This window comes from Lutra lutra, chromosome X (assembly GCF_902655055.1).
Source record: "Lutra lutra chromosome X, mLutLut1.2, whole genome shotgun sequence".
In the NCBI taxonomy this organism is placed as follows: domain Eukaryota; kingdom Metazoa; phylum Chordata; class Mammalia; order Carnivora; family Mustelidae; genus Lutra; species Lutra lutra.
This window is the reverse complement of record NC_062296.1, coordinates 28173653-28317831: the sequence shown is the minus strand read 5'-3', so window position 1 is coordinate 28317831 and position 144179 is coordinate 28173653. Positions and strand designations below refer to the sequence as shown.

The 144179-nt window shown below is 45.7% G+C and overlaps 2 protein-coding genes across 9 annotated transcripts; one reads left to right on the top strand and one right to left on the bottom strand.

The window, feature by feature from the left end:
• Positions 1-38202: 38202 nt before the first annotated feature.
• On the top strand, positions 38203-41563 carry CT47C1 (cancer/testis antigen family 47 member C1). Of its 4 annotated transcripts, none has more exons than XM_047715973.1 (4): positions 38203-38739; positions 38773-39431; positions 40171-40311; positions 41326-41563. In XM_047715973.1, the coding sequence occupies exons 1-3, from the start codon at positions 38471-38473 to the stop codon at positions 40272-40274; spliced, it is 1032 nt and encodes a 343-aa protein (XP_047571929.1). In that variant the 5' UTR covers positions 38203-38470; the 3' UTR covers positions 40275-40311; positions 41326-41563. The 4 variants fall into 4 exon arrangements, with proteins under 4 accessions (XP_047571929.1, XP_047571930.1, XP_047571928.1 ...); XM_047715974.1 differs by having other exon boundaries at positions 38203-38805; positions 38905-39431; XM_047715972.1 differs by having other exon boundaries at positions 38203-38871; positions 38905-39431.
• Positions 41564-45417: 3854 nt separating this feature from the next.
• On the bottom strand, positions 45418-105768 carry KIAA1210 (KIAA1210 ortholog). 5 transcript variants are annotated; one of them, XM_047716864.1, is made up of 15 exons: positions 95005-95077; positions 94095-94151; positions 93027-93097; positions 86920-87088; positions 80195-80321; positions 79736-79873; positions 76096-76251; positions 61303-61500; positions 58422-58530; positions 54610-56975; positions 54287-54576; positions 52116-54184; positions 51018-51217; positions 49516-49621; positions 45418-47329 (listed from the first exon to the last, which is right to left on the bottom strand). In XM_047716864.1, exons 3-15 carry the CDS (start codon positions 93085-93087, stop codon positions 47157-47159), a joined length of 6162 nt encoding a protein of 2053 aa, XP_047572820.1. In that variant the 5' UTR covers positions 93088-93097; positions 94095-94151; positions 95005-95077; the 3' UTR covers positions 45418-47156. The 5 variants fall into 5 exon arrangements, with proteins under 5 accessions (XP_047572820.1, XP_047572817.1, XP_047572818.1 ...); XM_047716861.1 differs by having other exon boundaries at positions 52116-54576; XM_047716862.1 differs by having other exon boundaries at positions 52116-54576; positions 94095-94167; positions 95005-95064.
• Positions 105769-144179: the final 38411 nt, after the last annotated feature.

The following is a 144179-nucleotide window of genomic DNA, read 5'->3' as shown; positions in this document are numbered from 1 at the left end:
ATAGGATTCAACAGTACATTAAAAGGATTATTCACCACGACCAAGTGGGATTTATTCCAGGGCTGCAAGGTTGGTTCAACATCCGCAAATCAATCGATGTGATACAACACATTAATAAAAGAAAGAACAAGAACCATATGATACTCTCCATAGATGCTGAAAAAGCATTTGACAAAGTACAGCATCCCTTCCTGATCAAAACTCTTCAAAGTGTAGGGATAGACGGCACATACCTCAATATTATCAAAGCCATCTATGAAAAACCCACCGCAAATATCATTCTCAATGGAGAAAAACTGAAAGCTTTTCCGCTAAGGTCAGGAACACGGCAGGGATGTCCGTTATCACCACTGCTATTCAACATAGTACTAGAAGTCCTAGCCTCAGCAATCAGACAACAAAAGGAAATTAAAGGCATCCAAATCAGCAAAGAAGAAGTCAAACTATCACTCTTTGCAGATGATATGATACTATATGTGGAAAACCCCAAAGACTCCACTCCAAAACTGCTAGAACTTGTTCAGGAATTCAGTAAAGTGTCAGGATATAAAATCAATGCACAGAAATCAGTTGCATTTCTCTACACCAACAACAAGACAGAAGAAAGAGAAATGAAGGAGTCCATCCCATTTACAATTGCACCCAAAACTATAAGACACCTAGGAATAAACCTAACCAAAGAGACTAAGAATCTATACTCAGAAAACTATAAAGTACTCATGAAAGAAATTGAGGAAGACACAAAGAAATGGAAAAATGTTCCATGCTCCTGGATTGGAAGAATAAATATTGTGAAAATGTCTATGCTACCTAAAGCAATCTACACATTTAATGCAATTCCTATCAAAGTACCATCCATTTTTTTCAAAGAAATGGAACAAATAATCCTAAAATTTATATGGAACCAGAAAAGACCTCGAATAGCCAAAGGAATATTGAAAAAGAAAGCCAAAGTTGGTGGCATCACAGTTCCGGACTTCAAGCTCTATTACAAAGCTGTCATCATCAAGACAGCATGGTACTGGCACAAAAACAGACACATAGATCAATGGAACAGAATAGAGAGCCCAGAAATGGACCCTCAACTCTATGGTCAACTCATCTTCGACAAAGCAGGAAAGAATGTCCACTGGAAAAAAGACAGCCTCTTCAATAAATGGTGTTGGGAAAATTGGACAGCCACATGCAGAAAAATGAAATTGGATCATTTCCTTACACCACACATGAAAATAGACTCAAAATGGATGAAGGATCTTAATGTGAGAAAGGAATCCATCAAAATCCTCGAGGAGAACACAGGCAGCAACCTCTTCGACCTCAGCCGCAGCAACATCTTCCTAGGAACATCACCAAAGGCAAGGGAAGCAAGGGCAAAAATGAACTTTTGGGATTTTATCAAGATCAAAAGCTTTTGCACAGCAAAGGAAACAGTGAACAAAACCAAAGACAACTGACAGAATGGGAGAAGATATTTGCAAATGACATATCAGATAAAGGGCTAGTGTCCAAAATCTATAAAGAACTTAGCAAACTCAACACCCAAAGAACAAATAATCCAATCAAGAAATGGGCAGAGGACATGAACAGACATTTCTGCAAAGAAGACATCCAGATGGCCAGCAGACACATGAAAAAGTGCTCCATATCACTCAGCATCAGGGAAATACAAATCAAAACCACCATGAGATCACCTCACACCAGTCAGAATGGCTAAAATGAATAAGTCGGGAAATGACAGATGCTGGCGAGGATGCGGAGAAAGGGGAACCCTCCTACACTGTTGGTGGGAATGCAAGCTGGTGCAACCACTCTGGAAAACAGTATGGAAGTTCCTCAAAATGTTGAAAATAGAACTACCCTATGACCCTGCAATTGCACTGCTGGGTATTTACCCTAAAGATACAAATGTAGTGATCCGAAGGGGCACGTGCACCCGAATGTTTATAGCAGCAATGTCTACAATAGCCAAACTGTGGAAAGAACCTAGATGTCCATCTACAGACGAATGGATAAAGAAGTTGTGGTATATATACACAATGGAATACTATGTAGCCATCAAAAGAAATGAAATCTTGCCATTTGCGACGACGTGGATGGAACTAGAGGGTATCATGCTTAGCGAAATAAGTCAATCGGAGAAAGACAACTATCATATGATCTCCCTGATATGAGGGAGAGGAGATGCAACATGGGGGGTTGAGGGGGTAGGAGAAGAGTAAATGAAACAAGATGGGATTGGGAGGGAGACAAACCATAAGTGACTCTTAATCTCACAAAACAAACTGAGGGTTGATGGGGGGAGGGGGGGTGGGAGAGGGGGGTGGGGTTATGGATATTGGGGAGGGTATGTGCTATGGTGAGTGCTGTGAAGTGTGTAAACCTGGCGATTCGCAGACCTGTACCCCTGGGGATAAAAATATATGTTTATAAAGCTGTAAAAAAAAAAAAAGAAAAAAGAAAGGATGAATACCCAACTTTTGTAGCAACATGGACGGGACTGGAAGAGATTATGCTGAGTGAAATAAGTCAAGCAGAGAGAGTCAATTATCCTATGGTTTCACTTATTTGTGGAGCATAACAAATAGCATGGAGGACAAGGGGAGATGGAGAGGAGAAGGGAGTTGAGGGAAATTGGAAGGGGAGGTGAACCATGAGAGACTATGGACTCTGAAAAATGATCTGAGAATTTTGAAGGGGTGGGGGGTGGGGGGTTGGGGGCACCAGGTGGTGGGTATTGTAGAGGGCACGGATTGCATGGAGCACTGGGTGTGGTGCAAAAATAATGAATACTGTTATGCTGAAAAAATAAAAAAATTAAAAAAAAAAAAGAACAGAACATTGTTTCTACTTGGCTAAAGGAAAGAGGTCATCAGATGGAACCCAGAGGCGTATGTGTGTGGGCTCATAAACAAAATAACCTCATTTCGTTCTTTTCAAACAGCCCTTCAGCTAGGTCAGTTCCACCAACAGCCATGCATGGCGGGGTACGGGGGAAATGAAAGTCTATCCGCTTACAAAACAGGATTGTGGAAGTTTGTGAAATGAGAGCTTGATAATTCTTGGCTTAGTGTTCCTCATTGACCTTAAAGTATATTGCAGAAAGAAAATAGTCTATTTCCTATCATGACAACCTGATACCTGTCCCTGGCATTTTTCGATGAACGGTGATGCATAGACACTCTGACCTTTTCAAGGATGGCAGGACTGAGTTCTGAATCATTGTCTCCGGAGCTTATCTCGAGGAACATGATAGTCAAATGTTCCTAAATATTTTCACCCATCTGGTCCTTGGGTGATGAGTTGATACTTGTACTGAAACAGTGGGCCACTAGCTGTGCCAGTTTGGAGTCTTAATAGTTCATCAAGAATATGGGAGCAGGAGGCTTAAGAACTCCAGGTGTTTTAATTTGGGAAAGTGCAGCTGCAGAGCATGCTGGGACCTCGATAGCGGCCTGGGAGAGGAGCCAAAGTAGCTGGCATCAGAGAAGTGGGATCGGGGCTCACTCCAACAGCCCCATCTTACCCATTTCCCCCAAGTTTGGGGAATAAGCATTTGTCCCTGTTGCGGGCTGAACTGTGTCCCCTGCAAAATTCTTATGTGCAAACCCTAATGCCCCAGGACCTCAGAATGTGACTGTATTTGGCAATATGGCATTTAAAAGTAATTAAGGTAAAACCAGGCCGCCCCAGGTGAGCACTGACCCAATCTGACAGGTGTCCTTATAAGAGGAAGGGCCACGGGGCACCTGGGTGGCTCAGTCGGTTGAGCTTCTGCCTTCAGAAGCTCAGACTCGGGTCATGGATCCCAGAGTCCTGGGATCGAACCCCACCTTGGGTTTCCTGCTCAATGAGGAGTCTGCTTCTCCTTCTGACCCTCACCCAGCTCCTGCTTTCTCTCTCTCTCAAATAAATAAATAAAGTCTTAAAAAAAAAAAAAGAGGAAGGGCCACATGAGGACCCAGAGAGAAGGCGGCCTTCTGCGGGCCAAGGAGGGAGTCAGGAGGGGACACACCTGCCGGCACCTTGATCTTGGACTTCCAGCCTTCACAGCTGTGAGAAAATCCATTTCTGTCGTATAAGCCCCCCGAGTCTGTGTTATTTTGTCACGGCAGCCTTAGCAAACACACTCGGTCTCCTTTTTCCCTTCCCAGACTCTAAACCCCCTCCTTGGGGGGACTTGGGGAAGCCTCCCTTGACAAGTATGGGTGGGAGGTGAGGCCTCTCTAGCTGCAGTGATGGGGGTGTCAAGAAGGAGTTTCCAGCTCAGCTGTGATAGTGTCAAGGGGCCCAGTAGCAGTGTCGGGTGCCCAGAACCAGTCCTGAGCGGGTGAATTCTGCAGTGTCCTGGTCATCATTCTTGCTTGCTCTGACCTGGGCATGGCTCCCTAGCACCCCCCAGGGACTCTGGGAGCTACTAAGAACCCATACATAAATGCATCTTCTCCCTAGATCTGTGAAAGATAGTTTCTGTGGCTTCTCATCAAGGCTACTGACTCCTATGATTCAGGTCGACGTCTGTATCCTCAGAGTCACTCAACTACAAACGATACTGAGTGTCAGGGATATGCTAGATTGGGTGGGAGCGGCCTCAGGGCTCTTTGGAGTCAGGAAATTTGAGCAGTGCTCCAGCCACCAGGCTGTTGGAGGTGTTGGCAAGAGGAACACCCGGCCTGAGGCGTTCTTTTTCTTTTCCTTCCCTACATCCCTTTGTTCTTCTTTTTGAGGTCCTCCTTTTTCATTCCTCATCCAGAAGCTGCCTTGGGATGCGCCCCCTCCGGCCTGTCCAGCTTGTCTTGCACTCGGTGGTGAAGGTGAAGGCTGGTGGATACTCATGATAGGACATGATTTCTGTGTAAACGTGGATTCTCAAGGACTTGGGAACAAAGAGGGCAGCCTGAGATACAGTGGCAACTTTCGTGGCCTTGGGTCAAGAGCCTAATCCTTCCTGAGAGTGTTTTGAACGTGACCTGAGCCTCATCTGACTCCCGCTGGCCCCCACCTTCCTTTGTCGTGTCTTACCAATCCCTCTGTCTTCCTCACTCCCTTCCGGTCTGTGGTGTCCAAGCAGGATGCGGAAGTTAGTCCTTGAGCCACAGCACGTACAGCGAAGGGGTCATTCCCGGATTACTTCCCCTTCCGGGAAACTCCGTAGGATGATTTGACTGAAAATGTAAAAATCCAGATCAAAACAAAAACCCCGGGAGACAAACTGAGTTTGTCTGAGATAGAAGACTTCCAGGCATTCCCTACTGGGAAAGAGCACATTATACTCAAAGTTTACCCAACCCCTCATTGAAGAGTTAATTTAGCCTAAAAAAAAAAAAAAAACCTACAAACTTTTTACTAGGGGGGAAACAAAAGGTCAGTAGAGCAAAGGTTTCTATAGCAACCTGGCAGCTGTGCCTCTCGTAACCTATGAAATCATTACATCATGGGGGGCAACTGGGTCAGAGAAGAGCCTTATGGGAACTGACTGACCAATGGTTCCATAACCGGCGTAAGCAAAGGTTACAACCCACTCACCAAGGAGGAGGCAAGTAGGTACTTACAAATGCCTGAGGCCACGTCAGGCTGCCCTGTTGCTAGAAGGGCCTTTGGGGCAGGGTGGAAGGGTACAGGGTTCGAGAGCATCTCTGCTAGGTCTCTGTCTTTGAGTTTGGGGTGGAAAAACAGAAGGACAGAACCTGACAAAGCAGAAAGCTGAAGACTGAAGTCTGAAAAGTCTGGTGCTCCTTGGCCTGGGTGACTTCCTGAGGGTCTGCCACCCTGGCAAGAGGGGCCGGGGCTCCTTTTTCTGGAAGGCAAGGGGGCAGGAGAGTGCAAGCCCACCGTACTTGAGAGTTAAGCCACGTGTGTGGCAAGAACACACGGCAAGACCAGGAAGTTCCTGTACACACACATACACACACACAACCCCCAAACTAAAACCAGGCCGAGGTTGGGGACCAGAGGGTTTGCCAAGGTGAAAAGGGCTCATCGGCCCAGCGGCCCCATCGCTCGCTGCCCTCCTTCCCCTCGATGCCGCAACCTATGACGACAACCGTAAGTTCCCATCTGGCCTCCAAGTGTCAGGTAGAAAGCTGATGCTCAATACAGAGACTGCTGGAAATGAACACCCACCATTAGCTTCTTTCATCCTAGCGACACCTCAGCAAGCCAGATGTAAATAGATTAACCAACCCACTTCCGTTTAGTGTGGGGGACTGCTGAGGCTTATATAAGGCGGGTATTTAATTTTGCACCTGCTGCTAAGAACGGGGTTTGACTTAAAAAGAGAAGTTTGCTTCCAGTCTGGGTCATACAATGAAGGAGAGCGACACACACACACACACACACACACACACACACACACACACACACACACACATTCTATCTCCTCAGTGGCTGGTGGGAGGAAATTCTGTCACCTGATCAACATCAGCCCCATCAGAGGGGCCAGAGTCTGCAACCTTGCCAACCACACCTGTGCTGAGACCATTTCCTGGACCCTGGAAGTTGCTCCTTGGTCAATTTCCCCTGGGGTCTCGGAACCCACCTCTACCCTCCCCAGCCCCCACACAGAAGACTTGGGCCCCTTATCTGTTGTCTTGGATCACATTTGGCTGAGAACACGTAGAAGTAAATACTGAAAAATGGTGAATTCTGGGGGAGGGGCCGTGAGCCACAGATAACAAGCCTGGCTGCTGCACTCAGGCGTTGGCTCTCGTACTAAAGTCCAGGGTCGTTTCCAACTTGCTCAGTGACCTTCAGTCTTCCGTGAGTCACAGCTGTCGCTGAGTCATAAGCAGGAGGAGAGAGACTGTTTTCCACATAATTGGCCTTCCTTTCTCTCTCTCTCCTCCCATATTCTCCCGAGCTACTGGAGGAATGGGCTCTTATTCTTATAACATGAGATTGTCCCAATGGCCTGGGAGTCACGCAGATCTGTTAAGGATCATGTGTAGATTCCTACCTCCGCCCAAGGCTCCATTTCCTCACCTACGACATGAGGGAGAAACCTCATACTGTATCACAGGATTACTGTGTGGAGTTTAAATGAAATAAACTGCACAAAGAATGTTTTCAGAGTCCCTGTCCCATGGTAAGTACCCAAAGATTGTGAATCACGATGAAGTCCGGCCTCCAGTTTATTTTTGGAAAGCTTTTTGGAAATCAGTCTATTATGAGCTTGATTAGTGAGGAAACCTCATCGCCCTGGCGGGGGAGGCAGTGACCCAATCTAATTTCTGGATCTTCAAAGCTAAGGACCAGCCCTAAGCGTGTGGTCAGGAATGGATTACACTTTTACGCCCTTCTGTTTGTCAGACTTCCGCTAAGTGCAGAGGTGTCCCAGGGTTCTCTGCCTTTATGCTAATGGGATGGTTTATCCAACCCATTTAGAAAAGCCATGTTGTTCCTTGCTGTCAGTAGAAAGTACACTCTGGCCACGTGGGTGCCACCCTGGGCTCCCTACAGGTCCTATGTCCCTTATAGGTAGGCGTCTCTTGGTCACTCTGACACCCTGAGCCAGTGGAACTGACCAGTCCTCAAACTGAAGGCTATTTTGCTAGTTTCTTTCTCTGGAAATATGGCATTAATCTAGATGTTTCCTATTGCATGTCTCTCTTTCTTCCTTCCTTCCCCTTCCTCCTTTATCTTTCTTTCTCTCTCTCTTTCATTTTCTTCCTCCAGAGAAAGAAAAGTCTGCCAGCAAGCTTCCACAAAGTTGTTGTCAAACCTTTCCCCTCACCAGGCTCCGAAAGCCAACTTCAGGGCTGGTTGTGCTTGGACTAGGCCGCCCCCACCCCACCCCACCACATTGGCTATGCGGCAAATTGGTCATTTTGACCAAATTGGTCAAAATGACCAATTTGCCGCATAGCCTTTCAATCCAGATTGTAGTGATACGAAATTGACAGGCTTCCAGGCTCCAAAGGCAGCGCCTCCCCCTTTTTTTCCTCCAAGAACAAAGCTTCCGTCTTGGTTCACACACACAAAGCCAAAGGCAAGATCAGAGTGGATGTTTTAATTGTCCCAGGATCAGTCATCAAAGAGCTATTGTGTGGGCGCCCCCCTCCCCCAAAGCACCTGCTTGTGTTCCAAATGCAAAGAGCAGAGGCACAGAAATGTCGGTGAGGAGGCGTGGGCTCAGTGGCCCCATGCGGCTCGTTGATGACGCATGGCCCTGGCGCGGGATGCCAAGCCTCTCTGCAGGCTGATCGCGGAGCGGGTGGTGGGGGGGTGGGGCTCCTGCAGTCCCCTACCTCTCCTGGCAGACTGCAGCCACAGGCAGAACAGGGCTGCAGTCCTGGCTGGGAGCCTCTACAGGTTTCCTCTGAAAACCTCAGGGACATGTTTTTAAATTGAAATATATCAGTAACACGCAATGTTATATTAGCGTCAGATGTGCAGCCTGGTGACTGGACAGTTCCATACATTACCCTGGAGAAGGGAGTCACCACCTGTTACCATTCAACATTATTACAGTATTATTGGCTATGTGCCTGGTGCTGTACTTTTCATCCCCGTGACTGATTTATCTTATAAAGGTAAGTGTGCTGCTTTCCTCTGTAATGGCATTTGTTTCACCTTAAACGCTAAGGGCTAATATTATTGACCTGTCCCTATGTGCCAGGAATTATGCTAAGCACTAAAGGCAGTATCATATTTCAGCCCCAAAACAATGCCAAGAGGAGGAGATTTCTATTTTCCCCATTTTATGGATGGAGAGATAGAGGCTTAGAGAGGTACCATAACCGAGCCAAGGTTACCCATCACACCGTACCACTCTCTTAATATGTAATTTACTAAACTAATCGATCCAGTCCAAGAAGAAAACTACCCAGAAGGAAGGGGATGTTTGCGCTGACTCGCATCTGTAAGGCAGCATGGCAGAATTTTATGTGCATTTATTTATTTTAATCCTGAGAAATAATTTCCTGCATTAAAACTTGTAAGTCTATTTCTGGGAGGTTCTGCCCCCGTCTGAATGCTCTCACTGACACTCACTGCTGTACCGTGTTCAGGAATGGTAACATCATGACCCCTAGCAAATATGCACAGGTTGGAATTAAGATCAGAAAGGCAGAGATTAAAGAGTTAAAATATTGACTGGGAGGGCCTGGGTGGCTCAGTCTGCCTTCAGCTCAGGTCATGATCCCAGGGTCCTGAGATCGAGCCCTGCGTGGGGCTCCCTGCTCATCAGGAAGCCTGCTTCTCCCTCTGCCTCTACCCTCCTCCTCGTGCTCACGTGCAAACTTGCGCTCTCTCTCTCAAATGAATACATAAAATTTTTTTTTAATATTAAAGAATTAAAACATTGACTGGGAGTACCTGGGTGGCTCTTGATTTCAACTCTCTTGTCTTTTGATTTTAACTCAGGTCATGATCTCAGGATTGTGAGATCGAGCCTTGCATGGGGCTCCACGTTCAATGGGGAGTCTGCTTCTTTCTTTCTCCCTCTCCCTCTGCCCCACCCCTCACTTGCACTCTCTCTCTCTCAAATAAAAAAATGAATAAATCTTTAAAAAACTATTGACTGGATAGATAGGGTATCCTGGGCTGTTTGGAAAGGATACATCCTTTTATTCTATTTGTCTTTCCCGCTTATTCATAAATCTCCTCCCACTGAATTCTGGTTGCATAAAGCCACTTGAGGTAGTGGATCTGTCTTCTATTTCTGTTCCTACCTCTACCCCCCTCCCAAGTTTTTTCATACACACTTCCCACTCTCTTTTTCCCCTGCAGCTAGGCACTGAGTGCCCTCTATATCCCCCAGACAAGCTGCAAAGCAAAACATTGAAGCTACTCATCTAAACCCATATATGGGCAAAAACCACAGACAGACAATGCTAGAATGTACAAGTTGTGGGGACCTGTCTGGTCATTTAGGGAATACCTTCTTCAGTTTCCATGCCGATCACCTGAGTCCCTATTATTTCTGTGAGACTGTCTAGATGGTCCACTGTTCCTTGGGAGTGGAATCGGAGCTGATGGAAGGAGTTGGGAATCTGGAGAGTTGGATTTCCGTCTCAGTGATCCTTTCAGAGGCTCAGTGTTCCCTAGGTTTAATACCTCCCTTCCCAACAAGAGTGGCTATAAAGACAATGGGAAGAAATGTGTGAATGTTCTTTGAAAAATGGCCAATCATACATATGGAAGTTATCATTTGTGATAGTTAACTTCATGTGGCAACTTGGCTGGGCCACAGGGTACCCAGATATTTGATGAAACATTACTCTGAGTGTGACAGGGAGGGTGTTTCTGGATGGGATTAACATTTGAATCAGTAGACAGAGTAAAACAGATCACCTCCCTAATGTGGGTGGGCCTCATCCAATCAGTTGAAGACCTGCAGAGACCATAGAGGCGGATCTTCCCCTAAGTAAGAGAGAATTCCTCCTGCCTGACTGCCTGTGAGCTAGGACCTCAGCTTTCTCCTGCTTTCGGACTCCACGGAGACATCAGCTCTTCCTGGGTCTCAAACCTCCTGGCTTTCAGACTGGAATTACACCGTAGGCCCCCCTGGGGCTTCACCTTGCCAACTCACTCAGCAGATTTGGGAACTGGTCAATGATAAATAATCATTGATCCTGTCTCTCCAGAGAACCCAGACTAATACATCATATGATATTTCAGTTGAGGCCCATATCAGTCAAGACTCAGCCCTCCAACCTGCTATTGTCAATGTCTATACCCGTGAATATTCCTAAATCTCTTTCTCTCACTCTTTAGCTCGTACCTCTCACTCTTGTTACTAATTTAGAGTTAATTTGCCCAGTATTTATGAACTATGTATCCTAGGTGCTGCCAACGAGAAACGAGGTTCCTGATCTCATCAAGCTTCCTTGAGAATTTGAGGAGAGGAAAGAGAACATGAACAAAACAGTATATATATGGGGCATCTGGGTAGATCAGTTGGTTGAGCATCTGCCTTCGGCTCAGGTCATCATCCCAGGGTCCTGGGATCGAGTCCCACATCAGGCTCTCTGCTCAGTGGGGAGCCTCCTTCTCCCTCTCCCTCTGCCTGCTGCTGTGCCTATCTGTAATCCCTCTCTGTCAAATGAATAAATAAAATATTTTTAAAAAAACAGTATATATACAAGAAGATATCAAGTAGTGATGAGCTCTTTGATGAAAATGTAATCAAGTGATAGGATAGTGACAGAATTGAGTAAAGGAGCTCATTTAGTTTGGGAAGCCAGGCCTTCCTGAGGACATGACTTTTTTTTTTTTTAAAGATATTATTTATTTATGTGACAGAGAGATCACAAGCAGGCAGAGAGGCAGGCAGGGAGAGAGGAAGAAGCAGGCTCCCTGCTGAGCAGAGAGCCCGATGCGGGGCTCGATCCCAGGACTCCGAGACCATGACCTGAGCCGAAGGCAGCGGCTTAACCCACTGAGCCACCCAGGCGCCCCGAGGACATGACTTTTAAGGTGCTAACTGAATGGCAAAAAAGAGCTGACCACGGGAAGATGTGGAGGGAAAGAGTTTGTCAGGCAGAGGAAAGAGCTGAAGCAAGATTCTATGACCGTAATGTGCTCCGTGTATGTCAGACACCGAAATCCTGCTAGAGTGACTGGAACACAGTGAGCAAGAAGGGAGTTGGTATAACATCAGGGTATAATGATAGGCAGAGTCCTTAGTGTATGAAGCATGTAGGATACGATAGATTTAGATTTTCTTCTATGTGCCAGGGGAAGCCATTGCCAAGTTTTTTGTTTTTTTTTTTTTAAGTGCACTCTACACCCAACATGGGGCTTGAGCAAAGGACACTGAGATCAAGAGTCACGTGTTCTACCAGCTGAGCCAGCCAGGTGCCCTGGTCATTGACAAGTGTTAAGTAAAGGAATACCATGAACTGGTTTATGTTTTTACAAGATTGCTCTCGTCACTGTATGGAGAATGGAGTGTGTGTGTGTGTGTGTGTGTGTGTGTACGCGTGTGTGCACATACATGCGCATGCGCACGTGCTCATGGGTTATGAATTAAAGCAGAGAGACCAGTTAGGAAGCCACTGTATTTATCTGGGAAAGAAATAATAGCAGCTTGGCCTAACACAGTGGTTGTTGAGATGAAGATAAGTGAACGGACTTGGGCTATGTCTTGAAGGAAGAAGAACTAGGACTTGCTAAGAGATGACAGGTGGGGGTAAAATCATGGAAGGAAACAAAGGCGACTTAGGTTTTTGGCTTGAGCATCTTGGTACTAAAATGGGGAGCCCTGATGGGAGATACAAGAGAATCAAAAGTACTGTTTGGGACATACTATGTTTATGATGCCACACAAGTAGAGGGCTAAGTATACAAGACTGAAGTTCAGTTGAAAAAGTCAATTCTGGAGATAAAATTTTGAGGGTCATCAGTGTCAACAGTAATGAAAGCCATGGGAGTGGAGGCGATTTCTAGAGAGAATCTGTGAGGAACAAGGCTCCAGGGACAGAGCCCTGGGCAGTCCCAACACTTCGAGATTGAGCAGAGCAGTGGGATCTTGCAAAAGCAACTTGGAATAAGGGGTTGGGGAAGCCTGAAGAAAATTAGGGGTGTGCTCTCCTAGAGTAAACAGAAGAGTGTGTTTCATGAAGGGAAATGTGGTCAAGCATGTTGAATATTGCTAAAAGGTAAAGGAAAAAGATAGAGCAACCATCATTAGATTTGGGGATACATCAGACTTATGACCTCAGAGATGACTCTAGTGTCAGCATGGGTAGGGATTGAATGGGCGGGAGATGGTGGTAAGATGGGAAATGAGAGGATACCAGTTAAAAAATCATTATCAATTGATTATTGACAAGGGTACAAAGACAATTTAAGAATATGCTCTTCAACAAATGAAGCTGGGACAATAGGATGTCCACATGTAAAAGAATGAAGCTGGGTCCTTACTTTATACTGTATATAAAAATTAGAGCACCTGGGTAGCTCAGTCGGTTAAGTGTCTGCCTTCAGCTCAGGTCATGATCCCGGGATCATGATCCCTGGGATCCAGCCCCACATAGGGCTCCCTGCTCGGCGGGAAGCCTGCTTTCCCCTCTCCCACTCCCCCTGCTTGTGTTCCCTCTCTTGCTGTCTCTCCCTCCCTCAAATAAATAAATCTTTAAAAAATTAGCTCAAAATGGATCAAAAATCTAAATGTAATAGTTCAAACTATAAAGCTCTTAGAAGGAAACAGAGGCATAAATCTTTGTAACCTTAGTTAAGCAATGGTTCATTAGGTATGACACCAAATGCACAAACAACCAAAGAAAGAATAGATTAAGTGGATATCCTCATAATAAAAATATTTTGTGCTTCAAAGTCTATCTTCAAGAAAGTGAAAAGACAACCCACAGAAGGAAAGAAAATATTTGCAAATCATATTTCTGGTAAGAGACTTGGGGCCAGAATATATAAAGAACTCATAGAACTCACCAATAAAAAGACAAATTACTCATTTTAATAATGGGCCCAAAAGATTTGCATAGACATTTTTCCAAAGAAGATACATGAATGGCCAGTGAGCACAGGGTAAGATGTTCAATACCATCAGCCCATCAGGGAAAATGTAAGTCAAAACATCCATGAGAAGCCACTTCGCACTCCAAGGATGCCTGTATGGAAAAATACAGGTAATTTGCAAATGTCATTGAGGGTGTGAAGCAATTGGGACTCTCCTGACTTGCTGGTGACAATAGACAGTGGTTCAATGGCTTTGCAAAACATTTTGGCAATTCCCCAAAAGGTTCAACATAGAGTTATCATATATATCCCAGCAATGCTGCTCCTAGGTATATACCCCCCAAAAACAGAGAACATACATCTACCCAAAAACTTGGAGGCAAATGTTCGTAGAAGCATTATTCATAATAGCCAGGAAGTAAAAATGCCTCATACTATGAGTCCATTTATAGGAGATGTCTGGACAAATAATTAGAGGCAAATAATTAGAAAGCAACATAGTGGCTTCCTAGGGATGGGGGAGGGGCCGGTGTTGATGGCTAATACCTATGGGTTTCTTTTAAGGGGAATGAAAATGTTAAAATGGATTGTGTTGATAGACACACAGGTCTGTGACTATACTAGAAAATGCTCAATTGTACACTTCCAGGGGGTGATGTGTACGGAATGTGAATTACATATCAAAGCCACGTCTCTGTAAACTGCAACCATCACCCCACACCCCTTTCCTCCTTCCTTTTGCTCAGTCTCAACTGCCTTCCTCCTATGTCTCTAGGTGCAGATCTCATCTAGCCTCACTTCCATTCGCTTCTCAATGGGCAGATCCTCTAACTTGTATTGTAGTTATTGGTCCTTGTTTTATGTCTCCTGCCCCTTATTACCCTTAAATTCCTGGAGATCCTAGTTCATGTCCTGCTTGGCCACAGCCCTGAGCCACCTGGTCCGGCCACAATTCAGAGCTGAAGCGCATTCACCTTGAACTGAGAGGGCCCCGCCATAGGATTTTTCCTCCAGCCACTTTTTATCTTTGAAGTGCTACAATTTTTAGTTACTGTGAACTTTGGGACTTTAGTTCTTCTTCTTTTTAAAAGATTTTATTTTTTTTTATTTGACACAGAGAGACAACACAAGCAGAGGGAGTGAGAGAGGGAGAAGCAAGCTTCCCGGAGAGCAGGGAGTCCGATGCGGGGCTTGATCCCAGGACCCTGGGATCATGACCCCAGTCCAAGCCACACGTTTAATGACTGAGCCATTTGGGTGCCCCTGGGACTTTAGTTCTTAATCTTACTCAATCCTGAAGCCTCAATAGTTGTTTCCTAGCCATCTCAGGATTCCTGCTGAGCTTTGAGCCTTTTGTTAGTCATATGGTCTCAGAAAGCTAGGACTTCTAATCTTTTACTACCATTTAATTAAACACACACACACACACACATACACACATATGTAATTAAAAATATGTAAGGAGAGACTGAGAAAGGTAGGGAGGGAGGAAGGGAAGGAGGATAGGAGGGAGGAAGAGTGGGAGGATGGTAGGGAGGGAAGAAGGAAAGAGAGAGCATCTACTGTGTGCCAAAATACCAAGATGTTGAAGTCATAAAGATGTAAGAGTCTTCAGTCTTAGGGCATCTGAGTGGCTCAGTCAGTTAAGCGTCTGCCTTCGGCTCAGGTCATGATCTTGGGATCTTGGGATCGATCCCTGTGTGGGGCTCCCTGCTCAACGGAGAGTCTGTTTCTCCCTCTCCCTCTGCTTTCTCTCAAATAAATAAGTAAAATCTTTATAAAAAAGAAAGAGTTCCCAGTCTTTGTGGGTGGACATGAAGGTGGGCATACATAAACGGGATACATCAGACCTGGCAACGCACAGAGGAAGTAGCAACCAGAGTTGACCTCCTCAAGCTGCCTCCCCCAACAAGTACAGGGACCCTTCGGGCTGCCCCCACATGCTCTGAGACCATGTCTATTTTACAGATTGGTTTGCTTAATTTCCAACAACACTGCCTCTCTTTTTTTGTTGTTGTTTTCGTCTTTCAACCCCATTGCTTTTCACAGGTCTTATTCTCATCAGATACATGAGTTCAGGTTATTTTTTTTGTCCTTGATTGTGTATTAGCTTGTTCTTACGCAGATTGATTTTGTTTATTGATTTATTTTAGCCTTTCTGTTGTCCCTTTGCTAAAGTCTGAAAACTAATATGTTGAAGCCTATGAGTTCTTAATATAGATGACATGATCTCTAGCCGTCTAATCAAGTTACACTGCATTTCATGAATAACGTACAGAAATAGAAAATGCCCATTTTATTATCACTGGTGTTATCTGATCATGCTTAAGAATGTTTTCACCAACTGAGGACGAAAGCTATATTTAAATATAGGCCACAGATGCCCTGAGAAATAAAGGGGACAAAAACAGATTTGCAAACTCAGGAGTTATCCAACATGTATTTCTATTGAAGGCACATTTACTTACTTTCCTGAACTTACCATAAATATTCAAGTTAAGAGAATCCTAAGATAGTTTGAGGTAATCATAACTTTCTTTATATCCACACAATTCTCTTTTCCTTCACTTGGTACCAGCACAGATTTGGCTGAAAAAGAACCCAAATGGGTAAAAGATATACAATGCATCTTTGCACCTGCAGGGAAACCAACCACTGGGCATGCCTGAGGGAGCCCTGTTCTGAGTAATGGAGGGTAGGAGAGAATGTATCATTTACTACCTTTAGGTCCTTAAAAAACAATTTCCCTTAAAAATGTATGAATCCTCTTCCTTGCTCTTGTCCTAATACTCCTGTTTAAAAAGCTCTAGGATTCCTGGGTGGCTCAGTCAATTAAGCGCCAGCCTTCAGTTCAGGTCACGATCCTGGGATCAAGTCCCCTATCCGGCTCCCTACTCAGCAGGAAGCCTGCTTCTCCCTCGGCTTACCTCTCTCTCTATCCCTGACAAATAAAAATAAAAACCTTTAAATATATATATAAAAATAAAAATCTCAGCTTCCCATTACCTCTATCTCTTCTGCCTATGTGTCTTCATATCATTTATCATCAGCTCATACAGGAAATGATTTTGCTCCTTGTCTGCCCACCCCCATTCGAATGTCAAGTTCATGAGGCAGGGATTTTTTTTTTCCCATTCCCTCCACAGCTGTGTTTTCTTCCATGCCTTAATCACACTAAAAACTAAACACATGCTAAACATGCAAATCATTATTGAAATAAACTTAATTTTGGAATAGTTTCAGAGTTGAGAAAATATTACAGGGTACAGAGATTTCTGGTTGAACTTCCTCTCCTTGGAGTCCCGTGTTTCTCCCACTGTTACCATCACACACTGGAATGAGGCATTTGTTACAATTAGAGAAGCAATATTGGCACATTATGATTTACTACAGTCCAGAGTTTATTCAGAATACCTTAGTTTTTACCTACTATCCTTTCTCTGTTCTAGGATCACATTATGACATTATGATAGCACATTACATTTAGTCATTATACCTCCTTGGACTCATCTTGGCTGTGATAGTTTCTGACTTTCCTTGTCAGAGACGAGGAAAGACCTTGAAGACCCCGATAGTTTTGAAGTTTAGAGTCAGATATTTTTTAGCCTGTCCCTAGTTGGGATACAGCTGATTTTTTTTTTCATATAACCTTATGTCAAATGTATTCCATAAAAAAATTAAAAATAATTATAGTTTTATAATAAGTCTTGATTTCGTGGGGAATACAGGTCAATCCTGTATTCATTATTGTAGCATTAGTATTTGCCATTATCCTGACTATTCTTGGCCTTTTATTCTTTGGTATAAATTTTACAATTATCTTGTGAAGGAAAAATTTTGTTGGAATTGTACTGGATTTACATCTGTTGTTGTTATTGTTGTTGTTGTTGTTTTTTAAATAGGCTCCATGCCCAGCATGGAGCCCAGTGTGGGGCTTGAACCCATGACCGTGAGATTGAGACCTGAGCTGAGATCAAGAGTCAGATGCTTAACTGACTGAGTCACCCAGGCACCCCCACATGTGATCATTTTTTTCAAACATGAGTTTATAAAAGGGTGTGGGGAGAGGAAAACCACAGAAGTCACGGGCCCCATTCTCCTCACATCATATCTAGAGTACATTCTGTCAATGTAACTTATCACTGTTGATGTTGACTTTGGTCACCTGGCTGGAGGAAGTGTTTATCAGCTTTATTCACTGTAATATTACTTTTCCCCACCCGCCCTTTCTATACCACAATCTCTCACACTATGCCCAGCCCACGCTTAAAGAGTAGGGAGTTATGTTCCACCTATTTAAGGGCAGGATATCTACATAAACTATTTGGAATTCTTCCACATGGGAGATTTGTCTCTCTCCTCTCATATTTACTTATTTATTCAATCATTTATGTATATCAGTATGGACACATAGATAGTGCTTTTTAAATTTGGGTTATAATCCAATGCTAGCATTGCATATTTGGTTCACCTTTGTTCATTGGAAACTATTTCAGATTGGCTCCTGTATCCTTTGGATATCCCCCCCATCATTTGGGGATTTATTTTAGCACTTCCCTACTTTCCGGCACTATAAGCCATTCCAGATTCATCTTGGATTTTCCCTACCACCATCCTAGAATCAGCTATTTCTCCAAGGAGCCTTGGCTCCTTTGATTAGAGAATAGCCTTATAAACCAGTATCACGGGATTGGGTATGTTCATTGCTATTGGGCTACGGTTGTTTCTGGGCCCCTTCAGTGAATAGAGCTAGGATGTATCTGCATGAATACCAACCCATGCATACACATATCAGTAATTATTTCTGTATCTATCCACCTGTATCTGTATTAGCTGAACACAAGTTCATACAGATATCTCCAACTCCAATTCACTATCACAAGGGTCATTCTAGCATCCTGTCCTTGCTTCTCGCTAGCATCCCCCTACCTACAACCTCCCACTACAGGTGGGAACCTGGCTCCCACCATCTGCCATCCATTTACTTACTTTCTCCATGCAGACCTGTACAGCAGTATCAGAATTGTACCTGTGCCTCCATGGAAAACAACCAGAGTAGAGGATTTATGCACTTGTTTGTCTTTAGCTTTATATTAACCAGACAAAACACCATTTTGCAAAGTTACTTCGGTCAGCCTCATTTCCCCACACTCCCTTCAGGGACATTATGTCATCTATTGATAATACAGTGCGATCCATTATCCACAGTCTGAATTTCACCCTTGGATCCTCCAACTTCCTGGCTGATTTAAAAAAAATTTTTTTTAATTAAAAAAAATTTTTAAAAATCTTTTTTCATACATTAAGGTTTTTCTTTGTGCTCCAAAGCTCTAAGGGTTTTGACAAATGCATACCATCATGTATCACCACCGTAGTGCCATATTGATTAGCTCTGTCTCACTAGAAAAATATCCTGGGCCTCCCTAGCCAAGTTCTCTTCCTCTCCAAACTCTTGGCAATCATACACTTGTTTTCTACCTCTCTAGTTTTGCCTTTTCCAGACTGTTAATGAATGGAATCCGCACATTATGTAGGCTTTTAGTCTGACTTCTTTCACTCACCAAAATGCCTCCAAGATCCATCCATAACGTGTGGATTTGTAGTTCATTTGTATCATTGAATGTTGTTGCATGGAAATACCACAATTTGTTTGTTCATCTCCTCACCTATTGAGGGACACCTTGGTTGCTTCTAGTTTTAGCTCCAGTACAACTCTGTATTTGTTACAACTTAAAACTTAAATTCGGGAACACTTGCTGGGTATGGCCTTAACTGCGTGGGAGGTTTTTAATACCTCTAAGGCAATCGGATCTCTGTTGCTTGGCAGTGTTGCAGTTTGAAATGAAAGGGTGGTGTTAATGGAATAAGAATAGATGCACATTTGCCCATTAGCAGACAACTGAAAGGTTGCACAGTGAGAGACGAGTCCCTCAGAACTGGTTTTTGGTTACTAGAAAACCATTAATGACATAAAAATAAGAGGACTGAACATTTTACTAAGAACACTTAACATACTTCAAAAGTTTCTAAAATCAGAGGGGAGGAAGCAAGATGGCAGAGGAGTAGCAGACTGAAATGATGTCAGGTCCCAGGGGTTCAGCAAGATAGTTATCAAACCATTCTGAACACCTACAAACTCAAAAGGAGATCAGAGAGAAGAAAAGCAGCAATTCTAGGAACAGAAAATTGACCACTTTCTGGAAGGTAGGACATGCAGAGAAGTGAATCCGAAGCAATGGGAAGGTAGACTGGGGTGGGGGGGCAGGGCAGCTCCCAGCAAGCGGTGGAGCAGCGGAGCACAAAATCAGACCTTTTAGAAGTCTGCTCCACTGACGGACATCACTCCAGAGGCTAAGCGGGGGTGGAGCCCTGGTGAAGACAGTGTGGTGTCAGGACCTGCAGGGTCACAGAAAAACCAGGGGTGTCTGAGTGTGGCAGAGCTGCCAGGTATCAGAGCAGGTAAGCCGCTACAGAGATGGAGCTGAGCAGTGGGCTCTCAGCTTGGGGTTACCTTAAACCATGATCCAAGGCACAGTCAGGCCACTGGTCTTCAAGCAGGGACCCCACAAGTAGCAGATCCAGTGAGACTCCCCTCCTTCCTCCTCTGGGAGGAGTTGTGTGGGAGCACACAGCAGGAATCCACTGGGTTTGGAGATTCTGAACGAGGTCCTGCGCAAGAGATAAAAACGCTCCATCACAGGCTGGGTGAGCACAGAGTGTGGCCGGAGACCAGAGAGATAGGAGGGATTGGCTACTTTTCTCTGAGGGTGCACTGGCAGGGGAGGGTGAGCCTCAGCTCCTATGGGGCTGGAGATTAGGAGGCCACCATTTTCATTCCTGTTCTCCAAAGCTCTATGGAAAGCATTTGGGGAACAAAAGCTACCAAGAACAAACCCAAGCAAATTAATTAGGCTGGCCCTTGGCAAGGGTGGTGCAATTTTGCCTTGGGCAAAGACATTTGAGACTCACTGCAATAGGCCCCCCACCCCCGCAGATCAGCAAGAACATCCAGCCAAGACCAAGCTCCTCGATCAAAGAAAACAGCAGAACTCCAGAGCTACGAGAAGCAACATATAGAATTCATGGCTTTCCCCCCCATGATCCTTTAGTCTTGCAAAGTTAAGTTAAAAAAAATTTTTGTCTATTCTATTTTTAAACTTTTCCTCTTTCCTCTTTTAATGTTTTTTTAACTGTTTATCTTAACAATACCTTTTTAAAAAATCTTTTAAAATCTTCATGTTATAGTCATATTTTATCCCTTCATTGTATTTAACCTTATTTTTTGTATACATATAGGGTTTTTTTTCTTTAAATTTTGGGATACAATTTCTTCTAATGGATCAAAATATACCCTAAATCTGGCACATGGCTTTGTTCTAGTCTCCAGCTTGATCACACTCTCTCCTCTTTTTTTTCCCTTCCTTTTTCCAACCAACTTATCTTATCAATTCCTTTTTTAGTATTTTTTTTAAATTTTCATCTTTACAGTCATATTCCATCTCTTCATCATGTTTACCCTTATTTTTGTATATATGTAAGTTTTTCTTTCTTAAAATTTTGGGAGGTAGTTTCTTCTAAGAGACCAGAATACACCCAAAATCAAGTGGGTGGCTCTGTTCTATTTACCAGTCTAATGTACATATTTTTTCTTTTTCCCCCCCTTTCTTCTCCCCCATTTTGGGTCTCCTCTGATTTGGTTAGTATAGATTTTTCTGAGGTTTTTGCCACCCTTTAGTATTTTATTCTCTCATTCATATATTCTTATCTGGATAAAATGACAAGGCAGAAAAATTCACCACAAAAAAAAAAAAAAAGAATAAGAAACAATACTGATGGCTGGGAACCTAATCAATACAGATATTGGTAACATGTCAGATCTAGAGTTCAGAATGACAATTCTCAAGGTGCTAGCTGGGCTTAAAAAAAACTTGGAAAATATTAGAGAAATACTTTCTGGAGAAATAAAAGAACAAAAATCTAACCAAGTTGAATTCTAAAAAGCTATTAATGATGTGTAATAAAAAATGGAGGCTCTTACTGCTAGGATAAATGAGGCAGAAGAGAGAATTAGTGATATAGAAGACCAAATGATGGAGAATAAACAACCTGAGCAAAAGAGAGACAAACAACTACTGGATCACAAGGGGAGAATTCAAGAGATAAGTGATACAATAAGATGAAACAATATTAGAATAATTGAGATCCCAGAAGAAGAAGAAGGAGAGAGAGGACAGAAGGTATATTGGAGCAAATTATAGTAGAGAATTTCCCTAATATGGCAAGGGGAACAAGCATCAAAATCCAGGAGGCACGGAGAACCCCTCCAAAAATCAATAAAAATAGATCCACACTCCGCCATCTAATAGTAACTTACAAGTCTCTGTGACAGAGAGAAAATCCTGAAAGCAGCTCAGGGCAAGAGGTCAGTAACATACAGTGTTGGAAATATTAGGTTGGCAGCAGACCTATCCACAGAGACCTGGCAGGCCAGAAAGAACTGGCATGATATATTCAGAGTACTAAATGAGAAAAATATGCAGCCAAGAATACTACATCCAGCTAAGCTATCATTGAAAATAGAAGGAGACATAAAAAAACTTCCAGGACAAACAAATATTAAAAGCACTGCCAAACACCAAACCAGCTCTATGGGAAATATTGAAAGAGGTCCTCTAAGCAAAGAGAGAGTCTAAAAGTAGAGGACCAGAAAGGAACAGAGACAATATACATAACAATCACCTTACAGGCAATACAGCGGCAATAAATTCCAATCTTTTAATAGTTACCTTGAATGTAAATGGGCTAAATGCCCCAATCAAAAGACACAGGGTATCACAATGGATAAAAAAACAAGACCCATCGATATGCTGTCTACAAGAAACTCCAAAGACACCTCCAGATTTAAAGTGAGGGAATGGAAAACAACTTACCATGCTAATGGACATCAAAAGAAAGCTGGGGTGGCAATCCTGATATCAGATAAATTAGATTTTAATCCAAAGACTATAATAAGAGATGAGGAAGGACACTATATCATACTTAAAGGACCTACCAACAAGAAGATTTAACAATTTTAAATATCTATGCCCCCAACATGGGAACAGCCAGTTTTATGAACCAATTAATAACAAAATCAAAGAAACATTGACAATAATACAATAGTAGTAGGGGTAGGGGACTTTAACACCCCCCTCACTGAAATGGACAGATCATCGAAGCAAAAGATCAACAAGGAAATAAAGGCCTTAAATGACACACTGGACATGATGGACATCATAGAGGTATTCAGAACATTCCATCCCAAAGCAACAGAATACACATTCTTCTCTAGTGCGCATGGGACATTCTCCAGAACAGATCACATTCTGGTTCACAAATCAGGTCTCAACTGGGACCAAAAGATTGGGAGCATTCCCTACATATTTTCAGACCACAGTGCTCTGAAGCTAGAACTCAATCACAAGAGGAAAGCTGGAAAGAACTCAAATACATGGAGGCTAAAGAGCATCCTACTAAAGAATGAATGGGTCAACCAGAAAATTAAAGAAGAATTTAAAAATATTCATGGAAACAAATGAAAACAAAACCACAACTGTTCAGAATCTTTGGGACACAGCAAAGGTGGTCCTGAGAGGAAAATATATAGAGGTACAAGCCTTTCTCAAGAGACAAGAAAGGTCTCAAGTACACAACCTAACCCTACACCTAAAGGAGATGAAGAAAGAACAGCAAAGAAAGCTTAAACCCAGCAGGAGAAGAGAAATACTAAAGATCAGAGCAGAAATCAATGAAATAGAAACCAAAAGAACAGTAGAACAAATCAATGAAACAATGAGCTAGTTCTTTGTAAGAATTAATAAGATTGATAACCCCCTGGCCAGACTTATCAAAAAGAAAAGAGAAAGGACCCAAATAAATAAAATCATGAATGAAAGAGGAAAGATCACAACCAACACCAAAGAAGTACAAACAATTATAAGAACATATTATGAACAACTATACGCCAGCAAATTTGACAATCTGGAAAAAATGGATGCATTCCTAGAGACATATAAACTACCAAAACTGAACCAGGAAGAAATAGAAAGCCTGAACAGACCCATTACCAGTAAGAAGATTGAAGCTATCATCAAAAATCTCCCCAAAAAGAGCCCAGGGCCAGACGGCTTCCCAGGGGAATTCTACCAAACATTTAAAGAAGAATTAATACATCTTCTCCTGAAACTGTTCCAAAAAATAGAAATGGAAGGAAAACTCCCAAACTCTTTTTATGAGGCCAGCATTACCTTAATCCCCAAACCAGACAAAGACCCGATCAAAAAGGAGAATTATAGACGAATATCCTTGATGAACACAGATGTGAAAATTCTCACCAAAATACTAGCCAATAGGATCCAACAGTACATTAAAAGGATTATTCACCATGACAAAGTGGGATTTATTTCTGGGCTGCAAGGCTGGTTCAACATCCACAAATCAATCCATGTGATACACTACATTAATAAAAGAAAAAACAAGAACCATCTGATACTCTCATTAGATGCTGAAAAAAGCATTTGACAAAGTACAGCATCCTTTCTTAATCAAAACTCTTCACAGTATAGGGATAGAAGGTACATTCTTCAATATCATCAAAGCCATCTATGAAAAACCCACAGTGAATATCATTCTCAATGGGGAAAAACTGAGAGCTTTTCCCCTAAGGTCAGGAACATGGGAGGGCTGTCCACTATCACCATTGCAATTCAACATAGCACTAGAAGTCCTAGCCTCAGCAATCAAGACAACATAAAGAAATAAAAGGCATCCGAATTGGCAAAGAAGTCAAACTCTCACTCTTTGCAGATGAAATGATACTTTATGTGGAAAACCCAAAAGGCTCCACTCCAAAACTGCTAGAACTCATACAGGAATTCAGTAAAGTGTCAGGATATAAAATCAATGCACAGAAATCAGTTGCATTTCTATACACCAACAGCAAGACAAAAGAAAAAGAAATTAAGGAGTCGATCCCATTTACAATTGTACCCAAAACCATAAGATACCTAGGAATAAACCTAACCAAAGAGGCAAAGAATCTGTACTCAGAAAACTATAAAGTACTCATGAAAGAAATTGAGGAAGACACAAAGAAGTAGAAAAACATTCTATGCTTATGGATTGGAAGAACAAATATTGTGAAAATGTTTATGCTACCTAAAGCAATCTACACATTTAATGCAATCCCTATCAAAATACCATCCTTTTTTTTTCAAAGAAATGGAACAAATAATCCTAAAATTTATATGGAACCAGAAAAGACCCCAAATAGCCAGAGCAATGTTGAAAAAGAAAGCCAAAGTTGGTGACATCACAATTCCAGACTTCAAGATTTATTACAAAGCTGTCATCATCAAGACAGTATGGTACTGGCACAAAAACAGACACATAGATCAATAGAACAGAACAGAGAGCCCAGAAATAGAACCTCAACTCTATGGTCAACTAATCTTCGACAAAGCAGGAAAGAATGTCCAACAGAAAAAAGACAGTCTCTTCAACAAATGGTGTTGAGAAAATTGGACAGCCACATGCAGAAGAATGAAACTGAACCATTTCCTTACACCACACACGAAAACAGACCCAAAATGGGTGAAAGACCTCAATGTGAGACAGGGATCCATCAAAATCCTTGAGGAGAACACAGGCAGCAACCTCTTCGACCTCAACCACGGCAACTACTTCCCAGAAGCATCGCCAAAGGCAAGGGAAGCAAGGGCAAAAATGAACTATTGGGACTTCATCAAAATCAAAAGCTTTTACACAGCAAAGGAAACAGTCAACAAAACCAAAAGACAACTGACAGAATGGGAGAAGATATTTGCAAATGACATATCAGGTAAAGGGCTAGTATCCAAAATCTATAAAGAACTGATCAAACTCAACACCTAAAGAACAAATAATCCAATCAAGAAATGGGCAGAAGACATGAGCAGACATTTCTGCAAAGAGGACATCCAAATGGCCAACAGACACATGAAAAAGTGCTCAGCATCACTCGGCATCAGGGAAACACCAATCAAAACCACAGTAAGATACTACCTCACACCAGTCAGAATGGCTAAAATTAACAAGTCAGGAAACAACAGATGTTGGCGAGGATGCGGAGAAAGGGGAACCCTCCTACACTGTTTGTCGGAATGCAAGCTGGTGCAGCCACTCTGGAAAATAGCATGGAGGTTCCTCAAAAAGTTGAAAATAGAGCTACACTACAACCTAGCAATTGCACTACTGGGTATTTACCCTAAAGATACAAATGTAGTGATCCAAAGGGGCATGTGCATCGGAATGTTTATAGCAGCAATGTCCACAATAACCAAACTATGAAAAAAACCTAGATGTCCATTGGCAGATGAATGGATAAAGAAGAAGTGTTATATATATATAATGGAGTACCATGCAGCCATCAAAGGAAATGAAATCTTGCCATTTGCAACTACATGAATAGAGGGTATTAAGCTGAACGAAATAAGTCAGTCAGAGAAAGACAATTATCATATGATCTCACTGATATGCAGAATTTGAGAGGCAGAGTGGAGGGTGTGGTGGGTAGGGAAGGACAAAATGAAACAAGATGGGATCGGGAGGAAGACAAACCATAAGAGACTCTTAATTTCACAAAACAAACTCAGGGTTGCTGGGGTGGAGAGGGTGGTTGGGTTATGGACACTGGGGAGGGCATGTGCTATGGTGAGTGCTGTGAAGTGTGTAAGCCTGAAGATTCACAGACTTGTACCCTGGGACAAATAACACATTATATATTAATACAAATAATTAACCAAAAAAAAAAAAAAGTTGCTGTGACTGAGATCAGAAAGTTTGCTGCTTGGTTCTCCTCTAGGATTTGATGGATTCCTGTCTCACACTGAGGTCTTTCATCCATTTGGAATTTATTTTTGTGTATGGTGTAAGAAAGTGGTCCAGTTTCATTCTTCTGCATGTTGCTGTCCAGTTTTGACAAGACCGTTTTTTAGAAAGACTGTCTTTTCTTCATTGGATGTTCCTTCCTGTTTTGTCAAAGATTAGTTGACCATAGAGTTGAGGGTCCATTTCTGGGCTCTCTATTCTGTTCCATTGATTTATGTGTGTTTTTGTGCCAGTACCATACTGTCTTGATGGCTACAGCTTTGTCATAGAGCTTGAAGTTGAATTGTGATGCCTCCAGGTTTGGTTTTCTTTTTTAGGATTGCTTTGATTATTCAAGGTCTTCTGTGGTTCCATACAGATTTTACAATTGTTTGTTCTAGCTCTGTGAAAAATGCTGGTGGTATTTTGATAAGGATTATATTACATGTGTAGATTGCTTTGGGTAGTATAGACATTTTAACAATGCTTGTTCTTCCAATCCATGAGCATGGAATGCTTTTCCATTTCTTTGTGTCCTCTCCAATTTCTTTCATAAGTGTTCCATAGTTTTCAGAGTATGGATCTTTTATCTCTTTGGTTAGGTTTATTCCTAGGTATCTAACGGTTTTAAGGTACAATTGTAGACAAAATCAATTCCTTGATTTCTTTTTCTGCTGCTTCATTATCAGTGTATAGAAATGTAATAGGTTTCTGTACATTGATGACCCTATGTTTTACAACAACAAAAAAGGAAAATGTATAAAATGTACAAATATTTTATCTTTTAGTTTCAATAAGCATTAGTTTATGCTTACTATGAAATATGCTTTTCCCTGTATATTGTATTTGGTTTCCCTTAATGATATATTTTTCCCATTTTAAAAGTAATATAGACTTGTTCTAAAAAATTAAAATTAGAAGGTACAAGGAAGAAAATTAAAATTACCTAGAACCCTACTACCCAGGAATTGCCATTATCTTTCCTAGTCTTTTTTCTTTGCATATATATTTATAATCATTAAAAAACAAAGTGGGAAGCACGCCGCATCTACACCAAAACATAAGTGTCCTATACTGATAGGAGAAGCAAAACCTTAACAGTAGGAATGAATGCACCTTTCAGTAATAAATTTAAAAAGTCAAAAACTCTTGTTAGCTATGTAGCCAAATAGGACCTGATTTTCACAGTTGGGAGATGTGTTAAGCAGTTCAAATATTGTGGAGAAAACTAGACATACATACTGAAAGTGACAAACACACATCTCCTCCTTTTCTCTCTCATGTGGACTATAACCCAAGAAAGTAAGATAAAAAACATAGATCAAGAATGACATTAATAGTAAAAACACGGAGAGTAGGTGCATGGATAAAGAAAATGTGGTATATAACATACACTGAATACTGTTCAACCTCAAAAAAAAAAAAAAAACCAAGAAAAGAAAAGGAAGGAAATTCTTCAGTATGCAACAACATGGATGAACTTTGGGGACATTATGCTAAATGAAATAAGCCAGCTCCAAAGATGAACACCATGATTCCATTTATATGAGGTATCTAAAATAGTCAAATTCATGCCATGGTGGTTGCCAGGAGCTGGGGGTAGAGGGAAATGAGAAGTTACTAATCACTGGGCAGAAAGTTTCCATTAATCAAGATGAACAAACCCTAGAAATTATGTGTACAACGTTGCACCTATAGCTGACAATAATGTATTGTACAATTAGAAAGTTGAAAATTGCATTGATATGGATGGAACTGGAGGTGATTATGCTGAGTGAAATAGGTCAAGCAGAGAAAGACAATTGTAGGGTTTCACTCATATGTGGAACATAAGGAAAAGCATGGAGGACCACAGGGGAAGGGCGGGAAAACGGAATGGGAGGAAATCAGAGAGGGAGACAAACTATGAGAGACTCTGGACTCCGGGAGACAAACTGAAGATTACAGAGGGGAGGGCGGTGGGGCATGGGGTATCCGGGTGATGGGCATTAAGGAGGGCACATGTGGTGATGAGCCCTGGGTGTCAGACACAACTAATGAATCATTGAGTGCTACATCAAAAACTAATGATGTACTATATGCTGGCTAATTGAACATAAAAAAAGAAAGTTGAGGAGGTAGATTACATGTGGTGTTCTTACCACAATTAAATAAAATTTAAAAAAGAAAGATAACTAAAAGTGATGTCAACTACCATGCTGGAAGGAAGAGCTTTCACTTTTGTTTCGCTAAAGGTACACCATTAGTATAACTAAAGAAAACCACACTCTTCGAGTTATAAAACAAGTAAGAAACTGAGATGAAAGTACAGCCTAGGGAATATAGTCAATCATATTGTAGTAACATGGTATGGTGACAGATGGTGACAACATTTAGGGTGGCTAGCACCGAATAATGTATAGAATGATTTAATTAATTTATTTTTAAGTAATCTCTACACCCAGTGTGGGGTTTGAACTCACAACCCCGAGATCAAGAGTTGAATGCTCTGCCCACTGAGCCAGCCAGGGGCCCCACTGTACAGAATTGTTCAATCAATATGTGGTACACCTGAAAAGCAAATGACATTGTTAATTATACTTCAATCAAAAAAAAAGGAAATAAGACCTAAAAAAAGAAAATTATACTGCAGTCAGAAAGACATTTTCAAAACCACACTACATGGAATCCTGTGTAGAACATGTTGAAAATATGAAGCTACAGAGAACTGCATGGGAACAAAGTATGTGAAATGTTATAAATAAAAATAAGCATAAGACTACATATCTATTAGAATTGCTAAAGTAAAACTTGGTGACAACAAATAATGACGGTGAGGATGAATATCAGTCATCTGGGACAGGTGGGGGCTGGCGGATGTCAGGGATAGAGGAATTCTCCCTGGCAGTCACTTCAGATAAAAAATCGCAGGCCTTTGCATGCTTCTGAGTCTATGATTTTTCCAAATGTAAGGAAAATTGATATTTGATGAAATGTGCAGATAGCTGCTTGGCGGCATTTCCCAGGAACTGGGATTTCAATAAAAAGCGAACATTTCTAGCACATCCCACGTTGGCTCCACTTGTCCTAAAGGAGCCTGTACAATCCCCTCAAAATTAATTAGTTATCCCACTTCTATTTATACTAGAGATAAATTAAAGCATAAAATTCTTCTTCCTCCCCCAAACCCCTTGGATCTAAATTGTATTTCTCCCTCTGTTCCTCCTTCCTAGACTCACCCGGCCTGCCCTGAGCTCTTGCTAGGAGAATTCCTCCTGCATTTATGGGACGAGTTCAGATGGCATTTGAAGAACCATGTGATTTCGCATCGTCTTCTGTGCCCGTGTTCTTGCTCTGTTTGCCAATGATTTGCTACCTCCCCAGTCAGTGTGTACACTCCCTGAGAATAAGATTAGTGTCAGATACTTTAAAGATTTTATTTATTTATTTTGAGAGAGAGAGTGAGGGAGCACGAGCAGAAGGGAGAGGGGAGGGGCAGAGGGAAGAGGAGAACCAGGCTCCCTACTGAGCAGAGATTCCTAATGCAGGGCTTGATCCCAGGATCCTGGGATCATGACCTGAGTCAAAGGCAGACGTTTAACCCACTGAGCCACCCAGGCATCCCTAGTGTCAGATGCTTGAGCTACACCACCTATTCCACCACCTCAATGGGTTAGCATGGTTTGGAATCAAACAAATCTTCAGAAACAACTGAGAATATGCTTGGGGAAGTCACAAACACGATGTCTCTGTCCCTATAAAGCATTTTAAAAATAGCTACAGGGGTGCCTGAGTGGCTCCGTCGGTGAAGCATCCAACTCTTGATCTCTGCTCAGGTCTTGATTTCAGGATCGTGAGTTCAAGCCCCGTGTTGGGCTCTGCACTGGCGATGGAGCCTACTTAGAAAAAAAAGTAGCTACAAGAGGGCTCCCACATAAGCACTAATTGCAATTTTCTCCTGACACTAAAGCCATAAGCAAATTATATTGAGTTCTATATTTAACCAGTTTGAAGTTTGGCCCCATCTCCCCTGGACCCTTAGTCAGAAATCAGAGAAAACTCAAGCCTCAGATGAATGCCTTGTTGGGAAGTGCAAAGCCGGTGTCCAGGTATTAGTATAGGACCAGCAGCAGGCAGGAGTCTAGTCATCTCTGGAACTGGGGCATGATCAAGATAAATGGAAAACACTTTGCCTGATGGATTGTGGGATTATGATATGTTGCTACTGGAAGGCTTTCTCCTGTCTCTGCCACACCTGGGATTGCCTCTGTCATTTTATTTACCATGCTGTGTCATAGGAGCTGGGGCTGCTTTTGCTTCCAGGTTGTCTTCAACTGCTTCTGGGCATTTCTGAAATGAAACTGGGTGGTGGGCCAGCACCCACCGCCCTCAATCATTTTAGTGTGGATATCGATGCTCTTTGGGCAAAGACTACCAGGAATACACATGTACTGACTGAACTGGGTTTATCTCTTGGGGCAGTGAGAGAGAATGTACACCACGGAGAGCTTTGAGGCATCTCAAGAAAGAGGTATCTATACGACTTATTATACTAGGATCCAAGCTTTGGTTGGGTGACTTGGGTGAAGGTCAAAGGATGCTGTGCTTCGCTCTAGATCGGGTGCTGTCTGCAAGCAGGACAATCCCGTGATTGTTATTACTGTTATTATTTTTTCTGTGCATTTTATCTGGGGTGGGGGAGGGCAGACAAGAAGGAAACAGAAGCTGCCATTGGTAAAGGAGTGGTCACTCATATTATCCGAGAGAGAGAGAGAGAGAGTGTCGGTCATTTCTGTGGTTTGGACAATGCTCATATTTTGTCTGGGTTCAGACAGTATGGAGTCGTCTTGTTTTTGTCTTCATCCATCACAGTTGTGGAGTTGCCCTGTCTGATATTGATGTCCTGGGAAATTACTTATGTTCAGCCAAACACCAAGCCCTAGTTTGGTGTTGCTCCTAGAGCTGGGCTAGCCCCCAGTGACACCAAGGCTTAGCTGATGATGTCCAAGTGTCCGTCGATGGATGAATGCATAAAGAAAATGTGGAATATACAATGGAATATTATTTAGCCATTAAAAAAAAAACCAAGGAAATGCTGCCATTTGTGACAACATGAATGGGCCTTGAGGGCATTATGCTAAGTGAAGTAAGTCAGACAGAGATGGACCAATGCTGGAGGCGCTCTCCTGTATGTGGACTCTAAAAAGGCCAAACTCGGGTGCCTGGGTGGCTCAGTGGGTTATGCCTCTGCCTTCGGCTCAGGTCAAGATCTCAGGGTCCTGGGATTGAGCCCCAGATTGGGCTCTCTGCTCAGCAGAGAGCCTGCTTCCCCCTCTCTCCTTGCCTGCCTACTTGTGATCTCTCTCTCTCTCTCTGTCAAATAAATAAATAAAATCTTTAAAAAATTTTAAAAAAAATTAAAAGGCCAAACTCATAGGAACAGAGTTGAATGGTGGTCAGCAGGGGCTGGGGCTGCGGTGGGGGAAATGGGGAGCTATTGATCAAAGGGGAAATGGGGAGATATTGATCAAAGAGCTCTAACTTTCTAAAAAGAATAAGTCCTGCGATTGCAATGTACTGTCTTATATACTTGAAAGTTGCTGAGAGTAGATCTTGAACCTTTTCAGTGGGAAAAGTGGTCATGATGTGATATATTGAAAGTGTTAACTAATCCCGTTAGTTAACCTAAGCGAATGTAATCATTTCCCAATATATACCAGTATCCAACCATCCCATTATAGACCCTGAATTTACCCAGTGCTCTCTTTCAATTGTATCTCAATGAAGTTGAGGGAAAAGAGGTCAAGAGGAGGCCCAGAGGTAAGAAAATGGTGGCTGAGCTTTGTGGGGGTGGGTGAGGAGAGGTGAGGGAAGCTCTAGGTCCATGACCTTTTACTGTGAACCTGGAAGGAAAGGGAGACCCCAAGGCTATAGCTTTCCTGAAGGCACTGGCTAGCCAAGCCCCCCGGAATGGGATCTGAGGTCAGAGTCGCCAAAAAACACACAAACAGAAAACGACAGCAGCAAACCCCCCCAAACCACCAAACCGGATTTGTCTTCCTTGTGACAAAGCCCAGTCGCTACCCCAAAACACAGTTATACCGCTCCACCCAGTGGCAATCTCTCGACAGGGCAGGCAGCCGGAGTCGGAGCCTCGTTCTCTCCCCGGACTTCCCTTTTCTCTCATCACATGCCACCCCTCGGTGGTGGGTGATTCTGTATCTGGTGCTGGAGACACCGTATTCTGCGCAACAAACGCCATCCCTGCTCTCACGGAGCTTACAGTGGGAAGGACAGAGAGCAAGTCTGTACTTTCAGATGCTGACGGGCCCTACGAAGGAAAGGGTTCTACGGCTGCGTAGAGAGTGCCTGAGGTCAGAGCAGGCCTCCTGGAGGTGACATTGGAGCTGAGACTTGGAAGAAGGAGCAGTCAGCTATGGGAAGAGTTGACCCAGGCCCTCTGCCGGCCCCTACAGTGCCTTTGTTCTCAAAGGAAAAGGAACTGCCCTCTGAACACACATAACATAAATAAATAAATATTATATATATTTTATATAAATATATATTATATATTATATCTAATATATCAATTGATAACATATTAATTATATATTAACATATCATGTATTATTAATATATCATATATTATTACTGTATCCTATATTATTAATATATCAATATTTGATTAATATATGATTTAATGTATTGTTAATATAAATATAACACATCAATATAGCATACATTTATTATATACTAATATATTAATTACATTTTTACATATTAATTATATAATTAATATATTAAATGGATGATATATAATAAAATGTATTTATATATTCTATAATATATAATATAATTTATGAATATATTTTATATATTATTCTATATTTTATATATATAACTTTTTAAAATCACACTGGTTGTCATGCAGAGGATCTACTGAAAGGAACAAGACCCCTCACTAACAATCCTAATTCTACCTGCACCCTGAATTCCCCTTTGCCATGTAACGGAATAGAGTCCCGGGGTCCCAGGGATGAGGGCACCGTGGCCGGCTGGGCCAGGCCAGTGTTCTGCCTACCGCAGAGTGGTTATGACGAAAGTCAGCGGATGGAGTCTAAGGCGGGTAAGGAGGCAAAGGCAGAAAATGGTAGGCGATGAAGAGGGAAAACTGGTAGGGAAAATGGGTTGAAGAAGTATCTGACGGGACTGACAAACTGTAGTGCTGGAGGAGAAACTGTTTCACGGCCGTTTCTGGTGATTGGGGAAAAAAAAGGCGAGGGTAGGGTCCTACGGTGGAGAAGTGGAGGCGATGTAAGGTTGTCGAAAAGGCTAGAGGAGGTCAAGGAGGTGAAAGCCCAGGGTGAGGAACGGGCGGTCTGTGTGGCTGTTAAGATCACCCCGAAGGCTGCGTGAGCCTCAGTTTGGGGAGGACAGCTGAGCCTGGGACAGCCCACGAGCTAGGGGAGCCTGGGAGGGAAGAGGGGTCTTCGGCCATGCCCCCTCGCCCAGGACCAGGAAGGATGGAGAGCTGACGATCCGCCCCACTCACAGGGCCCGGGCTCCAGTCCCGGGCCTGTGTGGTGACCCTCTTGGGACGGCGGAGGCAAGGTCCCCCGTTTCCCCTGGCTTCCGTCAGCAGCAGGGGCCGCTGGGCTCCAGGCCTTTTACCTGAGGGCTGCAGGTTCCTGCGGCGGGTAGGGGGGCAGCACCCTCACATGTTTGCACCCCTGGAAAAGGCTCAGGAAGTTGACTGAAGCCCTAGGCCCTGTCCCAAGGATCCCCGGGCCACATACTTGTCATGAAGAGAGCCTCAGTGTCAGAGCTGGGAGAAGACTCTCCCTCAGTTTTGCTTCAGGTCCTTTCCCGAAGGCTCAGCTTTTTCCTTCCTCCGCTGTTTGCTGGTGCTAATTAGGTCTCCCTCCCAAAGACTTGGCGGCCAAGTCCAGCCGCCAAGGGAATCTGCTTGCTGAAGCAGTGAGAGGACAATCTCTTGCAGGGTCCTCCTCACTCCTGTTGTTTCATGGCCGTCGTTTGTCATTGATGGCAGCTCACTCTGTGGCATCCCTAAGGCCCTGGCCCTCCTCCCTGAGCAAAGAGGAGGCTGCAGGTGCACACGTCTTTACCAGAGACTTCATGAGAGACAGCCTTCATCATCCCGTGTTTCAACCCCGCTGATCAGGGAAGGAGGCGACTGGAGAGGATATGACTGAGTAGATACGGAATCTTGGCGAATCTGTCACAACGCTGACACTGCATGCAGCTGGGGAATCTTGGCTTCCAGAGATCTTAGCCCTCTCCCCCCCTACCCCGGAGGGGCACAGGAGTGATGATGGGGTAGACTCTAGAATGGGGACCACGGACAGTTCTTCCGTCTTTGGGTTGCACGTGTCAAACAAGGACAGGTACGCGACAGTTCCAATGGGACATGGCACTGGAACATCGGAAGGTACCCTATAAATTTGGTAGATGTGTAGATGCATGATTTCATGAATACAGCTGATGAGTTTAGGTAAGAGGTGAAGTGCATGGGAGGCAGCATGCTAGGCGGGAGGGGAAGGGAATGGTGGCACAAAGAGGGATATGTGCTTATAAAGGAAGCAGAAGACTTTCTTAGTAATAATTATTATTAGTAATAATTAATTATTATTAGTAGTAATTATGACCTCAATCTGCTTTCCAGGCCTATCTGCCACTCTGCCCATGCTGGAGCCATTTAATTCCCTGGACTGGTACACATATTCTCCCCCCCACACACACACACATACACACACCCCCCACACACACGCATACCTCTTGTACTATTCATACTGTTTCCTGCACCTGTGGTGACCTCCCTCCTTCTACTTCCCTTGCCATCCTTCATTGCTAGGTAAACTAATGATCCTTTAGAATCCGGGTGAAATGCCTCCTCCTGGGCACCTTCTCAGGCACCAGTCCCCTCCCTTCACCCCCACCACTAATCATTCTCTCTCCCGTGCTCCCATAGTGCTCTGTGTTCATCCCTGTTTTAGCACTTGCCACCTGTGTCATCGGTGTCCAAGTGTCTGTTCTGCCCCTCTAGACCAGGAACTAAGGCAAGCCACAAAGCTTAGGCGTCTGTGAATGGGGACTCACTAATGAATGGGCATACAGTAGGTGCTCAATACATGCCTGGTGAATGACTGAATGACTGGAATCTGCAGTTTATGTCCTGAAGCTTCCTGAGTCATCAGATATTATTAATATGGCTAAGTTGTTCTTTATTTGAGGAGTCAATCTGAGTGGTTGGTGGTTGAGGTTTTTTTGTTTTGTTTTGGTTTGGTTTGGTTTTTTTTACACTGTGTTTCTGGGGTTTTGTGATGGGCAGAGTGCACTGGACAGGATTGTTCTTAACAAGTCCATAAACTATTGTGAGGCTTCTCATTTCTGATCATAAGAGGCAGAGAAGTTTTCTGATGAATTGGATGCAGCGAAGTATGGTGCTCACTCATGAATAAAGTGCTTACCCGATAGCTAAACTTATTGACAATAAACTGACAAAAAGAAAAGGCAGAAATCTCTATATAAAGGCCAGCCCACACCTTGAGCTTTTCTACCAATAGCGGACATTTGTTACTAAGTATTTTGACAGTGGTTTGAGTTCCTTCAATGTCTTCGGTTTAGCTGTTGCGTGTCCACTGCACGCTGAGTGGCCTAGAGAACGGACTCTGATGCTGTGAAGCCATGTAACGGTTTATTGTTAAATTGGGGTCAGGGGTAAGGGACTTGGAGGTCACTTGGACTCAGAACAGAAGCCCACTTTTCATTGTATGGACTGAAGCACTGTGTTAGCACCAAAGCCTGTAATTGCACTACAGCCTCTTATGTGTGACTTAGTCACTAGTGACTCAGCTCTGAAATGGCTACTCACGGTAATCTCCAATCATTTCATAGCCATCATTTTTCAGTGGCAGCTTCCTAATGAGCTCATCTTTGGGATGCCCAGGGGCAGGGCTATGGGCTTTTCTTAAGAGATTTGAGGGGTGTAGCCAGCTAGAGAGCATGATTTACTTTGGGAGAGCTTTGAGTCTCCAGACCTGCCCGACACTGTCCTGACAGGACTTGCCCACTGGCAAACCTTGTCAAAAATGTCATACTTGCCAATCCCAGGAAATTGGCAATAACGGGACTGAGCAGAGCCGGACTGAGAGGTGGGCGGCTGCTGAGCTTAAAGTGAGTGGGGGCGCCTGGGTGACTCAGTGGGTTAAAGCCTCTGCCTTCGGCTCAGGTCATGATCCCAGGGTCCTGGGATTGAGCCCTGCATCGGGCTCCCTGCTCAACGGCAAGCCTGCTTCCCCCGTCCCCCGCCCCCTGCCTGCCTCTCTGCCTACTTGTGATTTCTGTCTGTCAAATAAATAAATAAAATCTTTTAAAAATTAAAAAAAATAAAGTATCTATGAACAGTCCTCTGGGAACTGCTCTGGGGAGAATATTTTTGAAGGAATTGAAAAAACACGTAGGATAAACTGAAATGGAACTTGCTATGACGTGTTACAACAGATGGAGCACAAAAAAGGTTGGTGAACAAATATTCAAAAGCTTGTGAAAATATAAGGTCTTTAACTCTAATGGTTATTCATGATATTATTTATTATTTTATTTTATTTATTATTTTGATGATGCTTGAATGCCTTGTGTGTTACTAAATTGATGGGGAACTTCATTCACTCTCCTGTATTTAACCATTGCAGTTCTGGGAACCTCTAAATGGAAGCTGGATATCCTGACTTGCATTATCACACAGCAACTCGATGGCTTCATTGAGAAAATTCTCCTGCAACTGTTATAATTGAACAGGGAATGTTTTTGGAAATTAGCTTTTGTTGTGGATTTGGTAATATTTCTTAATGAATTCAACTTAAAACTCCAAGGCAAACAGTGGTTATGTACAAAACTTACACTGTGACAAAGTCATTTCAATGACAACTAACATTGCTTGAATCAAAGTAACGTCAGGCTGCTTTTTGTACTTGCCATGCTGTCAAAAGTTAAAGTAAGCGAGATCTCTATTCTCACACAAATTTGCAGTGGATAGGTATCCAAGCTCAGACTATAGTTCCCCCAGTGTTTTTCGGACTGCTATGCAAGTACAAAGGACATTTTCATATTTCAAACCCACTTAACTGTGCAGTTGAAGACTTCCACGTAAATTTCAAATGGGAGTGATTAATCTGTAATGTAATGACATGCTAAAGGCAAATATAAAAAAAACTCTAATAGAATTCTGTAAATGCCTTCCAAGAGATGAATAGGCTCAATGAAAATCATATGTTTGTGGACTGATATCGATATTTGCCAGTATCTCTGTGAAAAGACATTTCCAAAGGTGAACTATTGAAAACCTCATTAGAGATCAACAAATGGACATTTGTAATCAATTTTGATGACAGAGAACACTGTGAACCCCAATTAAAATGTTATTCTCCCCAAAGAATTCCATTCTCCTCATTAATAGGCCTTTACTATAAAAAAAACTATGCAATTATTATTATATTTTTAGTTTCAACAATCAAATATTTGTGGAAATTTGTTTTCTCTCTTTTTGTATAAGTAACTACATAATGGTCTTATCTTTACCTCTGAGCTTCTCCAAACCCAAATATTCACTTTCTGTCCCCAACCTAGGTGGTCAATGTATTGGATCACTCTACTTTCTCAGACACTGGTACAATTAAAGGGACAGGAGTCAGGTGGACCTAAAAGTCATGGAGAACCCCAAGGCCTCGAAGAACATGGAGGTAACCACGAGCAACCCTAGAACCTAAAGGCCTCGGTCACTCATTGGAGGCTGCGCATGTCAATCCTCGCTTCTCGACAAATGAGTCTGGGTGTCCGGCAGCGGGGCCGCGGCCCACTGTTGACGCTTCTGGCCCCGCCCTCCGTCCCTGGTCTAGGGGCCCCTTTGGAGCCCTGTCCACTGTTACCGGAGGGGACGCCTGGGTGGGCCGCTGGCGACATCCGCCCCCTTCCCTTCCCGTCGCGGGCCTCCACTGGCACCGCCGCAGACTGTCGTCCCCTCCGTGGCAGGCTCCTCGGCCTCCCCGTCCACCTCACGTCGGGCCCGCTGCCCACGGCCTCCCCACAGCAGCGGCCCCCTCGGCGGCCACCATCTTTTCGGTTGGCTTTGCCTCAGACCGGTCGCCGCCCCACTGAGGTACTGCTTGTCGCCATGTCCTCCTCCGGGGATCCCGGCCAGGCCCCTGGCCAGGATAGCTCCGCGAGCGCTGTGGGGGCAGGGTCCCCGGAGGCCGGAGGCGGCAATGGGGTGACCCCTGGGGTCGGGTTTCCCCAGATTGAGGTGGCTGGAGTGGCGGGGCCCGAGGTGGCCCTCGAGTCCGGGTCCCCCAGGATGGAGGTGGCCCTTGAGTCCGGGTTGCCCGAGATGGAGGTGGCCCTCGAGTCCGGGTCCCCCACGATGGAGGTGGCCCTCGAGTCCGGGTTGCCCGAGATGCAGGTGGCCCTCGAGTCAGGGCCCCCCGGGATGGAGGTGGCCCTCGAGTCCGGGTTGCCCGAGATGCAGGTGGCCCTCGAGTCAGGGCCCCCCGGGATGGAGGTGGCCCTCGAGTCCGGGTTGCCCGAGATGGAGGTGGCCCTTGAGTCCTGGTCCCCCGAGATGGAGGTGACCCTCCACTCTGGGCTGCCCCCGATGGAGGTGTCCGAAGTGGAGGGGCCCGTGGGAGGCCTCGGGGAGGCTGCCTTGGGTTTGGGTCTGGCCTGCGGCCCGGCGGGCGTGAGCGCGGAGGCCGAGGAGGACGAATCGGATTTCGGGCCGGCGGAGGAGGACGGGGAGGAGCAGCAGGAGGAGGGTCTGGAGATCCTTGTGGACGCCCACCAGTTCCCAATGGTTGGCTTCCGCTTCATGTTCCTGGACCTGGTGCACTCGCTCCTGCACCGGATCTACCACAACAACCACATCCTCGTGCGGCCCCGCCGCGGCCGCGTGAGGGTCCGGACTCGGGCCCGGCAGCCCGACAGCCCCCGTTGGCACCCCGCAGCCCCCGCAGGCCCGCCGGCGTGGGCAGCTCCGGCCGCGGCCCGGGAGACCGAGGCCTCGTCCGAGGAGGAGGCCGCCTGGGAGACGGCGGAGGAGCCGGACGAGGAGTCTGAGGAGGGCCTGGCGACCGCCAAGGGTGAGGAGGGACCCGGGAGCCCGAGGAGCGGGGGCGGCGGGGAGCCCTGCGGGTGTCCGGGACGCGGAAGCCGGGGTTCCCCCAAACCCAAGGCCGAGGGCCTGAGCGGGAGCCCCATTCCCTGGGGACCTACAGCTTTTCAGAAGGAAGCGTGAGGCCCTCTGGCAGCCTCCACTAAGACAGCTGAGGGCCCCGGGGTACCGGGTGAGCCACAGGCCACTGTCCGCCTGGGGGGCGGGGCGGGGCGGGGGCGGGGCCTGAAGGAAAAGAGCCAGCCAATGGCACACCTCGTTTCTGCGCGTGGCTTTGAAAATGTCCAGAGTCTCAAAGTCCATCCCGCATCATTACGAACTGACGCGCGTGGGCCTGGTACAAGTGAAATACTCAGGGGTTGAGTGAACGCGCTTTGCCGTAGAATGTGTCGTTGAGGCAAAACATTTTTGCGAGAAATTTCTGACAAAACCTTAGAGAAGGCCGCAGACCCTGATGATTCTGATCCCTTCTTCTCCGAAGGGCCAGAAACAGTCAGCTGCACAGGGTGACTGGGAAGAATGTCACCCTGAAAGTAAGGGATCGAGCAGCAGAGCTATCAACTTGGAGGAGGCTTCCCACCTCTGCTTTTCAGAGTACTTCTACGCTCCTGCTTCAGGGAGAGGACTGGGTGTCACTAGTCCTTATGCATCGGGATGGTTTTCCCTGGGAATGTCTGCTCCAACGTCTGTCTTATTCTTTACCAAAGGAACAACTAAATATCAGTATGAGAAGCCTGCCAAAGGGGCCAACGACTCTGAAAGGGAGGAAGAAAAAGACAAATTTAACAAAAAGCAAGAAGGACCCAACTAAAGAAGATCTGCCCCAGCAGAGAACAGCCCCAGATCAGGTATCACAATAGCTTTGCACATCACCCCAACTTTCCTGGCATTTACATGCTACTGACAGTCCTTCCCCCCCAATTCTCCCAATAAATTAAGAAGTTTGTTTAGAATTAGTTTAAAAATTTAGTTTCACCAGCTTAGACCATTAACCGAAAACTCATGTACTTAGTAATAGAAAATACAGTATATTCTGAAATATATTTCACGGTTGCTCATTCGTTCTTGTGAGGTCTTTTGTCCTCTACCTGAAAGACTACTAACAAGTGGTAAGTGTCTCAGTAACCAAGAAAAAGTATTTCTTTAGAGAACAGTTAGCAGAAGCAGTAAGGAAATTGGCTGGCTGGGCACTAGTCAGACATTCATAGGAGAGACAGTGCCTTTGCAAACGTGATTACATACAAATAGCAAAAAGTCAAGAATTCCAAGTAGGACCACACAATGATTAATACCTAAATATTCAGGTGTCGATGTTTGTATTTTATGTGACAGTCCAAAGACACTTAGTCATCGTATGGCTATTACTTATCACTGAATTGGCAATTAGGTCTTGAGGAATATCTTATCTTTGAATATTTGGAAAGATGTACATTTCTTTGCATTTTCACAGCTGTGTATTTCATAATCACAGCCTCATTCTTGTATGGAAGATAGAGAAACTGAGGGTCTGGGAGAGTAAGGGAGTATCATTTGTGGAATGAGCAGAGGCTTTTAAGGTGAAGAGATTTCCACTAATTCCAGAATGGCCTTTAGGGGTGGGGGTGTGGGGGCAGGGGGGGATTTATGGTGTCAGGCCAGCGGGAGGCAAGGTTGGTATGATCCCAGAATTGAAGCCATGGGTTGCACGAGCACCCTCTACACAAGGGCACAGGTTACAAGAAGAAAGTGTGTTGTTTTCTCCTTGCTGAGATACAGCACACAGAAGGAGCCCACGGACACAGGGCTCTGTTCATAGGTCTAGAAGGTCACTGGTGCTGGTTAATGCTGCCTCACGGTTCCTTTTCTCTCATTTCATCCTGCAGTTGGCATAAAAGAAAGAAGATGAAGAAAGAAGAAAGAATCTGTTGTTCGTTATTTTTAGGTTTTTCATTTTTTAGAAGCCCATGGGAATTTTATTAACTCTGATGTCATTCCAAACTGCATCATCCAAAAAGTGATATCCAATGAAATGTGACTCTGCGCTTATGTTTGACAGATATATCTGATAGCATTTGTTCAAGTTAAAAGTAAGTTTGTTTTAAATTAATGCACTGGAATGTAGGCAGATTTTACTTAAATTATCTTGACTCAGATCTCTCTTTTTCCTTTTTGTTTTGTCCCACTGTACCTTCACTGAAAGGTATCACTCTCCACCATTTGGTGAGCCTGTTTTAAATTAATTTCTTACAGCCCCAAATAAAAGAAAATGTCAAGTTTAAAACAATTGTTGTAAGGAGAGAGATGTAGGTCAAGTCTTTAGAGCTACACTGTCCACGACATTAGTAACTAGCCGTATGTGGCGACTGAAATATGGCTAGTCTAACTTGATATGTGCTGTTAAATATAAAAATGTTAAATTAACTCACTGATAATTTCATATGGATTACATGTTGAAACGATAATATATTGAGTTAAAATGTACTATTAAAATTAATTTTCCCATTTCCTTTCACTTTTTAAAAAAGGTTTTATTTATTTATTGGGAGGGTGAGGCGAGGAGCAGAGGGAGAGGGACAAGTAGACTCCGTGTTAAGTGCAGAGTCCGACGTGGGGCTTTGTCTCAAACCCTGAGATCATGACCTGAGCTATAATCAAGAGTCCCATGCTTAACCACCTGAGCCACCCAGGCACCCCTCTTCTTACTTTTTAATGTGGCTACTAGAAGACTTAAAATTACACATGTGACTTGCGTTATATGTCTATTAGACAGTGCTGCTCTAGAGTATGGTTTTGTTTTGTTTTAAAAACTTTATCTACTTATTTGAGAGAGAGAAAAAGCCTGACCAGGGGGAGGGGCACAGGGAGGGGCAGACTCCCCACTGAGCAAGGAGCCAATGCGGGCTCAATCCCAGAACCCTGGGATCATGACCTGATCCAAAGGCAGACACTTAACCTACTGAGCCCCCCAGGTGCCCTAGAGCCTGGTTTTGAAGGAAACCTCCCTGCTGGCTCCACTGGCCTTGAGGCCAGATGGTGCTGCTGAGCCTGGGCCCAGACACTGACTTAGAGCGGTGGTTCTCGAAGTTCAGTCCCCACAACAGCGTCACCCGGGAATTCTTAGGTTCTACCCAAGAGCTACTGAATCAGAATCTCTGAGGGTAAGGCCAGCACTCTGGGTTTCAACGAACCCTTCAGGGACGCTGATGCAGCTGAGGTCTCAGAAGCGCTGGTTAAGAGCCACAGGGGAAGAAGCCGAGACTCACCTATGGTAGAACCAGCCTTCATTGACGGGCTTGGGACTGGCAGGTAGACTGAACAGGATGGCGAGGGCTGGCTGGGGGAGGAGGCCAGAACACACAGGGGGCTGAGACACAGGGGGGCTCCGATGGGGAGATGGCGGCTGAAAGCTGCATAAGGAGCTGCTTCCAGAAGGATACAGACATGATACCACATGTATGACGTCTAAGACACATGCAAAATGACCACCAGGTCTGGATTGTAGCTAAAGATGTCTGGGGTAAAAAGCACCCACAGGGGAGAAGCATACAAATGCAGCATGTGTGACAGCATGCACAGGGAAGGGTAAAGAACTTATTTAGGATGGCGGCCCCAGGGGGTTTGAGAGCCTATTTCTGCATTTAGTTAAGGCTTCCTGCTACCCCCTTGACAGTACTGATACCTTCTCTCACATTCTGTGCCAGCACATTTCCTATGCTAACTTACACAAGCGTTATTTTTTTTTAATCGAGGTGAAATTCCCTCTAAATTAACCATTTAAAAGCGAGCACTTCAAAGACATTCACAATTTTGTGACACCGTGGCCTCTTTCATTCCAAAACGTTTCCATGGGCCCCAAACTCTGTACCCATGAAGTAGCCATAGCCACTCCCCATTTGCCCCTCCCCCAGCCCCAGGGCAGCCGCCAGTCTGTTTTCCATCTCCATGAATTTACAAACATTTCGTAGAAAGGAAGTCACACGATATGTGACCTTTGAGTCTGACTTCTTTCACTTGGCATCACGTTTTCAAGACGCCTCCATGTCATACCAGGCACCAGAACTTCACTCTTTTTTATGACCGAATCATGTTTTATTGTATGTCTATGCGGCAATTCGTTGACTCCCGGCTGCGGTGAACAGAGCCTATGAACAGTCCTGCTCAAGTATTTGTGCATTATTCATACATGTGTGTATTGACCCCTCCCCACCTCCCCACTCCCCCACCACAGTGAACTTCCAAATGATTGGGACCTTAAAAGCTTTTATCTTTTTCCCCCCAGAACCCTAGGCCCTGAGTTTTTCACTTAGTAGGTACTCCACTACTGCCTGTTAAAGTAAACTGAACACTTTTCCTTTTAACCGTTGTTGTTTTAAAATGGATTCGCACGTGTTCCTTATGACTAGACCCAGGGGGTGACACAGAGACACAGATGCCTGGTCATTAGCACCTAAACGGAGAGGGCAGGTCAGCAGTATTCGGCAAGGTGTGATTCGAGGGCCTTCAAAGTGGTTCCAGTTTGTTGGTGCTTTTGTGGTGCTAGCTGCGGGAGACTGTTGCTTTAAGACCCAAGGGAGAGGGACCTGTGTCCTGCGGCCCCACTTTGGTCCTCTTCCGGCCACGCCCCCGGCCACGCCCCTCCCCACTGGACCCGAAGCCCAGTCCCCGGGGAACAGGGACAGGGGTGTGTCCCTGCCCGCCCTACATCCCTGGCCTGCTGCCTGGGCCTGTGTGCTCCTCTTGGAGAGGTCCTTGAGAGGGCTGACTGCACGGGGCGGGGCGTGTGTGCTCCCAGGCCTAAGGGGGAGGGGGTCGTGTGCCTGAAACAGGGGATGGGGTGTGGTCTAGGAAGAGGGGGTGGGGGCAGCTCTTCCTATATCGTGGGAGCAGGATTTAGAGGAGTCTGAGAATTCTAAATCCTTCCAGGTCATTATGGAGGTACTTATGTCGTGGAAGGGAGATAAATCATTCAATAAAACGTGCTGATTTCAACATTTCAAATACATAGATATATGGTATGTGGGTCCCCAGCTGAGCTCTTTTTCTGACCGTTGCAGATGTTACAAATGTTCAGAAAGTCCAGGTTAAATATCTGGTCCATCACCCCTTTCCCCCTCTTGGCTCCGGGGTGGGGGTGGGGGGGTGGGGGGCTTGCTTCTGAAAGTACTTGTTATAATAGCCCATCTTGCTAGAAGACTTGGATCTCGTCCCTAGCCCAGGCTGGAGAACAACCACCAACCACCACCCACCCCTAACCACCCCACACACCCCTCCAACTGCAGTACCCTCTCTTCCCACTGGTCCCTTTCTTTGTTCTCCAGGTGTTTATACACCACACTTCTCTAATACCCCTTCTTCCCCACCCAAACACCCACCTGCTGGCCATCAGCTTGGCCAGGTGCCCCTGTGTGGAGGCCCTTGGTCCTCCGCACAATCTCTCTTTTTTAAATTATCTTTTTTATTATTATGTTCAATTAGCCAGCATATAGTACATCATTAGTTTTTGATGTAGTGTCCAATGATTCATTAGTTGTGTAGGACGCCCGGAGCTTGGCACCACATGTGCCCTCCTTAATGCTCATCTCCCCCCTCACCCCCGCCGGCCCGTTACCCCATCCCCTCCCCCTACCTTTCTGAAACCCTCAGTCAGTTTTTTTCCCCACACCCGGCCCCGGAGTCCTGAGTCTCTCATGGTTTGTCTCCCTCTCTAATCTCTTCCCATTGAGTTTTCGCTTCCTTCCCTTATGGTCCTCTGTGTTGTTCCTCATGTTCCACGCATGAGTGAGACCCTATGATAGTTTTCTCTGCTTGACATACGTCACTTAGCATAATCCCTTCCAGGTCCACCCATGTCGATAAAAAGAGTGGGCATTCATCTCCTAACATTTTGCTTCTCAGACAACCCTCAGGTCTGACTTATCCGTATCTTATTCGCTTCCCTCCCCACGTGACCAAGACAGACTGCAGAACAAGCTTTATTGAATTTATTTGCGTTGCGTATATACAGTGAAAACCACAAATGCTAAAAGAAGCTGAAAACTTGTCAGAATGCGCATCCAGGCATTAAAAAAACTTAACAAAACTCTGTTTTTAAGTAAGGAGGTTAACTGTGGAAAAGAAATTATTAATGGATAGCTCTCAGAGTGACGAAAAAAAACTAATAGTGGTCTACTCTAAAGAAAGGGGGTAGGGACTAATTACCAGGGTCACTTGACTAAAGGGCGTCTACTTAAATAAACTGTTCACTATGGAAGTAGAAAGGAAATCAAACTCAGTCATTCCAAAATCTAACATTATCAGAATGGCAAAGATACAGTATCAGGAAAAAGAGATGTTTTATCAAGAAAATGCAAAAGCCAGCATATGACTCTACAATGTCACGTTATACCATCATCATCAAAACCAAGCCCCAAGGATTTAAATTCGCTCTGGCACCTCGCTGCTTCTACGATTTTTTTTTTTTCTTATAGAAGGCAACACCCCACTCAGAATTTAAAGGCACAGTTAGGTGGCAGACACGGTGAGAGGTATAGTGAGAAGAAACTTCTTGGTCTCCTAAGAAAATGAGCTAGGGCCTGTCCAGGCATCCAAGGGGAGTGCTCCCTTAATGTTTGGTGTGTTTGGGAGATGGAATAGAGGGAAAGGACTTGGGGGACTGGCTCATTGGGGACAGGGTGTGTGGGGACCTATCCAGTCTAGTGACTTCTGAGGTGTGTGCCTTCAGGAATGAGGGGAAGGAGAAGCTTATCTGATTTCATCACCTAAGGCTTCCAGTTTGCAGAAAGTTAATTGTTCTCAGGTTTTGGGGTTGCAATCTGGCTTTGGGCTAAAATCTTGTGAAACAGAAGCTGCTGAGGGGGAGAGACTAGAAACTGGGCTACGGGAAGGTGTCTACCTTAAAGCTGGCGTCAGGGAAAAGAGCTCTCCAGGAGCCCGGGGTCTTAAGTGCTTAAAAAACAGCATATATACAGCATTCGGTATATTTCTCAGCAACTAGAGAGTCCCAATGGCCTTGGGATAAGAGGTCAAATACTGATGAGCTAACCATCTAGGGGAGCACGAGAAGCATCAAGAAATGTTCTGCCTCCTAGGGAGGTGCTCACTGCTGCAAAACTGGCAATGTGGGGCTTGTGCAAAGAGAGAACGTTCTAGAAGTTGCAGGGATTTGAGGGGGGTGTGCAGGGATACAAGGGTGGGGTCTCAAAGGGCAATGGCTAACTGGGGGACTGGCTGTGCAAAACTTTTCTCAGAGACCCAGAATTTTCCGTCCCACCACCTCTTCTCAGGGCGTTTGTGAAGCTTGGAGCAGCAACCAAAGAACTGAAGCATTTAGCCAGGTTCCTGAAACCTGAAGGCCAGTCCTTGGGCCAGATCATCTGGCCATTTCCATCCAAGGGAATTTATTTGATCAAGGGAAATGACCACCACCTCTCAGTCGTTCTCACAAAATGTTTTTTGCTTCCTCTCTTCTAAAGCTCGCGGTCCAGAGTGAAACATGTCGCATTGCTTTTGTAGAGGAAAGGCTGGGTTTTCAGATGTTGGCAGTGACTGTACTGAGTGAGGGTTAGGCTTTCACAGCATTTCTTATGTTAAAATACTTCCTGGCTTTAATTGGGCTTTTAAGGTGCTTTTGCTTAATAGAAAGTGGTTATAGGAAATAAATCACTACATAGCGTTAATGTGACTATTGGCAACAATTCCTCCCACCGGGAGCTGTTTACTGCATGATTTCCGATATATGGGTCCAAGCTTTGGCTTTCTCCTTGGCCAGGGAGAACCAGACTGGCTCTTCCGGCTCTGCTGGCGCCTGGACCGCAGCTGGGAGAGTGGAAGAATGCCTGGTTTCTTTGGCCATGGCAGGCATTTGAGCCATCTTCTGATCTTTGAATCCTGCAAGAACCACAGTGAGTGACACACAAGCGGTAGGAAGCTCCAGAGACAATGGGGGAAGTGTATGGGATACAGTAAAAGTTCTCCTCCTTTCAGGTTTCCTTGGGCTTCTAACAGTCTCGTGCATGTGGCCTGCTACGTGTGGTCTCTCGAAGGGATAAGATCTACCTGGCTCTGGCCACGGGGGCCTGGGCATGGGAAGGCCCAAGAGAAAATACCAGCCAAGCTTTGGGTGGTTATTACTGGACTGGCTCACACTTATAAATCGAGACCAGAGAGGAAACATAAAATCTGTCATCTATTCAGTTTTTTACATTTCAAATCAGGTCATGTTATCTCTGTTTTGCTGATCCTTGTTGTGTGAAATGACTAGTAAGGACTCAGTAGATCCACCCAGTACAAGTCTGTGCTAACGAACACTGTACCAACTACTGTGGCCGAACAGAAGACCTCCCAGTCCCCTGCTTCTACTCCTTCCTTCATCCTGCTTTACAGCTGACTGACTCAGTGACTTTGACTCAACCCCGGTGGGACACATTAGAATCGCCTAGAGCTCTCTCTCTCTCTCTTTTTAAGCAATCAGACATTTGGTCAATTAGAATTGCAGTTCAGGATACACAGATTTGGGTAAAAGCCTGACTGCTGCTTTACAACTAGAGCTCTTTTTTTTTTTTTTTTGAGAATTTATTTATCTTTTTGATAGAGAGAGCACGAGCAGGGGGAGCAGCAGGCTGAGGGAAAGGGAGAAGCAGACTCCCTGCTGAGCAGGGAGCCTGCTGTGGGGCTTGATCCCTGGGATCAAGACCTTAGCTGAGGGGCGCCTGGGTGGCTCAGTGGGTTAAGCCGCTGCCTTCGGCTCAGGTCATGATCTCAGGGTCCTGGGATCGAGTCCCACATCGGGCTCTCTGCTCAGCAAGAAGCCTGTTTCCCTCTCTCTCTCTCTCTGCCTGCCTCTCCGTCTACTTGTGATCTCTCTCTGTCAAATAAATAAATAAATAAAATCTTTAAAAAAAAAAAAAAAGACCTGAGCTGAGGGCAGATGCCCAATTGATGGAACCACCCAGGCGCCCCAGCTAGAGCTTTTATTTAAAACTACCAATGCCCAGGGGTGCCTGGGTGGCTCAGCTGTTTAAGCATCTGACTCTCAATTTCAGCTCAGGTCCTAATCTTAGGGTCTTGCAATCAAGCCCTGCATTAGGCTCCAGACCTAGAGCCTGCTTAAGTTTCTCTCTCTCTCTCTCTCCATGTGCCCCTCCCTTCCATCTGCAAAATAAATAAACAAATCCTTTAAAAATATAAAAATAAATAAAAACACCAATGCCCACACCATTTCCTGAACTACAAGAATTAGAATCTTTCGCAATGGCGCCAGGGCCATCTGTAATTTTGTAAATGCTTTAAAAGCTCAGCAGGCGATTCGAATGCACAGTTGAGAACCACCTGACAGGAGCAGAGGGCCCATGAGGTTGTTAACAGCTATCAGCAGGCCAGGTGCCATGATTTCATGGCCAGATCATGGCTTCCTAAGTTCCTGGTCTAATTTCTTTATGAAGGGGATCAAGGCAGAGGACAAAAATGATTCCGTACAAATCCACCCTCCCCTCCCCCTGCTCCTGCTGTAGAGAAAATCCCCCTGGCACACACCTGTACTACTGAGACCACATTCTATTCTATCCCAGCCCTGTGTTCGCTTGGCTTTCAACATCTCCCCGCCTCCCACGCCCTGCTTAGAAGGTGGAGAAGCAAGCCTCTGAAATAGTGAAAAGGAGCAATTCGACACCACTGGGCCCATATAGTGGATTATTTTACAGTGTCCCTGGGGCTGTGGAAGGTGAGAAAATACTGCTTTGCTAAGAGCTGGAAAGGAGCTTGGTGTTTTCCTCTGGAATCACAGCCATGGGAACATTTTAGTGAGTGATCACAACTCTGCGTCTATTCCAGCTTCCCTGACGAGGCAGAGGACTGGGAGACCCTGGGAAATTCACACAGTGGACCCAGAGTGATCCTCACAATTGGATTTTCCTGAAACAAGCTGATATCTGTACCTAATGGAAAAGCCATGTGAATTACGAGGCTGATTTGGGGCGGAGGAGGGGCTGGGGAAAGACATATTTTGTCTGAAGTGGAAACTGCAGAAGTTTCCCAATATGCTGCCAGGACTTTTTTTGGAGGGGGATTGTTTTTACCTGCTTTGGTAAACTTAGGTAGCTTCTTCTCTGCCGGCTTCTCCAGTTTATTGACATCAGAAGCAAAAGTCTTTCTGGATTGGTTTTCAGTTGCAAGGCCAGCTCCCTTTAATACAACAATGAAAACAAAAACTTGTTAAGGACTGACATGGAGGGGTGATTGGTTATTCAGAAAACCACAAGCGGCAAGCCCTGTCCCTTTATGAGCTCCACATTAGGCAAAAGGAAAGAGAGCGAGGGAAGGAAATAGCACTGAGAGGACCTTGGTTCAGAATTTAGGTTCACAAAACCTCAGCTGGTTCAAGTTTACCACCTTTGAGATCTGGAAGAAAAGGTTGTCTAATCATACAAATAGTGTAAACAGGTTAATGTAATTATCTAACTTGAAAACAACCTTCTCCCTAGCACATTACCAACACTTAACAGCACGCTAACAGAGTGTGAGGATTATGAACAAATCTTAACAAGGAATTGAAGTGAGTTCTGCAGGATCTCACTTAGCAAAACTGTTGACCTCTGACTTGCACTCCGTGTACCAGAAAGAGACATAGCTACGGGTCTTTCCAGAATTGTACAGTTTAAGCTTTTCGAATGCACCTTGCCACAACTGGTCTAAATTACTGAGTCTAGGTACCCTAGTGCATTTCTCCTGATGAAAACTTTAACCAACGCATGCTTTGCCCCTGTATGTCCGTCCTACTCCCATAAAAATACTAATGATGAAAATGAAAAAAAATCTTTCGAGGAGAGTTAAACAGATCCTAATGTGATCCCTTGACAGATAGAATGAGCAGTTAAAAGTACAGGAACTTAGACATATCTCTCGGTATATAAATGTGATATGTTTTCTTAGGTCAGGGTTCTGTGATTTTGACAAGAGGGGCTCTCATTCCAGCACCTCCAAAGACATGGCAAATGGGATGTTGAAAGCTAGACACCATCCCGTCATCCCTGATCCACAGGTGGGACCATTAATCTAGTTCATCACGTAACTCTGCTTCTCGCCTATAGGGATGGGCCTCACTAAAGCGAACCAATAGTCAAAGCCCCAAATATCAAACGTTACTTTTATAAGGTCAATCATTCTGGATGATATGGAAAGGTGCCCAGAAATGAAATGTCAAATGAAAAATAGTAGGTATGGTTCGATCTTCTTCAATACACACATATTCGTAGGCATAAAATGCCTGTAGGGATAGTTATTCGATTCTCCCCCCCAGTGGTTACCTTTGGGGTTTTTTTTTTTCTGTAACTTATTCCTCACTGCTCAACTGATTTCATGGAATCCTGCTCTGGAATAATAATCAGGACAGGGTTTGATGTACGGAAACTTCTCATAGTCATTACGTTTCACAAACCCTTTCAGAGCATAAATTGGACATGTTATTGCAAGACTCTTCCCCACAAAGAAGCCCGCGCCTTGATTAGTGCACCCAGAAAGGTGGGGAGCTGTGGGCTCGGCAAAGTTTCCAATGCAAGTTTAGTCAACCAACTCTAGTAACCTTCTGGAGTGTTCTGTGGGTTGCCGCAAGTTCTCCCCCATGTCTAGGCTCTTTGGCCTCGGGCTTGGCTCCAGCTTTGTTCTTGGTTTTTGTCTCTTTGTTGGGAATTTGGACCTGGGAACTCTTCTGCTTCTGCTTTACCATAGTTATCCAAGCTGGCTCTGAGGCTGTACAATCTGAGTGTTGGCCAAGAGCCTTCCCTGAGAAAGGAAGGAGAGCAGTTAGAATAGAAGTGAGGCAGGCAGGGTCTCGAGCTGGGCTGGAGCCCACCCACACTAATGTACCAGATGGGATCCTATTAATTGCCAGATGAAAATGAACAGAGATTCCATCAAAAAGGGTCCCCTTCTTTGGTGTCAACCCCACAACCTGGCAAGGCAGGAGCGCCTCGCATAGATCAGTTTGCGTACCATCCTCTGACTGGTCCCTCGCCCTCCTTTGTCCATCCCTCTTCCCATCCCCAGATCAGGGTAGGACCGGGGTGGCCGAGTGGGCTGGGAAAACTGCCAGGAGGCCAGAGGCTCAGGCTATCGATATCATTCCTCGAAGTCCAAGGAGTATCTTATGATATTTGACACTACATATTCCCTTATGCAATCATGTGATTACGTGGGTGTGGTTCTAGGTGTGAAGACCATGGGATGGTCCGTGTGAAGGTACAAAGGCTTTGAGAGAGATTAGTGCTCAAAAGATCACCTAGCTCTGGATTCTTAGGCATTTCAGGTGTGGGAAGCAGCTGTGGAAGTAAATTAAGATTTCAAGCTGAGAGTCTGAACGTAGTGTTCTACTAATGAGTTGGCTTTTAAAAAACACATGGTGTTGTGGGGGGAGCATAATACGTGTCTAAGTATTTTGGGAAAGGTATAATATTCTATCAAAAGGGAAGGTGCCCAGAAGGAATAGGCAGATGGTGGTGTGTCCATCACAGAATGTGGATGGATGGATGCCCCCAGGAAAGGGAAGACTCAAAATTACCCATCCCCAAATCCATCAAGCCACAAGCCTGCCCTATCAAAAAGACAGCTCAGCAGGCAAGGCTAGAACAGACTTTGATCTCTACTTGGTACCTCCTTGTCCTCCAGAGAGAGAAAGTCTCACCTGGGACCTTGTAAATGGGTTGCTTCTTGGACATGCTTTCAGATTGGGGCCTGGTCTGTTGCTTCTCTGCAAGGTCAGATGCTGTGCCGGGGTTCTCTGCAGTGCCCTGGAGCCCCTGGGAAAAGCTTCTTTTGATTTGCTGTTCTGTGGAAGATGAAATCAGGCCCAAGGAGAGTGAAGAAAACTTTAAAAGATCATCTTGTTTCTCACTCTTGTACTTCTTCAAGGAAGGGACTTTTCTCAGGCGAACTCCAAAAATGGTTTCAACACCAGTCTCACCGGTGGATTCATCTGGATGGCTGTTATTTCGATCACTGCTCTTGAGACCTTCTCCCTTGGAGTAAGTGCCCCCCACAGTGGAGGCCTGCCTGGTAGAAGCCATAGTGAACTTCATGGGTTTTGGATCTGGAAGCAGGGTATTCTTAAGGAGGTCTTCAGAGACTTGTCGAAATTTCCTGGTCTTGTTTGGAGAAGCTGGGCCTCCTGAGAGGGACCAGCTTCCAGGATGGCTCTCAGAGGTGGCGCCTGCAGCGGCAGCACTCACAGAACTCGGATGGACCTGTGGCAGGTACTCGGGCTCTGTCAACACCTGGCAAGGGTATCTGCGATGGCGAGGCTGGTGCTCCTCAGACCTGTTCCAATCTCCAGGGACACTCGCTGAACCTGCCAAGAAAAGCCGTGGCTGTAATTCAGCCCCCTCCTTGGCTTGGTGAGGGCTTCTGGAAGGCAGTGGCTCTTCAGAACTCTTCCATATTTCCGGAGAGCTCTGAGAGGCTGAGGAGACTTGCTGGTACTCGAGCTTGGCCGGTGCCAATGAAAGGTGTCTGGGGGGCACCTGCTCCTTGGAACTGCTCTGCTTCAGCTTGGTGGGGGCACTTTCTGAACGTGGGAGAACTTCCCTGGGGCCTTCCGGCCTCCCCAAGGGCTGTAAGGGGTGTGCCAGGGGCAGCAGCTTGGAAGAGACGGCTCCTTCGGTACTGGCATTCTCTGGGCCCAAGAAAACTGGGTACTGGACCAACAGAGATTTGGAAAGTTGATTTGTAGATAGAGAATTAGCAGCACTCTCCGAAAACACTTTTTCTGCCATAAACTTCACAAATGACTGGGAAGGATGCCTGGACACTGGTGGTTTCTTAGCAGATCTTTCAGCAACGGTATTCTCTATACGTGAGGACATCTCCTGAACCTTAGACCTTGATGAGAACTGGGTAGGATATTTGGAAGCCACTGGCTTCGCATACATGGCTGTCTGCGTGGAAACACTCTCAAAATTGTATGATATTTGCTGGACTCTGTATCTCCCAGGGGACTGGGAAGTCTTCTTGGAAGGCCAAGGCTCTGTAGAAGCAACCCTCTCGGTGGCAAACTTTTCTGGAGCCGCGGAGACTTGTTGCCTGACCACTGCTTTGGTCGGGGCCTGAGAAGCCATTCTGGAAGAGAGCTTATCTGTGGAAACGCTCCTCTGGGTCAGGGAGCCCTCTGGAACCAGGAAGGCTGGTTGTTTGACCACTGCTTTGGTCGGGGCCTGAGAAGCCATTCTGGAAGAGAGCTGATCTATGGAAACGCTCCTCTGGGTCAGGGAGCAGTCTGGAACCAGGAAGGCTGCTTGCTTGACCACTGCTTTGGTCAGGGCCTGCGAAGCCATTCTGGGAGGGGGCTGCTCTGTAGAAACGCTCTTCTGGGCCATGGAGCCATCTGGAGCCAGGAAGGCTGCTTGCTTGACCGCTGCTTTGGTCTTAGAAGACCTTCTGAGAGAGGGCTGCTCCATAGCAATTCTCCTCAGGGCCTCCGTGCCCTCTAGAGCCTCTGAGACAGGTTGCTTGACTTTTGTGCTGCCCCGGGACCTGACAGAGCATCTGGGAAGCTTTGGCTCGGCAGGGGCACTGCGTCGTTCCGGAGGCACTCTCCTTTGTTCCGGAGGAGCATTGCGTTGTTCTGCAGGAGCACTGCTTAGTTCTGGAGGCGGGCTCCGCTGCCCTGGAGGCCCGCCCTGTTGTTCGGGAAGCACGCTCTGTTGTTCTGGAGGAGGACTGCGTTGTTCTGGAGGCGCGCTCTGTTGTTCTGGAGGAGGACTGCGTTGTTCTGGAGGCGCGCTCTGTTCTGGAGGCGCGCTCTGATGTTCTGGAGGAGGACTGCGTTGTTCTGGAGGCGCGCTCTGTTCTGGAGGAGGACTGCGTTGTTCTGGAGGCGTGCTCCGTTGTTCTGGAGGACTGCTCCGTTCCGGGGGGGCGCTCGCTGATTGCTGGGAGTCGGTTCGCTTCACTGCCCGTCTCCTGGGGTTCTGAGAAGTCTTTCTGGGAGGCAGTGGAGGCAGGGGAGCTCGTGGCTCCAGAGAAATGCCCCACTCCAGAGCAGCGCTCTCTTCGCGCTCGGAGTCCTGCTGCTCGAATGAGGAGCTCAACCAGGACCGGTAGACGGTTCTGGGAGATGCCGGGCCTGGCACCAGGGCAGCATCCGGGGCAAGGCCCAGGCCGGGCTGGCAGCACCCTGCAGCGGAGGCGCCCACCGGCTCTGGTGGGGCGGGCTGTGGCGGGACTTTGGGCCACACAGCGGGCTGCGAGGGGTCTCTGGGTGGCAGCTCCGCGGATGCGCCCTCAGTGCCGGTGCTATCAGCTTCTGACGCTTGCGCGCCTCTCGCATTGGTCAAGGCCTGAGCAGAGTATGTGGGGAGCAGCGGCTCCATCGAAATGACCTTCTCGGCGGCGGTGGCAGTGGCCTCCAGACCCGAGAACACACTGGGCTCCGCTATGGGGTTCACGGAGGCCTGGGCAAGGCCTTGCGGAGGCCAAGGCTCCGCAGGAGCTGCCGGCATTTCTGGACCGTCGGGGGCCTGTTGTGGGACCAGAGGTCGCGTCGGGGACTGAGAGTCGTGTCTGGGGAGCGGCGGCGGCTGCACTGAGGCATTCTGATCGACCCCAGCACTTTCTGCTCCCAGGCACACCTGGTGCTCCACGACTGGCTTCAGGACCGTCTGGCAGGGACGTCGGGGAGGTGGCAGCTCCACGCAAATGCTCCCCTCGACAGCCGGGACCCGCACAGGCTCCTGGATCGCTTGCTCCGTGATGGGTTCCTGCAGCGGGTGGGAATGCGGCCTCGGAGGCAGCGGCGGCAGCTCCGCGGAAGAAAGCCCGACAGCGGTAGAAATTTCTGGACTTTTGGAGACTGGTTGCTCCACCCAAGACTTCCCGAGGCGCTTGGAAGAGATTCTGGGAGGCAGCGGCTCCGGAGGAATGTCCCACTGTGAGGCCGCGCTGTCGGGGCCCGCGGAGGTCTGTGGCTCTGCCTGAGGGCTCGGCCAGGGCTGGACCGGCTGCCGGGGGGGCGCGGGCTCCACAGGGCTGCTGCTGGGGGCGGGAGGCCTCGCCGAACCCTTGGACATTTGCTGCGGAAGGATCGGCTCCGAGAAGGACAGAGCCAGCCGCTCCACGGACACACCCCACTCCGCCGGGAGGATCTGGGAAACTGAGGCCACCTGTTGCTGGTCTGCAGGCTTCGCCGAGGCCTGGGAAGGGGGTCCAGGAGGCCCATCTTCTTCTGCGCTGCTCCACTCTTCAGCGCTATCGTACTTCTCCACGTAGCCATCGGATTCTGTGGACATTTGGTCTTCAGGCTCCCCCAAGGCCTGGGCAGCCGAGGTGGGAGTCAGCAGCTCATCAGAACTGCTCGAGTTGCTGGAACTTTCTGAGTCTGAGGCTTCTTGGTCATCGTCAGGCTCCTCCAAGGGCTGGAAGGGGTGGCTGGGAGCTCGCTGCGGCTCGGACCGGCTCTCCTCCTCCTCCAACGCGCTCTCTGTTTCCGAGGATGCTTCCTCGGCTTCGGCGTTCCCGAAGGCCCCTGCCAAGTATCTGGCGGCCAGCTGCCGCTCGGGGCTGCTCAGCTCCATAGCCGAACTCTCGGATCCTGTGAAGACGTCTTGGTCGTCGTGAGACTTCCCCGAGGACTGGAGAGAATGCCGGGGGAGCAGCTGCTGCTTGGACCCGCTCTCCTCCTCTGACGGGCTTTCGGGATCCGAGGACCTGTCTCCGGCTCTGGGCTTTCTCAAGACCCAGGAAAGGCTTCTGGGAGTCAGCCTCTCGGCAGAAATGCCTCCCTCGGCCCGAGGGCTGGCCGGGCCTGAAATGCTTGCTGTGAAGGCCTGGAGAATGTTTGCGGGTGACCTTTCTCTGCAGACGGCTGGAATATCTTGAACCGACTCCATCTTCAACTTGATAGCTTGCAGATCAAAGCTGAAAGCCTCCTCCCCTTCTGACTGGAGGTGGGAGGGGTCCATAAACACTTGCGCCTCCATAGCCACCGAGATGACATCCTCAGGGGTTGTAGAAAGGCTTTCCATCCCCGATGAAAGAGCTCTGGCTTCTGGCCGCTCGGCTCTGGAGGCCCCGTCCTCCCGGCCTGGCGATGGACCCCAAACCACAGACTCTGCCTGAGCTTCGGGTACAGACTGGGACACTGGGGCTTTTCTGGCGTTCAAATCGACGCCAGCCTTTTTCTTTCTCTTGCCATCTCCATCTGGAAGCGGCTCCTGGGGAGGAGTACGTTGGGCCTGCTGAGTCGCGGGCTGCTCCATGACTTGTCGCTCCAGAGACAGGTTCCGGAGACGGCAGTCCCTGGCATTCTTCTTGGCGGGTGGGGACCCAGCCCTCTCACTGGGGACAAGCCCTCGACTGGATGGTTTAAACCTTCTTCCTCGGGGCACACACTCAGTGGATCCTGAAGCACTCGATCCTTGTTTGCTGCGAAGTCTCCCTTGTGCCGCTGACTCCCAGCTTTCACCCCAGGCCACACCGGCCCGTGCAGCCTTGTCCACTGGCTTCTTATCCTGCATTTCGGTTCTCTTGCTGCGTTTCAGGCTTGAGACACCTGTACCCAATGGAAATAAGGGAAAGAAAAATATGCATGCCTGGGACATCCTAAAATCGGAGGATTCAGCCCCCGCCCCGTGGGTACCTAGTCACTACCGAATCTCTTGGTATAAAGAAGCTTCTAGGCAGAACAGGGTCAGGGACTTGGCTGCTATTAGCCTCTGCAGTTGGAAATGTTTACATCAAAGCGAAATCCCAATTTTATGAACGGATTACGAGGTCATCTCATCAACCACCAATCAATGGTCTGGGCCACCGTTAGGTGTGAAACACGATTTTTGAACCCAAGGACACCGAATGGGTTCTATCCTCTGGGTGTAAAAGGGTGTAAAAATAAGTAAGAGAAAAAGATGAAAAAGAAAGTAAATTTAACTTTTACTTCCATTTCTTCTCTGTATGTGTGTGCGTATGTTTCAGGACAGTTTGGTGGTTTTGTTAGTTTTCATGGAAAAACAAATTTAGGGATATCCCTTTTTTTTTTGAACCCACGTGTAAAATCCTTTGTAGCAAAAAATAGGAAAGAACTCTTCAACTTGTGGAATTCCAATTGTGGAATTGGAATTTTGTTTTATCAAGTATCACCTGAAATTAGGTTGCTGTCAACGGGAACCACTATCCCTACACAGACACACACACACAAACACACAGACACACACACACACACAGATTTTTTGCTCCAGTGCTTTGTGTGGCTTGGGGGATTTGGCAGGTGTTTGCTGCCAAGGACCTCTGTCTATAGCTGCCGGAGCCCTCTTTGCCTATGGATAGGGGAACTGGTCTCACTCTTCATAAAACCTTTTTCTCTCTACCGGAAGAGAACAGCAACCTTAAAAAAAAACTAGTTTTGAGGGGCACCTGGGTGGCTCAGTGGGTTAAGCCTCTGCCTTCGGCTCAGGTCATGATCTCAAGGTCCTAGGATCAAGCCCCGCATCAGGCTCTCTGCTCAGAGGGGAGCCTGCTTCCCCCTCTCTCTCTGCCTGTGTCTCTGCCTCTCTGCCTACTTGTGATCTCTGCCAAATAAATAAATAAAATCTTTTTTAAAAAAACTAGTTTTGAGGTAATTCTGTTATTAGTCTCTGGTTCTGGAGCTCAAGGGATATGGAAGGGGGGGAAATCACTGGTTGCCTCAGATATACCTTAGCCTTAGAGAGGATTAGACAAGCTTACAAACAAATAAGCAAGCACAGCACATCTCTCTGGTTGCAAATTCGTTTAGATAAAAGAGTGATCCAGGCATCATCTTTTACCTTAATCCCACACCAGTGGCAAGGGTAAGAGTCGGGCAGTTTAGCTGGAGGAACCCAGACCCCCTTTGACATGCATCTTAAACTGAAAGCTCTCTAAGGGCCAGGGACAGACAGCAGCCTAGTAAATCTCATTCCACAGAGCCTGTCACGGAGTGTGCACAATACACCTTTCCGAATGGGGGTAAGTGTGCGCTAACCTGCACCGTCTCTTCTCGGTTTCCATTTGTCCGCTTCTCTTGGCTTGGTTGTACTCTTCTCTTCTCCAGAAGCCACTAGAAGGATGGGCTCCTCTTGCTTTGCTTTCCCCTGAAAGAGGGAAAGAAAGAGCTTCAGATGGAAGTGCTTCCCACCTACCCCTGCGTGGCTGCCGAAGAGGTTGACCTCAGGAAAAGAAGTCCTTGATCTCCAAAGGGCTCTGCTGGGAACACAACCACACCGTTAACCACAGAAATGATTTCCAGTGGCATCCATCCCCTTGCCAATCATGTTACCTACTGGAAGTGATCATTTTACCCATTGGGAGTGATTCGCCCAGAATGGAAGCTTCTGATCTCTGAGGGGTTGGCAGAAACAGCCCAAAATCCGCTAAACCACACAACAAGCCCGATGGCAGTCCTACTGGTGGCAACACCGGAATTCCCAAATTCATTTCGGCGGATCTGGGAGCCAAACTCAAAACCCATTTGGCTTCTTTTCAGGGAATTTAGTGAAAGCATGAAGTATGTCTCTCCAGCTCCAGAGAAGGAAGAGGGCTGGGGTTTCGCTGGGACAGGAGAGAGAAAATGACGAAGGGTTCGGCCCTTCCACTGAGAGGGTTGAAGTTGGTTTCATATAAACAAGGTTTACGGATGATTACGGGGCAGCTTTGGAAATGTCAGAGCAAAGCTGCCCTGGACAGCGGCCGGACACTGCTACGTGTAAGCCTCTGTGACGTGCCTCTGAAGACTAACGTCCTACACCTTCTGCTCGCACTCACAGTGCCTGTGCAGACTCACTCAGCATGGAGGGATTCGTTCTTGAGTGAATGAGGTGAGGCAGCCCTGGGTTCCAATCTCTGCTCCTGTGTTCACTCACCACGTGAGCTTGGCCAGGTTGTTCGCTAAATCTCTATGCCCACACCTGAAAATTAAGAGTGGGGGGAACCTGAGAAGCTCTAAAGCAAGGAGCAAATGACAGTGGCCTTCATGTCAAACATGGTCCTAGACCCTTTTACATTCAGCCATGTCTTGGGGGAGTCACATGGAAGATGTCCTGACCTTCTGAGAGAGGGATGCCCAGGCCTTTTCTTCTTCTTCTTTTTCAAAAAAGATTATTATTTATTCATTTGAGACAGAGAGAGATATATATAGAGAGAGAAAGAATGAGCAGGGGGAGGGACAAAGGGAGACGGAGAAGCAGACTCCCCGCTGAGCAGGGAGCCCGATGCAGGGCTCGATCTGGGGACCCTGAGCTCATGATCTGAGCCGAAAGCAGACGCTTCATGGACTGAGCCACCCAGGTGGTCTGCCCGGACCTTTTTTTGATTACGCTATGTAGAAGAAGAGAGTCAGAGGCTCATACTACCTTTCCTTTAGACAACATTTGCCATCTCCCAGGTTTGTGGTGAGGCCTCCAGGTGAAAACGCAAATATAGGGTTTAGTGTTTAGTAATGGGCCACCTTCTGCTTGACAACCGACCAAGGAGATTCTCTCGGAGCCACCAGAGGGCACCCCGGACCTGCTGTCCTGCTGACTGTTCTTTAACTCATATTTTGTTCTCTCTCTTTTTTAAAGACTTCTTTTGGTTTGTTTTTTAGAGAGAGAGAGCACACAAGTGGGGGAAGGGGCAGAGGAAGAGGGAGAGTACCTCAAACAGACTTCTTGCTGAGCGCAGAGCCCGACATGGGGCTCAATCCCATGACCCCAAGATCTGAACGTGAGCCAAAATCGAGAGTCGGACGCTTAACGGACCGAGCCATGGAGGCCCCCCCTTGCTGTCTTTTTAAAGCTAAATTGAAGTGTCTGAGCTCGATGCAACGTGGTGGGGTGAAGAGAGTACGGGGTTGGAAGTCAAGACTGGGTTCTGGCCCCAGATTTGTTACCATCAGGGTGTGTGACCTTCGTCAACTATTTGTGCTTTAATGTCCTTCCCTATAAAAGGGTTGTAAATCCTTCAAGAGGCCTGGGAATAAACTCCCACATAGGAAGACCTTTTAGTGTCTTCCAGCTCTGAATACATCCCTTAACTTATAGCCCAGAGTCACTGAGGAATTGGGTGTTTGACCCAAGTGAAACTTGCAGCTAACTGACCCATCTTTTTAAACACTGACATCTTCAGTAAATTAAAATTAAACACCAACGTTTTACCTTTTGCTAAAAATCTTTCCCAAAGATGTTACTTCCCTCTCTTCTTAAACAGGTATCAAGAAACACGGGTAAACATTTCTTGATAACTTGGATAAGTAATGAACACGATCTATCACATTGGACTGTGATAAGGTGTGGCCCTGAGGGATTTACTGGGGTGGGCTTTACTGAAGGTTCTGGAACCCTCTGCTCCCAAACCATTTCTGCCCTCTTTCTCTGCTATCAATGGTCCCATCGCTCTGTTGTCAGATCTCCCAGTCTTGTGGCCATGTTTTTAACATAACTGGCCTGCCTCGACGCAGCTCTGGTGGCTAGGAAATCACGTGACATAACTTGGGGACATCTACGAGACACTGAGAGATCTCTGGGGGTAGACCAACAGGCTTCTGGACCACGGTTGAATATCCTCCAGGAGGAGGGTGTAGTGGATTTCCAGATGCTAAGCCCAGAAGCAGTTCCTGGGGTTCAGGTCCCTGCTTCTGTTTTCTTCAGTCCCTTATGTGTAAGTTCCACATGGAGAGGACATCCCACCCACTAAACACAAGTTTGCTCACCTCTCCAGGGAGGGGTGGGAGGTCAGTATCAAGCTTGGGACAGTGCCCTTGACTTCACCATCCTGACTTAGGGCCTGGATTCCTCAAACCATACCACTCCCCTAGCAACAGTTTGGGAAGGTCGGAACTCATCTCTTATTATATGGGAGCTTATCCCCAGGCCTCTTGAAGGACTTACAGTGGCTTGAGGATTCTTTCTCTTCTTTTGTTTCCGGGGGTTTAAGGCCATCTTGTGTCGAGCTGCTGAGGAGTCCAAGCAGGTGCTGGCTGAGCTGCTGAGACTCATGGGCAGGTGAGTGCGGCTGGGAGAGGCAATCATGGCATACGCGCTCATGCACTGTGAGCGGGTGGGTCCTGGTGAGGGCTCAAAGGAGCTCTGGAGAGAGGGGGAGAAAAGGAATGGGTCAACTCCCTATGCTACCACTGGTCCCGAAAGCTGGGAACTTCTCTGGCTGAAGGGCTCCTACAGAAGAAATCCTTGGGGCGCCCGGGTGGCTCAGTCGGTGAAGCGGCTGCCTTCGGTGCAAGTTATGATCCCAGGGTCCTGGCATGGAGCCCTGCACCGGGCTCCTTGCTCGGCTGGGGGCCTGCTTCTCCCTCTGCCTGCTCCTCCTCCTGCTTGTGTGCACTCGCTCTCTCTGACAAACACGTAAATAAAAAGTTGCAAAAAATTAAATAAAGAAGAAATCCTTCATGAACTACTGTCCCTTGCCCTCCAGCAATATTGACCCTTCTAGTCCATGGGCTCCTTAGAGGCAAAGTGCACACTTCTGCTGGGTTCCTTATAGGTGAAAAACGAGAAAGAGGAAATCCAGGTTGCTCCCCTGCTTAGAAAGGACTCGGGGGCTCCCCTTTGCCCTCAGGACAGGAAATCAACCATTTAATGGAGTTTATAAAGGCAAAGGATTTGCGTTTTCTCTTGTCCCCTATGTCCTTCTGATTAACTGGAGGGTCCTGCTGGGGTGAGAGGCACAGTGTGGGTCAGGAAAATCCATCAGGGCTGTGGGGTTTCTCCATAGGAGGGCTGAGTGGAGGGGAGAAAATCCGGCTGGAAGAGGGCTTGTGCGCAATCTGCATGTGCATGTGACAAGCACTGGGTGTGATAGGCAACTGATGAATTATTGAACACTACATCCGAAAGTAATGATGGACTATATGTTGGCTAATGGAATTTTTTTAAAAAGCTACCTTTATTTCCGGTTACTCTTGAAGCACGCCAGGCTGACGGGAGGACCCTGAGGAGTGTGTGCCCCCATCTCCAAGGAGGTGGGGAGGAAGCCCGTCACCTTGTCCTCATTATGGCTGGCCTCCACCTCTCCAAACTGTGTGGTCCCAGGGCTCCCAGTTCAGTTCCTCTGTAGGAGCTTCAAACTGGTCTCCTCTGGGTATCTTGACATAGCACTCTCTACACCTCTAAGACACACCCCATCCCACTCGTGAGCAGCTCCCAATATTGGTGTCAGGAGAGCCTCCTCAAAGGCCAAGTGATAAATCATCTCTCTCCTGGACAGCAATGGCGAAGGATGTAGATTAGCATGTGGACACAGTCTCCATCTCTGTTTACTTACTAGCTCATTCTAGCTTTCCACAACACCAACGGGTCACCTGTGGCATTTGCAGCTTTAAACTCTCTCCTCAATTCCCCACCACTGTTGGGTGATAACCTCAGCTACTATCTTGGTTCCAACTGTGGTTCTTTTTTTTTTTTTAATTTACTTTTATTGGACAGAGAGAGAGAGAGAGAGACCACAAGTAGGCAGAGAGGCAGGCAGAGAGAGAGAGGAGGAAGCAGGCTCCCCGCTGAGCAGAGAGCCCGATGCGGGGCTCGATCCCAGGACCCTGAGATCATGACCTGGGCCGAAGGCAGAGGCTTAACCCACTGAGCCACCCAGGAATCCCCCAACTGTGGTTCTTTTATGGCCTGGGATTCCAAAGCCTGAGGCACAACATGGTGCTAATGGGGCCAGTGAGAGATCCAGGTCCCTTCTCTGTTTGGGATTCTAGGGAAAGGGGAAGGAATGCTAGTTATTTTTGGTGGGATGAGTCATGCAAAATTAGGAGTGGCCCCCAGGCCTGTTCTAACTTCTTCATGCAACTCTCATCCGTGAATTTAGAGAATACCTCTTCTGGGCACTGTATATTTGTTTGTGTTATCTGGAGGAATTGTTCATTGAATACTTAGTGTACAGAGTAAGGTCTCTTGTTTTGTGGTTCCGAAAGGTGCTCATGCTTCCGGGCAGGAGGGTTGCACAGTTCTGGTATTTGGGGACTGGATGACAACGTTATACTCCTACTAACCTCCCATGATCTGTCTCCCTGTTGTCTCTGTGCCTGTGTCTCCTGTGACTTTCTGTTGCAGACACACTGCTCGTTTGCTGTGCCTCAAACATGGCATGCGTGCCCTTCCCTCGGGGCATCCTCACTTGCTGTTCCTTCTGCCAGGCATGCTCTTCCCTCCTCATTCATGCTGCTTCCTCTCTCACTTCCTTCAGGTCTCCATACACAAGCCATCTTCTTCTTCTTGCCGATCCCTTCCCTGGCTAACCCAGTCAAAACTTTATCCCTTCACCCTGACAAGTCTTCCTTTGGCACTTTGATCACTAATATACTGTGTATTTTGCTTATTTTTCTTGTTTATTGTCCATATCCCCCATGACAACTATAAACTCCATGAAGAAGGGTTTCCATTTATTTTATTTACTACAGGATCCCTAACACCTAGAAACGTGCTGGTACATAGTAGTTGCTCAATAAATGTTTGCAGAACCGGTGAATTGATTATGTTAAAAGCTTCCACCAGATGTTGCCTGTCTGAGAAATTGCCAGAGACATCTCTTCGGTTCTCTGTTATCATTTTACTCTTCCTGAAACCTCCCTAGCTCCACCCAAAGATAAATGGAAAGAGTCAAAGAGGTCTGTGGCTCCAGAAACCCTAAAGGGACCCCGGGGCAACTGGTTTTCCATGAAGATGAACTTATGATGCCTAGACAGTAAGCAAAGATACATTGAATTTAAAAATCTTTTCACTTTGGTTGGCAACCTAAACCTTGTCGGGTAAACACTATAGACAAAAACACTGTTTAGGGAAACTCACTTTATAGCAAAACAAAGAAATCAGGCTCAGCAAACTTCTGGCCAATGGTAGACTGAGTGTGTGCAAGACAGAGCTTAGCTGTTCACAGCCACAGCCTATGCCAAGCGTCTGTCAAACATAAATAGCCACTAGTCTCTCCGTGCTTGAATGACTCTCGTTAAGGAATCTCTGGGTATTAGCTCTAAACACAGACCCACAACTATCTTTGAAACAGGGCTAAAATCAAGAGAGCAAAGCCATCAAGCATTCTTCCCACTGGACTATGGCACCCCAGCTCAGGCACAGGATTAGAAACAGCCCTAAGAGGATCTCTATTGTTGAGGTCAGAGTATGTCGTATGGGTAATAGAGTACGTGTATATTTTACAATTTCCCTGAACCTCAGAAGTGAATTGAATAAGCAGTTCATTAAATAAATGATTCAAATAAACTGTCTGGAACTCTGGACAGTGGTTCTGAAAGTATGGTCTGGGATTCCCCTAACAACCAGCATCAGAATCATCTGGAGAGAGTGTTGAAAAAAATGTGTTTTAAAGGACACATAGAGACCTGATGAATAAGCCTGTCAGGGGAGGGGCCTGACGGTGGCTCTGTGGGCCTCTCCAAGTGAGTCTTTTGGGTTGTGACTCACTCCTTACTCTCTGGTGTGATGAGAAAGGCTCTCATTTTCAAACAGAAGCACAGCAAAATCCTAAATAACCCCACCAGTTGCCTCAGAACAGGAACCATCCATATCTGGATTCCCTCTGGGAAGTGGGGCCCTTTCCTGAGGCCCTACCTTTTCCTTCAGCCATATTGGTTAAGAGAAACCTAGAAGAGTCACCACAGGAGCCAACCAGAGGATTTTATGAGCTACCCAGGAAAAGCAAGCCTAATCCCTTCTTGGCAGGTTTCTGCAAGAAAGTCAAGTGAAGGAAATGGGACCCCTTTCTCTACTTTTCCTTCCCCTCATGCAACCTCTGGCCTCTCTCCCTGTACTCTGAGAGTTAACACACCCACTCTCTACCCGGTGCGCATTTTATTAAGGAAGGACAAGATGTTTTCATTCTTTCTCCTGGGTTTTAGAGGGGAGTTAGCACAGACAGCTTCGGACTAACAGCTGGAGTTAAATGAGCTCCTTTTGCCTCAACATCCGGGAGAGGTGCCAGGCCTGGTCTCTACTAACCCAGAATCTTCCTGGGGAAGGAGGCTGGGTCAGGCCTTGGGCCAGAGGAAGGGATCCTTCAGCATTGGTTGGTAGTGGTGCCAGATACCCCTTTGTATTAGTTCAGATAAGGGCTGCTCTTCAGAAAATTAAAACACATTTCAGTTCCCCCTTTTCCCTTCTGTCAAGTTTCTAGACCTGGTGCAAAATAGTTCAGTCAATAATCCACCCTTTTGATGGTTTCTTTATCTGTTGTATAATGCTAGGGTCTCCCCCTTTTCTTTTAACTGTTGATAAGAAACACTTGAGGGAGGCTAGAGAGCACTTTGGCCGATTCTCAGAACAAAGGAGAGCACCCACAGTTACATCTTACATAAGGGCGTGAACTGCTGGCTATTTAGGCCCAGATTTCATCATCCATTGGGCCCCCAAAACTGTCATCCTGGGGAAAAGCTCCCTCTGAGACTGCCAGGGAGGTTTTGATACTGGGACGTTGGAGAACTGTGTTCCGTGTGAGTCATTCAGCCAAAGGCTGGAAAGGCAAGTATCCATTGAAAGCTCTCCAGAAGGAGCGGCAGCTCTTGGTGGGAACAGTGGTTCTCAGTGGGAATCTTCTCTACCAAGACTACTGACACAGGATATGAGACCCGATATTGGCCATTGGGATTTTCATTTCCCAGGTGTGTCATGGGGCTTCTGTGCCCATTCCTGAGAATTCCTGTGCAACTGTTGCTTCATTCAGAATCTCTGTTTCATAAAACCTGTTGTGGTCATGATTTTTGCCAACTAGAAAGTTCTGGGAGGTGGACTTCCACATATTCCCTGCAGCCCCCATTCTCTGCTAGTCTCAGTTTCTTAACTAGCATGGAGAAGGAAGAACATGAACTTTGGAAATGAATAGGCCTGAATTTGAGGTCTTAGTCATGCCATTTATTAGCCCTTTGACCTGGGACAAGTTACCTGACCTCTTTGAGACTCAGTTTCTATGTCTCTACAACATTTTTCTATGTCTCTGAGAGGGATGATAATAATTCAGTGTGCTGTTGGAAGGATGGAATTCAACAATCCAAGGGAACTGCCTTTCACAGAAGAAAGTCTCAGTAAGTGTGAGCGGCTATTGCTGTCGTGGGTGTTAGTTGTACAAATTTAGAAAGCTGCTAGAGTCTACACGGTTTTGTGAAAAGTCCTGTGAATTTAGGCAGGACTCCTGGATTTGAATCCCAGCTCTCTCTGGTTGGCCTTGTAACCTTGGCCAAAGTCATTTCATCTCTCTGAACCTTTTTTTTTTCTCCTAAAACAAGAATAATGCAATCTTTTCCCATCTATCTTACAGAGTTCCTGAGACCATCAAATGCACCTATAGATACAAAATCACTTTGTAAGCTATGAATTTCTACGCAACAGTGGTGAGGGGGGCACTATGCTCTCCTTTGTTGTATCAGAGACCGATCTGTAGATAACAAAGGTGAATTATGGAGTAGGCCGCCCGGAATAAAGAAAGAGACCTGACAAGGAGGCAGCCTTACAGCCATCTAAATGAACTCTTCAGCAGCCAATGCGACAGGCTAACTAGGAGCTGTTTTTTTTTTTTAATTTTTTAAAAGATTTTAAAAATTTTTTATTTGATGGACAGAGATCAGAAGTAGGCTGAGAGGCAGGCAGAGAGAGAGGAGGAAGCAGGCTCCCTGCTGAGCAGAGAGCCCGATGTGGGGCTCGATCCCAGGATCCTGAGGCTTTAACCCACTGAGCCACCCAGGCGCCCCTAACTAGGAGCTGCTTAATCCCTACCATGTTCAAAAGTGACATTTGTCCTGCAGGAGAACCCTATGGGCCCAGGAGTTCAATCAGATCAAATTTTAAGCACTAAGTAGCTGATACATCCCTTTCACAAGAGTGAAAACTGATTGGGTTGCATGTGCATGCCTTCTTTTCCACACAACTATTTTTCTCCATGAAGAACACTATTGAAGCAAAATATTCGACCTGCTCATTAGGAAATACAGAGGAAGAGGAGTTGGGTTGGGAAAGTGGGAGGGGTGGGGGAAGGGCTAAGTAGGAGGATCCTCTGGTCCAAGGGTGGGCTAAAGATGGCCGGTGGGGTGGATGAGCCAGGCCCTGCTAAGGTAGACTGCCTACTGTGGGAGCCCTGGGCTTTCGCGTCTCTCTATGCAGGAAAAGCTGAGGTTGAGCAGTGTCACGATGGCCCGTCAGGGCACACACGCTCCGCAGGGACACCTGTTCATCCTCAAGGCCTGTCTTGCCTGTACTCAGAGAACTGAAGCCCTTGAACTGGGACGGAGGCCTGGGACGCCCCCAGAGGAAGATCACTCAGGGAAGAAATAGCAAGTTTTGCTCAACCAAAACTCAAAGGGGGAAAAATACTCAACTCTTCACTCAGGGAAATGGGGAAGGAAGAGGCGGAGACAGCAAGGTTTCCGGCAATCCTTCCTATTCTGCCCCCAGGAGTTTGAAAGAAAAAGCGGTCCTAGGGTAAAAGGTCTTCTGTGTCCTTTTAAAATTCTCTCTTTATCGCTATTTTTTGCCATTTTAATTATTACAGGTCTTAGGAGTTCTTGAAAGAGAACGTGTTTCCTCCTGCCACCAGCAGGGGGCAGCAGCTTAGAGGGGAAAATAAAATGGGCAGCTTGGAAAGACACCCTCCACGCCCTCAGCAGCCTGCCCCAGCTCCGCGCACCCACCCAGAGACTCAGGTATCTTTCAGTCTGACGTCGGTACTTGATGTGGTTTTCCGCCTAGCTCCCTAGTTGATCCTCAGCGAGAAGGCAGTTGGAGCTGGGTTTGTGGGAAAGCCTCTGAAGATAGACTACTTGGGGGTCATAATTTATGGGAAGCTTAGACTAGTATCTGGGCCAGCACATTTGGTTGGGATACTGATTACAGTTGCTTCTCGGAATGCCGCTGTTGCTGCTGTTGCTACCACTTGCCCCCTCGTGTTCATCATGATGAACAAATGAACCAGGGAGCATGGTGGAGAAAGCTGAGAAACGCTCGTGCCTGGGGTGGGAGGGGTTTGACCATACCACCCAGGAATAGACTTTCTGCCTGGCAGCCCAACATGTAACCTATTGCAAGCAAACTGAATACTTGGATTTATTAATAGAAAGTTAGTTACACCACTCTGGAAAACAGCATGAAGTTTCCTCAAAAAGTTGAAAATAGAGCTACCCTACGACCCAGCAATAGCACTACTGGGTATTTACCTTAAAGATACAAATGTAGTGATCCGAAGGGGCACGTGCACCGGAATGTTTATAGCAGCAATGTCCACAATAGTGAAACTATGGAAAGAACCTAGATGTCCATCAACAGATGAATGGATAAAGAAGAAGTGGTGTGTGTATATATATATATATATATATATATATATATATATATATATACACACAATAGAATACTATGCAGCCATCAAAAGAAATGAAATCTTGCCTTTTGCAATGACATGGATGGAACTAGAGGGTATTATGCTGAGCGAAATAAGTCAGAGAAAGATAATTATCATATGATCTCACTGATATGTGGAATTTGAGAGGCAGAGTGGAGGGTGTGGGGGGGTAGGGAAGGAAAAAAATGAAACAAGATGGGATCAGGAGGGAGACCAACCATAAGAGACTCTTAATCTCACCAAACAAACTGAGGGTTGCTGGGGAGAGGAGGGTAGGGAGAGGGTGGTTGGGTTATGGACATTGGGGAGGGTATGTGCTATGGTGAGTGCTGTGAAATGTGTAAGCCTGGCGATTCACAGACCTGTACCTCTGGGGATAATAAAACATTATATGTTAATAAAAAATTTAAAAAGAAAGAAAGTTGGTTACATTCAAGTAGGGCAAATGTTTAGACCGAGGCTTGGAAATGTTGACTATAAATAATTTAACTCTGTTTTTGACCTAAAAATACATAGCCTACTCAAATTCCGGAAAGAGAAAACCCTATGTCTTCAAATGTTACGTACTTTTAAAGAAAAGAATTTAAAAATATAAGAAGAAGGAAATAAGGGAATGAAAATAAGAAGGGTGCACTGGGGCACCTGGGTGGCTCAGTCCATTAAGTGTTTGCCCTCAGCTTAGGTCATGATCTCGCGGTCCTGAGACGGAGCCCAACATTGGGCTCCCTGTTTGGTGGCGCGTCTGCTTCTCCCTCGCCCTCTGCCTCTGCCCCTCCCCCTGCTTGGGCTCTCTTTGTCTCTCAAATAAATAAGCAAAATCTTAAAAAAAAAAAAAAAAAAGAAAATGGGTACCCTAAGACAAAGCAATTAAATCCAAAAGAAGGTAGCAGTGGAGGAGCTGAGGAACAAAAGAAGATATAAGATACACAGGGGAAAAAGAACAAAATGGCAGCAGTAAGCAGTTCTTTATTAGCAATTACTATGAATGTAAATAAATTAACCCTCAAATCAAAAGACAAAAATTTGAAAGATGAATTTAAGAAATATGATTTCTTTATATGCATATATAAGAGACTCACTTTAAATCTAAAGACACAAATAAGTTGAAAGCGAAAGGATGATAAAAGATATTCTAAGCAAATAGTAACCAAAAGAGCCAGGTGGCTACACCAATATCAGACAAGATAGACTTTAACTTCAAAATTGTTATAGGAGATCAAGATAGATTGGATACACTGATAAAAGGGTCAATTCATCAGGAAGCTAGAACAATCATAAACATGTACACCCCGAACAACAGGCTCCCCCAAATACATGAAGAAAAATGGACAGAATTGAAAGGAAAAATAGTTCTACAACAGTAGTTACAGACTTCAGTATCCCATTTGCAATAGTAAATAAACAACTAGACAGAAGATCAATAAGAAAATAGAGGACTTGAAAGAATACTATAAACCAAGTAAACCTAACAGATATATATAGAACATTCCATACAGCAAGAGCATAACACATATTATTCTGAAGTACACATGGAACATTCTTCTGGATAGACCAGATATGAGGCCACAAAATAAGTCTTAGCAATTTTTAATTATAAAATTTTATAAAATTATTATATATTATAATTATATAGAATTATAATAAAATTATAAAATTTTAATAAATTTTAAAAGATGGAAATCATATAAAACATCTTCTCTAACTACAATGCATTGAAACCAGAAAACGTAAGGAAAACCAGAAAATTCACAAATAGGTGGAAATTAAACAATGCAGCCATAAGTAACCAATGGCTCAAAGAAGAAATCAAAAGGAAAGTTAGAAAATACTTTTACACGAATGAAAACTAAAACACAACATAAAGAAATGTGTGTGATACAGTAAAAACAGTTCTTGGAAATGTACAGATATACATGCCTATATTAACAAAGAAGAAAGTTCACAAATCAATAACCTAACTCTCCACTGTAAGGAACTAGGAGGAGAAGAGAAGACTAAACCCAAAGCTAGCAAAAGGAAAGAAATAATAAAGATTAGAGGCAGAGATAACGTAAAAGGGAATAGAGAAACAATAGAGAAAATCAATGAAACCAAAAGTGGGTTCCTTGAAAAGTAAAACAAAATTGACTAATCTTTAGCTAGATTTACTATGTTAAAAAAAGAGAAGTCACAAATTACTAAAATCAGAAGTGAAAGGAGACAATCACTAGTGACCTTAAAGAAATAAGAATTATAAGACAATACTATACATAATTGTATATCAACAAGTTAGATAGCCTAGGGGAAGGGATACATTCTTAGACACACCCAATTTATCAAAATTGACCCAAGAAGAAAGAAAATTTGAATTCATCTATAACAGGTTAAGAGAATGAATCAGTAATCAAAACTTCCCAACAATAAAAAAGACCTGGGCCAGATGGCCTCACTGGTGAATTCTACCAAACTTTTAAGGAATAATTCACACCAATCCACACCAATAATTCACACCAATTCACACCAGTTGAAACAAATATTTCAAAAACAATGGAAGAGATAATACCCCAGTTCTGTGAGGCCAGCATTGCCATGATTTCAAAGCTAGATAAAGGTATCACAAGAAAAGCACACTATAGACTTATATCCCTCATAAAAACATATGCAAAAATGCCAGCAAACCAAATCCACCAGCCTATTAAGTCAATTGTACAGCATGCCAGTTGGGATTTATCCCAGGATTGCAAAGAGGTTTGCATATGAAAATCACTCAATGTAATATACCATATTAATAAAATGAAGGAAAAAAATAACATGATCATCCCAATGGATACCAAAAATCATATGACAAAATCTAAAACCTTTTTATGCCCAAAACACCTAACAAACTAGGGATAGAGAACATATGTGAAAAATGCATAGCTAAGATCATACTCAATGGTGAAACAGTGAAATCTTTCCCAAGATCAAGAATAAGACAAGGACGTTTGCTCTTAGCATTTTTTTTTTTTTGCTCTTACCACTTTTATTCAACATTCTGCTGGAAGTTCTAGCCAATTAGGTAAGGAAAAGAAACAAAACCATGCAAATTGGAAAGGAAGAAGTAAAACTATATCTACAAATGACATGATCTCATATGTAAAAAATTATATATGTATATATAGTTACAGTTAATATAATTATAATAGTCAGGTGGGGAGTTTCAAAGAGAAATGGAAACTATAAAAAAAAGAACCAAATAGAGGGTGCCTGGGTGACTCAGATGGTTAAGCATCTGCCTTTGGCTCAGGTCATGATCCCGGGGTCCTGGGATCGAGTCCTGCCTCAGGCTCCCTGCTCAGTGGAGACCCTGCTTCTCCCTCTGCTTCTCTCTCTCTCTGTCTCTCATGAATAAATAAATAAAATCTTTTAAAAAAGGAACCAAATAGAAAATCCTAGAACTGAAAATTACAATGTTTGGGGGGAAAAATCCCAGACAGATTTTGCATTCTCATAAAAGCAGAGAAAATACCAAGTGAATTTATAGAGAGAAGTCAATAAAAGAGGCAAAATATGAAGAGAAGAAATTAAAATGTTAACAAAAAATAAAATTCTAAAGAATCCCCATAAATCTAGGAGAGCTAATAAATGAATTAATCAAAATTAAAAGATACAGGATCAACACACAAAAATCACTTGATTTAGATTGCATGAGCAATCTAAAAAGGTAATTAAGAAAACACTTCCACTCACAAAATCATCCAGAAAAAATACTTAGGGTGCCTGGGTGGCTCAGTTCATTAAGCGACTGCTGTAGGCTCAGGTCATGATCCTGGGGTCCCAGGATCAAGTCCCACATCAGGCTCCCTGCTCAGTGAGGAGTCTGCTTCTCCCTCCGACCCTCTCCCCTCTCATACTCTCTCTCTCTCATTCTCTCTCTCTCTCTCTCAAGTAAGTAAATAAAATCTTAAAAAAAATACTTGGAAATATGTTTAGCCAAAGAGGTGTGAGACTTGTACATATAAACTACAAAACATCACCAAAAGAAATTAAAGACCTAAATAAATGAACAGTCATCACATGTTCATGAGTTGCAAGACTTGATGTTAAGATGGTGATACTCCCCAAAGTGACCTCAAAATTCAATGCAATCCCAGTCAAAATCCCAATATGCTTTTTAAAAAAATTTAAGATATTATTTACCTATTTGAGAGAGAGAGAGAGAGAGCATGTGCACAAGCTGGGGGAGGGGCAGAGGGAGAAGCAGACTCCCCACTGAGCATGGAACCAAATGTGAGGCTCAATCCCAGGATCTGAGATCATGACCTGAGCTGAAGTCAGACACTTAACCCACTGAATCACCGGTGCCCCTCCCAATGTGAACTTTAGAAGATATGGAAAAACTTATTGTAAAATTGATATGGAATTGCAAGAGACCCCAAAAAGCCTAAACTATCTTAAAAAAAAAAAAGAAAGGAACAGAATAGGAGAATTCTCACTTCCTGATTTTGAACCTTACTACAAAGCTACAGTAATCAAGACAGAGTAGTACTGGCATAAGCAGAGACATACAGATCATAAGAATAGAATTGAAAGTCTAAAAATAAATCCATTCTTCTGTGGTTAACTGATTTGCAGTAAGCGTGCTAAGAACATTAAATGGAGGAAATAATACTCTGTTCAACAAATGGTGCTGGGACAACTGGATAGCCATGTGCAAAAGAATGAAGTTAGACCCTCTCTCACGCCATATATTAAAAAGGACTCAAAATAGATCAAAGACTTAAATATAAGAGATAAAACTCTTAGAAGAAAACATAGGGGTAAATCTTCATGATATTAGATTGGGCAATGATCTCTTTGACATGACACCAGAAGTACAAGTACCAAGAGAAAAAAAAATCAATAAATTGGACTTCATCAAAATTAAACTATTTTTTAAAATGTTATTCTTTTGAGAGAATTAAAAGACAACTTACAGAATGGAGGAAATATTTGCAAATCATATATCTGGAAAGGGTCTAGTATCCAGAATACGTACAGGACTCATAATTCAACAATGAAAAAAACAAGCAACACAATTAAAAATGGGCATAGGCCTTGAATAGACCTTTCTCCAAAGAAAGATATGCAAATGGACAATAAATACATGAAAAGATGCTTAACATTGTCAGCCACTAGAGAAATGCTAATCAAGACCACAATGAGATACCACTTCACAGTTGCAAGAATGACTATTTTTTTTTAAGTGGAAAATAACAAGCATTGGGCAAATTTTGCAGATATTACACCTAAGCAGGGGGGAATATAAAGTGGTGTAGCTGCTGGGGAAAACAGTTTGGTGGTTTCTCAAAAAGATAAATATAGAATTACCATCCCATCCAGCAATTCTGCTCCCGGGTATGCACACAAAAGACTTGAAAACAAGTGTTCAAACAAAAACTCGTATATGAACCTTCGGAGAGCATTATTCATAATAACCAATAGGGAGATAGGACCCAAATGTTCATCAGTTGATGAAGAGCTCAACAAAACACGGTATATCCATACAATGGAGAGTTATTCAGCCACAAAAGTGATTGAAGTACTACAACATGGTAGTACAACCTCAAAAACCTCAAAAACTTTGTACTAAGGAAAAGAGGCCATATGCAAAAGGCCATATACTGTGTGATCACATTTCTTTCTTTCTTTCTTTTTTTTTAAGATTTTATTTATTTATTTGACAGAGAGAGATCACAAGTAGGCAGAGAGGCAGGCAGAGAGAGGGGGAAGCAGGCTCCCTGTGAGCAGAGAGCCTGATGCAGGACTCGATCCCAGAACCCTGAGATCATGACCTGAGCTGAAGGCAGAGGTTTAACCCACTGAGCCACCCAGGCGCCCCCACATTTCTTTTTTTTTAAAGATTTTATTTATTTATTTGACAGACAGAGATCACAAGTAGGCAGAGAGGCAGGCAGAGAGAGAGGGGGAAGCAGGTTCCCTGCTGAGCAGAAAGCCAGATGTGGGGCTCGATCCCAGGACTCTGGGACCATGACCAGAGCTGAAGGCAGAGGCTTTAACCCCCTGAGCCACCCTGGCGCCCCTGTGTGATTACATTTCTATGAAGTATCCAGAATGGGAAAATCCAGAGGCAGAAAGCAGATTGGTGGTTGCCAGGGGCTGAGAGGAGAGAGGAATGATACATAGGGGGCTTCTGTCTGGGGGAACCAAAACCATTCGGGAACTAGATAGTGGTGATGTTTGCACAGTGTAGTAAATGTACTTAATGCCACTGAATTGTATAGTGTACCATGATAAGTTTTGTTATGTTTATTTTATCACAGTGAAAATGTTATCTTAATTCAATCCTTCTACCAAATCAGACTAATTTGTCTGATTTAGCGGTATTCTACAGAAAATACATATAGTCTAAGTCCATAAATCAGTGAGCATCCATATCCCCCTACCACCTGCCTGTGCTTTAACTTTGTTCCTAACTTGATTGTTTTTTCTTCTTGTTGACACATCTAAAAAAGGTTACTTCATTCCATAGGATCTTCTAGCATCAAAGCAGTTTTGTGCTAACTGACCAATGATCTTTATTATCAATTAGTTACCTATCAATTCCCAAGGTTGATTGTTCTAAACTCTACTTCACGTTAAAAGTCCTTTCAAGTTTGGGATGCCTGGTGGTTCCGTTGGTTGAGCCTCTGACTTGGTTTCAGCTTGGTTCATGATCTCAGGGTCGTGGGATCGAGCCCCGGGTTGGGCTCCGCATAGGGTCTGCTTGTCCAGCTCCCTCCCGCTCTGCCCTTCTGCTCTCTCTCTCATAGATAGATAGATAGATAGATAGATAGATAGATAAAATCTTTAAAAGTCTTCTCAAGTTCAGCAACAACCAATTAAATTAACCACACATTAGTTTGAGAATGGAAGTATTGATATGGGTACCATCTATTAATTTTTCAATTGTTGATGGATGTTATTTGGTTGACCAACCTAGATGTATGAAATGTACATGTCGAATGCTTTTTCTTATAGGTGCGTGTCTACCAAACAATACTACGTGCCCCGACCTTTGAGATTCTGGCATTTGAAAACATAGAGGCTTTACTTCCACAAAAATCTCCATTGTTTTCTTCTCAAAAGAACTGAAAACATCTGCAAACTATTATTGTTTTCTGAAATACTGTCTTCCATTGCTTATAAACCAAAGTGCTGATTATTTCATTTGTAAAATTGGACAGAAAATGTAAATCACCATGCAAATCAGAAGTCAAAAATGGCAGCTCCTTCCTCAAGTGGCCCCCTAGTGCTAAGCCACAGCAGAAGAGAGCAAAAGGGACCTGGATCCCCCAACCAAACCTACCACTTAGAATGTGGCTAACACTCACCTTCCTCATTGACATAATCTTGATTGGTAAATCTTTCCTCTGTGGGATCTTAGGTGACTCCTCATCAACAGAGGTTTCTTCAAAGTCAGCAGAGGTTGTGTGAGATCGGATCAGAGGGGGACTGCTGCTTGAGTGGCGTCGGTGCAGTGAGGGGAGCTGGGAAGGAGGAGAGTAGAAGGAAAATGTTAGAACTTGTGTGCTTTCCTTCAAATTACTGGTGTTCTATTGTTGCTTAATGGTTGAAGTACCAAGACCCCAACATGAAAAAACAAGCCATGGAAAGAATCTCCTTCCCCTCTGTCCTCACTTTTTGACCTGTGTAGACCAAAGACCAATAGGCTTGAGTCACTCTCTGGGCTGCAGCACACTTTTGCTAATCCCCAAAGACAGAAACTTCGAACTGCTTGTTTGATCAAAACCAGAATTCTGGGGGCACCTAGGTGGCTCAGTGGGTTAAAGCCTCTGCCTTCAGCTCAGGTCATGATCCCAGGGTCCTGGGATCGAGCCCCAAGTCGGGCTCTCTTGCTCTGCAGGGAACCTGCTTCCTTCTCCTCCTCCTCCTCCTCCTCCTCCTTCTCTCTCTCTCTCTCTCTCTCTCTCTCTCTGCCTGCCTCTCTTCCTACTTGTGATCTCTGTCAAATAAATAAATAAATAAAATCTTTAAAAAAAAAACCAGAATTCTCGTGTTCTCTTTCTCTGTTGCTAACTATAAATCTTCTTTGAGTCTGATCTTTGTTTTCATTTTGTCCCTGTCTTCAGAAGTCTGGTTCTTATGGAGGTTGAGTTTTGGGGTTAAGATCTAGGCTTGGCATCCAAACTATAATCCTTGCTCCTATCATTCCAGGAATTGCCTGGATCAGATCTTGACTCTATTGGCTGTTTATCTTAATCCTGTCAAAATCGATCTTCTGGAATTATTAGAAAATCTACAGAACTAGCCTTGCTTTGAACTACTTTCCTAGTTGTCCTAAGGGGCTGAAATGGATCATTTGGGTCTCCCTTGGACTTCAGCACACTAATTTAGTTCATTCCAATTTGAACCTCATGATACACTTGAATCTGACGTGCTGGCCTCTGCCATGGTCATTTGGATGTGGATCCAAATCTCTGATTTGATCTTTAACAAATACTGTTAAGCATCTACAGTGGGCCATACTCCATTCTAACTAAGCATTGGGCCTATAGCAATGAACAAAACAAAATCTTTCTTGTCTTGGTGCTGACATGCTTTTTTCTGTCTCCTGCTCAGGACAGATGAGTTTCAAACTCTCAAAGTCAAAGACAAGAGGCCCCGAGGAGGGTTTGTCCAAGGTTCTGCCCCTGGATCACTCCTGGCTAGTGTCTAAAGTGCCCCCTTATCACCACCAGGCCCCACTGGGGACTCTTGAGAAGAAGTCTTGGAGCTTCACCAGTGCCAAGCCCAATTCTAATAATGATAATGACAACTCACTTTTACTGAGGGCTTTACTCTGCTTTAATCTGTATTTTTCCTTCCTTTGCTAGCTTTGGGTTTTGTTTGCTCTTCTCTTTCCCATTCCTTCGGGTGAAGGGTTAGGTGTTTAGGTAATTGGTTTGAGATCTTTCTCCCTGCCAGGCAGGGGGTGCCCTTCATAGATGCATATCATGCAAACCTTGTGACGATTCTTTGAAACACCTGCTCTTTCCAGATGGGGAAGATCAAGTCTGAGAGATGACATGACTGGCCCTAATTTCCCCGCTGGCCTAGCAAGTGTCTGAAAGGTCTGCTTGCCTGTGAAGCCCATGTTCTTAAGCCCTGCACACTCCTGTCTCCTGACTGTAAGAGCCAGGAAGGGGGGGATGTCCCATACTCAAGGACTTTAAAGGCAACAACCAGAAGAGAGGGTGTGCCTCCTTCCTTAAGAAGGGCTGCAGAGGGAGCATCAGTTCTGTGAGCAGTAAGAAGACTGCTTTGCAACCTTTGCAGTCTCTTAAATTACTCAATTCAATTTGATTCCACAAGAAGGTGTTCACAACCTGCCAGTACTTCTTATCTATTCTCAAACAAAAAGAACATGCAACATCTCGGAGGGTCATCTAGGCACCCACATTCCTAACACTTCAGATAAAACAGCAGGTGAAAATCTGGTAGGGAATAAAACACAGCTCAGCCTTGGTATTTCTAACAGAATGATATGCTGGAATTTCCTTTCCCACAATCTTCCAGCTGCTCAGAAAGTCACATAATCCATTATGGATCCTGCCCCTTCGAGAACCCCAGACATTGGCCATTTCCATACTTGCTCAGTGTCTGTGCAGCACTGGGATGGGGGGGGGGGCAGGACTCTCGACTTGATGCTATCAACCACCAAATCATTTAGGGTTGTGACCTTGGCACTTAAGGGAAGTCTCCCATGCAAAAGTCGATCTGGCGGTGGCTGGCTTGGGTTCCATTGACACCCTACCCTGTCTTCAGCCCTGTTTCTCAGAAGAGGGACTATGGAAAAGGCCAAAGATGTGAGGACTGGGCCCAAACCAGCCATTTAAGAAAACTTGTCTTTGGGCTGTTGTGACTTTCCTTAGCCCCCTCTTCGTTGTGAGAGGAAATGTGCCCAGAATCTTTACCTTTAATCTTCATCCCCCCACTTACCCCCAAATCATCTTTCTAGAGCAATGGCATGTCTCTGCTATGAGAGTCTCTCTGTGGCTGGGACTAAGAGAAGAGGGTGAGCAGGAGGCTTCCAGGACACAGGCTTCCCCTTTCTGCAGGCGAGAAATAACCCTCTAGCATTTGGTCATGTGGCAAGGGAGTGTCGCTGTGGAGACAAGCAAAAGCTGGTCCTCATGTTCAAAACCGAGGACTGGAAGTGACTTTTCCTGTTGTAGTGCGAGAGGACCACAGTCTGCTGACCTAGGGGCTGCCTTATAGCCATAAGATCGGTCCCATTGGTGACCATCTCAGCATTTGCTTGTTGACCCTCCATGGATAATGTAGCCCGTGGAACTTTCACATGCAGTATAGACCAGAGTGAGAGATAGGGGGTCTTACAGACATGTCACGAATAAGCCCCAGTTACCTTTTGCCAAATGCAAACTAATCAGCTCCTCAATGGAAAAGGGTCTCCCCCGCTTGTGTGGCCTTCTCAGTTACTCAGGGATATCTGGATATCATCCTGCCCACAAGCTGAGAGAAGGAGGAAGGGAGCTGCTTAGGGTTTTCTCCCTGGCAATGCTTCTTGCTCCCTGCTGTGAGATTTCTAGATTAGAGCTCCATATGGGTCTAACTGAGCAATGGTTAGGGTTATCCAGAGGTGAGACAGTTCTAAGCATAGACCCTTCTCCCTGTTGAGGCAGGCACAAAGAAATGGAATATCTTAAAGCTTAGGATATTGGGAAGACTGGGTTTTGAGGTCAACACATCTGGGTCAGATTTCCAGGTCTACCATTTACTCTCTGGGGAAGATTGAGCAATTTCTTTAACCTCTCTGAGTTTTTTTCTATCCTCACAAGCAACAGTCTGAGGTATATATTAATATTATACCCACTGTTGGTGGGGAAAGGAAGGCTCAGAGAGGTTAAGCAACCAGCCCAAGATCACAGAGCCAGTAAGTAGCAGAGCGAGGATTCAAGCATAGGTCTGTCCCACTCGGCTGTCATACTTGGCATAATTCCACTCTATTACCTCAGCGACCTTGGAGCCCCCAATCCAGATTCCACTTCGGGGCACATATCGTGGCACAGCTCCAAACATAAGTCCAGAAACACCTCCATGCACATCACTAGTCCCAGATCTAGGCAGAGTTCTGGAAGCTTGAGATCTCTGTAGAAGAATGAAAGAACATGGTGGTTGGAATGCTTGCACATTAACCAACAGTGGGATGTCACCATCCTAAAACTTAGCTCATTCTTGGGGCATGTCTAGTGAATATGGTAATGCCAGCCAACGCCTTGTACTGGGCCCTAGGTCAATACATTGCGTATTTCTACATTCTCCCTTCTTTATGGTAGCCCTGTAGGGTAGAATCAGGTGGGGAGCAAGGCCAAATTCCCCACTCTTTGTTTTTTGGCAGTTGGGATGGGGGGTGGGGAGGATGAAAGAGGAGGGGTCTAATCAGGCACTGATGCTTGAGTTCATGGTTACCTGTCGAGGTCTGCCTCTCTGGCGCTCTGGAGAGGGGCAGATTCTATGCACTGATATTTCAGGCTCAGGATCCAACATGAAGATGCTGTCATGGGACAGAGCTTTGCTGCCCATGCTGCTCTTGGCCCTGAACAGGAAGGAAAAAGGTCTCATAAGAGCAGCCCAAGGGCCGTAGGAACTGAAGACACGGGTATACCCATAGCATGACATACCAGACACCTCAGAAAGGAGGAAAGGAGGCACATGGGCTGACAGAGGTTTTCCATGAGATATTAAGTGAAAAAATAAGGAATGGTATGGTCTTATTTAATATATATAACCAAGGGCACCTGGCTGGTTTAGTCAGTTAAGCATCTGCCTTTGGCTCAGGCATGGTCCTGGGGTCCTGGGATCCAGCCCCGCATCGGGCTCCCTGCTCAGCGGGGAGTCTGCTTCTCCCTCTGTCCCTCCCCCAACTTGTGTGTGCTCTCTCTATCTCGCTCAAATAAACAAATAATTAAATAAATTGTATATATGTGTATATATATTATATATATAATATATGTGTGTGCATATATATGTATATTACATACATATGTAGTTTATGTTCATAGATAGCCACCAAATAATTAGTGTCAGTTCCCTCTGGGGAATGGCACTAGGGGCAGGGGGAGGAACCTTAATTTCCTACTTTATGTAATTCTGTATAATTTTGATTTTTTAAATTATCAATACATAGCTTCTTTATATAATGGTTTTGAGTTATGGTTTACATACCATACAATTCACTCATTTCAAGTGTACAATACTGGCAACAGGAATGGAAGGGAAGTGGAATGGGAGGGAAGACCCTAAGTCTTTCTGTTATTAAGGTAAGAGTCACAAAATATCTTTCACACCCAAATTTCTCTCTAGTGGTTTTGTTTTTATTTAAAATACCAAACATCTGCCCAGATACTGGAGACTCTCATTCACTAGATATTTTCCTCTTTCACACAAGGGTTCTGGGATACATCTGTCTCATTTTCAAAGCCATCTTAGGCACCCATCCCCCCAACCCCCCCACTCCAGCTTGCTAAACCCAGAAGGAAATACCTTCTGACTGGGAATTAAGCCAGGTTGATGACAGTTAAGTGCTAAGGCAAATCAGGGAAAAGTTAGAAACAAATGAAAAGCTGAAGGCACAAAAGACTCCTTTAGGAATGTGGGAATGTATTTTACCTGTTAAAAATTTCAACCAAAGACATCACAAGAAAAGGAAACTACAGACTAATATTTCTTATGAAATAGATGTAAGAATCTTCAATAAAATACTAATAATCTGAATCCAGCAACATAAAGAATTATACACTATTAACCAAGCAGAACTTGCAAGAAATGTAAAATTATCTTAATATGTAAAAATCAACGCAATACACTATATCAACAGAATAAAAACAAAAACCATGTAGTGATTTCAATAGATACAGAAAAAGCATCTGTAAAATCCAAATACATAATAAACACACTTATGATAAATACACTCAACCTTGACAGAGGACATCTGTGAGAAACTCAGTTAATGTCATGCTTAATGATGAAACACTGAATGTTTTCTCCCTCAGAACAGGAAGAAAGAAGACGAGGTGTCTGCTGTTGCCACTTCAATTCAACACTGGGGGTTCTAGCCAGGGCAATTAGGTAAGAAAATTAAATAAAAGGCATCCATATTGGACAGGAAGAAGTGAAATTATCTCCAATCATAGATGACACAATCTTGTGTATAAAACTCCTAAGGAATCCAATAAAAACTACTAGAACTAATAAATGAGTTCAGCAAAGTTGGAGGATAAAAACCAATATACAACAATTGATTGTCTTTATATATGCTGGCAATGAAGAACCTGGAAATGAAATTACAAAAACACTTCCAATTTTCAACCTTTACAAATAACATCAAGAAGAATAAAATGCTTAGGAACAAATTTAATGAAAAGTGTGTAAAAATTATACTCTGAGCACTCTAAAACACTCATGAAAGAAAATTAAAGAAGAAAACCTAAGTAAACGAAAAAGCAACCTATGCTCAAGGCTCGAAAGACTCAATCTTGTCAAGATGGCAACAGTCCACAAACTGATCTACAGATTTAATGCGATTACTATTAAAATTCCAGCTGCCTTTTTAATTTTCTTTGGCAGAAGTGGACCAGGATGATCTTTAAATTCATAGTGAAATGCAAGGGGCTACAAACTGATAAAACAATCTTGAAGAAGAAGAACAAAGTTGGAAAACTCACACTTGCCAATTTCAAAACTTAATACAAAGCTGCCATAATCAAGACAGTGTGGTACTGACATGAGGATAGATATATAGATGAATGGAATAGAACTAAGAGTCCAGAAATCAACTCATTCATCTATGGTTAATTGATTTGCAAAAAGGGTGCCAAGACTGTTCAATGGGGAAAGAAGAGTTTTTTCAACAAATGTTGCTGAGAAAACTGGATAGATACATATAGGAGGGAGAAGTTAGATCCTATCTCATACCGTATATAAACACAAACTCAAGATGGATCAAAGACCTAAATAGAAACTCTGAGAAGAAAATATTGGGGGGTTATATCTTCATGACCTGAATTTGGCAATGGATTCTTAGACTGTGACTCCAAAAGCTTAAGCAATTGAAGAAAAAAATGAATAAATGGATTTGATCAGAATTAAGCTTTGAAGGATACTAGCAAGAAAGTGAAAGGACAACACACATAAAGGGGGGGAATCTTTTCAGATTATATATCTTTTTAAAAAGATTATTTATTTATGTATTTCAGAGAGAGAGAGAGTGAGAGAGAACACGAATAGAGGGAGGAGGGGCAGAGGGAAAGGGAGGAGCAGACTCCCCCCTCCAATCAGGAAGCCCAATGTGGGACCCAATCCCAGGACCCTGGGATCATGACCTGAGCTGAAGGCAGATGCTTAACTGACTGAGCCACCCAGGAGACCTTGCAGATTATTTATTTGATAAAGGATTCATATTTAGAATACACGAGGAACACTTACAATTCAATAATAAAAAGATAAATAATCCAATTTTTTAAATGGGTGAAGGATCTCAATAGATATTTCTCTAGAGAAGATATACAGATAGCCAACAAGCATATGAAAAGATGATCGGCCATTCATTAGCCAATCAGGAAATATAAATCCAAAACATAATGAGATGCTCCTTTAGACCCACCAGAATGGCTAGAAACAAAAACTCAGATAGTAACAAGTGTTGGCAAGGTTGGGGAGAAACGGGAACCCCCATGCACTACTGGTGGAAATGTAAAATGGGGCAGGCATTTAGAAAAACCATTTAATGGTTCTTCAAAAACTTAAACCTTTAATTACCATATGACCCAATACACTCCTAGGTGTATACCCAAGAGAAATAAAAACATATATCCGTCCAAAAACTTGTATGCAGATGTTCATAGCAGCATTCTCCATAATAGCCAAAGGATAGAAACACCTAAGTATCTATCATCTGATGAACAGATAAAACGTGGTGTATTCATACTCTGGAATACTATTCAGCAGTATGAAGAAATTATCTATTGGACTCATGCTACCACCTGGATGACCTTGGAAAACGAAAACATGCTTAGGGAAACAAGCCAGTCACAAAAGACCACATACTGTATGATACCATTTATAGGAAGTATCCAGAATAAACAAATTGAGAGAGACAGAAACTAGATAAGTGATCACCTTGGGCTGAAATGGGGATAGGGAAGAATGGAGGCTGACTGCTAATGTGTCCACGATTTCTTTTATGGAGGGGTGGAAATGTTTTTAAATTAGATAAAATTGTTTGAAATTTCATATACTTTTTTGGTACATATTACCTTCATTATGAAACATTTACTGTAATACATATAGGTTAGTGCTTTAGAAAATAATCTTTTTTTTCTCCCCTAAGTAAGGCTCCATGCCCAACATGGCGCTTGAACTCATGACCCTGGGATCAAGGGTTGTGTGCTCTACTGAGCCAGCCAGGAGCCCCTAAAACATAATCTTTTTTTTTTTTTTTGAGAGAGAGAGCAAGAATGAGTGGCAGGGCAGGGGGCAGAGGGAGAGAGAGAATCTTAAGCAGGCTCCATGCCCAGTGTGGAGCCTGTCCCAGGGCTCAATCTCACGACCCTGAGATCATGACCTGAGCTGAAATCAAGAGTCCAACATTCAACCGACCGAGGCACCCAGGTGCCCCCCTAAAAAACAATCTGTAAATGGTACCCAGAGTAGCAGCTCGGGCTCTGTAGGACCAGTACCCACCCCATCATCGTGAGCCCGTCTGACTGTGGGACGTGCGCATGGCTAGATCTGATCACAACACACTCTGAGGACAATCTGGTGTTATGGGGATTAAAATGGCACCCATACTAAGGTGGCTTGTAGGTCCACAAGAAGAGAGGAGGCAGATGCCTTTGTATTACCCACTTTTTCCCTGTAAAACTCTGCTACCCAGGTGGCTCTGGTGGTGAGGGCAACATGCTCTGTCTTATCAAAATGGCAATCCTGCAGAAAATTCACAGGACTCTTACTAAATGCTTAATGATGACACAAGACTGATGCGGCATTGAGAGAGCAATGTTCCCAGACCCTCTCTAGACACACTTTCCCTCATTTTGCACACAGAGATGCTGTCATTCACTGTTGCTCTATGACCTGCCAGCTCAAATCAGGCCTGGGACCAGTATCGTAGTCCCACAGATGTCCCAGCCTTAGGACCATCTGTGACTACCTGGCCTCCCCTGCTTTGGGCAGAAAATCTGCAAGGAAATCTTGGGCCATGGGAGGGCTTAGAAACCATCATTTCCAGCCAGAGTGCGGCTGCTGAAGTGGCTCTGTAGAGCTAGACCCTCCCTGAACCAAGGATTCCTGTAGCTCTGGCTGTGGCCATGTTTGTCAGAAACTGAATCGCCTACCCGCTGAACCTATCTAACACCTACCAATTGGCTTCCTGGGGGGCAAGAGGAAGAAAATGCATCCAAAACTCCAAACAAAACCTTGGCCTTAATTAAAGGCAATAAAGTGCATTATGTCAGCACCCATTCAAAAAAAAAAAAAAAATCAAGGGCACCTGGGTGGCTCAGTTGGTTAAGCGATTGCCTTCGGCTCAGGTCATGATCCTGGAGTCCAGGGACGGAGTCCCACATTGGGCTCCCAGCTCCGTGGGGAGTCTGCTTCTCCCTTTGACCTTCTCCCCTCTCATCCTCTCTCTCACTCTCTCTCTTTCTCAAATAAATAAATAAAATCTTTTTAAAAATATCAAAATGGCAGCATGAGATCTCTCTACTTTATCAGATAGGGCTTAATACAGACTTAGAAATGGATACTGGTCCTATTGTATAGGCGAGGGGAGGGCTGGCTTTACGTTTTGTTAGCTTCCACGGATAGAGGCTGATTTTTCTTCCCAACTGCTGAGTGACATTCTCCAGGGTTTTCCCCCTAACACGTGAAGCAAGTGACTGGGGTCAGGGGTGAATGTCAGAACTCCTACATTATACTCTTAATTAATTTATGCTCCTTGCCCTCTCCCCCCTCAAAAAAAGACCTATTTCAGACACTTAGAAAAACACTCTTCCTCATGTATAAATTATTTCACACGCTTCCATTCACCCCCTCCTCTCCTTCTTCCTGTCCCCCCACTCCCTCTTGTCCTCCCCACAACCTGCAAGCTCTGTGTGCACCTGCCTTCTTAGTGTGCAGAATGCATCAGAACCAATTGGCCACTTTGGAGGCACAGGGACAAGTAGGAAGGGGGAAACCCAAAACTTTAGTGGAGATGGCCCTTGCCAATTCGTACAGACAACGCAGAGTAGACCCAAACTCCCCTCTACCCTCCTCCCTGCTCTGGTCTATATCATGGCATGATTTGTGAGGTATGATACAAGCCTCTCTGTCCCAAACCATCCCCCCACCAGCAAAGCTATCTGAAATTCCTCACAGCCAACCCACTTATGAAGGACCTCCTGAAGGAGGCCAAGGTGCTGTCAGGTTTGCTGACTGTCCCATTTCCAGCAGCACAGGTGAGCTCGGTGGGCAGCACAGATAAGTCTGGAGTGTTCAGGCCAGGCGAACAGGCCAAAGGGGAACTGCACAGAAGGGGAAGCTGATGCAACCAGGAACACCGGGGGTACTGGATGGTCAGATACGGAAATGGGGGCATCACAGATGAAAAGTGGGACAGGGGTGGCCGAGAAACGGTCTTCCCCATTCTGGGACCAGTTAGAGCATCTTCCTCTCCCCACCCCCACAACCCGCCTATCTCCTGGGATGTTGCCTGATCCTTTCTTTGTTTGTTTTTACAGTAACACAAGTGATTTCAGGCTAGACTGGCTTCAGCATCTGAGATCTGAATCCCACATTAGGAGAAGGAATTGCAGATCTATAGTCTGAGGGCCGGGCAGGCAAAACAGGCCTGGCTGCCTATAGGAGGCAGGCTGCCTTTATTGTAATGAATGGAGGGAGGCCTCCAGCTCCTCTCTAGGGAGACACCTCGTGGGTCAAGTTCCTTCAGCTCTGACACAGGAGGGCCACCCTGGTCTGTCTGTAGCCAGTGCTCTCGGGGTCAAGGTTCTGTAGCAAGTGCTCTCGGGGTCAAGGTCCTGCAGCTGCCCACCTACTGAGCCACATACCCCAACAATAAGCATTGGCGTGAGCATGGAGAAAGGCCCCCAGGCCCCGGCCACCCCGGGCAGTGACTGCCACCCACTGGCCCTTACCTGGTCTTGGCGCGCTGACCTTCCCGAACCGGCTTCAGAGAAGAGATGTTAATACTGCCGCTGGACAAGCTTGGCTTTAGCCTCCTCCCTCCCTGGGCACCTTCCGGCTCTTTCTTCTTCTTCTTGCCAAAAAAGTTCTTGAAGGCTTTGAATTTGGATTTCTTCTTTACTGGAAGTTAAGGAACAAAAGTGAGGCAGAGTGTGACAGTAGAAGGGAAGATGGGGAGGAAATGGGGCCTTTGGGACAGGAACAAAGACCGTGATCCCAGGTGGCCTGCAGACTTGGTTCTTGTTCCCCCCACCCTGCCCTGCCCCGTACCCTTCCCTGGGCCCACAACACCGTGACACCATGCGTGTGGCCTGCTCCCTTTTTTATAATTCCATAGAACCAAGTGTCTGAGTTTCTGGGGGAGATTTCCTGACCCAAGAAATTCACTCATCTACAGTAATTACTGAGCCCACCTAAGCAGAGGTCATCCCCCTGATTTCACATGAGCTTCTACATGCAAGAAAGCCCCTCAGGACCCCTGGAGTTGCAGGTGGGATCTGGGACTGGTCAGATTTGTGTGCTGAAAGGATGCAGATCTACGGGGTAAGGGCTGTCTGGGCGGTGCAATCAGGGAAGCCATCCTCAAGGAGGGGATTTGGGAGCAAGGGAGAGGGCTTGGAATTGGGAAGAAAGGGCCATGGGGCAAAGAAGCTGCCCGTGCAAAAGGCATGACAGAATCAGATACCAAAGTGTTTTGCAAAGAGTGCGTGCGTGCATGCGTGAGTGACTGTGTGCATGTGTGAGTGCATGTGTGTCTGCATGGGTGCGTGCATGCATGCGCCATGTGCACTGTGTGTGTTCTTTCATTATTGCTGTTTTGTCTGGGTTAGCTACCACCCTCTGCACCTGCAAATAATTGCAAGTTTGCTCCATCTGCGTAAACCACCAGGGCAGAAGTGAGGCATGGGAGCTTTAAATGTTCCTAAGGGGGGCTCAGTGGGTTAAAGCCTCTGCCTTCAGCTCGGGTCATGATCCCAGGGTCCTGGGATCGAGCCCCGTATCGGGCTCTCTGCTCAGTGGGGAGCCTGCTTCCTCCTCTCTTTCTCTCTCTGCCTGCCTCTCCGCCTACTTGTGATCTCTCTCTCTGTGTCAAATAAATAAAAAATCTTTAAAAAAAATTTAAATGTTCCTAAGGCTCTGTTAGGGCATTTCTTAGTTTCCTAACAAGCACATGTGTCTTTAGTGGGGCTCAGCAGAAGAGAGGAGAGGGGAGCGCGTATTGCATTCTTCTGAGGGAAGAAGTCAGCTCTGACTGCTTTCACATGCAATAATTTACCAGCGTAGGTGTCTCGTCCAAATTCCCAACAGTCTGGTCTCTGAAAGGCCTCTTGCCAACACAGCAATGCTGCACTGGCAGGCAACGGCCCAGGCAAGGGAGTTGCCAATGGGGCAGCCATTACAAAGGCTTAGCGGTGTAATAGAGAGTACCACCCAAGAGTCAGAACAGTTTGGAATCCTCGACTTGGCTCTACGAACAATTAGCTCGGTGACTTTGGGTAAGTCATTCAACCTCCTGGAAGGAAGCAGGTCTATGAAGGGATCACACAAATCAACATCTCCCAAAGTGTGTTCAGAGGGCTATCATTGGTCTATTGAATGAGAAAGGGATCTGCAGGCCAGTCATTCTGAAAAATGCTGGATTAAGCAAAGTTTAGGTCTCTGCTTTTCAATAAGACTTTTCTGGAACTTCAATATGCCTGTGTGAACAGTAATGCTCTAAGATACTGGGCATCCATGTTGTCTCCCAAAATCATGTCAGCAAAATATCTGGCAAAACACACTTTGGGAAATGCTGAACTAGGGTTCCTTCTAGCTTGGAATCCTATGGCCTATGAGAAAGGTTTCTACACTTCAAGGCCTACCTTCAGTCCAATGTCCACCAATCACATCCATCTATCCATCCATCTATCCATCCATCCATCCATCCATCCACCAGTCCATGAATCCATCCATCAATCCATCCATCCATATATCCACCCACCAATCCTTCCATCTATTCATCCATCCATCCACCCACCAATCCATCCATCCATCCATCCATCCACCAATCCATCCATCTATCCATGCGTCCATCCATCCATCCATCCATCCATCCATTCATTCACTAGTCCATCCATCCATTCACCAGCCCATCCATCCATCCATCCACCCACCAATCCATCTATCCATCCATCTATCTATCCATCCATCCACCAATCCAACCATCCATCCATTTATCCACCCACCAATCCATCCACCAATCCTTCCATCCAACAAATATTTAAGACCAAGCACTTACTATGCTTTGGGTATCAATGAGGAAGGAATAAGATACAGTTCCGTGTCTTAGCTACTGTCCCCCACATCAAGGCTGTAGGCAGGCCCTTCTTCACATTCCCTTCAGCAACCAGCACCATGAAAGGCATACACCCAAGGGACATCTGTCACTTCCCTTAAATTGAGGTCACCAAGCAGAGTCATCCTTAAGCATCCAATAATTTAAACACTGGCCCTTGTCAGGGTTCATATAAGTTGTAAAAAGTGTAGGTAAAGAGCTTAGCATAGGATCTGGCATGGTGCAAGTGCTAGTAACTGTGAGTTAGTACGAGGGAATCAATAATTACTCATTTCTTTAAAAAATTGTTTGTTTGTTTGTTTGTTTTCACATAAACTCAAAGCCCAATATGGGGCTTGAACTCACAGCCCTGAGATCAACACGTTGCATACTCTATCCACAGAGTCGACCAGGTGCCCCAATAATTACTTGTTAATTAAGACCAGAATCAATTATATCTGGACAATTGGTCTATCAGTTCTATTTATCTATAGATAAGGAGAAGCAGCCCCATATCTATCAATCAATAGTGATCTGTACAGTATAATGATTAGAAGCAGAACTGGTGTGGGTGGGGCAATACAAGAAGACAGAGGACTGTGTGCTTGATAATCTCTGCTTAAGTAATTCCTGTTTGGGATGGGTTGGGCCATTTCTCATCTACCAGGATGTATCTAAATAGGGTCATGATGGGGACCAATTTGGCAATTCTACCTGCGGATAGAAAGATTAAAACACGAAGACACTGAAGGAAACATATTTTTTTCAAGTTTCCTTCTGTAATTTTTTTTTCAGGAAAAATTCAACTAATTTCTATAATGATAAATTATTTAGAAAGATGCTGGGGGTGGCTCAGAAATGATTGAGAGTTACTCTACTGTACTGATTGCTACAATCGAGTCTTTGCTGGAAAATATTTATCAACTGGATATCTTGGGGGAAATGCCCTTATCTGCAGTATTTGCCTATTTCTCTGGTGTAAAAGTCCCTGCCAGTTTTCACCCAGAACCAATAAGATTTATTGCTTCTTGACAGGTGGTCTCCTTCCGGTTTTCTAAAAGAGGAACAACTTTATGCTCAGAGTGTTTGGAAACATATTGGTTGTTGCCCCTCTTGCTTCAAAATCCCCAACTAGATGGGAGGAGGGCAAACCTGCTTTTCCCAAACCAGCAAAGGCAGAGAGGAGAGCATCAGCGGCTAGTAGCTGCACTTATGATGCAATCTACAAACATTTAATAACTGAATAAAAACACCTCTAATAAACATTCGGTCTCTAAAACTGAATGTACCAAGCATAATCATTGTATGGGCAGACAAAATTAGGCACCAACACCTTTTTATGTCCCTAAATCAGCAAAATGGCTAGTGACTTTAGAACTCTACCAGGGACTAGCATTAATGATGCACGTATTTCAATTTCCGTCCCCCTCTCCTCAGTTTTCTATTTTTGCTGACCAAAACCAACCTATTTTCCCATGAGGATCCAAAATACTTAAGTACTGTGTATCTCTTTCAACCGTGGGCATTAGAAGGAGAACAATGTTTCCATTCGTCCCTGTGGGATAGCTCTGAGTACTGGGACTGGACCAGGTTGGGGGGACGGGGTGGGGGGTAAGAGCTTTGTTGGCAGAGATGGTTTTGGCTTGGGAGACTCTGGAGCCCCATCCACATCAGACCCCCATGTGTGGAGATGGGCCCTGAGAAGTAGCTACCAGTCCAGGAACGGTCCACACGTTATGTTTCCTGAAACCCCACTGAACTCTGAGACAGTTGCCCTATATTGGAGAGTATGAATTGCCTTTCAAGCTCTCTTTTGCAAAAGGGGCATCTTTAAATCGTCAGCAGCTGAGCCCCGCCCAGGCTGGTTTTCAAAACCTGCTGTAGTCCAAAAGGCTAGATAGACTTAAGCAGCAGGTAGACGTAGAGGTCACAGCCCACATTTGTATCCAGCAATGTTTATGTAGGTCACCTCCACACTGGGGAACTTGTGCCCTCTTCCCCTGGCCCCCAGGCACCGCAGTAGTGGGCAGTGAGGTGCCCACTGCCAGCTTCTGGAATTTTCCTATAACAAAGCCACTGAATTCCCTGTCCAAGTCCAAGGACTACTTATTCCCAAACAGGCAGGAGCTCTCAACATCCTCATCCAATGAGGACAATGTATCACATGCCACAACAAAACACAGTTAACTCCAATGAAGAAATCATCGCTGCTGGGTCGTATATTTGCTTATCCACCGTGCACACAGGCAGACCATCTGGATTTAACTTGATAGGCTTTAAAAATGCATTGTGTGACAGTGACTTTGTTCTCTTGCATCGCTGCTTAGAAAGAAAACATTTCCAACTGGCCTTTCTCTCCATCAACCTCCAAATAGCCATAATATCCTCTGGCCAGCAACAACTAGCTCTAAAAACATACCCAACTATCTGGGCTTTTAAACAACAAAATCTTGCAAACAGAGAAAAGGCATTGCCTTACCTTCACTCTTCATCAAGACGTACTGCATTGCCACCTTCTTTTGTAGCCATCTGTCTAGCTCATATCCAAAACAATAGGTCAGTTGGTTTGGTAGGGGGCTGCCTTGGTGAAGAGGCCCATCATTGTTTTTTTAAAATCCATTTATTGATTGAATATTTGTGATATCTAAGGTCCCTCTCTCTCTGAGACCCAGTACTAAACAATGGTTGACACGGAAACGAAGACCCAGGCCCTGCCCTCAAGGATCCATGCCCCAGGTTCAACATCCACCCCCCCACATCAGCTCCACATCAGCAGTAAAATCTGGGCTCTAGGAAGCCACAAGAAGGTTCCATTCTGTTCTTCCAAATCAAGTCTTCCACATCATGCTCTACTTCAATAAAAATTGAAAACAGGGTGGCTGGGTGGCTCAGTGGGTTAAGCCTCTGCCTTCGGCTCATGTCATGATCTCAGGGTCCTGGGATCGAGTTCCGCATTGGGCTCTCTGCTTGGCAGGGAGCCTGCTTCCTCCTCTCTCTCTGCCTGCCTCTCTGCCTACTTGTCATCTCTCTCTGTCAAATAAATAAATAAAATCTTAAAAAAAATTAAAAACAACCCCGCGAACTGTTGCGTTTAGTCCTGTCTTTAAATTCAAATTAAAGTCTTATTTATACCTGATGGTTCCTTTGCAGTGGTGGGGATGAGGGATATCAATGAGGTTTATCATTGTCTGGTGACTTTTGCCTCACTGAACTGATATTCACTCACAGTCACATATCAGTCCTAAGTGGCCCCACAATTTAGGGAATGGGCACACGTCTGAGTAAATTTTACAAAAAGAAGTTTTGTAAATTGAGTCCCACTTAACAGAGGCCTACAGTGACATCTTTTGTTTGTATTCCCTCTTTATTCTTCAAACTACAAATTTATTGGTTAAATCTGGATTATATCTACAGTAAAACCTCAGTTGAATCTCTCAGATCATGGTTCTGCTCCAATTTTTTTTGCTGATTAAACAGAAATACTTTTCCTGCCTTAGTAAGTAGAAACTGGTAACCATCCCCAAAGTAGATTACAGGGCTTCAGACAAACCTTGTGACATCAGAGATGGATCCCCCAAAAACGAGACCAAAAAAATTGCAAAGTAAATGCAGACTGAGTCTAATGTTATTAGAAATTTGATAGGAACTTGCTTGCTTGTGACTTCATTTTTTTCCTAGGGGTTAAACACAGTAAACCAAAAGTAAATCAAGTTCTAGTTGGCAAGATTCCACTGGGCTACTTACCCTCATCGTTGGCCTCCAGAACTTCCAGACTTCCAGAAACCTCACTAAGGGATTCAGCCATAGTAGGATCACTAAAGGAAAATATTGAGTGAAAAAGCAAAAGATCATCACTTGATATCCTGGGCATAACACACTCATTTTACCTCACTCCTTATCCTTCCATTAGATTCTTAAACCATTCAAGGAAAACCAGACAAAAAGAATTGCCATGAGAGAGAATTACCCTTCTTTAAAAAAAAGATCATGGCTTCATGTATATGAAATGTCTAGAACAGGCAAATACACAGACATATACATGCAAGAATTCATCACTGCATCATTTTAAATAGCCAAAAATTGGAAGCCATCCAAGTGACCATCAAAAGGCTAATTCTCCCATGACTATGATTCTACGTCATGGGAGAATCACCCGTCTCCACCAGTACAGATAATCGATTGAGCATCAACTGTAAATTTTCCCTTCAATCTAACCTTCTAAGCAAAAGCTTAGGGTGGCTGACAGGTCTAGGGAAACCTGTCTGTGGATAACCAGATCATTAAAAATCAATATTGAAATTTTTTATGGGAGTTTATGTGGATTGGGGAGGGGGAATCTGAGCAGCACCCTAGCCCAGACAAAGGATGCTATATTCATGGGAAGCTGTAGAGAGGTGGGCAGAGTCTGGCCTCATAAGAAATCCCCCAAGGATCTTGATCTGACTAGCTGAAGGACCATCAAGTGGGGGTTAGGTAGTTTCTGGAGCCCCTTCCCCACCCCTGATCTGCTCAGCCCCCAGACATAGTCAAACTGCCATTGCTGTCTCATGGATGGATTCCAGGCGGGTCCTGTCCTGCCCCAGCCACATGCGCCCCCACCCCCCACCCATACATCACCGGAAGTAGAGAGGGATGCCCGTGGGCTCTGAGGTTAAGGCCAACTTGAGAGGTCACCAGCAAGAGTGACTGAGGTCTTGGAAAGCGAATGCTTCCAAACCACGGTGAGGGCTGACGGGGCCCTGCTGTCAAGATGGCTACAGACCCTCTCACTTTGAAATCCTGTGATTTCCCAGGGTGTGTGTTCTTTCTTACCGTGGTGAGTAATAAACCCAACTCGTTCGATGACAGGTGTGTCTCGGCCGGCCTTGGCTGAAAAGTATTGATACTATGTTCAAGTCACTCAAACTCTATGAACCAATATCACAGTTCTGCCTGCAGATGACTTAATCCCAAGCCCATACAATGCTCACAAATTCTCTCTCTCTCTCTCTCTCTCTCACACACACACACACGCACACACACACACACATTCCACCTGGAGATTTGGGAGGAGCAAAGGGATGGAGAAATTCAGAATTGCCTCAGAAATTCCAAGGGAGGACTGGAGAATTCCTTGGGCCAGCGGCAATTCACATCATGGGTGAGTTCCTGGGCCAGTTTAAAAACATACCAGCACCCGCCCCCCCCAAAAAAAAAAACTAAAGAAGGCTTTTTAGACACTGGGGAAATAAACTCTTTCTGAGCTTTGGAGAGGTCCATAGTAAAGGAGCATGCTTTCCAAATTACCAGGCCGTGGTCCTGGTTATTATCCTTAACCCAACAGTGGCGGGGGCAGAAGACAGCGAAAGAAGACAGCTAAGCAACAACCAAAGAGAAAAGTATAGAAGCCAAGAGAGAGAACAAAGAAAGAGGACATCTTGGCAGTATCCGAATCCCTTAGAGCACTTAATAGAATTTCTCGATTTGACTAACCCTCAAGGGTAGACCGTCTCCCATCCTTCCCGGCACCCTTGCCTCACCCTCTAAAGTGAATCCCAAGGGCCCTGTAGACAACACCATCATCAGCTGAACTGTCTCCCTGTCTCAACCACCCAACCAACCAACAAACCACCAGAGTGAAACACACATGCCTCCTCTTGATTTGAAATTCTCTTCCCATTACCACCCCATTTCTCCCTGTCTCTTTTAAGGAAAACTTAAAAGTTGTGTCATCTATACTTACTATCCTTATGTCTTCACTTCTTAGTCTCCTGGGCTCAGAGAGTGAATTCAGGCTTCCAACCCAAACTCCTTCCAAAGGACTCTACCAAAAGGGTTCTTAAATGCCACAGCGGGTTCCCAGACTTCCCAGCAACATGTGACACTCCCTCTTTTTTGTATAATTTTATCACTTTGCCTTTTTGACCATCATACTCCCTGATTTTCCTCCAACCTCATTGGCTGATTCTTCTCAAACTCCTTTGCTTTATCTTTCTCCTCTCCTCCATCTGAAATGTTGTAGCCCTTAAAGCCTCTGTCCTTGGCCCTCTTTATCTGTGACCTCTTCCTTGGTAGAAACCTGAATGTGAGCCACCACTGCAAGCCACATGTGCCATTGCAGAATTCCTAGTTAGTCGCATTTAAAAAGCAAATGAAAACGGTGGGGGGGGGGGTACTTTGACCTCAGCAGAGCCCAAACATTATCATATTTTATTTAACTCAATAGAACCAAGATAGTAGTGACTTGACAGGTAATCATCATAAAACTAATAGCAAGGGGATATTTTACATTCTTTTTTATTTTCGATGCTAAGTCTTTGAAATCCATTTAGCATCTCACACATACGGCTCATCTCAATTTGAGCTGTTCAATTTCAAGTGCTCGACGGTCCCAGGTGACTAGTGGCTACCACATCCTAAATGATCTCATTCAGATTTGAAGTACCATCTATACACCTCTGTACTACATAGCCTTATAACCAACTGCCAAGCCAACATCTGTGTGGAACTCTTGCTTCCCCTCATACTCACTTTTCCCCCTACCCCGGTTTTCCCCAGCTCTGAAAAATACCACTAACCAAATGCTCAGACTGAAATTTGGGAGCTCTTGATTCCTCTCTTTTCCATCTTATGCCACATCTAATCCAACAGCAAACCTTGGGAGTCCTCCTCCTTGGGAGGACTACGTATTTCTGGAGTCCGGCCATCTCTGGCCCCGTCTGAGCCACCATTATCTGGTTGCTGCATCATGGCAATGACCTATCGATCTCCCCACTTCCATTTTTGCCTCCTTACTTTCCACATGGTGGCCATGTTAGTCCTACCAGCCCCCTGCTCGAAACCTCCCAGTGGCTTGCCAGCACTCTCAAAGTCTCAGCTCCTTACCCACCCCCACCCCCGGACTTTATGTGATCTGGCCCCCATGCTCGTGCCCCCCTGACCGCCAATCCTGCCACACCCCTCCTTCCTCCCTTGCTGCAGCCTCAATGGCCTTCTCATCCAACATACCCAGCCCCTTTTGATCTCAGGACCTTCGCACTTGCTGCTCCCTTTGCCCAGAGAGGGCTCTTTCCCTGACTAGTTCCATGGCTGGCTCCTTTGTAGCTTTCAAGTCAGCTCAGATGTTCCCTCCCAGAGAAGACCTCCATGACTATCCTGGCTGGAGCCTATGGTTTCTCTCCATCACATGGTTCTTTATTAACACCTTTACAGCCCTCAGTGGTACTTAAAATCATATTCTATAGTAATTCACTTGTTTCTTGTCTGTCTTCTCTAGTAGAAGGTAAATTCCATAAGGTCAGGGACCTTGTGTATTTTGCCCATCACTGGATCTCCCAGCCCCTAGAACGGTACCCAGCACACAGCAGGCACTCAATAAATGTTTGGTGCACGAATGCCTCAATTCAGTAAAAGAAGGGGAAGTAACACAGGAGCCATCTTTGTGGTCAGAAATTTCTTAGAAGTAGAGGCGTGCTATAGGAGCATTTATCCGGGGGGAGGGATCCCCTTGTTTTCCCAGCTTTGCAGGGCCTTCCTTCTCTCTTAGTGAGGTGGGGCCTGCTTCTAGGTTGTTCATCTATGCAGAACCAAGCACGCTCAGGCCCCTCCTGTCCTCAGTGTAGAGAATCCACTCCTACGTGTCCCAGCCACAAGAACCCTGGGTGTGGAGCCCTGTTCAGCTAGGCTAAGCCTAGAACCTCACAGAGGAAGCTTCAGGAACAGATACCCTGTCTCCTCCTACTTAACAGCCCTCCACCACAGGCAAAAGTCCTTTTTGCTCGCCTTCAGGCTGACCTTATTAACCAGAGCTTTGCTTCCCAAGTACCCCCCCTCACAGAGGCATCATTGCATTTCTTTTTTTTTTTAATTTTATTTATTTATTTGAGAGAGAGTGAGAGAGAGCATGAGAGGGGAGAAGGTCAGAGGGAGAAGCTCCCCATGGAGCTGGGAGCCCGATGTGGGATCAATCCTGGGATTCCAGGATCATGACCTGAGCAGAAGGCAGTCGCTTAACCAACTGAGGCACCGAGGCGCCCATTATTGTATTTGTTTCATGTGTCTCAGGACAGCTAATCTAAATCTAAGGTGTATTGGTTCCTTCATTATACCAAGCCTCTTTAAGAGTGGCCTTTGGGCCACCTCCTCTGCTCTGTACTTTTGTGTATGATACTTAGCAGAAACTGCTATCATTTCATTGGTATCTCAAAAAAGTCACAATGTTTGGTCTCAGATACCAGCTTGACCGTGAGCCTCCCTGGTTTCAACTAGTTCATCAACTTCCTGCTTCCGGCAGGATGGGAGCCAAGTCCTTGACTCTTGAAGTCCTCGGCAATCTGGTGTCCCCTGCCCCCCTTCCGTTGTACTAGAAGTCCACCCCCCACTCATACCCTCACATCCAGAATTACCCGTCATTCCCCAGATGCACCATATGCTGTCAAGTTTGGTGCTCTGTCCACTTGGTCTAGAACATCAACTCTTTCATCCCCACATCCTTAAAATCCTACCCTTTCCTCCAGACCCAGCTCACAGGTCACTACCCGCGCCCCATGCTTGTGGCCCTTTGTGCATGCTTCTATCCCACCTGATGTCTCCTCGAAGACAAGGACCATGTCTTGCCTCTCCAGATGTCACCAACACCTAGAACGAGGCCAGGCGCACGGAGGCACGCGCTGCGTGTTTTTCTGGATGGGTGAACACAAGAGCAGGGAGTAGGGGGTGCTGCCCCGACAAACAGGAAATTGGTAGGGAAAGCAGTCCCCTTTTTTAAACACACTGGGACAATACAAAACACATTGTGGGTAAAAATCCCCTCAGCACGAAATCCACAAAAAAGCTGGCAAGTTGAATAGGGAAAGATGAAATAAAGGACATTTTTATCCAGTAAATGAGAGGCCTTCAGAACCACTTCCAGGGAGCATAAAGTCATGTAATAACGGTTGTCAGGAAGCCTGACCCAGCAGGGATATAAAGTTTCATTATCGGTCATCGTTTAAATGCTTACCTGCCCTTGGCCAACCCTGGAGGCTTAGGCCTCACAGTTCTCTTTTGCCTCTCAGACTGTCTGACTTGAGGGCTAAACAAGGGCTCTAGGGGGGAAAAAAGGAGAGAAACCACAGGGGACTAATGCCTGTCTTCCAAGGTCGTTGAAATTTTTTAACTACAGCCTAGTTCAACTTCAAGGTTTCAGCAGATTTTGCTTGACAGTTTGCTGCCTTCCCAGCGTGGGGAATGCTAATGGAAAGCAGCTGGCCTCACTTTGTAGAAAATAATCGAGTAGGCTGAAACACTTTTCAGAAGTAGAGTCTGTGGTGGGCAGAATTCTAAGTGGGCGTGCCCTGTCTGGGTGGGCCTAGCCTAATCAGGTAAGCTCTTTTTAAAAAGCGTGTCCAGAGGTCAGATAGAGAAGTCAGAGAGATTCGAAGCCATGGGACACACTCTCCTGTTGGGTTGGAAGGAACAAACCGCTATGTCAAGGGGTGTGAGGACCACGTGGCAGGGCCTAGCAGGTGGCCCCCAGTCACTGAGAACAAGCCTCGGAGGACCTCAGTCCTACCATCTCCAAAGCCTAAATTCTGCCACGCACCAGCCCATTCAGAAGAAAAGCTCTGACTCCAGATGAGTCCTCGGCCACAGCTGAAGCCCTGATGTACACAGTGCCGGGACACCTGACTCCCGGACACCAGGAGGGGGTACGTCCATGTTGTGCGAGACCCGGAAATGCAGATGACTTGTTACACAGCAATAGAAAATGAATACAAGTCAGCTCTAGTTGAGGAAGGAGGCAAAAGTAGGGTAGGTTTAGAGCCACAGAAGATGGAACACAGAACGTGGTAAGCAGCCCTCGGGATTTTCTGCTCCCTTCCTCCAGCCCAGTTAGCTCTAGAACTTCTGCTTGCCTATATCCTGGGTGGAGGGAAACAATCCTGATGGCCATTTAGTCTGGCTCAGAGAGCCCTTGGCTGGAGAGCTGCTGGAAGCAGGAAGTGCCGCATGGCTTTAAAGGCGGGGAGCCTTAGGCCACCTTCAGTGACATCTTCAGTGACTTCCACAAAGCCATGCCTCTGAGTGCCCAAAGGTGTCAGGAGGAAGACAGACCAGCGATAGACAGTCACTTCTCTACACTCCACACCCTCACCTACAGGTGTATGACCGCCACAACTGTCAAACAGATGTCTAAGCATGCTCTAGGGGACTCCTGCCGAGGACACCTGCTCTAGAAAAATTGTCACCTGGGCCTTTCTCCCACTCGAGGAGGCCAGAGAAAAATGCAAGCCTGCCACCCTCTACATCCCTACCATAGATAGGGAAGTCTATTTCAGGAATATCTCTTAGCACCCTGATCATCAGAGGAAAGATTCCCCCCCCACCTTATCTTAGGGGGGGCAGCTACAGCAGCTGCCCTGGATTGCAACTTCTCCTCCTCCTCCTCTTCTTCTTCCTTCTTCGTGCCTTGTCCTCCTCCCAGGCTTCCATTTAAAAGCTCTTTACCTTGCCTCCATGTCTGCTTTTCCTCCCTCCCCATTGCGCCCCACCGCCCCCCCCAATAAACCAGTAGAAGCTCAGAAAGACCCAACTCAGGCCACCCCTAACACCTTCCATCCTCCAAGGGTTGCAAATGTAAAGAGCTTGGCCGGAAAGCTGCTTTCTGCCATCTGTCCAGTGGCCCCAGAGCCTAGCTGATGGGGAGTCTCATTACATCTCGTCAGCCCACATATCCTACGATTAAAGTCTCTGTTCTTGCAGTCAGGGGCAAGTGATATTACACAGTTAGCCTTGTGTTAATGAAATTGCGGAGCCGTACTCTGTGCCAGGTAAGCACTGTGAAAACTGGTTTTACATGCATTCTTTACCAAAGCCTCACAACAGCCCTGTGAGCTGGGCACTGTTATGTCCATTCCTGTTTCCCAGATGGGGAAACTGAGTCTCACTCACATGAGGTCATCTGTGCAAGGTCGCACAAGGAATAATAGAACTAGGACTCAAACCCAGTTCTGGAAGATTCCGGGTAGCCTGAAGTTCGACCACCACCCTCTCCTTCCTCCAAACTTGGCAAAATCTGATAAACATTAAATGCACCCCCCACCCCTGCCCCCAAAGAATCTCCCATGCTGGCCTATGACAGGACCCAAAACTAGGACAACTAGCTGGGTCACCCTCAGCCCCTAACATCTGGATCAAGATTCGTGGGCCAGTTTAACAACAAAGAATCCTGCCCCCAGCGGCTCACTAGCCACACATATTGCAATGAGCTCTCACACGTACTGAAGGGGACATGTCTGTTGCATGGGCCCCTGGGCTGCCAGGCTGGAGTAGGGTACCAGCCAGGGGAGCAGGAAGCGTGGGGGCCCTGGGGGACTCAGGGGAGAGCCAGGATTGAGTCAAGGGGCCCCAAGGATGGATTTCACAGCTTCAAGTGTGTGTTGGGCACCAAGGGCTCTGCACCCGACCTCTCCGTCAGCACTCAAGCCCATACCAAGCAGAGTGTGTCTGTGGCTTTTTATTTTATGAGGTGTTTGCTGCAGTTGGTATTATTATAGCTCCTAGCGGTCCATAATCCATCAGTTTGGGAGGCGGGGTGAAAACTCTCCAAGCGGGGGAAGGAAGGCAAAAGAAGAAAGGAGGTGGTGGCCCTGGTGCGGGGAGTGAGCTCTCCAGGGCTGGTTGGAGCCTGTGGGCTATAGCCCAGAGACTTCCTGACTTTTGAATTCAAAAGGCCCCTAGAAGATGAGACACAGGTAGTCATTTTTTGCAAGGGGTTGGGGAGGAGGTAGGGAAGCTAAAGGAGGGAGAAAACCAGGCCCCAGGAATATGCCCCCCCCCATGCCAAGCTGCACCATCCATACCTTTGACAAAGGCAACTTGTAGCTTTTTGGTTTCATCTTAAGGCTCTTTAAGCCCACCGGGTGGGGGCCAGGGGACGCAATCTCAGCTTTGCCTCATGGTTATGGTAACTAGCCCTGGCCTCCCAGTTCTGAAGGGCAAGGAACAGAGGTCTCTGGACACACTGTGCCTTAACGGGGAGGGAGTGGAGCCTGGAGGAGGAGGTTGCTGTCCCCAAAGTTTACGTGCCCCCTGAAATAAAGATGCACCCAAGAAGCTGAGAGCCCTGGCCATTCTTGATCAAGGTGATATCTGAGAGCCCGAGACCCCAGATTTCCTTAGCCCTTAACCCCACAGACAGCCCTACAGCCAGGCAGAGGCAGCTGTGCACTTAGAGTCACAGGAAGGGTTACCTGAAGGTTCCCTGATCCCCAAATCTCTCCTTTTCCCCTAGCCATGGCATTGCCTGCTCTTTCCACATGGCCTTGAATCCCCACCGTTGGAATCACTCCCTCTGAACCAGGTCACAAAGTCAGAACTGTCTTTCCCAAGGCCCCTCTCTTTGCTACCCCAAAGTCTTTTTGCAGACCTACTATGGGTTCGGAGTTGCAGTGACGAAATACAGAAGTTAGCACCTAAGGGACAGTTAATGTGGGCACACATCAGCTCATTCGATCCTATGAGGTGGGTACTATTGATTCCTGATCCTCCCCATTCTGTGGGGAGGATCCTGAAAGGCTAAGTAACTGCCCAGGGTCACGGGCAAGTCCACAGGCAAGGCGAAGTCATCTGACTCCAGGGCCCATGTGATCTACATAAAATTACCCACTTCCCGCTGACGAGAAACAAGCACACGTGAAAGATTTGAGAACTGTCTCTGAGTAGGAATCAGAAGGCCTGGGTCCTGATTCTGCCCTTCCAACAGATTACCTTTGTGGCCTCAGTTCCCACACTTGTAACGTGAGGAGGTGAGACTAAATTATCACGTGCTCTCTTATGACGTTTTTATGACAAGGACCCGAAGGCTAAACTCTAGAGTACTGACTACATAGAAAAGAGGTCTGTAGGCCCCAAGAGCCTGGGAACAGGAAGCCCGAATGTGCATTGCCAAGTGGGGAGGGGAACAGCAAAGCTAAGCCAGAGAGCTAAGATCTCGAAGTCAAAGAACAAGGGAAGGTGAGGGGGAAGGGAAAGAGCAGGTGAAAGAATCCGGGAATGGAAAGTGTGTAGCTGCAGAAAGTTCTAGAAGGTGATTTTGTGGGTGGCTCCCTTTAAAGTAGCACAAGGCTAGAGGAATCATGAAAGGCCTGAGAGATGAGACCCACCTTAAGACGGGCCTTCTGCTGGGCAGAATAATTTGTTGTCAGCTTGAGCGCTGAGGCACTTACTTGAAAGTCAGCATAGGTGAGTTGGAGGTAGGGGTGGGGGCAGGGAGGACAGATGACAGCCACAGACCCTGGGCCACCGGAAAGAGCCTGAGAACCCTGGCCAGGAAGATATGCTCGGGACAATGAGGCATGGCGGCCCCTGCTTCCCTTACATCCCTTTTTTATTTTTTTAATATTTTATTTGACAGAGACAGAGGTCACAAGTAGGCAGAGAGGCAGGCAGAGAGAGAGGGGGAAGCAGGCTTCTTGCTGAGCAGAGAGCCCGATGTGGGGCTCGATCCCAGGACCCTGAGATCATAACCCTGGCCGAAGGCAGAGGCTTAACCTACTGAGCCACCCAGGTGCCCCCCCTTACATCCCTTTTGCCCCAGGGTCAAGTCTGCTCTCACACCTGACTGTCCCACCTCTTTGGTCCAGCACCAACAAAAGAAGCCAGAAGCTCCCAGACCAATACCAATGGGCCATGGGAAGAGGTGCTGGGACAGGGGACACCAGACGGCAACTGACTGGAAAATACAGTGGCCCAGAGCCTGGCGCTATTCCAGACACCAGGAGGGCAGAGAAGGTGGGGATCTCCTGAAGGAGGGCCTAGAGCCAGGCCAGGCCAGAAGGCTGCTAGTTGAGGAGGGGAGAAAGGCCCAGATGGCCAAGGGCAGAACAAAGTTTCCCGGTTCCCTTCTCCTGTGTTCACTTCTGGCCACAGAAGCAGAGAGGAGCCCAACGCACAGTTTTCTCAAGACATTCTCACGCCATGCGGTTCCCTGGCAGGGAAAGGAACAGGGTTGCCACTTGGAAGAAGTCAGTGAGGTGTGCAAAGCTCTTCCCAGTACGGTCACCACCTCAGGGGAAAGGAGAGTGGCAGTGAGAAACTGGAGAGCAGCTATCTCCCAAGTTTCCTTAAAATTGAAGAATTTGGGGTCAAAATGGCCTAGGAGAAGAAGAAGGCCCACTGAGGGGAACACCTTGGAGGAGCACTACAGTCGGGGCGGGAGACACCTGGCCTCTCCCCACCATGGACGCCACTCTGCTGCCCACTTGAGAGTGAGAGAGAAAGACCTGGCCAGCATCTAAGGAATAAAGGAGATAGTGCGTGCAAAAGAGCACCGTGCCCGGGACAAAGGAAGTGCTCACTGAACAGTAGGTTTTTTGAAAGAACTACAACAGGTAGGGATTTGGGTGTGAGAAATGGGCTTGACTCAACATCCTGTCTGTCAAACATGGATGCTTGGGCCCTCCTCAGCCCTGAGGACTCTCACTCCTCATTGGCAGCGGCGGCGGTGGGCTCAGAGACCTGCTTGCTTTCTAAGCTCCCAGGCAATCCTGTGGTAGAGGGTCCAGGCAACCCCCTTGAGGGAAACACTGCTGTGAATCACATGGGATACTGGGCATGACTGGGACAGAAAAGCCAAAGTGGGAAGCCATAAGACATCGATGGCAGGACCGGATGGTGAAGAAAAAGCAACTTGAATGATATCTAGAGAGGACTGTGACCAAAAAGGAAGGTATTTCGTTCTTCTAATAAACATCTCTAAAACTTGACCCTCCAATGAGGCCCGCAGCAATTTTTGGAGAGTTGATGTCTCAGCTCTGCTGTTAATGAGCCCTGAGGCCTAGGCACGTTGGGTGCTTTCTCTGGGCCTGTTTTCTCACCTTAGAACTAAAGGATTCAATTAAACCTAGGAGTCCAGGATTCCTTTTAGCCTGGGCATTCTAGGATTTTATGATTCATTGAGATAATTGATGAAAATGCCCAGTACATCCCTGGAGAGGCCAGAGAGGCCCATCTAAGCCCAGCTTGAGTTGGCCAAGAGGGGACCAGCCTTCAGAACAGACCCTTCAGAATCCTGTCAATATTTTCAGAAAACTCTGAAGAAGCAGACTCCCCACTGAGCAGGGAGCCCAACGTGGGGCTTGATCCCAGGACCCTGAGATCATGACCTGAGTTGAAGGCAAATGCTTAACTGACTGAGCCACCCAACTACCCCCTAAGCTATTTTTTTTCCATTTAAAAAAGCAGAGGCTGTGGAAAACAGTTTCCTTAAAAAACATCAAAATAGAATTACCATATGATCTAGTAATTACACTACCGGGTATTTACCCAAATAAAATGAAAGCACCAATTTGAAAAGCTACATGCACCCCTATGTTTATTGCAGCATTATTTACAATAGCCAAGACACAGAAGTACCCCAAGTGTCCATCAATAAATGAATGAATAAAGAAAATGTGATATCTATATCTATATCTATATCTATATCTATATCTATATCTACACACATATATATATATATGGAAATAATACTCAGCTGTAAAAGAATGAAATCTTGCCATTTGCAAGAACACAGATGGACCTAGAGGGTATAATGCCAAGTGAAATAAGTCAGAGAAAGACAAATACCATATAATTTCACTTATATGTGGAATTTAAGGAACAAAGCAAACGAATAAACAAAGAATAAAACGAGACAAAAAAATCAGGTTCTTAAATACAGAGAACAAGCTTGGTTGACAGAGGGAAGGTGGGTAGGGAAATAGAGGGAATTCAGAGCACACCTATCACGATGATCCTTGAATAACATACAGAATTGTTGAATCACTATATTGTAAACTTGAAACTAATATAACATTGTATGTTAATTACACTTCAGTTTCAAAAAACAACAAAATAATTGCCAGGGTTGCAGGAGATTTGACTTAAACTTCCCCACTCATTCTTTCTGCCCTTTCAAAAAATATATTTTTGAAATCTTCTCAAGTCAGAAACCCATCCCTATGGGGGAGCTAACTACCTCATCCCAGAGACCCTCCTACTTTCTCCGAGTCTGAAAGAGAGAACATAGGCCATCTCTGCATGAAATAAGGTCTTAGGTCTTTGACACTTGGGCTTCTGAAGCCACGGGCACAGTGGAAACACTCCTCACATGTCAAAGTAAAACTATCTTCTTCAAAAACAGGGGATGGAGGCTTTGTGGGGATCTCCCCGCACTTCTCTCCCTTAGAGGGCTTCTGGAGACACACTGTAAGTAGCACACATGAATAGGGAACTCACATAGAAAGTTCTGTCCGTGTGCTTTATGCAAACTCAGGGGGAGCAGACTCTTCTACCTCCTCTTCTGGGCTCTGCTTAACCTGTAGGTAGGCAGATGCACCCCGGCTCCCAGGGCCCTTTCCTTTCCCCAATGCCCACGGACATCAGAGGAGATTCCCCCTTTGACTTACTTTTCTCTCCATTCGTCCAGAATGCTTGAGCTTAGGGAAAAGGGAGATCTGAAGCAGCGAGAGCTGATGCAGGGTAGAGAACTAACATGACCCATAGCTTATAGGATAGGCTGGTCCTTGGCCATTGAGGTCCGCAGGACAGAAAATAAGAGATAATGACCCTATTGATGGAAAAATGCAACATGACTTGAGCCATCTTCAGTAGCAATCTTTTGTGAGACACAGTGCCTGCTGGTTTGTTGCTCTTTCCTAATCCATATCTAGACGTTCCCATGCCCTGTATCTCTTCTTTTTCTCCCCTCTTGTTTCCATTCCTCATTTTGAACATCTCCCTTCTATGCTTTAGTGGATAAATGAATTATATTGTTATAATCTTGTCGTGTTTGTAACAAGGAATACAGCTTCAAATGTTCAAATCAGATGAGTGAAACGGTTTATGTTTCTACTTTCAAAAGAATAGTCAAGAAAGTTGCTTTAATAGTATGGCATCCTTTGTTGATTTTTTTTTTTTTTCCCGTTTAGCCTTGGCCCCAATAGATGAAACTCTTCCTCTCCCTATCAGGCTCTGAGCCTTTTAAAGGACAGAAATGCAAACTAATAATGATCTTCACAAGCTGTGTGACCTGGGACAAATTGTGTAATTTCTCCATGCCTCAGTTTCCTTAGCCATGAAATGAATCTGTCTTGGGACAGAATTTGGGAAGTGGAGGGAGTAGGTAGTTTGAAGGTATGGTGGTCACAGTATCGTGTTTTTCTGCAACGTTCTTGATTCTGTGATTCAGTAGTGTCCATGCAGACCTTCCTTTCTTGCAGAAAGAGAAATCTGGCACCTTGACCTTCTGAAGAGGAAGGATAATGTAGTTGCGAAAGGGTTAGGCTGTGGAGCTACACAAATCTAGCTTTGAATCCTGCCTCTTGTTGATTAGTTGCTTGTGATCTGGGGCAAGTCAGTGAGCTGTTCAAAACCTAAACTTCCTTATCCGTGAAGTGGGGCTAAGGGTAGTGCCTTCGTCCTACACCACCTGTGAGGACTCATTCATTCTAGAACTGTTTGTTGGGCACCTGCTGTGCACTAAGAGATCAGAACAGTGCTCAGGAAAGAGAAGGGTCCCGTTTTCACAGGCGATTTGGTAACTAACTCACAGAGAGCTCTCAGCATGGGGCGTCACACACAGTCAGCCCTCAGGACCTGTTAGCTATTCTCATCATCATTCTCATCCCATGGCATTGATGACCTGTGTCCCCTGTTCTCCGACTCTCTCCCAAAAAGTATGAGATGAGACTTCCTGCAGTTAACTATACTCTCTCCGGTGGTCCCTGGTGGCGGGCTTTGTAAATGACTGTGACATTGAAGGCTGGGGCCCGGTGGCTGCGGGAACACAAAGTTTGCTGGGTCTAACATGTGCCCTTTGCTCATGAGCCGCTACTGGATCGGCCGGCCGTGGATATGGCTGAAGTTTAAATTCCCAATGCTGGGAAACCCGCTGTCCCCAGAAAGCCCCTCTCTGGGCACACAGAGCATGGTGACTTCTTTCAGAGCCCTCCCAAGTTCAGGCAAGGCTGCTCAGTCTCCTCCTTAACACTGTATTTGTGACTCACTCAGAGCCCCATACTTTCTTCCTTTGCCCTCACCTGTCCCCAAAAGGTCCAGACTGCTCTTCTACCCTTCCTCCTCTCAAGAAAGACCTAAACAGTTTTCCAGGGCCCTCAGCCAACACTTTCACTTTCTTTTCCATCCCAGAGGAACAGAAAGGGGATGATGACTGATTAAGTGGCTAACATTTGCTCATCAGACGGCAAAGGAACTCATGTTTACTGAGGGCCACCTATGGGCCCCATCAGTTACCTGAGTCAATCCTTGTGACAACCCTGGGAGGTGGGAATCCTTATACCCATTTTACAGAGAAGACAACTGAGGCTCAGGCAGGCTATGGCCTTCATTCACCCACAGCCATACAGCTAGCAAGTAATACTGTGAGGATTCAAACCCATGTCTGGCTCCAAAGTGTCAGGTGATTTCCACTCTATGGTGCCCAGGATTTTCAGAGTGTGTGGCGCTCAGGCTAGACACTGTGCTGGTCATGCCCTCAGAGGGCATGGCTTGAATGGCCCGCTGTGAGCTGCTTCAAGGCCCACCCGCTCCCCTAGGGCCGGATGCCCTGCTCCTTCTTTAGCAGCCTGGGAGCGTGACATTGTGAGGAGCTCCTGGTTTCCCCGCTGCTTTCCAGTGCACCTTCCCCATTCAGGCACCCTTGTTTCAAATGCATGACAATTCTCCCAAGAACTTCCCAAGTTCTCCCAAGAACTTCTGTGCCGACTCTAAGTGAAAGCATTCTTGCGTGTAAACTCAAAGCATAAATCTCACACTTATAGGGACTCTGTCCTCTTCAAACCACCTCCAGAGCCATTTGGTCCTCCCAGCAATTGAGGGTGAGGGAAGTAGCATTATCATGATGATCGCGTTTCTTATTCCCATTTCACAGATGAGAACAGCAAGGCCCAAGGAGGCACGCCTGTGGTCACGCAGTGAGAGCCGAGAGTTAGGGCTCTGCCTCTGAGGTGGCCTTTCAAGTATATCGCAGGTGACATCTTGTTTAGAAGTCCTGAGCAAGTCCCACTTACATGACAACCATTACTATACTGACCACAGATCACGGGCAATGATTAACATCGTTCAAATGCTTTCTGCTCTGGGCGCTGCGCTACATGCTTTCTTGCATGAGCAATATTCATTATTGCATGGAATATTCATCAGCTTCGAAGGAGTAGGTCGCATCATTACCCCCGTTTTACAGATGAAGAAACTGAGGCTCGGAAGGCTTAGATGACTCAAGACTGTCAAAGAAAGTGGTTGGTCCGTAAGCACGGATTCAGGACTGTCTGGCCCCAGAGCCACACACACCTAGGGCTATGGTGTCACTTGGCACATGTGTCTGTTTCACTTTAAATTCGTTTAAGTGAAATAAAATAAAAACTCAGTTCCCTGATCACACCAGCCACATGTCAGATGCTCAGTAGCCACACGTGGCTAGTGGTTCTTGTTCCTGGGAAGAACAGCCCAGAAACTTCCATCACCAATAGAAGCTTCTATTAGATAATGCTGGTCTGAATGCTTAGGGTGCTCGTCTTTGGACTTCCACTTGGGAAAACCATTATTAGTGGAAGGCAGCGTTTCTCAGTCTTGACACTACTGACATTGGGGACTGGAAAATTCTTGGTTGGGGGGTGGGGGAGACTCTTCCCAAGCACTGCAGATGCCCAACGGCCTCCCTAGCCTCTGCGCACTAGATGTCAGTAGCACACCTTCCCCCTAGTCGTGAGAGCTAACCGTGTCTCCAGACATTGCCATGCGGTCCCTGTGGAGAAAAATCAGACCCCATGTCCCTGCTGAGGACCTCTGGCTTAAGGTTACCAGTGTATTTGCAGTAATCAGATGGCCAATCTTTCACTAGCTTAACCTCACCGTCTGAAAACAAGCTATTTCACCCAAACTCATGTCTCCTACTGAATCAGGGTTTCCAGCAATTTGCCTTGAATGGGTGGTTTTAATTGGAGACGTCATTAAAAGAATAAAAGCATTGGAAGCAACAGAACTTAAGTGAGGATGCCAAGAGGGGATTGCTGGAATGTCCTGTTCAATTAGGTCCTCCAGTTTCCTAGCCACCAACCATAACTATGAATTTGTAAAGGAGGAAGCCATCTAGGTGGCTCAGTCGGTTAAGTGGCTGCCTTTGGCTCAGGTCATGATCCCAGGGTCCTGGGATCGAGTCCCGCATCGGGCTCCCTGCACAATGGGGAGTCTGCTTCTCCCTCTGCCTCTGCTCCTTCTCCCTGCTGTGTGCTCCCCCCCCCCTCTCTCTCTCTCTGACAAATAAATAAATAAAATTTTTTTTAAAAAATTGTAAAGGAAAGATACAACCGGATTGGTTTAAAAAACTAGAAGAATGTTAAAGGAGCAAATCAATTAGGAAACGACAGGAACGACCAGATCACATACCCCATTTTGGCTACCGATTTCCAGAAATAACAAACGACAAAAATTGTGCCCCTTGAGAAATTAGCGAAAGAATCCCCCAAATGCTAAAGCTGGTCCAACACAAAATGGACTTTCAAAGGCTTCAAATGAACATTCTCATATAAAATGCTGAAATTTTGGTTCTTGACAAAATAACACACGTTTCCACATTTTTAAGTGTATTCCCGAGGAAACTCAACCTCCCTAGCAAACGGAACACGCAGGACACTGCTAATGACCAAATAAACCGAGCCAACGACATCTTCAGAGAGATCTCCAAAAGCTTTAAAAAAAAAAAAAAAAAAACAGCTTTAAAACAATTTCCTCCTAATGAATTTTTATGAGTTAAAAAGTTTACCTATATTGGGGCGCCTTGGTGGCTCAGTGGGATAAGCCTCTGCCTTTGGCTCAGGTCATGATCTCAGGGTCCTGGGATGGAGCCCCGCATCAGGCTCTCTGCTTAGCAGGGAGCCTGCTTCCTCCTCTCTCTCTCTGCCTGCCTCTCTGCCTACCTGTGATCTCTGTCAAATAAATAAATAAAATCTTAAAAAAAAAAAAGAACTTGCCCCTAGTGAGGCTGGGGGACCTAGGACAGTGCCTCCCCAGAGGCTGGGAGACTAGAACCCACCACTCTACCAGCTCTCCTACAGCTTCCATGAATGGAAATTGCCTCGGGCAGATGCCACAGGGGGACCACAGATTAGCAAAATGCAATACCCAGGCTGTGCCCCTTGCCAGGGAACTGGACTTCCCAGCTTTTCTTCTAAAACAAGGAGGAGGAGGGGAAGGAGAACAACAGAACAGGTTGAAGGTGGATGGGGAGCAGCTCCAAGACCATCAGCTACTGGAAGGACCTGCGGGTTGAGACCTCCTCCAGCCTCTGGGTGCCAGGGGCCTCCGCAGGGCAAAGAAGGAATGCATTGGTCCCCTGAATCCTTGCATCTAGAACTCATAAAAAGTCAGTATTTGTAGCCTCTGGTCTCCAGCAGCATCAGGGAAGGTCTGCATCAGGGAAGGTCTGCAGCCAAGGGGAGCCTACTGGCCCATCCATTACAATACCTACACCCCGGTCGGCTGTCAGATGCCTGTTGCCAAATCACTAAGCCTCACCTTCCTGAACCCTGTTCTTGAGTTGGAGAAGCCGACTGGCACGATATGAGGGGCCCACTGCCCTGGCAAGCTCCCCGAGATGGCCACCAAGCATCAGAGTGGCATGGAAGCATTGAAATCCTATGGAAACACACATTGTCAGGAGAATCCAACATCGCACGTCAGTTTGACTGAGATCCAGCCCCCAGAACCAAGGATGCCAGGGTGTCAGCCAAGGGGAAGTTCACAGCCTAGGGACGGCGGAGGCTTAGAGAAGACAGGCTGGGAGGGAAGGGCAATGTTCAGGCCCAGAACACCTGGAGTGGGAAGGGGGCCATAGTGGGAAAGGGGCTGTAACTGGAGAGATTGGGGTCGCCAAGAACAAAGTTGCCCTAGCTCACTCTTTTGCCTTGGGCTCGAGCTGCCTTTGCAGCAGCCCCAGCCAGATCCCACGGCATCCTGGGGTGGTGGGGAGGAGGGGGCACATGCTTCCGGTTCTCTGTTCAAAAGATGATCCTTCCTCTAGCACACGCTACACACCACAGCTCTATGCTGCAAGTCAGGGTACTCAGGATTCTGATCTTGGAATTGTCATTGACTGTGTGGCCCAAGGAGAATCACTTAATGTCTTTGGGGCCCGATATCCTCACCCTTAAAATAAAAACATTTTCACCCATGCCACCATTATAGGATCTTGTCTGGTTAAGAAAGTGCTTTTGCTTGGAGCGCCTGGGTGGCTCAGTCAATTAAGCAATTAAGAGATTAAGCGCCTGCCTTCTGGTCAGGTTATGATCCCGGGGTCCCTGGGATGGAGCCCTGCATCAGGCTCCCTGCTCACTGGGGAGTCTGCTTCTCCTTCTGCCTCTAACCTTCCCCCCGCTTCTGCTAGCTTTCCCTCTCTCTCTCTCTCTCTCAAATAAATAAATAAAACACTTTTTAAAAAAAAGTTCTTTTGCTTTCCCTTCATCTCCTCATGTACTGGCTCATAATTACAGTGGCACATAATTCAAGACCACTAGTATTTTTGTCCCTTCTACCAATAAGCATATTCACAAATCCCTTGATAAATTCCTGCCGTCCCCTGCTGTCACACCATGTCTGTGAAAATAACAGGACTTACTGGCTAGTTACCTCAAGCAAGAACTATATCCACCATAACCAGTTCAGAATTTAAACACCAAAACCGGTCCCCTGGGGACAACCAAACAAACATCTCCAACTCATCAAATAACCGTCCACACCTGGAAAATCTGGACCGCAAGTGCGATCTGCAGAGAAAACTGAACCAACTTGTGTTTCCACCCGTGTTTCGACTTCCAAATCCTGCCTACCGGGGTTCCTTGAAAGGGCGCTCCCCTCCTGATATGGCCAAGCTGTGATTCTAGGAGCCCCTCTTGTTGGAGGCGCTGAGGGGATGGAGGCTGGGAGGCTGCATCTCGTACAGCTTGGAAGAAATTTCGAAACCTCTCCTGGACTGAGCTCATACCCCCCGCCCCACCTCTTGCAGACCTCCCTTTACCGGGCTGGCCGCTCCCTAAGCAGACAAGCCTCCCAAGGGGATCTTGGTTCAGTGGACAACACGCCTTCACCAAATGCTTGTGTCAAACACCGTGCCTGCTTGGCTGTGGGAAAGGAAAGCACGCGTTCCTCCCACAGTGCTGAGCACACGGCTTCCTGAGGAGCAGGTGTGCCATGTTTTCGAAGGTCTACGGGTCTCTCTCCCCGTTAAGTCCCCTGAGGGACTCCCATCCACGTACTTACAGAGACCGTGGTTCCTTAACCTCCTCAAATGCCTTCTTATGGTGTCTCCCGTTCCTTCAGCCTCGTTTCAGTAAACGGTCAGATGAGCTCAGGCCTTCAGCCGGGGCGACAGGAAGAGCCGCTGGTCCATGAGGGCCGCTTTTCCACCCCAAAGGCCTCAGGCTGCCCTGGATCCCCTCCATGGAAGGCAGACATTGGGATGAAGGGGCCCTGGGGAAGGCCCCTGGTTCAAGCAGGAGAATCTAATACTCTCGGGCCAGGGAAGAAGGGCCCGATGCTCACCTGGGAGCGATAACCTTGCCCTTATCACTTACCACAGCAGTGGCTCCATCTCCCTCGCCTCCCAAGGCCTCCACGGCCAACCTCTCTGTCATCTGGTGCCACAGTGAATTACGTAGAGAAAATGCCCTCATTACCACGGTGTGTGTCCAAGGCCAGAGGCTCAGGGCACGGCAGTCAGGTGAGCCCCAGAGGCGGGGTTTTCAAAAAGATGCCAAGGGCACTTTTCACAGGTAGACACTCCAGGCCCAACAGGAACAGGCTACAGGGCCAGTTTTGAGGCAACAGCGGAAGGGGGCGGCCAGTGTCCCCACCCTCCCTGCCCGAACCACCTCCAAAGGGGGACACCCTGGAAAATCACATCAGAGGCTGCCAGTCTCTCTCTGTCCGGTGCCTTGCCATGAGAGGAGAGAGCAGCGGGGACCATGTGCTATTGGAGACCTGCTGTGATCGAGGTGAGTTTCTGGCCCCGATTCAGAGAGTGACAGCTTCATGAATGGCACTGGAGAATAATCACGTACCTCGCACCCCCGCTAATGAGCCGTACAAGTGGGTCCGTTTGGCTTAATATCTTTTCCTGTTGTCACTGTCCGCGGTAAGTACACATGACACCCCAAAATACACTCGCGTTGTGGGTGCAACGCGAGCGTAAACGGTGTGGCGCCCATGCCCACCCGGTAACAGGGAGCCTGCAGCTTGCACAGTTGGCACCAAATTTAGAAAATTTAGAAGACAACTCAGAAAGGTTAAAGTGATTTTTCTCCACTCATCCAAATTCTGCCCTTTCCATCTCTCTTTCCTTCCTTTGTCCTCTCTCTTCTTCTCTGTCTGTCTCTGTCTCTCCTTGTCTCTGTCTTTCTCTCTCTTACTTTTTGCCACAGCGTCTCCCCAACCCACCCGCCCCCCATATCTGAATTTTCAGCCCAGCCAGCTGCTGACTAGGGCCAGAACCAAACACTTCGGTGTCACTGAAACCCACGATTTCACTGAATGAATGATCACGGCGAAGGTCATTTCAGCCGTGTCCCTAGTCAATGAAATTAGCCTTGTAAAATCCCGGTCTGCTGGGCGCTTTATTGGATGCGGACGCACGTTTATTACACGTGCACGTGGGAACCTGTAGCTTGGCCCTCGTCTCTCTCTCTGGCTGCGCGCCCCCCTGGGATAGAAGCATCCTCATGGCGCTGCTGTCCCTTCTCAGACCCTCGAGTCATTTGTCACGTGCTCCGGGGAGGCTGCCCGGGTGCTGCGGACGACCCTGGCTCTGGGAGAGAGATAGGGCCTCCTGCGGGGTGGGGCGGCGGGGGGGGGGGGACCCCGGGAATAGCGGTACTCCGGGGTCCAACTCTTTTGCCGCTTGGCCATCGCTTTCCTATGCGGCGGCCCTCCTTCCCTCTGCGAGGCGACCAATCGACAACCGCAGCGGCCCCAGCGAGACGCCCCGCCTCCCCCGCCCGGCCCCTCCGCCCGCCCGGGGCAACTCAGGTGAGCCAGGTGCTGCGGCCGTGAGGGGCAGAGAGTGCGCCCCCCTCCGCGCCCCCCCACCCCCGGCCCGCGCAGCTTTCCCACGTCCACCTGCGCCAGGCTCCCGGCGCGCGCTGCCCCAGGGCGACGGGTTCGAGCCCCGGCTTCCCGGGCTGACTCCGGGCCGGCCCCGCCGGCAACGAGCGCCCCACCCTGGGCGGGAGAGACCCCAGCGGCTGCGGCCGAGCGCTCCGCCACCATCGGCTCCCCGCGACTTACTCTTGATTCTTCAGGCAGGCATAGAAGCCAGCCGTGGTTCTTCGGAACCGCTGCGCCACCCCGGGGCGGGTGCCGCGGGCATGTCTGCGGAACAGCTCGGCCGGCCGCCGGGGGTCCGCACGCACGGCCCACGCCCGCGGGCCGGTGCACAAACCCAGATAAAGTTTCTGCTCGAGGCCTTTCGCTGTCTTCTGAACTAGGTCCAAAAAGGGCCGGGCTTGTTCCTTACAAGGCTGCGAACTGTTAACTCCCCTTTTTCCTCTGCCTCCGACTTCCCGCTACTGCAGCATCTTCAGTGCAAAATACCAGATGCTCAGTCTTAGCCCGTTTGTATCCCAGCGGGGCTAAGGAGTATGCGGAGTCTCAAGGTGGGAAGCCTTCTGGGCTTAGCCGAGACCTTTACCCCCGGGCAGAGAAGGACACTCATCGGCTTGGGGAAGGCCATGTGAACAAGTCACTTTCTGGCATTTTAGATTCTGCAGGCTGGCGGGGGGGGGGGGGGGGGGGGCGGGCGTGAGGGGCAGAGCGGAGAAGAGAAAGGCCAAGCGGATTTTAAGTAGCCCTGTTGCAAACATCCCGCCCTCAATCTGACCACTATTTTTGACCCCTCTGAGCTCTTCTCCTTCAATCTTAAGGAAAATGATTTACACCCTAAGCTAGGCTGGAGTCATAAAGCCGAAAGAGAGAGGGAAGGGAAAGGCAAAGGGGAAGGGAAAGGGGCATGACGGTCCTTAAAGTTGTAAAATCTCAATGCCCTTCAGATGGAAGTCCCCAGCAAAGATCCTGTATGCACAGTGCATCCCCATTATAACACGGTTTGCATTAGGTGGATTCGGAGATACCGCTGATTGGGTTGCACCTGCGGAAAACCAAGAGAACTGGAGAAAGAGCAAAAGTGCCACCTAAGGCTTGCAACCTAAAAGACCCAGTGGGGGCCTCTTTCCCAGCCCCAGTTCAGTAAAAAGCGGTCTCCGCCCTGGCATCTGAGATGTGGAGGCAACATCTGATTTTGCAATATTGTGATTTGCGAAGTGTCTGGTGACCGTGTGAAAAGCCAAGGAAACGTACATGCGGGCTTTGGGCTTTTTAAAATGACTGTGAGAAATCAAGGGCTTTTTAAAGGCCAAGATTTCTCCTGTGTGCATGTTCAGGGGGTCATTAATCTGACGGCCTTTCTAAACAGGCCTTCTCCGGGTTAGAAGAAAAAAGAAAACCAGGTCCCCGTCCCTCAAGGGGTCTTAGCCAGTCTGTAGCAATTTTCCCTTCCATCCGCAATAGGCAACACCCCGCTTCTGAAATTTCACTGGGTGGGCAGACGGCGCCCTCTGGAACAGAGCAGAGCGTAGGCCCCTCTCCTCTTAACTTGGTAGTTGAGGGGGAACACAACCGCCCAAGGACTAGTTTTACACCTTGCATGCTTAATCCTCACCCATGGCTAAGATTTCTAGGAAGAATTCCTGCCTAGCTAGAATTCATGGTCAGCTCTCTATGATTCACATGTGGCTTGCCCACTTAATGGATTTTCTGCAATTATGGTTTAATCAGTGCATAACTTCTGTCCACCCGGACTTGTCACGTCAGCAGGTGGTTGGGAAAGACCTACTTTATTATTTTTATCATTGTTATTATTATTTTTAGGAAAGACCCATTTTAATACTGGCCAGAGAAGAAGCTAATTAGGAAGGCAAATCCATGCAAATCCCTCCCACTCAAATAGGATGCACTCCGAAAACCATAGAATTTTTTTAAAGGATTTTATTAATTTATTTGACAGAGAGAGAGAGAGAGAGAGTGAGTGCAGGAGCAGGGGAGGAAGAGAGTGAGAGGGAGAAGCAGGCTCCCCGCTGAGCAAGGAGGCTGGGGGCAAGGCTGGATCTCAAGACCCCAGGGATCTCTACCCAACCAACTGAGCCACCCCGGCACCACTCTCAGATTTTTGTTTTTTGACTACACGTGTTTTGTGATCACTTAGCCAGCTCCTGCTAGGAATAATTAGGAGTCGAGAGTCCACAGAAAATCTAATTCCAGATTAATAATTAATAATTAATTAATTCCCAGACCGCACCGATGGCTTCTCCTACTGAACTGTTGTCTCGCTTGTGGTCGGGGCTCCGGAGCCAGAGCAGGGTTCAAATCCCGCCTAAGTTTCTGCCATGGGATAGCTGGATCGGGATTTGGTGAGAAAAGAGGTTCCGAGAAGGTCCCTGTTGATGTATTTAGAAGGGAATTGTTATGATGTTTACAATTCATGCTCAAGTAGGTCAGGAAAAGAAATGGGTAGGGATGTGTGTGGGCGGGGGGGAGGAGAGACAGAGAATGGACTGAGAGAGCACATGTAGTAAGAAATGGACACTTGGTGACTAGAGGGGGGATGGTATGGACCTTCCCTATGCTAGTCTTCCAACTTCCCTGTAGTTTGGAAGTGTTTCCAAAATTAAGAGTTGGAGATAAAATCTTACTTCTGCCTGCCCTGATCACCTGTAGTAGCAGATTATTCACTCCTTGCAAATCTGAGTTCCCTCGGCTCGAAAATGGACATTTTAATAGAACCTCCCCATGTAGGGTTGTTTATGGGGATTCAGTTGGGAGAATAGATGTCATGCCCTTCATGGGGCCTGTCCCTCCAGAACTGGGAGCAACTGCTGTTATCATGCCATCATCATTTCACCTGTGATCATATACCGTCTCTTGTCCTCACGTGTCTCACATGCAAACATCCTATATCCTTCACTCCGATTTGAGACTCCAGAGGGCAAGATGCATTTCTTTTTTTTTTTTTTTAGATTTTATTTATTTATTTGAGAGAGAGAGAGAATGAGAGAGAGAGAGAGAGAGCATGAGAGGAGGGAGGGTCAGAGGGAGAAGCAGACTCCCTGCTGAGCAGGGAGCCCGATGTGGAACTCCATCCTGGGACTCGATCCTGGGACTCCAGGATCATGATCTAAGACGAAGGCAGTCGCTTAACCAACTGAGCCACCCAGACGTCCCCGCAAAATCCATTCCTTACACTTGTTCTTGTATCTATGGTCATTGCTGGCACAGCCCTGAGTAGTGAGAGGAGTACCTTGTTAGTTACCGTTCTGTGGCATCTGTGGTCCTATAGCATTGCCTGGAAAATTATTGCATGCCCAAGGGCCAGCCATTCCTGACAACAGACCAGTAGAAGAGAGTGTTAGTGTCGCGTGGTGGACACCGGAGAAGAAGGCAGGCTACCAAGACAATGGCTGGGGAACAGGTTTCTAAAATTCTTCAGATTGAAGGTCAATACCTTCATGCACCACCAGACTTTTGGAAAGAATGTCCACCTTTTTTTAAATCCCAGGAGGATTTACATTCTGCTGCTTGGCTTGCTGGATGAGGAGGAACTCGACTAAGCAAGTTGGGCAGGTGCTCCCTCCCAAAAAGGGGGAGAGCACAAACATTGCGAGGGACCCTCCACCCCCACCCCAGCTCTTGGATGAATGCCTCCATTGCCTTTGGAGGGAATCTGATCTTCCTGGCTCCAACCATTGACTCCAGTGAGTCTGAAACAGGCAGGGTAAATTCAACTGAAACCTTCAGGACCGACTTCAAAAACCCTGCCAGGACTTTTAAACATCTGGCTCTTGAAAAATCTCTGTGAGCACAAGAGCCTGAAATGGAGAATGGTGAGATGCCCTCATTCTTGAACAGATACAGACCATTCCAGAAGGCTCCTCTCAGTCCGTGCCTCTCTTCCCTTTCCTTTTGGTTGCTGTCTCCCTCTTTCCTCTTTCCTTCTCCCCTCAGTCATACCTCCTGAGGCTCGCTTCAGAAGGAAGTTCCCTTCCTGCTAAAGGCTGGCAATGAAGCTGTGCATGTGGAGGTTAGCCGTGAGAGAGACAAAGCTGTTTAGTGTCTGCCTCCGTGTGACCCTGCTGATTACAGCACCCACCTTCAGCCAGACAGAGTGACATCTCACGAAGCCCAGGAGGACAAGCTAGAGAGCTGGGTTGTGGCTTCTATGGAACCATTCATTGGGACATCTCAGCTTGCCACCAGAATTTCTGCCTCACAACCCACTAGGGAATCTGCAGGACAGTGGGATTCAGGAGTTAAAGACCCACAGAGCCAGAAACTTCTCTAAGAGAGCTGGACTGGGGAAAACTACACTCTTCAGGGCAAGGACTCCCACCAACCCCCAAAATTTATAAACAGGTCAAGTCTGATGTAGATTGGCATTCAGGGTGGAGGAGGTAGGAATGGGGAGGGGGAACCTGGTAACGGGAGGGGCGGGAGGGGCGGGACGCCTCCCCGGGGTTGGAGGGATTCAAGACGGAATGCTTACATAGCAGAGATTTGCTAATAGTAGTTCCCAGTCTTGCCTACTTCCTCCTCCTCCTCCTCTTTCTCCTCCTCCTCCTCTTCCTCCTCCATCAGGTGGTTTTCAGAGTCACTGAGTATATCCTTCCTCCTGGACACCTTGGATCAGGGAGGGGAGGGGGACACCAGGAAAATCACCATCACTCCCCATGCTCTAGGCTTGTCCTTGTGGTGAAAAACAACCAGATTTGAGGAAGTTCGTGTTATATAGAATGTTTAGAATGTAGTTTTCTTACTCTTAGGCTATATATCCAATAACACGAACTTGGCTCCAGGTGTGGGCCTGACTGAACAGACAGAGAAGAGTTTGTAAGTAAACACTGTAAAATGTTTCTAAACGCACGCCCATCCATCCGCCTGCCTGTTTGGTTGACCGGTTTTCAGAGTCTCCTTTTCTTGAGTAGAAACTGGAAATCTGACGGGGCCAATGATGTTGGGAGTAAAGGTGGAAGGACGTGGAAGGTCCTTGCCAGCTCCTTGCTGGATGTGTTCATTTCCTTTCCCCTGGCCAGGGAAGAACTCCAAAATGATCCCCTCCACTCTCCTCCTCTCCCTGGTCCTCCAAAAGCCTGGGGGCTGGAACAGTGTTCAGGAAGGAGGAACCAACGTTCTTTTCCCTCACCTTCAGCCGTGGCCAAACTAGTAATCCCCAACCTGCAAATCACTAGGAAAGAGAAAGCACATGCATTTAACCTTCACACCTCACTTAGTCCAGAGCCTGGAGGTGTGAGGCCACTGTAGGGACACCGTGGTCAGAGACCCCGCCAAGCATCACTTCCCCTACAAACAGCACTGCCCAAAGCCTGCACGTCCCCCTCTATCCAACCATCAGCCCAGGGAGCAAAGGCCCAGCCACGAATGCCACCCCTGCTGGAGAAGGGAGACTTGCCTGGCCCAGTAAATGGGTTTTTACCTCCTAGTCAGGCACTGAACAGTTCTGGCTTCCTCACCCAGGCAGCTGAGAGGGAATCGAGACCCCTAGCGTCTGGAATTAGTGATTCACATGGTCCTACCCAAACAGCCTCCTGCTGTCATTTTATCCCCTCCATTACTTAACATCCTGGAGAAGGAGTTCCCAGTCCTTCCTCCCAGGCCTTTGGCATCCTGAGTTGAATGACCGGTCAGTGGGACAAGGAAAGGCATATAGCCAGGGCAGCTGGCCTCTAAGAACTCCCCAAATAAGAAAGAAAACAAATGGTTAAAAAATTCTAATGGTGGGGCACCTGGGTGGCTCAGTGGATTAAGCCTCTGCCTTCAGCTTAGGTCATGATCCCAGGGTCCTGGGATAGAGCCCCACATCAGGCTCTCTGCTCGGCAGGGAGCCTGCTTCTCCCTCTTTCTCTGCCTGCCTCTCCGCCTACTTGTGATCTCTGTCAAATAAATAAATAAAATCTTTTTAAAAAATTCTAATGGCATACAAAAGTATAAAATAAACATGAAAGCCCCCTCTCTACCCTTCATCTCCCAAAGCCTTGGGTTCCTTCCAGGGAAGAAAAAAGTTGTATGGGTACATACATATGTGTGCGTGTGTATATATTGGGGTTATTTATGTACAAAAACAGAAATGAAACAAACAAATCATGCTTTACTCTTACACTTGCTTTTGTTCTACATAGTGCCTCTCTCTCATACTCACCATCAGAGTCTCTGTCCTGCTTCCTCAGCACTTCAGATGAGCAAGTTCTGGGGACGTGATGGATGGACTCCATGGTGACTCTAGGTAACGAGACTGTATTCTATACTTGAAAGTTGCTAAGAGTAGATTTTACACGTTCTCACCACAAAAAAATAGAATTATGTGATGCAATGAATGGGTTAACTAACTCTATTGCGGTATTTCACAGTATGTGTGTGTATTAAATCACCATGCTGTATGCCCTAGATTTATACCGTGATATATGTCAATTATATCTCAGCAAAGCTAGAAAAATGTCATGCAGTAGAACTTCTAGTTTCCAGTTCTGCATGTACGAGCTTGGAAGTCACTACTCTGTCTTAATGACAAGTGAAAAGCTTGAAGAGACTGAAAAGTCAGCAACTCTTCTTGGATCTATAAGACAGGGGAGCACTTAGGGCAAATTGTGGTCCCCAAGACTGGAGAGACAGACAAACAAAAATACAGGGACACACGGCTTCTCAAAGCCAGGATTCGCTGACAGAAACTGCCACAGGAACTGGTGCCTGGGTTGTAAACAAAACAAAACCAACAAACCAACAAACCCTGAACTATAACGAACTGATGGAGACTCACTGTGGCCAACTCTAAGAGTCAAAAACTAGCCAGGCTAACTAAGAATAAAAGAGAAAGGATACGAATTACTAGTATCAGAAATGAAAGAAGGGACATCACTACCACTGGTATGGACATTAGAAGGGTAATAAAGGAATACTATGGACAATTCTAAGCCCACAAATTTGATAACCTAGATGAAATGGACCAATTCCTTGAAAGGCACAATTTGTCAAATTCACACAAGAAATAGACTATTTAAATAGGCCTACATCTATTATAGAAATTGACTATTTAAATTACTTATTGACATAATAATCTTCTAAAACAGAAAACAACAGGCCCAGATGGGTTCACTGGCAAATTCTACCAAAATTTAAGTAAGAATTTATACCAATTCTCTACAATCTCTATTGGAAGATTAAAACAGAGGAACTATTTCTTAACTCATCCCATGAGGCCAGCATTACCCTAAAACCAAAACCAGATGATGAAATTACAAGAAAACTACAGAACATTATCTCTCAAGAACATAGATGCAAAAATCCTCAACAAAATTTTATCAAATTGAATCCAACAACATATAAGCAAATGGTATTTATTCCACAAATGGTAGGCATTCCAGGTATATAGGGCTGGTTCAATATTCAAAAATCATTTGAACAGGCTAAAAAAGAAAAATCATAAGAATATCAATAGATACAGAAAAAGCATGTCACAAAATCCAACACCCATTCCTGATAAAAACTCTCAATAAACTAAGAATAAAAAGAACTTCCTTAACTTGATAAAGAATATGTTTTTAAAAACTTACAGTTTACATCATTCTTTTTTTTTAAAGATTTTAATTTATTTGACAGACAGAGATCACAAGTAGGCAGAGAGGCAGGCAGAGAGAGAGGAGAAAGCAGGCTTTCCACGGAGCAGAGAGCCCAATGTGGGGCTCGATCCCAGGACCCTGGGACCATGACCTGAGCCGAAGGCAGAGGCTTTAACCCACTAAGCCACCCAGGTGCCCCAGTTTACATCATTCTTGACAAGAAACTAGAAGCTTTCCCACTAAGATCAGAAACAAGGCAAGGATGTCACTCACCACTTTTTTTCCAACATCCTATTGGAAATCATAGCTAATGCAATAAAAGACAAAAAAAGAAATAAAGGTATACAGATTGGAAAGAGGGGGAAAAACTGCCTTTGTTCACAGGTAATATGATTGTCTATGTAGAAAATCTGAAAGAATCAACAAAAAGACTACTAAAATTAATAAGCAATTATGCAAGTTTGCAGGATACAAAGTTAATCCACAAATGTCAATCACTTTCCTATATGTCAGCAATGACCAAGTGTACTCTGAAATTAAAAACATAATACCATTTATATCAGCAACCCCACAAATGAAATGCTTACCTAGAAATCTAACAAAACATGTACAAGATTTTTTTTTATAATGTATTTTTTTTTAAGATTTTATTTATTTGACAGAGAGAAATCACAAGTAAGCAGAGAGGCAGGCAGAGAGAGAGGAGGAAGCAGGCTCCCTGCTGAGCAGAAAGCCCGATGCGGGGCTCGAACCCAGGACCTGGGATCATGACCTGAGCCGAAGGCAGCAGCTTAACCCACTGAGCCACCCAGGTGCCCCCATGTACAAGATTTTTAAATTTCCTATGAGGAAAACTACAAAACTCTGATGAACAAAATCAAAGAAGATCTAAATAAAGGGAGAGATATCCCATGTTCATGGGTAGGAAGACTCAATATTGTCAAAATGTCAGTTCTTCCCACCTTGATCTATAGAGTCAATGCAATCCCAATAAAAATCCCAGCAGGTTATTTATTTTGTGGCTATTTACAAAGTGATTCTAAAGTTGATATGGAGAGGCAAAAGACCCAGAATAGCGAACACAATATTGAAGGAGAAGAACAAAGTTGAAGAATTGACACTACCCGACTTTAAGACTTACTATAAAGCTACAGTAAGCCAGACAGTGTGATATTGGTAAAGAATAGCCATATATCAATGAAATAGAAGAGATAGTCCAGAAATAGATTCATATAGATATACTCAAATGATCTTTGATGAAGGAACAAAGGCAATACAATGGGGGCAAAGATAGTCTTTTTAACAAATGGTACAGGAACCACTGGACAGCCACATATGAAAAAATACATCTAGGGGCATCTGGGTGTCTCAGTCGGTTAAGCGTCTGCCTTCAGCTCAAGTCATGATCTTGGGGTCCTGGAATAGAGCTCTGCATTGGTCTCCCTGCTCATGCTCTCTCTCTCTCTCTCAAATAAATAAAGAAAAATCTTTAAAAAGAAAAAATTAATCTAGACATAGATTTTACACTCTTCACAAAATTTAACTCAAAACAAATCATAGACCTAAATGTAAAACACAAAACTGTAAAGCTCCGGGAAGACAACATAGGAAAGAACCTAGATGACCATTGTATGACCTAGGTATGGTGATGACTTTTTAAACACAGCATCAAAGGCACAATCCATGAAAGAAGTAATGGACACGCCAGGCTTCATTAAAATTAAACATTTCTGCTCTCTGAAAGACAATGTCAAGAGAACGAGAAGATGAGCCACAGACTGAGAGAACATTTTTGCAAAAGACACATCTGCTGAAGGACTGTTACCCACAATATACAAAGAACACTGAAAACTCAGCAGTAAGGAAATCAACAACCTGATTTAAAAATGGGCCCAAGGGGCGCCTGGGTGGCTCAGTGGGTTAAGCCTCTGCCTTTGGCTCAGGTCGTGATCTCAGGGTCCTGGGATCAAGCCCTGCATCGGGCTCTCTGCTCAGCAGGGAGCCTTCTTCCCACCCCACCCCCGCCCCGCCTGCTGCTCTGCCTGCTTGTGATCTCTCTCTCCCTCTGTCAAATAAAAAAAAAAAAAAATCTTAAAAATGGGCCCAAGACCTTCACAGACAACTCACTGGAGAAGTCATACAGATGGCAAAGAAACATATGGAAAGATGTTCTGCATTATATGCCCGCACAAAAAAAGTATGTGCAGAAGTTTATACCCATTTTATTCATAATTGCCCAAACTCGGAAGCAACTAAGATGTCCTTCAGTAAGTGACTAGATAAACAAACTGTGGTATATACAGACAATGGGATAGTATTCAGCACTAAAATGAAATGAAATACTAAGATACAAAAAGAATGGAAGATCCTGGAATTTGCATTGCTAAATGGAAGAAGTCTACTGTGGCCTGAATGTTCATATTCCCCTAAAATCCACATGTTGAACACCTAAATGCTCAAGATGATGGTATTAGGAGGTGGGGCATTTTAGAGGTGATTAGTTCATGAGGGCAGAGCCCTCATGAATGGGCTTAGGGCCCTTAAAATAGGGGTCCCGGGCTAGCCTAGTCTTCTACCATGTGATGACATGCTGAGAACCCAACAGTCTACACCCAGAACCCAGAAAAGGGCCTTCATTCGCCTGACCATCTTGGCACCCTGATCTTGGAGGAGTTCCAGCCTCCAGGACTGTGAGAAATGTCTGTGGTTGATCAGCCACTTGTGCTACGACATTTTGTTATGGCAACCCAGACAAACGAAGACAGAAGCCAATCTGAAAAGGCTACATGTAATGTACCATGCATACTATAGGACATTCTGGAAAAAGGCAAAAGTGTGGAGACAGTAACAAGATGAGTGGTTGTGAGGATTTGGGGTGGAAGGATAAATAGGCAGAGCACAGAGAATTTCTAAGACAATGAAAATCCTCTATATGATAGCATGATGATGGATACGTGTCATTATACGTTTGTCCAAACTCGTAGAGTGAAACCTACTGTAAACTATGGACTTGGGTGTCCAATGTCCACCACACTGACACAATGATGTGTCAATGTGGTGGGGGATGTAAGTAGTGAGGGAAGCTATGCAGGTGTGGGGGCAGGGACTGTATAGGAAATCTCTGGAACTTCCCCTTAATCTTGCTTTGAGCCTCAAACTGCTCTAAAAAAATGAAGTCTTTACCAAAGTTAATTAATTTAAATAAGTGGGAAGAAAAGTCACAGAGAGGCATTGCATGGGGAAATGAAAACTGATTTGTTGCAAAGGTGCTCTGAATGGAGGGCCCCAGCTGGAAAATGTCTTGGAGGCTTCTTCATGCCCACCTCACTTAATTTTGGGGTGCTCACTCCTGAGTGCCTTCCTCCAATCCCTAGCCTAGTCTCATTAGACTGAGCAGAGCTCCAAAAGCCCAAATACTCCCTGCACTCCCCAACACCAAACACAGCTTTTATCTGACATCTCTTCTCCCATACACAGGAAAGTGCTTTGTGATGAGGGACAGTGACAGGCACATAAGGGTCCAACGAAATCAACCCAAAAATGCAAACTCCGTTATGGTCTGTGTTAAAAATCTCCAGCATCGGGGTGCCTGGGTGGTTCAGTGGGTTAAAGCTTCTGCCTTTGGCTCAGGTCGTCATCCCAGGGTCCTGGGATCGAGCCCCACATCGGGCTCTCTGCTCAGCGGGGAGCCTGCTTCTTCCTCTCTCTCTGCCTGCCTCTCTGCCTACTTGTGATCTCTGTCTGTCAAATAAATAAATAAAATCTTTTTTAAAAAAAAGTCTCCAGCATCGGGGCACGTGGGTGGCTCAGTCATTGGACGTCTGCCTTCGGCTCAGGTCGTGGTCTGGGGGTCCTGGGATCGAGCCCCACATCGGGCTCCCTGCTCGGTGGGAGGCCTGTTTCTTCCTCTCCCACTCCCCCTGCTTGTGTTCCCTCTCTCGCTGTCTCTCTCTGTGTGTCAAATAAATGAATAAAATCTTTAAAAAAAAGATCTCCAGCATCACAGCACCTTAAGCCTGTGGGAAATGACATGTAATTTTAAGATCTTTGGGAAATTTTTTCATCCTTTTTAATTCTGATAATGGCCTGTGTAACCTACTCTCGGAGCAATGGTTCTAGCCAAGGGCACGCTGCTGAGCTCAAAAGTGAACAATAACCTGCAAAACTTTGATGTGGGAACCACGAGTCAGGCTCTGGTCCAGGTCATGGGGAGGCAAATGCACCCGGCTTTTCCTGCCCATTTGGCCTGCTGGTTGGGGAAGGGATGGGCACTTTTGATGAGTGTACAAAAGATAAATTTAAGGGGCGCCTGGGTGGCTCAGTGGGTTAAGCCTTCAGCTCGGGTCATGATCCCAGGGTCCTGGGATCAAGCCCCACATCGGGCTCTCTGCTCAGCAGGGAGCCTGCCTCCACCTCTCTCTCTGCCTACCTCTCTGCCTACTTGTGATCTCTGTCTGTCAAATAAATAAATAAAATTTTAAAAAAAAAGATAAATTTAAGAATGAAGGAAAAGATTCAAGGATCTTTTTTTTTCCTGACTTGCCCACCAACTGGGGCTTTTGGCAAGGCACTTAAGGTTCCTGGGTCTCAGTTTTCCCATCTGTAAAATAGTAACAATAACCCCCACCTTTCCTGGCTGGCTGGGTCACCTTGTAGATCTGAGGGAATAATGTGTGGGTGACTATGTTTAATTTTCTAAGCATTATACAGATGCAAGGAAGTATTCTCAGGGGACAAACACTTACAATGGGATCCTGGCCAAGGGAGGCCACACGAGAAGAGGCATATCTTCTCATGTTCTTTGTGTTTGTGGCTGGGCTCCAAAGCCCACAGTCCACACCAAGGGCTCTGTCCCTTGAAAAAGCTTCCTCTGAATCCTCATGGTCCTTATGTGCCAAGAAGTGGCTTATCCACATCACTGAAACTTCACTGTTCTCTGAATATGCCCAGCAATGCAAACCATCTCTTGTCTCTCTATGCACTTAGCAGTTTACAGGCCTGCCTCATACCATGGCTCATCCCCAGAGCAGAGTAAGAGAGGCAGCCCAGTGGAATGGGTGAGCGTGTGGGTTGTAAAACAGCTCCTTGGAACACTGCAGCTCTGACACTGGCTGGCTGGGTAGCCTTAGACAAGTCACAAACTCTCCTAACCCAGTTTTCTAATTTATAAAATAAAGATGCAAATAAAATAGTACCTACTTCACAGCATTGGTGGGAAGATTAAGTCAATATGTGAACACACTTAGAGTGGTGTCTGGCACTTAGCAAGTGCCTGATGAATGTTTGTTATTGTTATCGTTGTGCAACATGGAGTATGTTATCCCCTTTTTAGCCAATGGTAGAGTTAGGGCCATAACTGGGAACTTTGTTCTAAGAAAAGTCATCCTATGAAAATGAGTGCACCCAAGGAATGGAGGAAAGTATTTGTGAACCATATATTTGATGAGGAATTAATATCCAGAATATATAAAGAGCTCCTACAACTCAACGACAAAAACCAAGCAACCCAATTTTTTACAAAGGGGTGAAGGACTTGAGTAGACATCTTTCCAAAGAAGATGTACAAATGGACAACATTACCCAAAAAGATGCTCAACATCACTCCTCACTAAGGAAATGTTAATCAAAACTGCAATGAGATACCACCTCACACCCATTAGGATGGCTACTATGAAACAACAACAACAACAACAGGGGCACCCACGGGGGTGTGGTCCATTAAGCGTCTAACTCTTGGCTTCAGCTCAAGTCATGATCTCAGGGTTATGAGATCAAGCCCCCCGTCAGGCTCTACACTCATCACAGAGTCTGCTGTAAGAGGTTATCTCTTCCTCTCCCTCTGCCCCTCCCACACCTAAAATAAAGAAATAAATCTTTGGGAGAAAAAAACCAGAAAGCAATAAGTGTTGGTAAGGATGTGGAGAAATTAAGACCCTTGTACCCCATGGCTAGGAATGTAAAATGGTATGACCACTATGGGAAACACTACAGAGGCTCCTCAGAAAAAATAAAAATAGACCCACCATATGATCCAGCAATCCCACTTCTGGATACATACTCAAAAGAATTGAAAGCAGGGACTGGAAAAGAGATTCATATATCCATGTTTATAATAGCATTACTTGCAACAGTCGAAAGGTGGAAACAACCCAAACGTCTATCAACATAATGGATAAACAAAACATGGTGTATACATATAATAGAATATTAGCCTTAAAAAGGAAGGAAATTCCGACACATACTACAACACAGATGACCCTTGAGGACATTTTACTGAGCAAATAAACCAGTCTCCAAAATCAAATACAGTGAGATGCTCTATGTGAGGTGCCTCAAGCAATAGAAAATAGATAGAAATTAAAATGGTGGTTAGCAGGAGCTGGGGGACGGGAGAATGGGAGCTGTTGTTTAATGGGAAGTTTCGGTTTTGTAAGATGAAGTTCATGTGGATGGACAGTGGTGATACAGTCCTATAATGTGAATGTACTTGGTGCCACTGAATCCACACTTAAAAATGGTTAAGATGTGGGCTCCTGGGTGGGTTCAGCCAGCTGAGTGTCCGACTCTTGATTTCAGCTCATGTCATTATCCCAGGGTTGTGGATTGAGCCCCACATCGGGCTCCACTCTGGGCTTGGAGCCTGCTTAAGATTCTCTCTCCCCATCTCCCCCATGTCCCCCCATCCCCCCATAGGTAGGCACATGATCTCTAAAAAATAATGGTTAAGTTGAGTCAGTGGAGCAGTAGGTGATCTCAGGGTTGTAAGTTCAAGCCCCACAATTGGATGTAGAGATTACTTAAAAATAGAATCTTTTAAAAAACGGCTAAGGTGGTAGACTTTATGTCATGTATATGTTACCACAATTTTTAAAAATGAAAAAAATACATAAGTGAGTGCAGTGGCTGGAGAGGACAGTAAGACCTGGGCCAGATTATAAAAGGGAACTGTCAATTGGACAAGTACTGTTAAAGGAAGAGTGCCAGACCCACAGTTCCTAGTGCACCATAGGTCTCCTCTGCTGTCTTGTCAGGTTCTTCCGAGGCTGAAGTTTTTTGCTCCATTTCAGGAGAACTTTGCCCCTTGGAACCCAAGAAGGTCAGAAAGGAGATTTATTTGCCTATGAATAGACCCACATGTGCTCAGAGTAAGAAAATAACACTTTTCTTTCTTAAGTAGTAAACTGCCCCTCCAACAGGCTGACATTTTCTTTTTTTTTTTTAAAGATTTTATTTATTTATTTGACAGAGAGAGATCACAAGTAGACAGAGAGGCAGGCAGAGAGAGAGAGAGAGAGGGAAGCAGGCTCCCTGCTGAGCAGAGAGCCCAATTCGGGACTCGATCCCAGGACCCTGAGATCATGACCTGAGCCGAAGGCAGCGGCTTAACCCACTGAGCCACCCAGGTGCCCCAGGCTGACATTTTCAAAAAGAACTTGACCAAGAACTTCCTGTGGCTCTTAATATAAAGATCAAATTCCTTAGCAAGGTCTTTCAAGGCCCCCGCACTGTTTGGTCTTGGGGCCCTGCTGACTGCAGCTGCAGCTTCCACTGTGCTTCCCCTCTCTCTGCCCCACCAGACTGGCCTTCTTGCAGACCCACCACAGGGCCTTTGCATATACAGATGATCTCTGACCTAGGATGGCTCGACTTAAAATTTTTTAACTTTATGATGGTGCAAAAGTGACATTCAGTAGAAACAATATTTTGAATTTTGAATTTTGATCTTTTCCTGGACTAGTGATAAGGTGGTATGATGCTCTCTCGTGGTGCTCGGTGGGGGGCAGGTGGGGAGGGGAGGCCACAGCAACCAGTCAGCCATGCCATCATGAGAGTCAACAACAAATACACTAAAACCCAATCTTTGCCCACACAACCATTCTATTTTTCACTTTCAGTATAGCTGTCAATAAATTACATAAGATACTCAACACTGCATTATAAAGTAGGCTTTGTGTTGGATGGCTTTGCCCACCTGCAGGCTAACATAGGTGTTCTGAGCCCATCTAAGGTAGGCTAGGTGAAGCTATGATGTTCTTCTGTAGGTTAGGTAAATTCAATGTACTTTCAACTTATGTTGGGTTTACTGGGAGGTAACCCCTAGAGCATATATCTCCCCCTTCTAGAACTTCCTGCAAGTGCATTTTAACATTCATTCCCAGGATTATGTGCTTAAGAACCGGCTTGGCAGTTAGACCATAAGTTGCATGAGGGCCAGGACCATGTGTGGTTTTGCTCCTCACTGTGACCAGCACAGTGCATGGTCCTAGCAGACAGCTTAACAAATATTTGTTGCACAGATGAAAGAACAGAATGAAATACTTATGAAAATTAAAATAGTATAAAGTCATGTTTCCAAAGTATAGATCTTTGATTTTAAGAATCCAACATAAAGGAGAAGGAGCAAGATGGCAGAGGAGTAGGAGATATCACCGGGTCCCAGGAGTTCAGCTAGATAGTTATCAAACCATTCCAAACACCTTCAAACTCAACAGGAGATAGAAGAGAAGAAGAGCAGCAATTCTAGGAACAGAAAAGTGACCATTTTCAGGAAGGCAGGACGTGCAGAGAAGTGAATCCAAGGTGACAGGAAGATAGACCATGGCGGGAGGGGCCAGCTCCCAGCAAGCAGTGGAGCAGCAGAGCACAAAATCAGAACTTTCAAAAGTCTGCTCTACCGAAGGACATTGCTCCAGAGGCTAAGCAGTGGGTGGAGCCCTCGTGGGGACAGTGTGGTCTCAGGACCCACAGCGTCACAGAAAGACCAGCAGTGTCTCAGTGTGGTAGAGCTGCCAGGTATCGGACCAGGGAAGTTGGCTGCAAGGAGGGAGCTCTAAGCTTGAGGTTGCCTTAAACCATGATTCAAGGCACAGTTAGGCCACTGCTCTTTGAGCAGGGACCTCGCAAGTGGCAGATCCAGGAAGACTCACCTTCCTCCTCTGGGAGGAGCAGTGTGGAAGAGCATGGCAGGAATCTGCTGGGTTTGGAGACTCCAAACGGGGCTGTGTGCCAGGGATAAAAATGATCAGTCACAGGCAGGGTGAGCAGAGTGTGGCTGGAGACCAGGGAGATGGGAGTGATTGACTGCTTTTTTTTAAGGTGCACTGAGGAGGGGGGCCCCGAGCTCTCAGCAACTATGGGGCTGGAGATTGGGAGGCCACCATTTTCATTCCCGTCCTCCAAAGCTGTACGGAAAGCATTCAGGGAACAAAAGCTCCTGAGAGTGAACCGGAGCAGATTACTTAGCCTGGCCCCTGGGAAGGGCAGTGCAATTCTGCCTCAGGCAAAGACATTTGAGAATCACTACAACAGGCCCCTCCCTCAGAAGATCAGCAAGAACATCCAGCCTACACCAAGTTCACCAATTAATGACAAGTGCAAAACCTCAGAAATACAGGAATACAGCATATGGAATTCATGGCTTTTTCCCCATGATTCTTTAGTCTTTCAAAGTTAAATTTGTTTAATTTTATATTTTTCTTATTCTATTTTTTAAAAATTTTCCACTTTCCTATATTAATGTTTTTTTAACTATTTTATCTCAATACCTTTTTAAAATGGTATTTAATTTTCATTGCTATAGTCATATTCTATCTCTTCATTTTATTTAGCCTTATTTTTTGTATACATATAGGTTTTTTTTTTTCTTTAAATTTTGGGATACAGTTTCTTCTAACAGATGAAAACATACCCTAAATCTAGCACATGGCTTTTTCTAGTCTCCAGCCTGATCATATTCTTTATTTTTTTTCTTTTTCAACCAACTCCTTATCAATTCATTTTTTAGAACCTTTTTTAATTTTCATCTTTACAGTCATAATTCATCCCTTTGTTGTGTCTACCCTTATTTTTGAATATATATTTGTTTTTCTTTCTTTAAAATTTTGAGTGGCAGTTTCTTCTAACAGACTAAAATACACCCAAAATCAAGTGTGTGCCTCTGTTCTATTCGCCAGTCTAATATATATATATATATTTTCCTCCTTTCTTCTCCCGGTTTAAGGTCTCTTCCAATTTGGTTAGTGTATATTTTTCTGGGGTCATTGCTAAACTTTTAGTATTTTGTTCTCTCAATCATCTATTCTTATCTGGGTAAAATGACAAGGTGGAAAAACACCCAAAAACAAACAAACAAAAAAGAACAAGAGGCAGTACCAATGACTAGGGACCTAATCAATACGGACATCAGTAAGATGTCAGATCTAGAGTTCAGAATGATGATTATTAAGGTGCTAGCTGGGCTCAAAAAGAAGCATGGAACATACTAGAGAATCCCTTTCTGGAGAAATAAAAGAACTAAAATCTAACCAAGTTGGAACTTAAAAAGCTATTAATGAGGTACAATAAAAAAGGGAGGCTCTTACTGCTAGGATAAATGAGGCAGAAGAGAGAATTTAGTGATATAGAAGACCAAATGATGGAGAATAAAGAAGCTGAGTAAAACAACTACTGGACCACGAGGGGAGAATTTGAGAGATAAGTGATACCATAAGATGAAACAATGTTAGAATAATTGGGATCCCAGTAGAAGAAAGAGAGGGGCAGAAGGTATATTGGAGCAAATTATAGTAGTGAATCTCCCTAATTTGCTGAAGGGAACAAGCATCAAAATTGAGGAGGCACAGAGAAACCCCCCTCAAAATCAATTAAATAGGTCAACACCTCATCATCTAATAGTAAAACTTACAAGTCTCAGTGACAAAGAGAAAATCCTAAAAGCAGCTCGGGAAAAGAGGTCTATAACTTACAATGGTAGAAATATTAGATTGGCAGCAGACCTATCTACAGAGACCTGGCAGGCCAGAAAGAACTGGCATGATATATTCAGAGCACTAAATGAGAAAAATATGCAGCCACAAATACTATATCTAGCTAGGCTATCACTGAAAATAGAAAGACAGATAAAAAGCTTCCACAACAAACAAAAATTAAAAGAATTTGCAACCACCAAACCAGCCTTACAGGAAATATTGAAAGGGGTCCTCTAAGCAAAGCGAGAGCCTAAAAGTAACAGACCAGAAAGGAACAGAGACAATATACAGTAACAGTCACCTTACAGGCAATACAATGGCACTAAATGCATATCTTTCTCTTTTTTTATTTTGTTTGTTTGTTTGTTTGTTTGACAGAGAGAGAGGGGGGAGGAACACAAGCTAGGGGAGTGGGAGAGAAAGAAGCAGGCTTCCCACCAAGCAGAGAGCCCAATGCAGGACTCGATCTCAGGACCCCAGGATCAGGACGCAAGCCAAAGGCAGATGCTTAATGACTGAGCCACTTAGGCACCTCTCATATCTTTCAGTAGTTACCCTGAATGTAAATGAGCTAAATGCCCAAATCAAAAGACACCAGGTATCAGAATGGATAAAAAAAAAAAACAAGGCCCATCAATATGTTGCCTGCAAGAAACTCATTTTAGACCCAAAGACACCTTCAGATTTAAAGTGAGAGGGTGGAAAACAATTTACCATGCTAATGGACATAAAAGAAAGGTGGGGTGGCAATCCTTACATCAGATAAATTAGATTTTAAGCTAAAGACTATAATAAGAGATGAGGAAGGACACTATATCATACTTAAAGTGTCTGTCCAACAAGATGATCTAACGGTTGCAAATATCCATGCCCCTAACATGGGAGCAGCCAATTATATAAACCAATTAATAACAAAATCAAAGAGACACATCGACAATAATACAATAATAGTAGGGGACTTTAACACCCCCTCACTGAAATGGACAGATCATCTAAGCAAAATATCAACAAGGAAGTAAAGGCTTTAAATGACACACTGGACCAGATGGACCCCACAGATATATTCAGAACATTCTATCCCAAAGCAACAGAATACACATTCTTCTCTGATGCACATGGAACATTCTCCAGAATAGATCACATCCTGGGTCATAAATCAGGTCTCAACCAGTCCAAAAGATTGGGACCATTCCCTGCATATTTTCAGACCACAATGCTTTGAAACTAGAACACAACCACAAGAGGAAAGTTGGAAAGAACTCAAATACATGGAGGCTAAGGAACATCCTACTCAAGAATGAATGGGTCAACCAGGAAATTAAAGAAGAATTGAAAAAATTCATGGAAACAAGTGAAAATGAAAGCACAACTGTTAAAAATCTGTGGAACACAGCAATGGCGGTCCTGAGAGGAAAGTATATAGCAATAGAAGCATTTCTCAAGAAACAAGAAAGGTCTCGAGTATACAACCCTAACCCAACACCTAAAGGAGCTGGAGAAAGAATAACAAAGAAAGCCTGGCAGCCTTTTCAAGATTTATGTTAGGCCAAGGTTTCTGAACCTTGTACTATTTCCGTTTGGGACTGGACCATTCTCTGTGGTGGGGTCATTTTATGCATTATAAAATGTTTAGTAGACTCCCTTGCCCCTGCCAATATTGTAGCAGCCCAAAATGTTCCCAAACATTGGCAAATGTCCTCTTGGAGAGAAAATCACCCCAGTTGAGAATCCACTGTACCAGGCTGAAGAGAGTCATCTTGCTGGAATCATGCCTCCTTCACAGGGCAACCTGCATCTAAAAATGGAGCCCAAAGTCTGAAACTAACTTGGGACAACCCGAAGGCTCATTCCAGCCTCAGAGTCCCTATAGGTTGGCCGAGGTATTCTTCTATTGACTTTTGTACAGCCCAACCTTTCCTTCTGCCCAACCTTGCTTCCTTCCCTTCCCTGACAGGGCCTGACCCCAGTAAGATGTCCCAATTATTTTACACACACATCTTCAAGCCTGAGTTTAAATCTACAATCATCTTCCACTTCCTTGGAAGCTGCCTTTATTAAAATAAATTGTGCAATTTGTCTTTGCTGTACTACTTTCTTGATGACAATATTAGCACTTCCTAGCTCACCTTTATGAGTTGATTCAATAAAAACTTTCAACAATTAAAAAAAAAAGATCAGAGCAGAAGTCAATGAAATATAAACCAAAAAGGCAGTACAACAAATCAAACGAAATTAGAAGTTGGTACTTTGAAAGAATTAATAAGATTGATAATTCCCTGGCCAGACCTAGCAAAAAGAGAGAGAGAGAGAGAGAGAGAGAAAGAAAGGACCCAATTAATAAAATCATGAATGAAAAGGGGGAGATCACAACCAACACCAAAGAAATACAAACAATTATAAAAACGTATTATGAGCAACTATACACCAGCAAATTTGACAATCTGGAAGAAATGGATGCATTCCTAGAGACATATAAACTACCAAAACTGAACCAGGAAGAAATAGAAAGCCCAAACAGACCCATAACCAGTAAGGAGATTGAAGCTGTCATCACAAATCTACCGACAAAGAGCCGGGCTTCCCAGGAGAATTCTACCAAACATTTAAAGAAGAATTAATACCTCTTCTCCTGAAACTATTCCAAAAAATAGAAATGGAAGGAAGACTTCCAAGCTCATTTTATGAGACCAGCATTACCTTGATCCCAAAACCAGACAATGACCCCCTTCAAAAAGGAGAATTAGAAACCAATATCCTTGATGAACGTGGTTGCAAAAATTTTCACCAAAATGCTACCCAATAGAATCCAACATTCTATGTTGGATCAACATCTGCAAATCATCAATGTGATACAATACATTAATAAAAGAAAGAACAAGAACCATAGATACTCTCACTAGATGCTGAAAAAGCATTTGACAAAGTACAGCATCCTTTCTTGATCAAAACTCTTCACAGGGTAAGGATAGAGGGTACATTCTTCAATATCATCAAAGCCATCTATGAAAAACCCACAGTGAATATCATTCTCAATGGGGAAAAACTGAGGGCTTTTCGCCTAAGGTCAAGAACATGGCAGGGCTGTCCATTATCACCACTGCTATTCAACATAGTCCTAGAGGTCCTAGCCTCAGCAATCAGACAACAAAAAGAAATAAAAGCCATCCAAATCAGCAAAGAAGAAGTCAACTCTCACTCTTTGCAGATGATATGATACTGTATGTGGAAAACCCAAAAGGCTCCACTCCAAAACTGCTATAACTCATACAGGAATTCAGTAAAATGTCAGGATATAAAATCAATGCACAGAAATCAGTTGCATTTCTATACACCAACAGCAAGACAGAAGAAAGAGAAATTAAGGAGTCAATCCCATTTACAATTGCACCCAAAACCATAAGATACCTAAGAATAAACCTAACAAAGAGGCAAAGAATCTGGACTCAGGAAACTATAAAGTACTCATGAAAGAAATTGAGGAAGACACAAAGAAATGGAAAATGTTCCATATTCATGGATTGGAAGAACAAATATTGTGAAAATGTCTATGCTACCTAAAGCAATCTACACATTTAATGCAATCCCTATCAAAATACCATCCTTTTTTTTTCAAAGAAATGGAACAAATAATCCTAAAATTTATATGGAACCAGAAAAGACCCCAAATAGCCAGAGCAATGTTGAAAAAGAAAGCCAAAGTTGGTGACATCACAATTCCAGACTTCAAGATTTATTACAAAGCTGTCATCATCAAGACAGTATGGTACTGGCACAAAAACAGACACATAGATCAATGGAACCCAATAAAGAGCCCAGAAATGTACCCTCAACTCTATGATCAACTAATCTTTGACAGAGCAGGAAAGAATGTCCAATGGAATAAAGACCGTCTCTTCAACAAATGGTGTTGGGAAAATTGGACAGCCACATGCAGAAGAATGAAACTGGACCATTTCCTTACACCACACACGAAAACAGACCCAAAATGGATGAAAGATCTCAATGTGAGACAGGAATCCATCAAAATCCTTGAGGGAAACACAGGCAGCAACCTCTTCGACATCAGCCAGAGTAACTTCTTCCTAGGAACATCGCCAAAGGCAAGGGAAACAAGGGCAAAAATGAACTATTGGGACTTCAACAAGATCAAAAGCTTTTGCACAGCAAAGGAAACAGTCAACAAAACCAAAAGACAACTGACAGAATGGGAGAAGATATTTGCAAACAACGTATTAGATAAAGGGCTAGAATCCAAAATCTATAAAGAACTTATCAAAGTCAACACCCAAAGAACAAATGACCCAATCAAAAAATGGGCAGAGGATAGGAGCAGACATTTCTGCAACGAAGACATCCAAATGGCCAACAGACACATGAAAGAGTGCTCAACATCACTCGGCATCAGGGAAATACCAATCAAAATCATAGTGAAATACCACCTCACACCAGTCAGAATGGCTAAAATTAACAAGTCAGGAAACGACAGATGCTGGCGAGGATGTGGAGAAAGGGGGAACCCTCCCTCACTGTTGGTGGGAATTGGTGCAGCTTTTCTGGAAAACAGTATGGAAGTTCCTCAAAAAGTTGAAAATAGAGCTCCCCTATGACCCAGCAATTGCACTACTGGATATTTACCCTAAAGATACAAATGTAGTAATCTGAAGGGGCACATGCACCCGAATGTTTATAGCAGCAATGTCCACAAAGCCACAATATAGAAAGAGCCCAGATGTCCATTGGCAGATGAATGGATAAAGAAGAAGTGGGGTGTGTGTGTGTGTGTGTGTGTGTGTGTGTGTGTATATATATATATATATATATATATATATATATATATATAATGAAATACTATGCAGCCATCAAAAGAAATGAAATCCTGCCATTTGCAACGACATGGATGGAACTAGAGGGTATTATGCTAAGCAAAATAACTCAATCAGAGAAAGAGAATTATCATATGACATCTCTGATATGAGGAATTTGAGAGGCAGGGTGGTGGGTTCCTGAAGGGTAAGGAGGGAAAAAATGAAACAAGATGGGACCAGGGAGGGAGACAAACCATAAGAGATTCTTAATCTTACAAAACAAACTGAGGGTTGCCGGGGGGTGGGAGGGAAGGGATAGGGTGGCTGGGTTATGGACAGTGAGGAGGGTATGTGCTATGGTGAGTGCTGTGAATTGTGTAAGACTGATGATTCGCAGACCTGTACCCCTGAAGCAAATTATACATTATATGTTAATTTAAAAAAAAGAAAGAAAATTTAAAAATTTAAAAAAAAAAAGAATCCCAAATAAAAGCAGTGGGATGTTTCCCTGGGTCTTAAAACTCCTTATGGGACGCCTGGGTGGCTCAGTGGGTTAAGCCGCTGCCTTTGGCTCAGGTCATGATCTCAGGGTCCTGGGATCAAGTCCCGCATCGGGCTCTCTGCTCAGCAGGGAGCCTGCTTCCCTCTCTCTCTCTCTCTGCCTGCCTCTCCGTCTACTTGTGTTCTCTCTCTGTCAAATAAATAAATAAAATCTTTAAAAAAAAAAAACTCCTTAAAACTCTCTCCCTTCAAATGACTATATTCTTATTAGGTAGGATGGGTTCCTGGAGACGAAATCCACTTCCCTCCCTCCGTATCTCTACTTGCTCCACCCCATCCTACGGCCCTCAGGTATCACCTCCCCATATATCAGGGGTGTGTTCTGTTGGTGTCCATCCTCTGTGGGGCAACCCTTTAGCCCAGTAAGTAGAAAGCAGGATCCAGGGTCAGTGTGAGCCACAGCAAGAAGACAGCAGTTCCTTTGAGCTGCCCACTCAGGGCTGAGAGATAAAAGCCAAGGATGGATGGAAGGAAAAAGTACAGCATACCCACTCTGGAGTCAAGGACTATACATCCTCTGGTCTCCATACAGCCCCTAAGCCCTGACTGACTGAAGGCACGTGGGATCTGCTGGCAGATTCCAAATGGGAGTCGGAGAAAGAGATTTTTCCTCCATAACTTGGCATCCTGCTCATCTGCAAAGATAAATACAGACCCAGCCGAAAGGGTTGACTTCTGATTTATGAGGACAGCATGAAAAGGTAGTCTGGAAGCCAAGCGCATTGGGATTGTAACCCCCACTTCTTGATGTCTGTGGAGCAACATTTCTGTGGGAGGAGATGGGAAGTCAATTAATTTTTGATACCACGTAAAAAACTGGTATTTCCTGACCAAACACCAGGGCAGCCAGACGGTTATAAATGAGGACTCTGTGGTTCCTTTGTTTGAAAATATGTAAGTTGTTGGAATTAAAGCTTTAGTTCCTTATCAGAAATATTCTGTGCTGGTAAATAGAAGCCAGAAGCATGTTGACGGACAGTATGGCTTTAGCATGAGCAGGCCAATGATCTGTTCGCTGTCAGCCTGGGCTGCGGAGGCATGTGACAAGAGCCAGCCGCACACCATCACCACAGTTGAGAGGAGCCCATGGAGTCGGTGGAAATCAAACAAAACTTCCTAGACTCTGCGGACGTGCATTCCAAACAATTGGTTTTGTGGCTCCTCCTGGTCTGATTCTTCCCTGCACGAGACCTCTTTGCACCTCTGGGACTTTGCTCATGCTGGTCTCCCATCTCCCCTGCCCCAGAGAGAGAACCTTGCTGGCATGTCATGAACCCTAACCCAGGAAGGGTCCCATTCTTCTCTTGCTATGTTTCTTCCTCTTGGAAATGAGAAGTTTGGGCCAGAATCTAGTAACCAGATGTTTTCTATGGTCCCTTCATCCTCCAATGACTTCTGAGTTGTCCTGATAGGAATCTAGCATGCCTCTTCCAATCTGTCTGTCCCTTCCTTCTAGATGGGGAAAGAGCCAACACTCCTCTCCTCCAGGAAGCCTTGCCTTATTATGAATGCCACCCAGTCCTAGCCCCAGAGAGCATAATCTCATTCATCTCCTGGGTGTCTTTGGCTAGGTAGGTCCTTGGGTACAGGAAAGGTGCTTTCTATTCTTTGGTCTCAAACCCCATCTACAACACATAGCATAGTTGTCCTTTAAAACTGGTATGCAATCTTAGCTATTGATTGACTAGCTGACGAATCAGGCGGTTACATACTGAAGATGAAAAAAAAACTAGAAGACCTACCGAAAGAAAAGCAATACCAATTACCATCAAACAGCCTTCCTAAGCAGGACATTATCATTCAACCCAATCCATCCCCACCATCTACAAAACCACCAGAGGGAACATTCTGAAACTCCAAAATGCCCAAGTCTATTCCTGCTTTCAAAGCCCCTCCCTGTCTCTCCAGGGCTCTGGGGTGAAGTGTAAACATTTGATAAGACACAAGCAATGACCCCAGCTCAATGGTACCCATCATTCCCTCTTCCCCTGGGGGCCTCAAGGGACAGATTATAAGGCTCTGAACTGCCCTAATGCATTACTGGTGTACACTTCTCTTCCACCAGTGCCTAGAAAGTGCTCTCCTCTTCCTCCCCCAGTCTGGTGAGTCTAAACTACCTCCCCTGGGAGGTCTTCCCTGTTCCCTCCCCACGACAATAGCCTCTCTTTTGTGCACTAATATTTCATAGAAGACCTTGAACACACCCATCGCATGGACACTGTCTGCTCAAACTGAAGCCTCTTGGGACAGGAACAGTATCTTACTCATCGCTGTATCCTTAGCATACAACACAAGACCTAGCCCAAAGGAAGCATTCCATAAAGGTTTGTGGAATGAATTAATGGCCTCACTAAGTCTCTATCCGCAATAACAATAGGTCAGTGCCCAGTAAGGGTTACTGGACTTGGGCAGGCATAAGATCTAAGAAATATCAGGAAATTTGAGCTCAGGCCTTGGCTGGGACTCCATGTGACTCCTTATCCTCAATTCAACTTCTCCATTCCACACCCCAGATAAGAAGCACAGACAGAACTAGAGACACAATCAAATGGCCTTGAGTCCTTGGCGGTAGTATTCCTCCACTCTCTCCAAATCCTTCTTTCATCCCTGGAGGCCTAGTTTGGAACTTATCCATGGCAGGGTGGGGCGGCAGGGCGGGGGAAGCATTCTCACCCCAGCCAAGCAAGGGGGTTCTCCGCCTCTGAACTTCTGGAAGACTATTTGCCTGCACAAGTCCAGTACCCATCATGGACAAGCTTGTTGGCTTAGTTTAGTTGGCTTCCCAGGGAATCCATAGACTGCAAGTGTCCTGGGGAGTGTGATCAAATAGGTCCCTGCCCCCGCCCTTAATCTGTGAAATCAGAATAAGGGTGTAGAGGGTATTGGTAGAGGAATCTGGGTTGCCCTACGTTACATTTGTGTTGTGTCTCCTCAACAGGTTTACCAGGTACTAGATGGCAGAACCTTGCTCCTTAGCTTTCTGTGTCTTCCTTAACATCAAGTACAGGGGTGCCCTATAAAGTTTTCTTCAATCAGTAGTCTCTGGGCTGCTTCCCCATGAGAAAACTCAAATGAGCAAAGAAATCCAACTTGAAGTTAGTTTATCTGAAGGCGCCCAAGAAAAGGTAGCTTTAGCCGTACTCCCCAAAGTCTGCTTTCTGACTGATTTTCCCAGAGCCAAGGTCATCCCTGACCAAAACAGTTTTAGGCCAGAAGACTCTATTCCTAGGAAAATAAAGATTCAATGACTTGGACCCTCTCAAACATTTTTCTTAACTCCCCTTTTGGGAGAAAAAAACCAACATTCCAAAGCACACATACATACACACACAAATGCACACAAACACATGATTACCCAGACATCTACTGGGGTCAAAATCTTACACTCTGTTGGTGTGTATCCCCAGCCTCGGCGGTGATCCCAGACAATAAGGAAGCTTACTCACCACCCAAAGGCCTATGACAGTCACAGCTTGAGCTCCTGAAGGCAGAAAGGTGGCCTCAGACCCTTTGGTAACTCTTCCAACAAAGAGGATGACAAAATATGCTTTCCGCTTGAGCCTCAGTTTCCCAGAAAATCCCACTGAGCCCCTCCCACAAGATTCTGAGGGAATCTTGTCTTCCCTCTGCAAACACAGCCAGAAATACCTCAGGGCCTATGTCCCCACGGGCTCCATGACCCTGCAGCCAAAGTCCTCTGGGAAGAAAAGTGGCCTCCATGCTTGTCAAGCATCAGAGAACAGACACAAGACTAGCCCCAGTCAGGCCTCAATGTTCCCTCCATGGCCAAAAGGCCACTGTCCTGTCCCTGGATCTTTGAGCACAGTTGGACAGGTAGGCCCACAGGCTAGAAGAAGGAAGAGTCACTCACTCCCTCATTTGTACTGACCTGCATAGCAAGTGCCCTCTGGAGCCTGTGAGTGCTCATTTCCATCTATAGCTTGTCCTGTCACCCCTCTGGGGGGAGAGGTGACCAGGTAAGCTCTGCTGAGCTGGAGCCCCTGGGGTGGGGCCATTACTTAAAGTCCCCCCAAAAAGTACATGCTGTCTCCTGGGAGACCAGAGGGTCTGTGGGGTAGGGGACAGGGGACAGGGGCAAGGCCACATTCAGTTATTAATTTCCAAGGGCTAGTGCAAAGCCAGCAGCAAGAGGTAAGACCTGAAAACTCAGACACCAGGTAGACCCTGGGATGGAGGTAGGACTGAAAAGCAGGAGTGGCAGCAAAGTGAGAACGTCCAACCACCTTGGAAAGGGCTTGGGTAGGGAAGCTGTAAAGATAGGCCTCAGGGTTCATGGGCAGATCATCCTAGATTAAAGCCAGGGGGACCTGGATGGATGCTACAGTTTTCTGGTGGGGCCTATTAGAGAGGACCTCGTCCTCCAGGAGTCTGAAGTCTCAACACGGCCTGTCCCTCCTATAAAGAAATCCAGACCTAGCACGGGTGCCTTCCAGTCCTGGGTTCCCCCAAAGACCACCACAGTTTTGAAGCTAGAGAAGGTCAGCAGGTGACGGTGAGCCCTGGGGCATGGAGGGGATGCTAGCTAGTGGCACTGTCCCCGCTCCCTGGAGAGCTGCACATGCACTTTGGGTCCTTTTCCTCACAAGGGAGATTGGGCCACATTCTCTCATGGAGTCTTCACAGCGGCTAAGGAAACATGCTTGCCAAATGGGACAGGTTTTGCTATCGGAAGTTTTCTGACGGAGGCACCCTGTTCCCAACAACTGAGATAACAAGAACACCAGTGTCCGGAAGGCACCCAGGGAAAGAAACATTCCAGTTTCTCTCTGGCCCATGGAGCTTCACAACAGCCCATCAGTTTTCTGCATGTCATTCCTGTCAGCAGGAGCCGGGAGCCAAGAGGACCCACAAATCAGATAAGCTTTCTGATACTTTAAAAATCTCTTCAGTTTTATGAGAAAGACAATAAACCCTTACAATCCTGAGGGAGAGAAAACGGAGCCCTTCCAAGGTCTTTTTAATAAGGATGGCCGTCCCACTGGGCTCCAGTCCTTATGCAAGGCGCTATGTGTGTGCTTTACATGTATTATTTATGCTCTTTCTTACAACAACCCCAGGGCAGAGCAGCTATGTATAAGAAGGCCCACTTCACAGAGAAGTTGAGTAACTTGCCCAAGGCCACACAGCTAATAAGAAGCAGAGCCAAGATTCAGATGCTGGGCTATGAGACTCAGAGACCCATGCTCTTAGCGGCTGTGCCTGCGGTTCTCAAAGCAGGAGCTTAGATATGGGAGAAGGTTCTCAAAGCAGGAGCTTAGATACAGGAGAAGGTTGCCCACTGACAGGATCCTGAAGGGTGGGCCCGGGAATCCCAGTGCTCAACATCACACACTGGGTGTGTGGAGGGGTAGGGTGGGCTGTGTTCTGAGGCACAGGGAAATTTTCGACCCTGGTTGACACCCTGCTGCCTCCTGAGTTGGGCCCAGGGTACAGGTGAGAATACTAAAGGCTCCGTGTCAGCCCCCATGCTCTTAGCAGTCTTCTCTGGGCATCCGCTGCTCAGTCCTGGTCCCTGAACACCAGGGTTCTCTCGGTTGGACCCTTCACCTGGACCACAGATTTCAGGCTTTTTATGGGGATCAGATACCGCTCAGAGAACTTGTTGAAAACTCGGGCTCTTCCCCTTCCTCCCCTGACCAGGAAACATATACACAGAGGCCTGCACTCCCTTGGTGGCCTCCTTACAAAATACTCACACACACATGCGCGTGCACACACACACACACACACACACATTTGCATATTTTCAGAGGATACACAGATCATCTAAAGCTCCTTTATGAACTGCCTGCCCGCTCAACCCAAGAACCCCGCATCCCAGAAACTTCTGCTCTAGAAATCTGGACACAGACTATGGCCTATGGTTGTGTTTTTGTTTTTGTTTTTCTTCTAATCCCATCTGTTAGAGATACACACTAAAGGCTTCTCGGCCTTTTGGCTACAATCAAGTGTAGAGATACACACTAGTGTGTTAGGGAAAATGATAAGTTGTCTGCAATTTGTTTCAAAATATTGTCATTTATGTGGGGGTGAGGCACCTGGGGAGATGCAAGACAGACACACAATGGGCCACAAGTT

Bases quoted from the DNA above. Each gene is read 5' to 3' on its own strand.
- KIAA1210 (XM_047716863.1), bottom strand. From the start codon at position 93,087: ATGGCTGAATCCCTTAGTGAGGTTTCTGGAAGTCTGGAAGTTCTGGAG. The intron at 58,531-61,302 runs GTAAGTCCTTCA...TCCCTCTTTCAG, and splicing joins GAAAGAATCCTCAAGCCACT to GGGAAAGCAAAGCAAGAGGA. The intron at 47,330-49,515 runs GTAAAAACAATC...TGGTTCTTGCAG, and splicing joins ACCTAAGTTTACCAAAGCAG to GATTCAAAGATCAGAAGATG.
- CT47C1 (XM_047715971.1), top strand. From the start codon at position 38,471: ATGTCCTCCTCCGGGGATCCCGGCCAGGCCCCTGGCCAGGATAGCTCC. The intron at 39,432-40,170 runs GTGAGGAGGGAC...TCTTTACCAAAG, and splicing joins GGGCCTGGCGACCGCCAAGG to GAACAACTAAATATCAGTAT.